The sequence below is a fragment of the Xenopus tropicalis genome, chromosome 1 (assembly GCF_000004195.4).
Source record: "Xenopus tropicalis strain Nigerian chromosome 1, UCB_Xtro_10.0, whole genome shotgun sequence".
Classification (NCBI taxonomy): Eukaryota; Metazoa; Chordata; class Amphibia; order Anura; family Pipidae; genus Xenopus; species Xenopus tropicalis.
In genome coordinates, this window is record NC_030677.2 from 71,884,568 (window position 1) to 72,028,746 (window position 144,179).

At 37.2% G+C, this 144,179-nt stretch overlaps 1 protein-coding gene across 1 annotated transcript; it reads left to right on the forward strand.

The window, feature by feature from the left end:
• Positions 1 to 27,444: 27,444 nt before the first annotated feature.
• On the forward strand, positions 27,445 to 93,576 carry dkk2 (dickkopf WNT signaling pathway inhibitor 2). Its single transcript, XM_002940290.5, has 4 exons — positions 27,445 to 28,824; positions 84,685 to 84,835; positions 89,175 to 89,321; positions 92,361 to 93,576. The coding sequence occupies exons 1-4, from the start codon at positions 28,606 to 28,608 to the stop codon at positions 92,609 to 92,611; spliced, it is 768 nt and encodes a 255-aa protein (XP_002940336.1). The 5' UTR covers positions 27,445 to 28,605; the 3' UTR covers positions 92,612 to 93,576.
• Positions 93,577 to 144,179: the final 50,603 nt, after the last annotated feature.

A 144,179-nucleotide genomic window follows, 5' to 3' on the forward strand; every position in this document is an offset into this window, starting at 1 on the left:
TGGGAGCAGAACTAGGCCCCAGTAAAGCAATTGCCCCAGAGTGTTTCCATCCACTCTGGTGAAGTCGGGGACAGGGACCCCGTGAATGAGGACCAGTAAGATAGTTACTCTTGTAAGAGCACTCTCTAAGAGAGTGAGATAGAGAGGGAAGGAAGCAAGGGCAGTTTTCCAGCCCCACCAAGGAAAGTAGCTCTGGAAGCACCCTTCCATCTGGAAATGTTGCCTCAGCGTAGCGCCATGGAGTAGACATAGGAGATAGGTTAGAATAAACCCTGATCCCTAGTCATCTGGAGGACTCTCAAGCTAGGGGTTATCAACCTGAGGACTGAGGTATCTATCCTGACTGCTTCCAAGCTGGCCAGGTGCATTTACCCTGCCCAGACTCTAAAGGAGGTGGGATAAACCGGTGTGCATCCTTCTTGCTGTCCTCAGAGTACGACTATCATTTACCATCTGTATCTGCATTGTGAGTATAACCCTGCATATCCATTTGTCTCTGACAATAGACTGCACTATTGTTCAACTGCAAGAACCTTCTGGTGTCCATCTTTACTAAATCTGCACTACACAACTACAGTGAGTTGTAGGTCCACTACACCCTTGCTCTGCATGGTATCTTCCACCTAGTGAAGGCCCATCCTGTCTAAGAGAGTCACATGTAACCCATGCTCTAACCTTAACACTAGCCTGGGTTTGTCCAAATATAGCCAAACAAGCGTTACATAAGCAATCAATTAATGCAGATATAAATGATGGTGTTAATTGATTGTTTAGACCGGTGCCAGTCAGGTTATAGTGAATGCCTATGCAGGCTGAGAAGACAGCACCAAAGAGTATCCTGTCAAGATTTTTGGACCTGGCCAATAGATATCTAGAAAATTTTCAGCCAGATATTGGACTTATGCCCATGCAAGGACACATAAGCTTCTAACGCAGTCTAAAAGTGTTTTTGGTGGGAAAATAAAGATTTAATTTGTTAGGGTTATCTTCTTGGATGAGCTTGTGTTTAAGTGAGAAGATTACAGACGCACTGTTTTGCCATCAGACGAAGATACAATATATGGTTGGGAATGGTTGGGTGTATATGTTTCCTAGTTAGATGTAGGCTGTAGGGTGGTTACTAAACTGATTCCCTGTAAAATATTACTTTAAATAGCAAGGGGAATGCTCTGTTTTAAAGGTGCATTGAGGTTCTGAATGTTTGATCCCATTATTACTAAAACCTGCTTGCCACTGGTATTTTGGTTGCATTTATGCTACATCACTAAAATAGTGATTCCTTTCTGTTCACTAAAACTTTCCTCTTTCTTGTTACAAGATAAGCTATATATATATATGTTGGAATATGACATCATTCACTTAGTCAAAGCTTTCTACCATCTAATTAAGCCTAGGAAAGTTGTTTTCGCTCTTTAAGATCCTGCACCCAAGTTGTACATTTGTGATACCTTTGCTGGAACATCATTAATAAATCAACACACGTTTCTCAAGAATGCACTCATTTATGCTTTTGTTTGTATCTTGTTTTTATGATTATATTTTCAAAATATTTTTAAGCATTTTGACATATTTATTAAGGCATTTAAGTATAAAAAAAATCAGTTGATTTCATAATAAGTTCTCACAAGGCATGTTTTTGTATTTATATGTGGTCTGCTACTTTTAATCAAACCTTTTTCTGTTGTTTAAAACATGCAGATAATTAATTTCAGTCCTTGACACTACAAAGATTACTGTTGTTAAACCAACTGTCTCTTAAATAACTTTGCTTTCCACTGGTGTTTAAATATCAAGTGACTTAATTACAACAAACACAAATCCGGAATGTAGGTTTAATCCGGTTCAGTAATAAAAAATGACAATAAACAGTGCTGCAAAGCAAACAACTCTGATTTGGATTATATCAAGCCTTTCTCAAGGAGAGGCTATACCAAAGGAAGCCACATTTTATCTATGATGAAATAATGAGTAAGGTGCTTTAGGCAATTGTGCATTGTACCGAGAGACCTTCTATTTATTTATAGTATAAAGTATTAATAAAACATGCATAAGCATGGAATCTTAACAATAAGCACATGCAGGAAATAAGTGCAAAAATATTTATTAAATAACTATATAAACTACATATGTTCCTTGCATCCTTTTTAAAGCTTAAATTATGGTATATTTTGGCACAGTAGTAAAAATACTTACTAAACATTTGTTGCTGGGCCAAGTGTCACCTTTTACAGCTTTTAACCATGAATTTCAGCTAAAATGCCTGATACCTCCATTATGTCTCCTGTCATTCAAATGTACATTTTTGAAAACTCACTTTTCACCAGTGGCAACAAGTAGCTATAATTCATACTGATGAGAAAAGGCACAGGGGTGAGGTACCAGAACTTCTAAGCCTATGTGCTTAAAGGAGAATGCAAGTCAAAATTTAAAAAGCATGCTGCCCAATAGTCCTCCTATTGTTTAGTAAAAACGCCACACTTTTGGCTCACCTAATCAAATATTTACTCAGTCACACTTACTTCACATTTTCTAGAACAGGCAGCCATCTCTAAAATGGTATTCTCCCTTCCTTTCCCTCCTTGCTTCATACTGCAAACGTGTTTCATTCCCTCCCCCCCACCCCTCTGCCAGATCCGCTTCTGATTGGCTGGTGGGCATGTGTAGCTCAGAACAGGAGACAGGATCAAGTTACACACATGCTCAGAGAACAGGAAGGCTGCCGCTGGCACCTACAGGAAGGGGAGAGAGATTTCAGTGATGTCACTGTAGTCTTCACACTGCTGTAGGCTGCCAGCACCATATCTCAGAGAAGCAAGCAGGGATCTGGGAATTTAGATATGCAGTTAGTACTTTAAAAGAATGCCTTTAGACTTACTTTTAATTTATATTAACCTTTCATTTTCCTTTAATTTGGGCCATGCAACACCAGAATTTGTTCCATAAAAATAAAATATTCCAAAATAGCTTTATTCACTTTTTTGTCTTCTTCTAAACAATGAAAAACTGTTCATCAGAGTAGTAGATACAGAAAGGGGTTGATTGATTTTTGTTATATGAACCCCCCAGCAAGTGCCATTAGGTGAGAGCAGAAGGCTCTAGTAAATAATAGAGCCTAGGAGCATATGAGTCCCTTAATTAGCAAGAAGTTCCAAATCAAGCAAATGTCACAAAAGACCAAAAAAGAAAACAGGAAATAAAAAAAAACAACAATGGAGAGGCGGATCATGGAGTATATGTTTTAATTTGAAGAAGGCAAGGTGCATTACATTTACAAATAAAGCAGTGTGCAGTACGTCACAAAATATACTTTTCGTAATAACAGAACATTTCACATTTTTGATTCCATGGTATATTTAGTAATAGCGCTACATGAACCTTATTTCAATCCAGGGCCAAAAGATGGAATCTTTGCACACTAAAGACACTCCAGAGTATTTTAAGCCTAGTAGAAATAATAAATAGAGTGTCAAGTAGACAATAACTGGATTATTAAAAAAAACTTACTGAGGATGCAGCAGAGCTGTGTTGGGGAAAAAGAGTGTTGGGATATGCCAGTTGAAATACGGCTTTCCCTGCCTAAAAAGAAGAGCACCATATAAACTTATGCTTTTTTGGCTATCAAATGGTTTCATTTCTATGACCCACACACAGACACAGATCAGATTCAGTTCTCACTGCAGGAGTCCCTTTCATTCATTAGGTTACAGACCCTGGAGAGTAGGGCCAAGTGGAGAGCATTTGAAGAAGGGGGTCACCCTGTAACATTTGCTGAGATCTCTAATGCAGATTTCAGAATGACTGCACATTGCTGAGTGGTGTGTGTGCCATTTAGAGATATTGAGCTATAGTAGCAGGAGAAAGGTTTTGTTGTTTGATGATGCTTTAAAAATACAGGACATATTTTGCTGGACTACAGTATCTTGTATTATACCGTTGATTATATGTTAGACTATGCTGGGACTTGCAGTATTTTAGTTAAGAATGGTTGAACAACAATGATAATATCCCCTTAATTTCCATGGATTTACTTTTTCTCTTTCCTCTTGAGTTCTTATATTTAATGATTTATGTTATTGACATGGAAGTCTTAACCTTTTATTATGACTGAAGTTAATCATTTGGGAAACTTTAAAATCCAACTAACCTGATTTACTATTGGCTATTTCAAGAAAAAGCAGCTCCTGGGAGCCATTCTTGTCAGACTTGTCTACAATCACCTACTTTTTATATCTATTTGTGCAGCATTTATTTTTGGTAGACGTCTCTCCCCTTATGAATTGGGTTCAGCAGTGTTAGGCATGTATACAAATAAATACTGAGAAATCCCCATCATTTCCACAGTAGACTGGCTCCATCAAATTATTTCTGGTATGCAATACATTAAATTACATGACTTGTAATACAAAAATTCAAATTAGCCCCTCTAAGAGCCAGAGGAAGCCTGTAACATATCTATACCACCTCCAGTACTGTATTAACCCTGCAACACATGGTTCCTATTTCTGGAATTAGAGAGAAGTTTAGAATATAGCAGTTCTCTATTAACAATATAGCACTCACAGTTTAATTGTGCCAATTTTCCAAAGTGTTTCCATGTACAAACATTATATACTCAACGATGGTGACTGCGTGCCGAATTCCCCTAGTTACATGATCAGAGAGAAAAGAGTTATGTGCTACTTATTACTATATTTTGAATGTTAAATATTTTCCCTTTTGATCATAAATGGGCAGATATATTTTATTACTTTCTGCTAGTTTTGCAGATGAAACCACTCAGGCCAAAAAGTGGAAAGTATGAATAAAACTTACCCTATTCTGCCGAATAACATAATGTGCAGTAATGCATTATTCAGATATGTTGTAAAATCACATTCCGAATTTACATACATTTACATAGGTCCATGAAAGGTTTTCTGAATGTTAGAGGAAATTTTAACTATGAGTTGGAGTTTTCCATGCAAAATACTTTTGTATCCAGGGCTGGATTCTATGCAGTGTATAACCTCATAGTGCAGGAAGTCAGAATTACACAACCTTACATTGGACCCATATTCTAGTTATTACATACTTCCCAATTATTCCCATTTTTTCATGAGACATTTCCCACTGGGGGGTGTAGTGTGGAGATGTAAAAGTGTTTGCTGAGTGTGGACCTGGAATGTTAGCGCAAATAAAAAAATCTGCCATTAAATAAAGCCCTCAAGCCATAACTCTGCAATACCCTTCAAATGGTGGTCCACTTACAGGTATGATCTCAGGGCCTGGCTGACTGGAGTTCAAAGGCAGCTCTGCAGCTTTTACATTCTTAATAGGTGTGTGAATCCTCCCTCAGTTTTTTGATCCAAGACCAGGCTACTCCTAAGTCCTTCCTTTCTTCATAAATGTCCTCTGGGGCTTTGGAACATCCTACCTGGATTTAACCAGGAACCCATTACTTACTATGCAGGTTTCTTACCTCGCCCCTATTTGAGCAAACTGTTGGGTTTCTGGTTTACTTCAGTAATATTCTTAGTTTTCCAGGCAGGAATGATGGCTATAGTTGGTCTAATTTTACCCACCCCTGTTCCAAAAATTCAATTATCCAGCCTATAAAATCCCTACCTTTGATTTCCTTCCATGCCTGATATATGTCTATTTAGCATAGTTCCTGGGTGCGCTTTCTGTTCTGCTCTGTCTATTTGGTTCTGACCTCTGCCTGTATTTTGACTTTGACTGAATTCTACCTGCCTGCTTGACTTCTCTTCTGCATCCTGATTTTATACCACACTGCTATTTTGGTTTTGACCTGGCCTGTCTGACACTGATTCTTGTAAGCTGCCTCAGTCCTCATGTCCTGGTTCCCTTGCTTGCTCAGAACCATTGCCCTAGTCCTCTCACTTTAAGACCTGGCAGCACTTGAGTAGTGCTAGGCTCCACCTAAAGCCAAAGGTGGCTGTTATAGGCAGAAATGTGAGCTGCGACCAGGACCTTGGCTATTGTTCTGGGTTTTGGGTTACTGATTGTGACAGGCTTCCAGTGTGTTCCAGACATTTACACATCCACCAGTGGGACTCTCCCCTCTGAACTTGACTAAGTTGGGTTATGTTACTGCAGGGTGAAGCTTTGGCACAAGAACCAGATAGCCTGGAAACACAACCAAAAGTCCAGCACTAAAAAATAACATAACTATGTTCTCTATGACTTTTGGCTAAAGATGACAATTGGGGGTTTCTTGTATAATTCATTTTTCTAATAGGAGGGAATGATGATTGGACTGCTATCTACCAGATGCCATTGGTCTGTGGTGCCCCCAAACTGCTGCTTGAGTCATACCCCCATCTACCTGTGGACTCTGTCCTTGGTAAGACAAATGAAGTACTGTAGTTCAGGCAGCAGGCAGTTATGTGTTGGAATCTACCTACAACACTATTGAGATGCTCATGTTAGTGCTACATGGAGGAGAACTTCAGCAGGTCCAAGTATTAGTGTGGTGAACTGTGAAAATGTAAAAGTCCCTCAAGTTCAACAAACACTTTGTACAAATCCTTCAATTTGGCACAAGAGACAAAACATTATCTTCAGAGATTTTTTAATTTCTATTTTTTGCAGTAAGTCATTTTCTTTTTAAGGCATTTTCTTTGTACTGCCAACACAACCTCCCTTGGCAGTGGATTTTACTGCTATCATAGAGATAAATCTTTTAGATTGCTAAAGGGTAAAATAAATGTCAAATCACAGTCAGAGGTCTTTTAGTTGCATCATTTATATGAGGGATTGCCAAATATTAGCCACCTCTGCCACCCAGTGGACTCCCAATGTTATGCTGTTGTGGGAAGACCTTTCAGTCTCAGTCAATAAAAGATTCTGATTTGATGCCCATAGAGTATTATTTCTATAAAGATTCAGAATTTTTATAGTATGATGTAATCTATTTGTAATAAAACATTAATATAATAATGGTTTTTAAATCCACAAGAAAACTCCTTTAATATCACTAAATGTTGCTCACCTGGCACATTACTGATACAACTACAAAAAAAGCATAAAACACTTAATAACTTTGTTCTCTGGTATTTGGATTCTAATATGAACAAAATGAATGGGAAATAAGCCATATAAAGTTAAATCATGAAACTGTATGAGCTGTGTGGATCAGAATAAACTACATTTTTCAAAAAAAGTGATTTATTGAAATATACTGTTCCTATTTCTCATAGAAAAACATATACATCTATTTTATGTTTAAACATATATTTTACTTATTCAAAAAACCAGGGATGGGTTTACAAATCAGAAAATGGAATTGCTTTGTGATACTTCAGGTCCCTAACATGGTTTTGGGTAAATGTGTCTTTAGCTTTGATTAACACAGGGATGTTTAATCCTGAACAGCTAGCAGTTTATCAGTATTTCATAAGAGTCCTTGCCCCATCATGTGAAACTTCTCTATCCTGCCAGCAACGTGTGGATGTAATCAAGGATTTGCTTGGAATGTATGCCTCGATATTGGGCCCCAGTCCTTAAGAAGGATATAAATGAGCTGGACAGAGTACAGAGACGTGCAACTAAACTGGTAAAAGAAATTGAGCCATTAAAATAAAAGGAAAGACTATCACAGTGACATTACATATGTATGTTCTGGTGTCCATTTGGAGGGATTGAACTTGAAGACTTAATGGCTTTTTTCCAGTTCAAATTAACTATGTAATGTAACAAATAAATAAAAAAATTAAAAAAAAAATAAAATATAAAAATTACCATCTAGAATACATAGATATATGGGTTAGGTTTACTTCATGATGGTAAGGGTTCCTTATTAAATACACAGACCTGAAAGTATCTTCATAATGTACACACACAATACCCCATTAAACAGAAAGAGCCACTGCTAGACTACTGATGGAACAAAAACTGGACTTTAATATTCTCATTGCATACAGTTAAAAAAATATTCCAAATAAATGTCTTGCATAAACCTGACTGTCCGAATAAACAGAGGAATCATGCTAGTGAACATAATTAATGATAATACAAACAACCTGATTACTAAGGAAGTTCAAGCACCATCTGGTAATGTGCTCATGTGAATGTACAAGTGGATAGAATAATCTCTGGTTGGTTATTACATCAACTTGGCACGTATGTTACCAACTTTAACACATTCTTGTCTGGCATTAATCTTAATACGTACCTTATGGCTTAATGTTCCTACTGTTACTTGTAATAGTCTCCTTTAGGGTACAAACACCTTGGTAGCATGGTGGTTCAGTGGGTGGCATTCTGCCTTGTAGGGTTGGGATCCTGATTTCAATTCTGGCTTAGGCGCTATCTGCAAGGAGTTTTTATGTTCTCCTTTTCTCTGTGTGGGTTTCCTCACATACAGGGAGGTTAACTGGCTCCTCATAAATGTGACCCTAGTGTGTCTGAAAGTGATAGGAACCTTAGATTGTAAGCTTCACTGTGGTAGGGACTGATTTGAATGATACATAACCTGTTAATGTGAATGTGAAAATGTGTTGACACTGTATAAATAACAGGAAAATATGCAGGTCACAACTCTTAATTAAAGTTGAAAGTGATGACATGCATTACAATGCAATTACCTGAAACATGTATATTCTACACCATACCTTAAATGGGTGAAATGCCTACACGTCCAAACAGTTGCCAGATGTGAACACAATTCTTAATAGCGAGCAAAACTTTTTGCATTTTTCTTGCCCAGCACCTTGCAGCTTGGTCTGCCTTGTAAAATATGTTGCGTGGGCTAGAAAAGCCAAATATTAAATTAAATGTGGTTCCTGCGGAGAACTTTTTTTTTAATGCACAGATACATATGTGAAATGGTAAGAAATCCCATACCTTCTATAACAGTTTGAGAATGAAACCTATGATAGTAGGCCCAGGGCTTCTGAACAAGGAGGAATTGAGGGAAAGTAGGATGGAAGTTTGTAGAGTACAGAGTCACACAGTTGTGGAATCACATGGTCAGGGCCAGATTACCCTCCAGGCACCCTGGGCACTTGCCTAGGGCCCACCTAGTTTTAGGGGACCAGCCCTGGGTAACAATCTGCCTGTGCCTGCTGCCCCATCCCACAAACATCCCTGGTGACGTTCCGGTTTCCCCTCCCTTACCCGCCTAATGTATGCGCCATGCACAACACAATGGCACGGCATGCATGATGCCCATGCAAATCGAGCCATTACTTGCTGAAAGAGCTTAGTGGGTGGGCAGGTGGCCAGGCCTTGTTGTCTCCTAGTGCCAGCAGATGCTGGGCTGCTATTTGCTACTTACTTGTGTGTATGTGTTTGCTTACAGTGCTACAGCTGAGCAAAAAAGGGGTCTGGGACTGTCTAACTGGGTCTGGGAGGGAGAGGGCAGGTTACAGCAACAGGACCAAGGGGCCCAGGGCAGGCTGAAACTAAGAAGCCAGAACATAAAAAACAAAAAAAAGCAAACAGAAAACATACAAACAAAAAAGAAAAAACCTTGATCAGATTTTCATCTGCCTGCAAAAAGGGTCTGGGAGTGGGACTATTTGACTGGGTTACACTAAAAAATACATTCCCATTCCCAAAGGGTTTACATCTTTTCAAAGCCCTCCTAATTTTAAGAACTGCCCTTAGATGTTAACATGCCTAGTGGCTTTCTTCTTAAAACATCAATTGCTTCTGCTACTGCCTTATATTTTGTCAGTCAAGGTAAAAACTCCAAATTTTATTGTGTTAAAATTATATGGTACATAGTCCACATGTATGTGCGTTTTAGGATCCAGAAGACACTGATGTAACCACTGCACATCCCACCTACACCTTTCATTATTATCCCTCCCAATACATTGGGGTATTATCTGTGTAATGGGGGGTGTGGTCAAAAATCACAGAGATTTGGTTTCCGGGAGGTTTAAGTCTCTGCTTTTTCTGGGTATTACCTCTACTATGTTACCACTTCTTTTTGCTTTAGTGGTGTAAATAGTGGAAAATCTGATATTATAGTTATAGACAAGGAAGAATCTCCTGGGATGCTACCATTTTCTGGCAGAAATCTACCCATGTTAGCAGAACAGGTGGATGATAATCATGTAAGTTACTACACAGGTCAGGATTGGTATTATTACCTCTGATGGAGAAAATGGACAGTATGGACTTTGCCCATATGCTACATATGCAACATTCTAGTCAGACATGTCTGCCTTGTTGTTACAAGCCTGGCCGCTCTAGCTACACTTCTGATCCAAACAACTCCTGTCTTCTTCATTGCCAGCTTCTTTGATTTAACTGATCATATCCACTATCTTCCCTAACCCTAATACATCGCTTAATACAGTGCTGTCCAACTTCTGTGGTGCCGAGGGCCGGAATTTTTCTCGCATACATGGTGGAGGGCCGATAATGGAAGCCAGTTTTGGCCACTCTCCCATTTTAAACCACATCCACTTTAAACCACACCCATTTTATCACAATGGTCGCTGCACGGATATCAACCATCATTCATATGTTAAAGAATTATATTATGTCATATTAAGACATACCCTTAAATCCATATGCCTCCTCCCCTATGGATAGCAACCCCCAGCATATAATTACACACCTTAGGGACCATTTAATGGCTATTTCCAACTGCTAACAAACTCCCAGAACAAACCCCTGCCAGGTTCACCTCCCACAGGCAGCATAGAGTAGGCAGAGTATGGCAGCACTCTGCCTACCCTATGCTACCTGTGTGTGCCATACTCTGCCTGCCCTATGCTGCCTGTGTGTGCCATACTCTGCCTGCCCTATGCTGCCTGTGTGTGCCATACTCTGCCTGCCCTATGCTGCCTGTGTGTGCCATACTCTGCCTGTCCTATGCTGCCTGTGGGTGCCATACCCTCCCTGCCCTATGCTGCCTATGTGCCATACTCTGCCTACCCTATGCTGCCTATACACAGGCAGCATAGGCCAGGCAGTACATACAATGTCTGAGGTGTGAAGAGGTGAACAATGTGGGTGATTACAGCCTGAACCTGAGGTGTGAACACTGCAGGGGGTGAACAATGCAGGGATTAAAAGGTGTGAACAGTACAGGGGATTACATTTTTAAACAATACAGAGGGATTACAGCCTGAATCTGAGGTGATAACCATGCAGGGGGCCACTTAAACTCAGTACTGATACCATTTAAAGCTAACACAAAGTTAAGGCATCAAAGCAGCCAGACAGGTGGGGGGCCACACAGAGTGGGGTTGAGGGCCGCATGCGACCCGCGGGCCGCCAGTTGGACAGCACTGGCTTAATACATTGCTTAATATACCCAGGCAGGGGCCTTTTTATGTCACCACCCAGCGAGTAACTTTAAGGGTGGTATATTAAGCAATGTATTGGGTAGGATAATAATGAAAGGTGTAGGTGGGATGTGCAGTGGTTACATCAGTGTCTTCTGGATCCTAAAACGTGCATACATGTGGACTATGTACCATATCATTTTAACACAATACACCTATAACTAATGATCCTATACATTTGTTTTTTCAGGATTGTCCAATTTTTAAAATAACACTATCTGGACACTTCACTGTCAGGATACTAAAAGATTCCAGTTTTTCCTGGATGTATCCTGGTTTTCTTTCAAGAACATCAAAAAAATCCTTAAAGAATAAGTAAACCTTGTTTTCTATCTCTAAAATGACTCTAAAGAATAACATACCTTTCTCCCTGCATTCAGTCTCATGTAAATTCTGTATCACAAGCAGCTCAGTTGCAGCTCTCTCAGCTACTTCCTAGTCTAGAGTGAAGCTCTGCAACCTTTCTTTGATGTGCTCTCCTTCTCTTTGCACAGTAGACACCTCTTGGACCTTCACTTTCAGAGAGAGAAGAAGAGCTCAGCAAAGAAAAAGGGGCAGAGCTTCACACGTATACCTCATATTTTGTTCCCTCCCCCACCTTGTTTCCCTATTTTCAAATTCTAAATTATGAATCCCTGCCAATACTTAGATGAATACAAAAATAAGATAAAATATTAATTGGAAATAACATATTATTATTATTCTTAAAATTAAAAATTCTTAAATTCTTAAAAATTAAAAAAACTAAAAATTGCCACCAACAAAACATTATTTCAAAAATATAAAAAAAACCTGTAAGCCAATATTATGTTTATTGCTATATTGTAATACAAAACCAACAATGCTACTCTCCCATCAAGGAAGCATGAATATGAGCTAACAACCCACCGCAAACAAGGAAACATTATCTGATGGAGAGTGCTTTTATGCTGCGCGCTGTATCATTCATGTTCCACTGTTGAGGTTTTGTTAAGGGGATGTGTGGATAAACAAAAGGACTGTGGGATTTCCACTACTGATTCATGCCAGTGCAATTGTTTGGGCTTGTCACATCTGTATCTGTTAGAGATTTGGTTAAGAGTTATGTATTAAATAAACTGAGGAAAAATAATCTATTTTTTGTCAAGCATCTGAAACAAATGAAAGACATCATATGTTTGGTTTGGCAAGGGAATTGCAGTTATTGAGTTTGTTTTTTTTCTTTTTTGCTGCTTTGACTTGACTGTAAGCTCTTGAGCAGATCAGCTCTGTTATAGATTGTCTTTACTGTATTATGGTCTTATTCATTCATCTCTTTTTTAATTGAAGTTAATAATGAGCAACCTTAGGGAGTTTTATTTGTGAAACCATGGAAAATATTGTAAAACTGTGAAACTTTGTAGAAATGCATTACAATCAGTGGAAAGACAAAATTATGTTGCAGTTAAGGCATTTTAGCTCTACAATAGCATATACACTGCCCTACATTGTTATAGATGCTCCTTTCCACTATGCTACAACTGTTCTTCATAGAAAAACTCATACCATCTAGGTATCCTTTCTCCCAGTTCAGGCCCAAAGTACTCATAAGTACTCATACAAATCATATTTGTTAATTATGGACTGTAGTAAAAGCTGTCTTTCCAAAGTGCTAAGAAGCAGCAGATCTTGAAAGCAAGGGGTGGATCAATGACTTCTGATGGGAGCGTTTTTTTCTGTAGCAAAACACTGCTTAAATTCTAAAATGTATTCATGAATTTCACCGTAAAACTGTACAAGGCAAAAAAGTTTGCCCAGCCCTAATTGCAGTACCTCAGAAACTGTTCGTTCTTGAATTATCTGAACATGGCTGGTCTGTTTGCCTGTGAAGGTTTGGTTTATCCAGGTCGTGATATAGAGTATATAATATTGATAAGTATAAAGTAACTGGACTTGTTAAGCAACAAGCAAAAACATTTTCACTATTTAGCTGAGTGTCTCCTTCAGGTCAAGTGAGTGGTAGGGAATCATTCTAGTACACTTGTCCATTTCTTATGTTAGCAAAAATCATTCTTTACTTTAGTCATAGGAAGGCTTTACCATTTTAATTCCCATCTTTTAAGTCTACAGTATTTTATCCAAAATAATAACGGCTAGTGCTTTGCACCGAGACACTAGTGATGGCATAACAAGATGCTAAATGATCTTTTACTTCCCCTGTTGGAGGATTTGCCAGTGCAGTTGTATCAAATCAGAATATACTCTATATTATACTGTAATTGTATTGAGTTGAGAAACAAACTATTGCATGGGCTTTTTTGATAAACTCTTTATAAAGCTCTTTTGCAAGAACCACAACAACGTTCATCTAATGATGACAAAAGAAACAAAACTCTCCTATAAGGTAGAAAGCCAGACGGCTGGATCCAATATGTGTAAAAGAAATCCTTTTTAGCAGTAATATAAAAACCTTATGTGATATGTATGGCTGTGCTTAATCATTAGCTACTTCCGTAGGGTAGAATATAAAAAACATGCTTTCTTATCACTTCTGATCTTCCAAACTATATCAAAAGTAAATACCATACTACACACCTCATGAAGTCAAAATTATTTAAGATATATTTCCAGTTGTATAGATCTCAAAGAATGTTAGAAAGTTTTAAGAATAACATGGGGAGGGGGTGTTGGAAACAGACATAAACTTTAAAAACATCATAGCCTTTTTCATTAGAGCCAGTGTTTCAGAACAATCAATATAAATTGTCAAGTAAAAGCCTCCTTACAGTACTATAAGCATATTACAGCTAGGGAATATTTGTAGATTACTAGGGCTCATTTACAAGCCCATGGGGCACAAGTGCAAGAGCAGGGACGCTAACTGCCGCCTGGGGGAAGGTTCAACCTTGTGTCATGGCAGGAGCAGCCCTGCTCTTGCATTTGTTACCTGTGGATGGCAAAAAGCTGCCTCTGGTAACTTTTTTTAAAATGGAATTTGACTCTGCTAGTGCAGAGAGCGCTTTTGCGCAGCCCGTACTGAACTCGCTCCAATGCTGAAGAGGTAAGCCCATTGCAGATGTAGAAGTGTAGAAGTATTGCTCTGGTATGGCCTGTCTTCCCTACTGGGTTAAGAACCCATAATGCATCTCTTTCCCCAGAATACCAGCACACACATGATTTCCCATTGTGAATGCAAATTAGTAATCTGACTTCCTTAAACAAAGATATTCAACTTAATTTAATTCACAAAGAAAAACAAATACCTGAGGGGTATTCAATTATTGCTGGAATAGGTTCTTTAGAAGAAAATGTATGTGAGCTCATGTACTATTTACAACTGCTGGTGAAATGGATTTTCTTGTTAGCTACTATTCTTTGCTTAAGCAGAACTAACAAAAATAGTTTTCTGCTAGCACATTTTTTCACCAGGCATGGATTCTCGGTGAAATTTTGCATTTTATTTTTACACGTAACTGCAAAAATTTGCAGTGACAAAAAATTCACCAAGAAAAAATGTCCATTGACTTCAATGTATTTGGAGTGTGACAAAAAGCTTGCGTGCGCAAAAAAATTGGCTCCCATGGACTCTAAAGCATTTTGTGAATTTTTTACCATTACGCATAATTTTTTTTTAGAAAAGTGAAACAGGACAGATTCGCTCATCACTATTTTCACACATACTTTTATTATACATAATATAGGGAACACTCCAACCTTTTTTAGTTTTCTTATATTTTTTTTAGCTTTTATTCTGTATATACTGTGTATTATTTTTTTTCCCTTAAAAAAGTGACTAAGTATAACGTTTGAATATATGTTGAAAGCTACTGGTTTGTTAAGCTAACTAGAAGTGGTGGCTATATGATACCCCCTGTTTAGTTTTTTTCATATAAATACTTTTCCTTGTTGACATTTAGCCTATGGTTAAGTACCCCTATCTGTCACAAAACACACAAATCATTTTCAATGTACTTAACTGAAATGTTGTGGTCCAGTCTTCATTGCCAACCTGCTGTTGTTTGTTGTTTCTATTCTGTGGCATAACTAAAAGTTAGTAGGCCTCACAGCAAATTCAATTTAGGGCCCCAAAACATTGGTAACGACCTATTCTATCAAGATATATTGAAATTGCTTATTAATTAGGACTTTACTTGGCCCCCTACACTCCTGGGCCCCCCTGGAAGCACAGGATCTGCTTCCTCTGTAATTTCACCCTTGTTTCTATTAAAACTACACACCTATGCTGAAGGTCTGGGGCAGGTGCACCTGATTCCAATAATTGGTGAGTGTGACAGGAGTGTGATAGGAATTTTAATTGGCCTTTAGCTGCACATGGAACAACAGGTGGCCATAGGTTTATGTGTAGCAACTAAGGGGTTAATGACGATATGTTTAAGTTGTTTTTGGTAAAAGCACAACAATTGTTTATAGAGGGATTCCACAGGTTTGTGATGATTAAACAGGAGAGTCTGATAGGCTAAAGTGAGACAGGTAGAGTCAGGTGATACCCAGCGGTGAGTATAAAAAGGTAGAAGCAACAGGGTTCTAACCATTTTCTTCAAGGAAACAGGGGGTTGTTTGCATTTAAACTAACTGTTAGTAATGAGCGAATCAGTCAAAAAATCTGTGAAACACAGCTACTGCATGACTTTTTTGGCATGCTCTACTTTTTGGATGTGTCAGTGACTTTTTCCTCACTCAGTGATTTTTTTGTGCCACTTTCGTTAAATAAATTTGCCAGTGGCAAAATGCACAACTTTGCTGCAAATCCATGCGAAAAAACTTGCTCATCACTACTTTTAGTATGATGTTCTTTTCTTTCCAGTTTGGAATTTCATCAACTATCTGGTTGCTAGGGTCTTGTTTGCTTTAGCAACCAGACAGTAGTTTGAAAGAGAGCCTGGAATATAATTAGAAGAGGGACTGAATAGAAAGATAAGTTATAAAAAGTAATGATAATAATAAAATTGTAAGTTCACAGAGCAATAGTTATTTTTGCTGCCAGGGTCAGTGACCCCCGTTTGAAAGCTGGAAAGATATAGAAGAGAAAGGCAAATAATTCAAAAACAATTAAAAAAATAAATAATGAAGACCAAATGGAAAGTTGATAGGAATAGGACATTCTGTAGCATACTAAAAGTTAACTTAAAGGTGAACCACAGCTTTAAGGCGTTTCTCCCACCCACTCACATTCTTGTTTAAAAAATAATCTTGTCGCAGCAAAGAAAAAAAAAGGTGTGTTTTGTTTTTTTATTTTAATTTTTAATATAAACAACAAGAAAGCTTAAGAGACATGAAAATGCCTGATAATGGTAGAGCATAATAGGCTGCTTGTAAAAGAAATAACAGGCTTGTTAGGTTATGGTTAATGTGAATGTAGAATTATGAGCCTCTCTGTGTGGTTTATCTTGTTTTTATGTCTTACTGGCTTAACTTTTGGCTCATTGGTTGTCTGACCATAAGCTTTCTTACCAAGAAAGTTAGTGTACTTATTATACAGTCAAATAATCATCTTACAAGAAAGCAGCAGTGGAGTCCAGACTTAACAGACTTAATACAAATGCTCATTTCATAATGAGAGGGCAGCAACTCACAGATAAGATGGGAAAATAACTTGGCGCTCCCTAATCAGCTTTCTAATCTCAGGTGGTTTTCTGAGAACACCAATTCTCCCACATTTAGGGGCTGATTTACTAAGACATGAATTCGAATACGAATTGGAAAAATTCCGATTGGAAAACGAACATTTTGCGTCTTTTTCGTATTTTTTGCGATTTTTTTTTTGGCGCCTTTACGACTTTTCGGAAATTGTCGCAACTTTTTCGTTACCAATACGATTTTCGCGGAAAAACGCGAGCTTTTCGTAGCCATTACGATTCGCTCATATCTTGTCGCGACTTTTTCGTATTGAGCGCTCGTAAGCGGCGGCCGAAACTTTCAGACTTAGCATGATTTTGGAAGCCTCCCATAGGACTCAATGGCACCCTGCAGCTCCAACCTGGCCCAAGAAAAGTCACCATACTGAAGCTTGAATGAATCCGAACGCTACGAAAAAATCGCAACATTTTGCGCAACTTTCGGAATGGCTACGAAAAAGGCGCAACTTTTCGCACAAGTTTTAACGCTACGAAAAAATCGGCAGATTTTACGCAACATTCAGATGGCAACGAAAAAGTCGCGATAATTTTCCGAAAAAATCGCCAAATACCAATCATTACGAAAAAAACGCAATCGGACGCATTTGGCCGGTTCGTGAGTAAGTAAATGGGCCCCTTAGTGGCAGATTTATCAAAATCAAGATGGCTGTATTTTAAGAAAAAATTGCAATTGTAGCACAGATTGACTTTTTGGTATCTATCAAGTTTTAGGGGCACATTTACAAAAGCACGATCGCTCGAGCGTTCATGCGAACGCTCCGAGCGTATTTTCACCGATTTTTTTTCGGGCGTCCGTACGACTTTTTTGTATGGCGCACAACTTTTTCGGACGTTTGCACGAAAAAATCGGAAAGGTTTTACCGTTTTTACAATTGTTCGGTACGAAAATTTCGTGACTTTCGGATCGCAAATACGATATTATCGTGACTAATACGATTTTTTCTGAAGCATTTTCGTGATATTTGCGATCTTCCGAAATTTTTGTTTCCAATACGATTTTTTCCCATTCGTGATTCGGATTCGTGGATTAGTAAATGTGCCCCTTAGTGTGTTATATTCATAATATTTGGGGGTTTTTGAGTATTGTTGCTTTATTTTCTAAACATAAAAAATTTGCAAGCTAATAATTGCCAAGATCCATTTAAACCAACAGGGACATCAACATGTGTTCAGTTGAACTATTCCTGCCTGTGTAGTGAAGATTAGACAGTTACTATCCTTGGGTCTCCAATTTCCTTTCTATATTACCCTCATTAAAGAGAAAGTATATCTTTAGGAATGCATAATGTTTTATTCAGATAGACTTTGATCGGCAAAGGTCCTTTATACGTTGGCACAGCATAACTGTACAATTTTCTTTGAGTTAGAGATCAGTGAAACCTATTGTGCTATAATTCCATTTGGCAATCTGATCCTCTCCTTGCACTGTATTTTAGAACAATGAGGGTGTGGCTGAAGAAAGAAACTAAACAGGGCATTTCTGCATGCTGTTCATATGAATTGCGAGCAATCATGTATAAAATCTTTCTGCTAAATTAAAGTATACACAATTACAACTTGGAAAATTTTACAGTTATTATACTAGAACATCCAAGCTAAACAATACCTTCTTTGCCAAGTTGTAACAGCACCTTATTCCTTTATGAACTGCCGATGTAACTTACTGATTACAACTGTGATTTCCCAGCCACACACAGTTTCACAGACACTGATTATTGGCACAGAGGGATGTGCATCATGAATAAAATTTAACAGATCAAAAATGTTAAATGGTTAAAAAAATTAAAAAAAAAGACTAAATGCAAATCGTCTTACAATACCACAGCCTATACCTTATTAAAAGAGAATCTTAAAATGGACTAACCATTTAAATGCAATCATTTTCTTTGTTGTTGTTAAATTGTTCCTAATTTTTGAGTCACTGGTTGTTACTCTAGAGTAAAGAAACTGGGCAGGACAGCCGCCAATATTATTGGTTTATATATCTAAAGGCACCTGTGGATGAACATAAAACACAACCTTGATGTCAATGAATCGGTTGAACATTCAGAGTAAAAGAGAAAATGAACTATAATGAACTATAACATTTGTTATAATTGTCTATAACTCATCATCCAGCAGCGCCAGCTCCCATGTTTACTAAAGTGTAAAAAAACCTATATTGTCTTGCAATAGCAGATATTTACACAAAGGTAGTATCTACTGTAAGTGTTAATTCTGTTGCACATTTGTTTGCCAATTACATAGTTAATTTGGGTTGAAAAAATACAAATGTCAATCAAGTTCAATCCCTCCAAAGATTCCTAGGGCTTACACACATACACACACACACACAAAAATGTAATATATATGCATATGTATATACACACATAATTAAACATACATACACAAAACATACTTCTTTCCCAGAAGTCAACCAAGCCAATGTTCCTTAATTAAATCAGGAACCTTCTGTGTAGTTCTGTATCAAATGCTTTTGTGAAATCTAAGTAGATCATATCCACTGCCACTGCAGTGTCTAGGTTTCTGCTCACCTCCTCATAGAAGATAAATAAGTGTGTCTTTTGGGCACTTTTCAATTTCCCTCCTTAGTTTTCAGTGCAGAAAATATATAATCTACAGATAATGAAGCACTGTCAGTAGTTGAACCCTCAGGACTGTTCTACTTACTGTAACTCTAATTTATCACAACATGTTGATTCATTTTTTCAAAATTATGTAAAATCTTTACCTTCATATCTTAAGGATACCATTGACACATTGAAGTTTGTTAACGAGGTAGTACGGGAAGATGATTTTATAATTGGTGCCTGTGATGTGACATCACTGTATTCCTATACTTGATCATTACCTGGAGAGGCTGTTAAATTATTTTTAAGCCAGGATAATTCTCTGATGCCGAGACAAAAAGAATTTATACCCGTGAGAATTGCATTTATTTACTACTATCTACAAACTAGAGAGAGCGCTATGGGTACTTGGTTTGCCTTAGTTTATGCTGATCTTTTTGTGGGTTATTGTGAACTACTTGAGATAACACCCTCTTTAAATAAAATTGAGAGCCTTGTCTACTGGAAACATAATATAGACAATTGTGTCTGTATCTGGAAGGGCCTGCAGGACAATCTCAAATTATTTCTATCGAAACTGATTGATAATAAATTTAACACTAGACTTACATATACTAAAAGTGTTCATTTCCGGGAATGATATTTCCAGTAGATGGCAAACTAGAGACCAGCCTGTACTGGAAACCAACTGACTGTAATGGATTTATTCTCAGCAGCAGCTGTCACCATCAAAGATGGTTAAATAACATTCCTTACAGTCAGTTTAGTAGAATAAAGAGGAATTGCCATAAGAGTTATTATAAAAAAGGGAATATCAGGTTCTACAGAAACAGTTTGAGGAGAAAGGCTATAATATTAAACTAATCAAAAAAGGAAAGAAAAGACTGGATACACAGGAAAGAAATAGTTGATAGGTAATAATAATAGAGAACCAAATCCTATAAACATGGAGACTATTCCTTATTTATTGCATATAATTTCTCTAAAAAAAAGTGGAAAAAATCTTGTTTACATAGAAAATAATTCACTCTATCATTTAACATTTTATTCTTGAACCAACAAATGTATATTTTTTTAGTTGTATTATTGGTGTGTAGGCAGTGCATCTTAGTTCTATCACGAGGACATTGTTTACAAATAACAGACGTGCCAATGGAGGAGAGGGGCTAGGAGTTAGCGGTGCTTAATTATTGCAGTTCTTTGTTTCTGTGTTTTGTGCTTAGAGCCACCATATGGACTGATGAGACCCTGAGTGACTATTGAGAAGGCCTGCTATCTTAAGCATTCAGTAAGTAGAACAGAGTCCTGAGGGTTTCTATTCTCCTGATGGTGCTCCACTATCTCTAGTATATATATTTCCACAGAAAACCCACATTAAAGATATTCACTATTTGCCAATCTCTCAGCACCTTGGCAGACTAAAAAATCCTGGACGAGGATTTAACGTAGTCTGGTAACCACAGAGATAAGTGGTAGGTAAATACCTTCCAGTCCTGGACCTTTGTGTACTTTCACATGTTCTAGTTATGAATACTTAATTAATTGTTTTCTCCAACCAATACCTCTTGTTTTATTGTTTTTACTATTTATATTTTAATTCAAGATAACTTCACTTTCTGCTACAAATCTTGAGGATTTGTGTTGCTGCTGCAAAAGTCAACACTAATAACTGAAATGAATTAGCAATAAATTATACAAATAATTGACAATTTATTATCACATTAATTATGCCCAATTTATTTCAGTTATAATTATTTTTATTTTATATTATTTATGAATGTACTCACTAACAATAAATGTGTATGTATCATTCTTACTCTCTTCCACTCTCTGGTGGCAATTTAAATTGGCAAGTTATATATGTTGGTGTAGACCTTGCAAAACAGATATTGGAAAAGTAAATATGTTTTAGTATACTGGCTTATTGACTCTAGGGTTCCCAATGTGGGCTGCATTAATAGGTACAACGGACTTGCACCTAAAAGGTCACACATAAACAGCATATAATTACTGAGCGTCGGAAATGACTCTGAGCGCAACTTGATCAAAATGAGAATGTGCAATTGCTCATATTTTTTTGCATCAGATGCAGGAAGGGGTGCAATCCTGGCTCTGCAAATGTTAGCCACAACTTTGCTGCCCTTTTGCTGCCATATGCACGTGCACATCAGCTGCAAATTCAGCGATAGCAAATTATGTGAAAGATCACTTTGGACACTGCAGCTGCACTTTAAATCAGTAAAACAAGCCCTCTCCCAGTACAATTAAATGAGGTCTAAACCAACAAAATACCACAATGACATGGTTACAAAAACACAGAGTATCAATATCTGTGGCAAAAAACAGTATTAATTCTTTATGAGATTTTGAAGGCACTTTTGGCACAGAGGTGTTTAAATGAATGGTATGTACCGAAATTAAATGAGTTTTCAAAGTGGGACTTCTTAGAAAAAACAAACAAAAATGTTAATAATTTGCAGAAGTCTCATCTGGCACATATTGCTTTATACTGTGGGCATATTTGCAATCATTTCCTAAGAAAAAAGGCAAGATCAGAACAAAGGTTGTACAAATTTCTGCCAGTTCTTTTATAATGCAGAGCGCCCTACTATTAGATGCATTTTTTTATAATGTTCTGTGCCATGCAATAAAGAGACACTCTCATGCTGGATAATGTAATTGAGTTACTTTCAGTTATGAATGCGTTGTAAACCAACTGATTTATAAATTCCACATTCTGCAGCTAGATGGAGCATGTAGTGAAAACTAAAAGCAGAGAAAACAAAATCCTTACAATATGGCATTACTGCAAAGGCTCCAGACACCAATGAAAGGCAGCCCTATGTGCATACTCTGCATAGAAAGTAAAATAGAGCAAATGGATTTCTGAATCTGACCTACTAATAGGCAACTACTATGCACAATTTAACCTTAAGTTTCCACACTATAGGCATGAAGACAGGTTTAACCAAATGACAAATGTTACACTAAAGGAGGATTAGTTCTGATAAGAGCATTTTAAAGTATGAGCAGATCATATATCAAACATGTTTGGAAATTATAATCCCCAAATTCCAGCGTAATTGATGTTGTATACTATGGGACAGAATTATAAAAATTAGATAAACATTCTTGTTTTTCTATATTTGTCTCTTGCATGACCAACTTCGGAAAGATTTCTCAAGTTTTCTCTGCATTTCTTCAGTCTTTGGTATTTATCTCATATTTCCTCACACTGTGTAAAGGTTCCCTAGATTTTAATAGTAAAGTAACCTAAAGAATTCACAACTTAGCAGAGTGATAGAATGATTTCTGTTCAATTACACCCTGATGTGCCCATTAGTTAGTGTAAATCTCTGCAGCTTTCAGTCAAAAATACACCGGCTAAAAACATGCGAGAAAAATCAGTAAAAATCTAGTATTACTGGAAAACTGATTTTAATCAAAGATCTTACTATATTTTGTATCTCTTCCATTGATAAATAAGACGATCATGCTGGATTGTGATATACTTGGGCTAATGCCACACGGCCGTATTCTTGGCAAGCCAAAAAACGTTTGCCGAGAATACGCCCCACAACTGTAAATTCAGCCTACCTTTGTGCCTGCACCCAAACATATGGAAATACGCTCGGGTACAGGCACATGTAGCCGATATCCGACAGAAAACGCGAGACATCATATTTTTGGCGGATATCGGCTACATGTGCCTGCAACCGAGCATATTTTAGTCATTCGGGTGCAGGCACAGGTAGGGGCATTTTTGAGCATATGGAGCGTATTCTCGGCAAGCTTTTTTAAGCTTGCTGTAAATACGCCCCATACGCTACGTGTGGCATTAGCCTTATATGGACACAAGACACAATTGCTTGCAGGTGGAAAAAAAACTGGGAAAAAAACTCGGTGGGCCCCACAGGCCCAGACCCGATCCCTGCCGGCGCTCCCCCAGCTAAACAAGTCTTGGTATCACTGTGTTTTATGTATTCTTTTCCAATCATAGCACACATTTGTTTTTAACCCTTTAATCTACATAAAATCCACTGTGCTGACATGAAAGGAGCTGCAGATTCTACTTTGAAGGTTACACAAAACTGAGAATTTGACCACAACATGAACAGGATCGGACTGGGGCAGTGGCGCACCGGGAAAAATCCTGGTTAGCCTTGGCCTCTTGGGCCCCACAACTCCCGCCAACCCTGCACCCCCCTCCAGAAAATGTGGGCACCGGCGCTCCTCCCCACCATCTTGCCCACTAGTGTGTACCCAGTGTAAGGGGGAGGGGGGTTAGCATCGGAGTAAGAACTTGTGACCGGGGTGGGAGACCCCCAGGTGATGGAATGGTGAAGGCTGTGCAATATTGTGTTGGTAGGAAAGTTGCAGCAAAACTAAGCAGAGATAAAATGCAGCATTACTGTACACAGGACAGACAACTGACACATTTCTACTTTTATTTCTTTTATTCTTCTCAGCTCTATTTCTTAGTTAGAAAGCATGCTTGTATTTTGCATTTTGCTTGCATGAGTCCTGTGGAATAGCAGAGGAGGGGCTGGCAAAATCCATCATCCTGACTGAATGTACAACAGCTTAAACATTTCTAGGAGGAATCCAGCATTGCAAGCAGAAAGAAGATAGCACAGGAAATCTTGTCAGGGGTGGCAGCCAAGAGAGTAGGTTTTGGTTGGCCTGGAGGCACACTTAGGTTAAGTGACTTAACACCTATGTTACTAGGGTAACATTAACATTTAGATGATAGTTTAGATTTAGTGATAGGCATTGTATTGTATAACAAAACAGTTTTAGATAAATCAATACTCAAATTCATTTATTCCTTTCAACCCTGGCTCCATGTCTTTTCCATCACACAGGGCCCCCAGTCCCTACTTGTGTTATCCTTATGTAAATCTGCAACTGTATAAACTTACATGAAACAACAGGACAGCTTCAACTTTGTTTTCTTCTTTTGCTTGAACTACAGTAAATCCTTCAACAAAAAAAGCCTTTGCTTTTCCTTTGTATTATTAAATCACACTTATACTGTATAACAAACAGTTCTAATGTCCATTGAATCAACAAACCTTACTTTTGTGGAGGTGGTTATTTATGCACCTAAGGAGTGGACAAACCGTGACAGAAAGTCTATGGGCAAAACAACATGTTATGTTTGGGAAAACTTTTCGAAAAAAATAACTGTGAGTGCAAGTGCTAAAGCACTATGGTAAGCAAAATTGTGCTCCTTAGCGCTGATTTAAAAAGTACTTGCAGGGAACAACTAGTAGGTAAAGGGCTCCTTTGCACCTGTCAGGGCTTGCATGTCTAAATGATAACTACATCTCCCTAAACTACAGGGCCGGAACTAGGGGTAGGCAGAAGAGGCACCTGCCTAGGGAGCAATGGTGGAGGGGCGCCAGGCAGGTACCTCTTCTTTCTCCTCCCCTTAGTTCCTGGTACTTTCCCCCATTACTGCAATCACCCCGGTGACCTGTGTGTGCGCATCGTGCTCTGGTGGGTTTACCCTTAGGTCAGGTCACTTAGGGTTAAAATTTTTCCAATGACTGCGGGTTCAGGTTGCGTGCAGGTCAGACTGGGGAAGTACACTCTTCCTCTGTTTCTGAAGTTTTCTTGCAACCTAAGGCAGGTCCTACAATGGCAGCATTTTGCAGGTTAGGGTTGGGTGTGGGTTGAGTTCTTCCTGTCCCGCACATCAATGCTGTAGGACTGTAGTACAGCACAGAAAAGGGTGTTCTCATTTTTGTCTTCTTTTTGTTTGTTTTATAGATTTCTAGCAATAGAAAGAATAGAGAGATCACCCAACAGGATGTGCAGAATTCAGATCAAGTGCATGAATGATGTGACCTGCTCCTGCAGCTGTCATCAGTCTATAAACAGAAGTTAACCACCCAGTTCAGAGAGCATGTAGTTTGAACAGTGGAAACTGAAAACTGATGCATTTTCCATCAAATGAGGCATCATTAAAATCTTGGGAGTTTGGTTTGAAGAAGAGGGTGCCTACCCCAAAGTGCTGGGATGAAAAAATGACAAAAGTATACAAACATTTGGATTCTTAGAGATGTAATTACCAAATATTGGCAGCACAATGTGATTCTTACCCTGGCAACTATCAGCAGAGCCATGACAGGGACAATGCTTCACTGGGGATCCAAAAGGAACGTATTTAAGAGGGCAGCGACTTTCAAGCAGCCACTCACAGGCAAACATGAGGAGTCCCTGCATCTATGGAACATTGATTCTTACAGACAAGGACTTTGGAAGCAGCTCACTTTCTTACTTTTATCCCCTATCTCTTTGGCAGATCTTAGACTGGGAAAAATGGAACAGCTCCTACCCTTAAAGCCAGGGCTGCCATCAGGAGGGGGGGAGAGGGGGTACTGGTGTGCCAGGCCCGGTAAATTCTGCTTGTGAAGGGGCCCCAGCCCTGTTGCAAAAGTTATGCAATGTGCTTAAATTATGCATAAAGTTATGGCAACTTATGTAACTTCCACAAAAATTTAACATAACCTGCCTAGAAACTTAAGAAACTCGCGAATCAAGTAAAATACAATGCAGAGAAACTTGAGTGGGTGGGCAGGGGGCAAACTTCACTGACCACCAATGAATTAAAAATTTATGGTAAATTCCACTGCCCCAATGAACTGACTCGCTAATCGGGTGGAACAAAGGCTTTTGATCAGGCGCCGTTGAAGTATCAGAGCAAAAGCACGTGTTTAGGGCTGAATCATCAGATAGGGGTAGAATTGCTATTATTTCTACCTCCATATCTGACGATTCAGCCCTGAACGTCAGTGGAGGGTATGAACGAACCAATGGCTGCAATTGTAACGTGTATGGCCACCTTAACCCTTAGGACTTGCATGCATGCCCATAACTTGTGCACATACAGGCACAGTACCCCTTGCATTATGGAGAAAAATAACTCCGGGGCACCTTTTTGGGAACTGCCCCTCTGTGCAGGCCCTGTAAGATGGAACATGTAGTCAGTGGCTGAGTGCTGAGGAACTTAATACTTTATGAACTGTTCCCCAGCACCCATACAGCAGGAGCAATCTAAAAGGCCTTACGTCTTATGTACAGCATTATGGGTACATTGAGGGAATTTTGTCATTCACCAGGAATCATTTATAAGGAGAGAAAGAGTGTCCACTCACAGGCTTATCCATAGCTTGCGTAGGAACTACAACATCAAAGAGGTCCTGAGGAAAAAAAGGACTAACTCCCCTTTTACTTTCTCATCCTTCCCTTATCATTATTATTTATACCATTTATATAAACTAAAGCTGATCGTGATTCTTAAGCACATTTTTTTGTCAGAATATGCAACCGGATGACCTAAAGTTAATGTTGAACTACAACTCCCAAATCACATGTCAATTAAACTGGCATGTGTTTTAAATTGGTGGGTCTTTGTGCCAAACAATTTTATGGCTGTTGCACAGAAAAGAAAAATCGAGATGTATCACATAGCTTCCACATATTTTTCCCATAAATATCCAAGAAATAAAGTTCTATTTGTTTGTTGCTTGAAAGCTGATAAACTGTGCAGGTTTAGTACAAAAAGTGTCAGTAACTGAATGTATGTGAGGCAGAACAGTGTCTTTGGTTACATTTTTGGACTTGCAAAACTTTTCCCAGATTTCTATTAGATTGGTGAGGTGGGCAGGTAGGGGAAGAACTTTAAATATCAGTAAAGAAGTGTTGGGCCATTCACACTGGCTGTTAGCAGATCCCAGCCATGATAGTTCCCCTTTAAAGGGTTTAAATCAAAGACCTGCTTTAATCTCATAAATGTAAATGCATTAATAGATATCCAGTCCAGCCCGGCTCCATTCTGTTACTTCTCCTCCACACATGGTTGCTGTTGGGGGGGGGTGTGGCCTCGTGGCATACAACAGTAAAACAACTTTCTCTCTATTCTGTCACTTACAGATTTCTCAGTCACTGAAGCAGACCAGGGAGCCAGGTATTCTGAAGGCTGGGGGTGGGGAGCCTGCTTAAAAAAAATTGGGCATAACTCTTTTTTTAGTCTTAACATTTTCAGTACTAAAGGACTGTTTTCAAAATAGTCCCCCTTTAATGTTACACAGGATGCTGCTGTAATACAGACATAGAAAGTCCTGGTCACCCTATGGGCAATTTGTAACTGAATATAAAAGCAGCCTGGAAAAAAAACCTTGTGAAAAAAAGATTGCTGTCGAGCAGCTGTGCTGAGCTGCCTGTGAGGCAGGGATGCTATATTCCTCATATTCCTGATAGTGCCCTGCCCATAAGCACATAAAACTGCAACAAGCAAGGATGGAGAAGGACTGGTAGCCCAGGCAGCTGTTGTAGCAGGCAACAGGTAACCCCAGCCCTAGTAACTGCAGCATTTTGCCTTAGGGGAATTATTCACCATGCACATTTGGCAAGGAATCCTTCACTAGTGTGTGACTGTCTGACGAGACTTTTAGGAGGGTATCTGAACCATCCCTATTGTCAGCAAGTGCTGGGGAGTTTCATGCTTTGTCACTACTGAATGTGGGCGGAGGAAATAACCGATTGTGGAAACCTATAAAAAGAAGGGAGCTGAGATCATAAAAGAGCGAAGAGAAAAGGGGGAAGCCAAGAAGAGGCAGCAGAAACACATGGAGTGTGTGAGCTCTGAGCTGCTTGGAAGGCAAAGCAGGGGCAGGCTGTGGGCATTTCCACTACCTTCTTGGGCAGCTCTCCCTTACTGAATGGAAGCACTCACCTGGCTCCCTCTGCTAAGGCACCTGGGTTCACCTTACTTATATTTACTTTTTAGGGCAGAGGGCTAACCTGACTGGACTGTGGTTATTTCACCATCTGTTTCATTGAGCAAATAGATGTATCACACAAAGTTTTATCTGCAACTTGGGATATGTTTAAACTGTACACCTTGAAGGAGCTAAGAAGATTGACTTGCTTATGGACTTCTGAACTTGCTTGTTTTATTCATCTGTTCTCCCCATGGTCCTCAAACATCATTAAAGGGAGAGAGCAATAACTTTAGCTGTGCAGTGTTTGGGCACTGGGGCATCTGTTTTGGACTTGTGAGAGCTGCCAAATAGATCTGCTCTTTGACTTTTCCTGAGTGCTGAGATGAACATGGTTTTGCTGGGGATGAATGGGGAGTGCTGTTGCCTGCTACCTTTACTGGCTGCGGTGCTGATGGTGGAAAGTTCCCAGTTAGATGTATCCAGCTCAAAGATGAATGCCATCAAGTCAGTCCTGCTGGTGCAGACTCCCACAGCAGCCACCAACAAGTCTGAAAGTATCCATCACGGAGTCTCACACAAGAAAGGGAAGAGCAATGGCCAGGTAAGGGGGGGAATTTCTAAATATAAATATGCATATTTATATAACACTACTTGAGCATGCAGCACTGTACAGTAGAGCATTACATTAAAAGAACAGATGGGGTCAATACAGTAATAAAATATAAATAAATGCAAAATACAGTTACATTCAGCATTAAGGCTAGTTGTTAAAGTGCCAAGACGAAGGTCCCTTCCCCATAGAGCTTACAATCTAAGTGGGTGGGTTACTTACAGACACACAAAAACATGAACTGTGCTCTCTCTCCTGAGCATGAATTCACAGTATTTCAGTATTATTTATGTATGCTAAGCAACTCCATATGGCCCGTTTGACTATAAGCTCACCAGCAGACCAGTTACCGTTACTTATGTGGGTATCACATTGTTTGTGATATATTGCTTTCCCTAATTACAGTATCAAGTACATTACAGGACAAGGGACTAAAATGCTGGAGTTTACGGGGGGGGGGGGGAGTTTACTCACTTGAAAGTTCTTGAAATGCTGAAGGAACTGAGGAAGTAGATGGTATCCACATACATTTACTATGCTTTATATTCACTGTTCTCTACAAGATGATGCTAGTTGCAATATGTACTTTTGCCATAATCACTGTATAGGCATAGTGGGTCTGATTTAGTGATATAGGTGCTAAATTTCACCAGTGCAGTGACCCATAGCACTATGTTTTAGTTCCTAAATTTTATCAGACAAACGCTTGCTATGTGTAACTGCACTAGTGCAATTTACCACATCTGTTAGTAAATGAGCCCCATCATGTTTAGGAAATCTATAGTGATGCCAATATTTGAAACTCTAGAGAAGAAATATCCAAAGTTTCCCCCCTCCAAATCCCCAGTTATCAGGGATTGTAAAGAATTTCAGTTCATCTGCATGGAGAGCTATATATTGCCCTCCTGGATTTTTACAGCCAAATGCTGGAGACTCAGTGGCAGATGTAAAACTTTATATATTTTGAGTTGTTGTTATAAACTGCTAATGTTCCACAAGAAAAAATGTCATAAACAGCAACAAGCGTCCCCTTTCCGCTGGATAATATTCTACAGAAGACAGCCATACTTAAGGGTAACACCAAGAACACATGTGCGGTTATTTTACCTAAGTGTGCAGTATTTTGCTATGTCTATTTGCCTACAGTAGCTCGGTTTGAAAGAAAAAAAAAAATCCCACGTGTCTAAAGTTGGGAAGCATGTTGAATTCGAGCCTTCTGTTTTAAATTGACTGTGAGAAATATTCATCAACGCCCCTGAATATTGTTAGTGTTGGCAACATTATGTTCATGCAGGTAACTTTTCTTATGATATCAGGTTTAAAGGTCATTGTTTTGGAAGCCTTTACAAAGCTGCTCTTTGTGGGGGAAGAAATATTGCACCAGCATGGAACGGAGATAATTAATAACTCCCTACATCTGTCTAAGAGAAGTTCATATATGCATATTTTTTTCCTAAATTCTTTAAGGGTCAACGTCTGTAAAGTGGTACTATGGGACAGTAATAATGATGTTACCAGTGCACTCTTTCTGTAATTTGCACCTGCAGAACAACATGGGCTGTTTCACAATTTACATTTGTGGTTTCTGAAAGATATTTGAGACACATCTGTGGTCTTTAGAACTTATTTCTTGGGTTACAACATCTACAGGTTTTTTTTTTTAGCAAACGTTGACTAGAATTCTGTACACTCCATAGAGCGTAGAATGCAATGTAAACTGACTGACTAACAAGGGATAACTAGGAAAGGTATATGTCACTGGAAAGCCCAAGACCTCTATTCCAAGCATAACATACATTACAAAAATATTCAACCTTAAATTCCAGTTTCACGTTTATTTTTAGTAATTATTTATTTTATGTTTATTTTTAGTAAAGGCAACCATTCTAAGCCAAAATGGAAACCATTAAGACAAAAAAGGATTAGACTCACTGTATTTTTTAATATTTTAAGTAAAATAAGTAAATACAAGCACAGATTATTCTGCACAGATAGCATGATTTATTCTTATATTTGTATTAATATGTTTGAAAGCTGCCATACTGATTCTTTGGACACATTACCTACAATTGCTACAATGCTCAATAGCATAGTAGAACTAAGTACCTGTTGGACATATGATTCTTACATTTGTAAAATAAAATCTTAGATCAAATCTGCTGTTTCAAAACCCATAACAGGTTGGTATATAAAGTGAAGCCATTTAGGTACAAAGTGAATTTTATATTTTTTCCATCAGTCAGATGATATTTCATATAAATTGAACAGACCATTTGTTTTTGGTGAATATTGATTAGTCCCATTGCTGCAGCATGACTTTAGTTTTGCCTTGATAACTATAGCCAACATATATATGGACACTTATAGCAATGGCATCTACCACTTGGTAAAATAAGGTTGAGAAGAAGCTTGCAATATGCCCAGAATCTTTCATGGATATGTACCTGAGCAGCAGTCATCTATGGGGAAGGCATGAACTGAGGATTTATAACATATAGGTTCCATAAATCAGCCCGAATGTAAAGAGCATGAACCAGACAGGAGAAAAAAGTACATTCTCAGGGTGAACTATAAAGTGTACTACACAACCTCTGCATTTAGCTGATTAAGTCGGTACATATTGTATTTATATACCACACATTAAAGCTGGAAACCTCTTTAAAAGGTCCCATCTGGCAAACAGGTACAGAACAGCCCAGAAGGGCAAGTAACAGATTGTTGGTTAACCCATTCAGCAAAGTAAGGCCTGAGTGTTTGCATGTTATTAAAGCTATTGAAAAGAAACAGTATTTTTTTAAGGTTTCTAATTGTGTTTGGAGAATTCAGTGATTCTTTGTTTTATATAATTTGTAAGAGCAATGCTTTCTTTAAATATGCAATGTTTTGGTATAGGCTACATGATTAGTTTTAACTTCCTTATATGTTTTCATAGACATTTATTCCAAACATTCAGAATATTGTCCATCAGCAAGACTCGCAGAGAGGGAATTTATATCATCAACTCTTCCAAATCCTAGACAGAATTTTTCCAGCACCCCATCTTATCACACTGAACATCTGGCTTCTATTAACTCGTCGAGGTAGTTTTTCAAATCTGAGCTCCTTTGCAATACTGATGGGAAGATACGTTTCTAATATAATTGGGGGGGAAAGCACCATAATTTCAGCTTAAGTTAATGATTGGCCTTAGTTACCTGATATAGTGAGGGAACAGGAACATTTGTTCTTTTCTCTAAATAAATCAACAATAATTGTATTATTGCGACCTATAAGAGAAAGGAGAGAAGACATAGATCTCTGGTTGGTGACAGTGTTAATTTGCAGAAACACATTACTTAGACATATGGATGCATACTGTATTATTTGTCCTATTCACCATTAAATGCTAATTTGTTGCTTTATTGCCCTTGCCAATAGCTTCTGATCACTAACACCTTTCTCCATGGCCAGTTATTTCTGTGCAATTATTCTGCTTCAGAATTTGGCAAGAATAACTCCTACTGACATTTAAGAATTTGTGTTTTGCTTTTGGGATTGCCTGAATGCAGGATTCAGTTTAGAATTAGGCTGACTTCCAGCAAATTAAGGTTCAGATATGCTTTGGTATTTGGCCAAATCTTTTGTGGAAGATTTGGTCAAATCCAAAAATGATCGATTCATATCTGAGCAACCTCACAATATCTAGATGTGATATAAAACTACATTGCCTTTCTTAATGGTTTACCCATTTCCTAACTCTAGGCTCATATTGATATATGCACATATAACCTTTTTAAACATTTTGCAAAATACATATTCGTAGTGCCTGCATTCATTGCCTTTTCTATACCCAAAACATAATTCAACAAAAAAAAAATTATTTTTCTTTGCTTGGACCATGAAATATTTTCCAAGGCTGCAAACATTACACAGGTAATTTGTATAATTTCACTTTAAGTAGGATTATTTGTAGAAATGGATGCATGTTTACTATTGAAATATAATCTCTCTGCTTGTTCATTGTTGCTAATGTATCTATAGCACAGTCCAAATGTCTTATTAGAAAATCTTTACAGTATTCATATAAATCCCTTTTGAAATAAAGACATATAATACTGTCAGATTCACGTGTGTGTTTAATGTTAGATGCAAAATTATTGTATAATTATATCAGTTGTGACCAAGTATAGGTTTAGAACATTTAGACTTAAAGTCTATGCCTTGAGTGTATGGGGGTTTAGAACATTTAGACTTAAAGTCTATGCCTTGATTGTATGGGCGTAGTTTACTGCCTGAAGGGCATGGTGCAGAGCATAAAATATGGGCTCAGTCTACTGTGGTGAATTGCAGAGGTCTATGTGTTGTGATCCCCCATGAATGCAGGGTTGTCTGTGGCACTGTATTCATGAGGGGTGGGCAGGGGGAGACCCGTAAGCAGACGCAGGCTGCAACAGGGTGCCTTGCACCCACCAGTACTTCGTTCAGAGTGAGAAAAGGCCTGAGATGGAAGCGCCCTTTAAATCAACACTAATGGGCATGCTTTTATACTCCTCAGTGCTCTTGCTCTTCTGTCCAGGGTGTAGGTAAATAAACCCCTCATGTCTGTTAGGCACTGCATACAGCATAGTATGGGCCCTACCCTAAGACATTGCTCAAAATTTCAACATCATGTCATTTCCATTTGATGTATTTTGGTTGGCCATCAGGTCAGAGACCTATGTGCATTTAAGAAACCCTGCTGCATCCATCAAGGTGTCTATGAAAGAATCCAGTTCCAAAGTAATTTCCTTTTATTTGGAATATAGTGATAAGAGTGGCAAAAGGGCTGCTGAAAGAGCAATTGCAGCGATGTCATTTTCAAAAGATTTTAGGGTTTTTTTCTGCATTTGGTTTTCACTGTCAGCTCCACCTTGTGGTAGAATCCAGAATGTATTGATAAATTAGCAAGTTGAGACTTTGTTTATGGGTATATTTATAAAGACATTGCAAAAAGCGGTCAGTTTCTGTTTGGTGTATGAGAAGCATCAAACTTTTCTGTCTTTATGGCACAGTAGTAGCTGTATGTAGAAAATGTGTACAAACCAGTATAGTTGGCAAAATTGCGTAACTTGCGTATCTTACACAACTTTACTAACTAAGCCAGTTTATAAGGAAATATTACACTCACAGCTTTTTGGCTCTATTGTTTTTAAGAAACTATTTATAGTCCAGGGCTATTTATAGTCCAGAGCTATTACATACAAATTACAAAAACTTTGTAAATGTAAATCTTCAATTCTTTTATGCCAAATTGTAAGTGGAAAATTAGCATAAACATAAAAGGGATATTGCCTAATGAAAGAATTCTAAGCAATGTTCCAATACATTCATTGAAATCTTTTATTGGCTTAAAAGTTTTTAATTGTAATTGCACTGAAAGTAAGATTTTTCTGTCCCTGTCTGCACAGCTGGGTCTGTTTCTTGAAACAATGTAGTAGAAATCAGCCTTGCATGCATCTTTACTGGCCTATCAGCTGGTTGCTGCTACATTGTTTTAAAAGTCAAAACCAGCAGGAGACAGAACAAAAAGGGACATACCAGTGCTGCTGTAAATAGCAGTTATATTCACAGAGCCATTGAAAATGTGTAATTATATATTGGAAAGTTGCCTACAATTAGGATTTCTTTTCATTAGGCAATGTACTTTGGGGTTTATGTGTTCCTTAAATGTTCAAGTTTATGAATATAACCCCAAATAAGCAAAAGTAAATATAAAAGCACATTATAAAGAAAAGGAATCAGATTGGGCCAAATATATTTTCTCGAGGACAAAAATACAGATCAATGTGTATCTATGGCTAAATAACGTTATCCAGCTGTATTTATCAAGTTATTTTTTTTCTTTATTTGTCCATGTAATGAATTATGGAGAAACATGAAAAGAAACACTAAACTTGTTATTGTTAGAATAGCAAAACAGTTAAATGGTAGGTAAATTACTTGAAAAGTCTGTACCCATGTATTTATTTAATTATATTTGACTTGAAGTGCAGGTAATTAAAGAATGTCTATGGCCATTAATGGATCAATGGATATAATTAGTTCTAATTTGCGAATTATAAGTGAATTAAGGTACTGTGATTTTTCCTCTGACCACACTGTCTTAATTAAAAGTAAGGTCAAATATTTTTTCACTCATCGTTATATGTTATAGAAGGATCGTTGAGTTCTAGGAAGAGGTCTGCTTTTCTTTATCCTTGGTATATTTTTTGAAGTTTACGTGACAGGATTCAAGGAGCATTTTCCTGTAAGTTTTCACATTTTCCCAGTTAGAGATTTAAAAAAAAAAGAAGAAATAAGGTTTTTTTTTGCTGCAGCTGCCGATGAAAATATTGGGAGGGGACGAAATAATATATTAATTGTTCTCCTTCTTCAAATGTCACTGCAGTTGAGGCAGAGTCCCAGGAGACGCTTGTTTCCGCCAAACATTTAGACTGTCGTTTTCCTTGATATAAATATATCAGTGAGAACCAAATAGAGAAGTGACATTTAAAACTATCAGGATCAGGTATTTTTCTTCAGGGCTAACAAGAAAAAAGGAACCTTTGGGAAAAAAGGAAATCTCAGAGGTGTTCAGGTGTAAAACATGATTTTGCCAGTGATGAAAAGGCAAAGGGATAGATTTCTCTGAGGCAGACATTATTCACACCTTGAATGCAGTCTTATCCTGGGGACTTTAGACGCTGAAGCCCATTTAGAAATGCTTCAATAGGAGACCTTGACTGGCATCCAGCAGGCAACATGAAGCACACTGACCAAGTGCAGCTCAATGGAACATAATATATCGCATAAAGAAAGGAATGCAGTACGTAAAGAGACACTTCCTCAAGTACAAAAAAAAAAAAACGACACCCAAGTGAAAAAACAAATATGTTGCTCGTTCCACATCAGGAAGCCATCTTTCCACAGCCTCAAACATAAAAACAGTCATTTGGCCTTATTTTACACCAAGGTTTGCTCTGACCTCTCAGTTCCCTAGTGGGACTGCATCACTGATCATCATGAGAGGCAAAGCAATAAAATACTGTACGTTGGAGCATTGCAGAATTTTTTTAATATGGATTTTTGCTTCTCTTTAAAGGCAGATAAGCCATTTTCAGCAAATGTTTCAAGCCAAGGAGAAGACAATGTCCTCACCAGTAGCTTTCATTCTTATACAGCTCTATTATCTGTATGTAGCATTGATTATTCAATAAACATTGAGTTTATTACTTACTTTGGGTCTTAAATTGCACTGTAGGGGCAATGGCCCATGGGGAGATTAGTAGCCGAGATTAACCACAGCCAACTAATCTCCCCAAAATGACTTTCCACCAGCAATAAAGTAAATCTTAAAGTCATGTGAAGTTTCCTGCAGTTACTGACAGCTACTGATCTGGGATTTTATTTTCTAACTTGTAATAGACCAGTTAAGACTAATTGCTGATTTGTAACTAGATTAGTAAAAATAAGCTTGACCAAGGAAGAGCAGAGGCTGGTGTCTTAACAAGGAATCACCCTGTGCCATACCTGCTTCCATATCCATGGGCCAACACGTACAATATTGAATCATTGCTAGGGGCATTCTCCCTGCCATGCTCAGATGATAAGTGAATAGTCTTGCACAGCAGAGATAACTGCCTTTGAACACAGATCTGACCTCATTAGATGTGGATGTAAATGCTCTGCACTGCTGTTTATAGTATTTTCCTAATACAGATAATGCAGGCCATTATTAAGATGTGGTTTTTACAACTGTGTGAGCCTGCTGTTGTTGACACACAGATTTTAGGGGAAACCGTGAACACCTGTTTGACGTGTGCAGCTGAACTTATCTAAGATTTATTATCCCCTCAATTGCTCGTAAGATCATAAAAACAAAATTGTGTAACAATCACACATCTGTTAGGAAGCAAAAGGAGGGGACATAGCAAGAGGGATTTTAGGCATACACCATTGTCTGAATTGATTCATTGCTGGAAAGAGTGGCTCAGGGAAGTATTTAAGGGATGTAGATAAAGGCAGTTGGTAATTCCCATTGTGTGTGAGATTAAGTTAGAGACTCCATTGTAAATCAAATGTTACTTTTGCCAGTAGATTCAGCTTCACTAAATATAGAAATTCTGATGCAGTCCACTTTACTGGGCCATATTGTAGGTATTTTAATATCCATGACCCTGTTTTCATTTGATTTTAGTCTGTCCTGCTAATCATATCTGATGCATTTGAAAGAGCTGCAAACATGTCTAGCCAACAGCCATGTTAGCGTGTGTAGATTTATATGACGATTGGGTTAGCTATAATTTTTAATTTTATTTCAGGAAAATCGATTTACTTATATTTTATCCTTCACCAACAGGGTTAAGTATTACCAAATAAGGCTATGTTTTTTGTAACATATTTATTGAAATGTTATCCAGTCATAAGTTCATTTTTATCTATATTTACAATGCAGTGTTAAATATCTGAAGCCTATGTATACACAAAATAAATCAACTCAGTGCTCAAATAGAAAGAAAAATGTAAGAAATATGTTTATTCCATGAAGAAAATCTCAACTGCAAAACAACAAGCTTCTGTGAGAGTATTAGTTATTATTATATCTGGAATCACAGATAAGAAAATATGGCTTTCAGATGACTCTTAGGGGGTCTCAGCAAGTGTCTCCCTAAGGCTTGTACATGTACTAGCACAACTGATATAGCCCCAAACTATACAACAAGTTGTTGAGCACACAGACAGTTCTATATGCTCAAACATTATTTATTGGGAGTAAAAGGGGCGCCTGCTGTTTATTGACTGACTAATATTTCCAGTACTGGGATAACTTTAGGGCATAAGCCTAGGATTTTTATTTTGCACTTTTTGTATATGTAAACTATTTTTTGAACAGTGCTATTTCAATTTTTGTTTGTATTTCTAATTATTATTGTTTTGATACCAATCACAGTTATTTAGAGTCTTGTATTCTCCCTATTGCATCTCCTTGTCTAAAAGTCACTGAACTATTATCCATAGAATCAGGTCAGTCTGTGTAATAACTTTTATGTCAACTCAGGAATAATAGGGTTAACTGTTTTCTTCACCTGCGGGCAAGCAAGCTACCCTTTCATGTTTCTCCTCCAGCCTTACTAAAGCCCATAATCTGTCTTACAAACATTTTCATTTCCTTCCTTCTTTTCATTTATTCAACATTTATGAGAGCTAATACTGGTAAGGGGGACCTTAGGGTTAGTAAGTTGCAAAAGGCATGTGAAAGGCATGCTTGTGTGCTACGATGGCAGCAAGTTATTTATTCCTGTCGCTGCTGGATGGACAAATATAAGAATAGCTGCCCGGCAGACTTTGGAGAAGGAAAAGTATACATTGTGTTGATTTTTGGGTTTCTAAAAACAACTTATTATAACAATAACACCTTATTATAGCACCTAAGTAAAGCTAGAAGTGGAACATGAGGGTAATTTTGTAAAGATACATTAGAAAAATGCTTAAAATAGTATTATGGAACAAATGCAAACCACATTCCTTGACATGATATGCTATTTTAAATAAACTGTTTGACTCGGCTATCATACCAAAAACAGAGTCCCAATCTGTAAGCCTCATTCCATACTTTTTCAAAATATATTTGTAGCAAATTGATGAAATGACTTTGGCCTGTTGTCACACAGGTATTTATAATCAAGCCTGTCACAACAATGGTGGGCAGTGACCTGTGGTAGCATTGGCTACAAAGATATATCTTGTAAAACAGAAGTACTAATATTACTTTACTACTACCAGTCATGCCAAACTGACTTCAGTTCTACCGTATCTATTTATGTACTTTATGCATTTTTTCACATTTTCTTTTGTATTCCATCATATGAAGACACTAACTCATTACATTTTCAGAAGATAAACTTCTTAGCTCTCTAATTTGCTTAGAATCTACAAAGCTGACTCTAAAGGACCATGATGTCCTACAGCTCTATGATCCATACCAGGTAACAGGTGCATGGGTTAAAACATGATGTGGGCAATTTACTTTTTCAGATGTGTGTTTTATGAAGAATTAAACTGTTGTTCAGTACTGATTTGAAGTCATCTACATAAAACAGTGTGATACCATCAGGGACAGTATCTTGTATCAGTATCAATGGGAATAAAATTGTTATTGAGATAACTATAACTTAAATGCCCATTGTCCCCTGTCAGGCCAGGGGTTTAGGTTCACTAGGGCTACAGTGAAAGTGTTTTCAAAGTAGATCAGAAAAATACAATTACTGAAGTATTTCTGCAATATTCGTACAGGTATGGGATCCCTTATCTGGAAACCCGTTATCCAGAAAGCTCAGAATAACGGAAAGCCCGTCTCCCATAGACTCCATTTAAATCAAATAATTCAGAATTTTAAAACTGATTTCCTTTTTCTCTGTAGTAATAAAACAGTACCTTGTAACTGATCCCAACTAGGATATAATTAATCCTTATTGGATGCAAAACAATCCTATTTGGTTTAATTAATGTTTTATTGCTTTTTTAGTATACTTAAGGTATTGAGATCCAAATTACAGAAAGACCCCTTATCCAGAATACTCTTGGTCCTGAGCATTCTGGATAATGGGTCCTATACCTGTATTATGATTTATTGGTCTACTCTACAAGAACCTAGTCAGAAGGTGTGATTAATGTCCATCAGTAGCGTCTGCTACTCTCTGTAGTTACATTACTGATGTCCATCCTGATGGTTCTTGCTTTTTATGATTCTAAAGAAAATTAGAAAATCTTATGAATCTTAATAAAATACATTCTGTTGATAAATATGCATCAGCAGAAATAATTTACTGGTTATCTGTTTAAAATCATAAAAGCAAACACTTATTTGTTCTGGGGGGTAAGCAATGGAGATTCAAGCCCTCAAAAGCATTTGCCTAAGATGGCTAGTCTTTAGATTAGCTGGGAGGCATAATTACTTACAATGGAATATACAGGTATATATATATGTGTGTATATATATATATATATATATATATATATATATATATATATATATTATTCATGGTTGCATGGTTGTTACACATTGGAATGCTATCACATTTCTGTAATGTTGCAGTGTGGGAGGAAGGTGTAACCTCTCAAAAAATGTATGTGGTGTCACCATGGGAATCCAAAAACAAACAACTCAAAGTACAAATATACACACTCTGATCAACATAATTAAGCATCCATAACATTCTTTTTGCAGTTACACATATTGTTTATTCTAGACATTCAAAATAATTTCTTGCATTTTTTTCTAATTGTAGGTGATGGCTCAAGTTGCCCTGTATTAGGTGTAGCTAAATTATTTCAATTTACCTTAATGTAAAAGCTGTGCAACCTGTCTATATATAGGGACATTCTGTTCCCTAGTATGTTAAGTAAATTTGTGTGGAATATTTAAGCTATAGAATTACTGGAGGGTTGTTTTAAGTAAATCTCTCTTTCACTCTCTTGATGTTACATAGTTAAGTTGGGTTAAAAAAAGATCAAAGTCCATCAAGTTCAACCTGTCCAAGCAAAACGCCAGCGCACCCACATAGACACATGCCAACTTACCTATACACTCACATACATAAACCATATATACCAACATCAATACTAATTTTAGATTTCAGTATAACAATAGCCTTGGATACTATGCTTGTTCAAGAAATTATCCAAGCCCATCTTAAAGGAAAACTATACCCCCAAACAATATAGGTCTCTATAAAAATATATTGCACAAATACATTTATATGTAAAATTCTGCTTCATCTAAATAAACCATTTTCATTAAAATGCACTTTTAGTAGTATGTGCCACTGGGTAATTCTAAATAGAAAACTGGCATTTTAAGAATTAAGGGCCGCCTCCTGCGATCATAGGATGCAAACAAGTGCACACAAACAAGCCAAGGCACACATACATGCTAGGCCCTATCAGCCAATTAATAGACTGAATTCTGTCTTTTGCTTCCACACTACTTCCTGTTACAGTTAGAGCTGCATTATTTCTGGCCATGTGATCTCTGAGGGAGCACACAGCCCATCACTTAATGGTGGATCAAGGCAAAGGATGTAAAAGGGCAATATTTATTGATATATTCCAGTTTGTGGAGATTCTGTAATAGGTCACTTAACATGATATAACAACAATCTGTTGCTTAAGTATTCATTCTGGGGGTATAGCTTTTCTTTAAAGGCATTAACAGAATCTGCCATCACATCTCTAGGAAGGGCATTCCCCAACCTCACTGCCCTCACTGTACAAACCACCTACGCTGCTTCAAATGAAAGCTCTCTTCCTCTGATCTAAAGGGGTGGCCTCTGGTGCCCTGGTCCTTTATATGGAAAAAAGAACACCCCCAATCTGTTTATAATCACCTCTACTTGTATAGAGTAATCATGTTGCCTTTTTCCAGAGAAAACAACCCCAACCTTGACTACCTCTTACATGCTAGCTAAACTGCCTCACATGCTGGAAAATTCTGCAGAAATAGAACTGAATAAAATCCTTCCCATCCTTTATTTCTATTCAGTTTTCTACTTTAGCTTCTAATATGAAACTGTAAATAGAGCGCTTAAAATAGATGAAAGGTTTTTTTATAGTGATACTGACACATAGGAGATAGTTATAGAAATGAGCTCCTGCCTCCTTGCAGCCCCCATATTTGCTACCTTTGGCACACCCCACAGTGCTTTCCCTATCTGTCTTAGGGTGGTATGGGAACTTTCCTTCCGGTTAGAGGTTATGTCCTTAAAATGTACAGAATGTTCCTAAAATACTGTGAAGAAACACTGCACTCTGGCACTCAACACAGATCATGTTGAACTTTATTCTCATTCCACAAATCTAGTTTTAGCATGTTACCCCCTGCAAACTCTACCAGAATGAACTCTCAAGTAAAATAGAAGATATTTCCATGAAATGAATATAAATCTGTTTTTTTTGGATTTGTTATCTGTTGACATTCATGCAGTCACCCTCAGATCCACTCATTTAATTGGAGTTATACAAACTTAATATTCAGGACATTGTTCAATGAGTTAAACAAAATGGAGGTAAAGGCATGTCTAAAAATAACGGCATTTAGAAAGAATGCAAACGTGTTAATGCATACATGTTTACATATAATGGTATTACTTGCCCTTTTACTGACACATCTTTTCTAATGCCAGACTAATAGCTATAGACTTGAATGCCCATTATTCTGTAGGACTTATATGGACAAGATTTCATCTACTTGCAAAGCCTTTATGAAAGCTGCAAACCAGGTTGCTGAATTGCTTTTTATTATTTTACTCTTCCTGGACTTGTCATCTGCTTTTGATATCTCTGACCATTTTATTATTGCTCAAATTTTCCACTCTGCTGGCATCTGTAATCAAGCAGCTTCCTGGCTTTCCTTCTACCTCTCTAATCAGCTGTGAAATGTCTCTTCTTCATCAGTTACTCATAGTGTTTGGTGCTTCAAGGCTCTTCCTAGGTGTCTCTCTGTTGTTCTGCAATTTGTTCTTTGTGTGACTTTAAGAACTATCTGTACTGTACATGTGTATGTTACACAAAGGTTTCGCTGTACTTCTTTGATAACAATGTGTTCTTATACCCTCTGCAAAGTGTTCCCCGTTTTAAAATAAATCAAAATGAAGCTAATCACATTCAGATGAAAACTTGTTTTCAGTCTGCTTCTCATGTGTTATGGTATCTTGAGGCAATAATTTCAAATCTGTCACTTCTTTCTCCATGTATCACCCAAATACATCCTTTTATCTGTTGGGCAATTAATACAACACATATGCAGACCGTTGTTTTAATCTGCCAGAAGTACAGGACTCATCTATTAACTGTACTTTATAATTTTACCACTCCAAGATTTCATCCTAAACCACCATCCCCCCACATGTCAGACATCTGCATCATTCCAGATTTACCCCCAGCCTGATATCTCCCAGATTTAACCTGCCTCTCACTTTCTCATGCTTCTACATTCCATTATAGCTCACCCCATTCAAGAACTGCCATGCTGTATCTTTCAAATCAGATTCAGTCTTACATCTTGAATGGTTGGACTGCCTGTGAGCCTAAATTAGATCTTGTGAATGTTGCACTGTGAGGTATAAGGGCTGATTCACTGAAATATGTGCAAGCCATTGCAAGCCATATTCACCAGTGCTTTTGCCATTGTCAACCAATCTGAAATTTATTTTAATCAGTCAACTACAATTTAGAAATTTAAAGTAAAGATATTATTGATGATGGCAATGGGTAACTGCACTAGTTCAGTTTAGTATTAATGTTAAATCAGCCCCATGATGGATAGTTTGGCAAAAAGTGAAATTCTGCTGACTACAAGTCAACATTTAAGACAAGGGTGCTTTCTCAGCTCTGCTGCCTATCAAGGAAATCACATGTTTTGTGCTTAATGGAACAGCAATATTCCCCTCCTAGAGTGTGTTCCTGTTAGTCCTTGTTTGGCCTACATATTGCACATGTGTTATTAACTGAATAGAAAGGAATGTCTGTTTGGCAAATACACAATTAGACCGGTAGGTAGGTAGATAGATTGATAGATGATTCATAGAATAAGATTAGCATAGCAGTGCTACAATTAGATGAATTACTTTCGGAATCCACTAGAGGGTGCACCCTAATTGACAATACTGTATTTAGCATGTGATGTGTGCTAAAACCAGCTGTTCTGATCTTCTTCCCATTACATCTTTTTGCTAGCCAAGCATGGAAAAGACCTTTAATTACAAGTGCCTTGATTTTGGTACAGCATGTTTTTTTATAATGAATCTGTGTACGGGATTATATTATCCCACAATTAAAATGATACAATACTTAATAGCCTAATGTTTTCTCTGACAAACTAAAATATGCCAAATGAGAAATCCCTATTTTGTGTGTTTTATGCAATAATACCTAAAATTAGTAGTTTATCTTGAGCAAATTGCTAGCTTGCACTAACTGTTTTCAATCAAAGATAAATTGCAATTTTGATGTCAATTCGGGAAGACTTGGGGGGGAAGAAGCTGTAAAAAAGTAAAACCTTAATTACTTGCCTTTTGCTTAGAAGTAAAAACATTTTAAAAGATAATAGTTATGGGAGAGAAATTCTGAACAAAGCACCAAGTACTTACCCCATTAAAACTGGTTCCATTTCATTGCATATTATGCTGGTGCCAGCGTGCATTCACATGCACAAGTGTAGAATGATTTGCTGTTTATGGTTTGCTGGAGGTGTTCCCTGTGTGCTTTGGGACATAATGCATGTCTGAATTTTGCTTCATTTTAAAGGGGTTGTTCACCTTTAAATTAACTTTTAGTATGATGTAGAGAGTGCTATTCTAAGACAATTTGTGATTGGTCTTGATTATTTATTATTTGTGCTCCAGTTTGGGGTTTTTGCAGCTATATGGTTGCTAGGGTCCAATTTAACCTAGCAACCAGGCAGTGGTTTGAAAGAGAGACTGAATCATAAACAGAGGAGGGCCTTAAAAGGAAGATAGGTAACAAAAAGTAACAATAACAATAAAATTGTAGCCTCACCGAGCAATAGTTTTTTGGCTACTGGGAAGCTGGAAAGAGTCAGAAGAAAAAGGCAAATAACTAAAAACCTATGAAAAATAAACAGGCCATTCTGTAACATACTAAAAGTTAACCTGAAGGTGAACCACCCCTTTAAAGAGTTGTACTGATGCTGTGTCCCCACTCAGCCAGTAGAATATTCTTCAAATAATACTTGCCAAATCCAGGCCATTTCATGCAGGTACAAATTATGGTGGTGAGTGCATACTGCCTTAATGGATAGAGATAGATGCCTATGGTGAACTCATATTAAGAAACTATTTCTCATTGAGCAAATGAGGCACAGGAATGTGGCAGTTCTTGCAGTGTCTCTGCTCTAATAGATAGAGGTTTATTACACAAATGTGTCTTTACAATCCAGCTTGTCTGTAACTACACACATATCTTTATATCTAGAGCCTCTAGAATACGGCCATCTAGAGATATTTTTAACATTTCAAATAGTGATGAGCGAATCTGTTCCATTTCACTTCGCTGAAAAATTTGCAAATCTTTCAAAAGATCAGCAAAACGGCGAAAATATTGTGCGGCTATTATTTTGTCGCACGTCTATTGTTTTGTCGCCCGCGGCTATTATTTCGTCACGCGGCTATTCTTTTGACGCCCGCGACTATTCTTTTTTAACGCCGGCGACAATTTTTCCGCGGCGAATTTTTTCATCCGTTTTACAAAACAATACGCCAATGGCGAAACGCGGAAATTCGCCGTGAATCCATGCCTGATGAAACATTTCCCCCATCACTAATTTCAAATATTATACTGATTTCCACACAATTAATCAGCATGTCTATTGAGTTCTGTGGGATTTCATTTCAAAATTTACTTTGGTTTTTAAAAATGGTTTTTGGTATTGCTTTTTCCTGTTCTAGAGCCAGTGATCTCAAACAGGTCTTATTACTAGGCACAGCCTTTCACCAGTTATGTTTTGCAGCGTTTCTTTTCTGAGGTTACTAATATTCATTTTTAGCACCATTTGTCACTTGCAGAAAGCACAAGGGTTTACAATTTCTTTCCAAGACTTCATTTGATTTTATTTCATGCCAAAATTCTGTCAGCTAGTTATTTGCATCCTAGATTTTGGTGCTGGTGTACTGGTGGTGATTGGGGAATAGGTGTTGGGGGCTACAATGGGGAGGGAATTAACCAATTATTGTGCAAAGCTTACAGTAGGGATGGACCAAATCAAAATCTGCACTATTAGCAATAGATTACAGGTGATGCATTTTGTAATTTGGATGCTGCTCAGATTTTGATATGGAAAGTAGGTTTTTTGAATGAGTACATTTTTTACCTAAATCTTGTTTGAAGAATTCATATTTGTCCAAATCCAAAAGTTCTGGATTTGGTTCATTCCTAGTTTACTTTTTACATCATTCTAACTAACTACCGTATATACTCGAGTATAAGCCGATCCGAATATAAGCCGAGGTACCTAATTTTACCTAAGAAAACTGGAAAAACTTATTGACTCGAGTATAAGCCTAGGGTGGGAAATGCAGCAGCTACTAATAAGTTTCAATAATCAAATAAATACCAATAAAATTAGGGGCATCAGTGGGGTATATGTTTTTACATATTTATTTCAAAGAAAAACAGTAAACTAGCTCTGTAAGCGGAGAAGTGGGTCAACAAAAACAATAGGCACTGGAGGGTCTGGTTACGGGCGGCCTAATTTGCACACAAAGGACAGAGGGTGCTAGTCTGGAGGGACCCATGGCACCCAACTCGAGTATAAGCCGAGGGTGACTTTTTCAGCGCATTTTGGGTGCTGAAAAACTAGGCTTATACTCGAGTATATACAGTAGTTATATTGCCAAGGTTTAAAAAGTAAAACAGAAAAGTGCAAGAAAAATGAATACCAGTATGTGAGAAAATGTTGTTTATGTAGCAAAGCATTTCTTTTTGCCATCTAGTATATCAGCTTTGTGTTTAAAATATTGATTAATGTCTATACAGCATTCCTAATTGACTCAATCAATGCCTTATTTTGGTTTCTCTTCATAAATAAATGCTATGAATTCCGCACCTGCCCATTTACAGATTCCACCCCAATAGAATATTTTTCTCCATCACTGGAATCTATCCAAAAGCAGCTGAAGTGTTTGTTTTTAGGATACCTTCTTTTCCTACACACCCTTCTGGCTACAAGCTGTGACAATATGCACAGCGAGATTGTGGTTAAAAATAAGGGGTTTGTTATGAAAGAAAAAGTGCAGTTACATCAATAATGTTGGTAAAACAGCGTGAGATGGAACGTTCTACATTGTATACAGCCCTTTAACAATCTTCTGTAAGCTAGATATACACTAGCTGTAGTTTATGTAAGGGATATACAGCCCAATTACAAATATTTACAACTTACAATATACCTATTTTAGCTGTACTGACGGGAGGGGGATAGGCTAAGAGTTAGCATGTGTTAAAGTTAAAAGTTAAACTTTCTTACCCCTGCTGTAGATACTGACATCTCCTACTGTGCATCTGTTATCATAACAATATTTAAAATCACCAAGTATGTTGTTGTTGCATTATAAAGATATAGATAAGTATGTACACATACAAAAAGTAAACCATATGTAGGATTTTCAGTATGTTTATAGAATACCAGTAGAGTACTCAATTTAGAATTGAGATACCATGCCCTGGACACCATACCTGCTCAGCAAGGTAAAGATCAGGATTTAAGGTTACAAATATGACTCTACTGTGTATGTCCGCTACTGGGACAGCTCATAGAATCTCTAGGGCATCAAGAAACATAGCTGCACTGAAGGAACAGTGCCCAGGGACAGTGGACATTTCCGTGAACAGGTTGCTAGCCTTGAAACGAAGGTTAGCAAGGCCACAATGCAGGAAAACCATTGCATTTATTATGGGAAATTACATCGATTATTAGCCTTAATATGATACAGGAGACATTAAGGGGGTATTTATTAAGTGCAAAAACAAAACCTTCAATGTAAAAATTCTCCATTTAAAAGCTTGCAATTGGTGTCAATTGGAGTTGTCCTAGGCAAAGCCAAGTTTATGAGTTGTATTTGTACTTGTATTCAAGTTTCAAACTTAAAAATTTGAGGTTTTTTTTCATTGCACGAGTTTAGCGTTAGGGAACATTCAATTTGGAAATTTAATTGATTCAGAAAAACAAAATCAAATTCACAAATTCAGATATTGATAAATAAGCCCCTAATAGTGCAATATATAGAGTTATTGTTCAGAGATGGGAAACTTGTTTTATTTGATTGGAAAGGTTTTGTATATGAAATTAAATAGGAAAGAATGTTTTATAATGGCAAGTTTGCTCTGATTTCATTGATGTGGTGGTATAGGAAGTAAATATCATTGGGGAATAAATAATATTGTTCTAAATATGAGTAAAGCGAACATCTCCTCAATACGCTGTTATTGTTATATGTTTGTGTCTGAGCAGTTTCTATCTGCAAAATAATTTAAGAAAAGTGCAACTTTAATAGGCCTGTTGGGAGCAGTTTGGTTGTCTTTAGTTGTTGTTTTATGGGTCTCATCATATGTCTTTCTGCAGAGAGGTATGTTTATTGTACAATATTACTGCAAGTTGTCAGTTTTATTTAAAGTAATTTGTTTGTTTTCTTTAATGTTAGTTTTATAGCATTTCAAAGCTTGTTTCTGTTTATCATGTCTACTATGTGACAAGAAGAAGCAAGAAAACATGCATGAGAACTAAAGCTCTAGTATAAATGCATGCCAATTTCTCAATCTGCAGATTATAAAACTACCATTTAGTAAGGAAATATTACTTGTGTTGAATAAATGTGCATCCTCAAATTATGGACAGCAGTCTATATTCCACTATTCTTATAATAAAATGACTTTATTCACACAATTGGCACAGACCAGTATATAAATTTAAATTGATCTACATATGTGCCATTGATAATTCCACTATAGACCGCACCTTGATATGTAAAGCCAGTGTCGGACTGTGTTGCCAGGTTCCCACCAGAAAATCATAGACCAAGGGTAGAATATTTTTCCCATTACTACTATCTCCTTGCTTAACTTCTATATGTTTCTAGTATCTTTTCTTTTCATTTTATAATATTTTATTCCATCCATTTAGCCTTTTTGTTCCCATAAAAATATTAAAAAAAAACATGAAAGCAGGAGGGCCCACTGACACCTGGCCACACCAGGAGTTTTTCTGGTATACCAAAAGTCCAGTCCTACATTGAGTAAAGCTAACTGTGTAAATTAGAGAGAGAAAATATTGTAATATTTCTTTAGCTTTAGAAGAAAAAAGTGAAAAGCATACTTCTGATGCAACATGCTTAATACAAACAGACAAAGGCATGCCATATTAAGTAAAAAAGATCACTATTGCTTACTATGAATGACATGGAAAGGAATCACATTTGTTTGGAAGGATTCACCATTGTACAGAGGGAACTGAAATCAGCTTCATATCCATTGTAACATTTCACAGCACATATCAGATATCAGTCTGCAGGAAATACCATGTCGAAACATATATATCTGTGTAAGTGAACAAAGCATTCCATTTCTTAGCATAGGTTGCAGGAATATATGAAAGTGAGTTGAATAGCAGCCTCTCAGAGCATCAACTTGTTTTTATTGGTGTTTGCATCCTAACATTAAAAGCAACCCTTCTTTTCATAGACATTACAGAGCATCTGGGGAATGGGAGGAAACTATTGCTTCCTTAGTTTCTCAGATTTGTCAGTGCAGGGCGTCTCCACAGGAATATCAGTAAAGGTGGCAGCTGCTCTTTCCAAAACGCATTTGGATGGGAACATTTTCAAAGCCAGATGTCAAAAAAAAAATAATAGAAAAATGAAAATATTCGTGGGAAATGGCTCTGTAGCAGTCACCACAATATTACTCCACAAAGAGTTTCCAAAGAGCTATCCTTGTCTTGTTTAGTTATAGCTGCTTCCATATGTTCTCAAGGGTTTGGCTACTAAACCAAATTATGAGCTACAGCATTTGAACTATTTCATTGTTGTCAACTATGCCTAGTCTTATTCTTGTACAACCTAGAATTTAAATATTTTCATGTTTTTGAGGTATGCATACTACTGCCACTAGGAGATGTTAATGGACCACATTTCATAAAGAGGTCAATTAATATACTTTCTCTAATTAGATCACTTAAAAAATTACTTTGCTTGTGTGTCCATTTTGTGTCCCATTTCTGGATTGAAAATGTATACTTAACGTACTGACCAATAGAGATTTGTATGTAATCCCAATAGACATTGCCATTATCAAACACGGGCACACAACCGAAATGAGAATGGTGGTAGAGAGGTACTTATATGAAAAAGAGGATTAAGTAATTAGTCATTATAAATAAAATCAGTTATTAAGTATTCTTTTTTTGCTGTGAACACTCTCCATCACTCTCAATTTGGCATTACATGCATGTCAGGAAATACATCTATGCAGGAAGGATACTGTGCACCACTTGTTCACAAACGAATCCTCTGGGCTTTTCAGCCAGGTGAGAATTTAACAATGTTGCCTGTTTGAAGACAGGTGAGCTAAGCAAAATAACTGGTCCTGGGACTCTTCTAAAACATTCATTTGTGCGTTGAAGGAAGATGCCTAATCCCGTCTGTTAGAGGTTCCCTGCAGGCTATTTTCAGAACTGCTGCACTAAGCTGTGAACAAACACCTGTGGTATTCCATGGGGCCATATATATATTAAAAGTGAGAAGGCTGTTAAAACATCTTCACTGCAAAGGATAGCAAGCCAGTGAATCTTCTGCTGTAGTGGAACTATGAACCAGGCCTTATGTTTCATAACAGCTGGAGATGCAATGGTTTGCTGAATGTCATCAGGAGAACATTGCTGTATAGTCTCAGCATCCAGAGGTTTTTCTTTTCCATTTCCACTTAGTGCTTTTGTGGTTCATCTGGCCGGCCTCACGAACATGTTTTTGAGTGTAAAAGGTTGAACATTATAGGTGATGATTTCACTAAGGAAAAGGGATCTTTGGCTATAATTAAAAATTTAATTAAAAAAATTTATATTTTCCATTATTAGTTAGTCTTGGCTGTAGAGGTACCATTGTCCTCACATAGTTCCTTACACGTATGAAAATATTGCTTATGGATCTTTGGACCCTGGATCATTTTAAAATAAACAAATAAAAAGCACTTTAAATTCAGATGTTTGTAACCATGAGTTGGTTGTAAAATATTAAAACGTCTAATGGAAAATACCATGTGTAATTTTGTTTTACACACTCCCTTGTTTGTAGGGTTTCAAGGGCAATTAAATATACTGTATATTTAAAATATTGAGATAAGAGAACATATAAAAGATATTACTGTTTATCATTAAACATTTTTTTCTACCTAATTTTCTGATAGTATTTATGCTACTGTATACCTTAACTAAAATATCATCATCCTTCCTACTATTTTACAAGCTTCCATATATATATAAGCTGCCTCACTTTAGGCAGGACCCCCAGATAGACAAGGCATACCTCAATGTAGATGGAATCTCAGGGTCATGTCCTAAGTCAGCGTGGACAGTGTGGAATATGGGTATGGACTAAAATGTTCTGTTTTTAAAAAAAAAAAAACTATTACAAGTATCTGCTTTGGTGGGTAGACGATTGTAAGCTCTTTTGGGCAGGGCCCTCTTCACCTCTTGTATCGGTTACTGATTGCTTTATATGTTACTCTGTATGTCCAATGTATGTAACCCACTTATTGTACAGCGCTGCGGAATATGTTGGCGCTTTATAAATAAATGTAATGTAGACACTATTATCAGCCTCCTGGGGCCTGTGCTTAAAAGGCCAGTCTCTCATCATGGCTCCACCTAGTCTTGGTGGTAGTAATTTATGTAATAAAGCTGTACCACACTCCATACCTTTCCTAAGTGACCTATATTGTAAAATTGGTACTTCTCTTGACTGTTAGAAGTGAATATATTACTTACTCAGTAAGCTTTACTTAAACCCCCACCCCCACCCCCAGTACAAGGTCAGCATATGTTCTATATTGCACCAATCATAAATCAGTCCATGGCCTCCCTTTTCTCTATATTTAATTTCCGATAAGGAAAGCCATTTCTCTTAACTTTGAAATAATCAATCTGTATATCTGTGTATCAGCCAGTTTAGCCATTTATTTGGAAGAACTGACAAGCTGGGATAAGATGACACTACAGTATTTTGAATATTAGAAAGTGTCACAGAATTCATTTGCCAAGATATTCACCTAATCTTTCAGCAGCATTTGCATCCAGAACAAACTGAGAATACATAACTCACTTTGGTGTTAATAATTTTATTACATTTTCATCACTGAAACTAAGCCGCAGAAGACAGAATTCTGAATGCATAAACATGTGTATTGCAGGTGCTCCAACAAACATAACTGCACAAGGCAGCAGTCCAGTCTAGTGAAATAAAAAGGGCTAAAAATATTTTGATATCCTAAATTTGTTCTCTTCTTTCAACATTTGTTTCTACTAATTTATGTGATTTCCATACAGAGTCCACAACCATTATTTCATTCTAGTCTGTTATGTAAAAGAATCCTGCGCAAAACATGGAATGTTAGGACAAAATAAAAGACATTTAAATTGAAACATCTGTTTTCAGTATCTTGTTTCTGTTTGTAGATTATTCTAATTGCAGCTGACAAAAATTGAACATAATTCATAATTTAGATCATAAAAGGAAAGTTTATTGGCGTTGCTACCAATGGTTTATGAAAAGGCACGATCCTAAGGAATGTTTCTCTTTGATAAATGCTGTGTAGTGCTGTCTTCTGTTGTTTTCTTAGCGCAGGACTTGTGTGTAGTGTCAGTATACACACAGCATCAGTTTTTCATAACAGGGTAGGTAGACAGAGGTGAGATAATGGAACTATAGGGTAATCCCTACGTTTCTTATATTTTTGTTCTTTTTTAACTTTATACCAATCGATAAGCCTTAGTTCATTTATATTTCCATGATGCATAAATGCAAAAGCAGATATTAAATTAAGAAAAATGATTAACCAAAAATCTTTAAAGGAAAGGTTGACTAGTAGGTTAAGTGACATAACTATAACATGGCCAAAGATGGCTGATTTGGTTTTAACTCCATAACCAAGCCAAGGCCACGTGAATAGTCGTTTAGGACAGGTGCATATCATATACTGTGATTAAAGACAAATTCCCTTTTTTCCCAAATTAAAAATATTATTTCTGGCATGTTTTATGGCATTTTTTATCTATTCTGAGAAAGGAAAGGAAAAAAAAAGATTTTGTCTTTTTTTCAAAGATAATTTTAATGGAGGAGGAAAGAGTAATTTCCTCCAATTCACATACTAACCTTTGAGTATGGTTTGGAAAAAAGAATTAAGTGGCATTGAAACAATTTGTATTCACTTTATTCAGGAATGAACCTCATGGAGCAGCTAGGAAGTTATAATTCATAATTTGGAAAAATATAACAGAAACAAACCAGGAGACAGCTGCAACTAATTTTACTGGATTTGTAGCAATTCTTGATGGCATGTTCTCTTAATGAGAACACCTCACAATGACTAAACTATAAGGAATCAGAGATATTCTTTGTAAATGGACAGGGTAGACTTTGTTGATGGCCCTGGCATATAGATATTTAAGGCAAGTAACAAAGTGAAAAAGTATTGTATGGATATTTGTTTACGTCATGACGTCATGTCGCTTTTGCTGCAAGAGAGTCAACCCATTATGGATGCGCTACTCATCTAACAAGAAACTGCGGGAAACATAGGAAAATTATCAAATAATTATATTCTCTGTGTTGGTTCTAAGGGCTAATCCACCACAAAACCATAACTTATAGAAAGAGAAAGAGATCCCCAAGAGCAACAGAAATATAAAAGTTATTTTACTGTTTGTTCAATCAGTCTGCTCAAATAGCAACTTAATACACAGACATGACAAGGGGACTCCTCAATTGCCCTTCGCCTTCAGCCATTCCTCTGAACCCCATTGTTACATACATTAATAAAACACCAGGAGCCGGAAATGGGTTAAAAAGAGGCCACAGCATTTATTCACATTTTATCAAATAAATAGGACCTTGCCAGCCTCACCCCAAGGCAATATTCAAAGCCAGAATTCCATAAGAGATCGCTACTATGATCTGCTGTTCCTTACTGAAGACTTGAGATCAGCACTATGTCATTATATCCACCACTGAGTATTAGGCTGCCTCTACCTACAGAGAGGATGGCCCCAAACTCTGCTACCAGCAGGAGCTGCATCTCCCACCATGAGAGAAGTTCAGCAGCCCTGCTGCCGGTCCTGAATCTGCAGTGCCTCGATGATAGGAAATCCAAGCAAGCTGTCACCTAGCACAAGCAGTAGTAGCGTCTGTATAATCAACCCACCGTGCAGTCAAAGGAGAGAAGCTCCTTTCTCCCTCTTCTAAAATTTCCTGTGCAGTACTCTGGCAAGGTCCTACCGCTGCTGTGACAGATACAACTTAAAATACATTAACATATATCAACTGTTTTGATCCAGAGGAAGGCAAAAAACCCCAGCCTGAAGCCTGTGCCAATTATGCCTCAAGAGGGAAAAAATTCCTTCCTGACCCCACCTGGCGATCGGAAAATTCCCTGGATCAAGGATTTGACTTTCATTTAACATAAATAATACCATGCAGACTCTCACATTCATACTGTATAGTGTTACCGAAACCACAATATAACAGTGCATATAGGAAAACTTTCACATTCTGTTATTAACAGATAATATGAGAGCATAAAGAAGGAAATATCCTGGCATTTTACAAAATATGCAAAAATAAGGGGAGGGTGGGTGGGATGTTTCTACCTGTTCAGAAGATAGGAAGTAAACTCCTTCTCTTGTGACATCACATCCCTATCCTGCTCCACCCCCAGCCCAGCTTTACCCCCTCCTTAACTTATTGCTTCTCGCCCAATCACAGCTGCATCTGATTTTTCCAATCTTTAAACATAAACCAGTGTAATCTGGCTGCTGGTCATTCGGATCCCTTGTCATGCAGCCCCTGCGTTTATAGCTTCAGGGCTTCCTTTATACACAACCATCCAGCATTAAATATTTGTCATCGAGATCAATACCCAAATTTACTAAATGCCCAGGGAATTTGTGTTTGCCCATGAGTTTCTTGACTACTACAGTACGCAGAAGGAAAGGAGAGTAAGAAGTGTTCTTTTTCTCTTTCACTATTATTTCACAAAACAAATAAAGAAAAAATATGATTCACATCATTTCAGGCAGATTTTATATTCCAAAACATGTCTTTGAAGCCAAAAAGTATCTTTTCTTTGAAGGGAAATGGAAACGTAATTGGACATTAAGGGAAAACTACATCTATAAGCCAACGACTTCCAAAATACATAAAGCTTGTTTTAGCGTTTCAGACTCTGCATGGGTGAGCATGACCGTGTATAAATAGTCCTCTATTTTAGTCAGTGTTTCCACAATGAATTGTTCTCTAAAAATAAATGTAGTAATCCCCTACTTTTAGCTGTTATTCTAATAAATTGCTTCCTTTCTCACACAAATGTTTCCCATGGAAATAAACTTTACTTTGCACTCACCAAAATAACTTGTTGTGATATTCGGAGACAGTGCTCATTTATAAATCACAGCACTGCTGAAAAGATGCTGGGGTAAACAATATTGTATTTAAAACACAGTCAGACTAAGGTGGCTATGACAAGTGTATTGTAACACATAAAAACTACCAGTTAGCTTTGACTGATTATGAAAGCAAACATCTACTTTGTTTCTGGCCCTAGGCATGCATGATTCTGGACACTATAGACCACCAGGAATATTATCAAAAATATTCATGCTTGGGCTAAGTACAGTGTATTAAAGGAACAGTAACATCAAAAAATTAAAGTGTTTTAATGTAATTAAAATATAATGTACAGTTGCCCTGTGCTGGTAAAACTGGTAAGTTTGCAACAGAAACGCTACTATAGTTTATATAAATGAGCTGCTATGTCAACACGGGGGCAGCCATTGAAGTTGGGAAAAAGGAGAAAAGGCACAGGCACATAGCAGATAACAGATAAAACCCCATTATATTCTACAGAGCTTATCTGTTATCTGCTAAGTAACCTGTGCCTTTTCTCCTGTAAATGGCTGCCCCCGTGACTACACAGAAGCTTTATTTATATAAACTATAGTAGTCTTTCTAAGGAAAACACACCAGTTGTACCAGTACAGAGCAGCATTACATTATATAGTAATTACCTTTATACACTTTAATTTTTTGGTGTTACTGTCCCTTTAATAGGCCAATGGTTAACAAACAAGAAGTAGCCATTCAAAATCCAGGTTTTAGAATCTATGATTTCCACCAAAACATTGAAAACTTAAAGGAACAATAACACAAAAAAATGAAAGAGCTTTAAAGTAATAAAAATATAATGCACTGTTGCCCTGCACTGGTAAAATTGGTGTGTTTGCTACAGTAACACTACTATAATTTATATAATAAGCTGCTGTGTAGCCACGGGGGCAGCCATTCAAGCTGGAAAAAAGGAGAAAAAGCACAGGTTACATAGCAGATAACAGATAAGCTCTGTGGAATACAATAGTGTTTTATCTGTTATCTGCTATGTGCCTGTGCCTTTTCTCCTTTGAATGGCTGCCTCCATGGCTACATAGCAGCTTATTTATATAAATGATAGTAGACTTTCGGAAATAAACACACAATTTTTACCAGTGCAGGTCAGCAGCACATTATATTTTAGTTACTTTTATACACTTTCATTTTTTGGTGTTACTGTTCTTTTAAACTAGATTATACGCATTTAAACAATCTACAAGAAAATTATCTGTCACTTGTGGATCACAATGACCTAATCTGTCTTGCAGATCTAGGATTGCTTGTGGTCCACAATGATCTAATATGTCCTCCACATCTAGGATCACTTGTAGTCCACAGTAATCTAATATGTCCTCCAAATCCAGGATAGCTAGTGGTTCACAATGATTTAATCTGTCCTTCAGATATAGAATCACTTGTGGTCTGCAATGTGCTCCACACTTATGATCACTTTTGGTCCAAAATTATAAATTGATTTCATATCTAAAAACACTTTTGCATCATTCTGCACTGCAAAATTCATCTGTAGTAGGATGACACTTTTACATTAAATAACTCATTTTTTTTTTGTTGCTTCATTATATAACTTTTCTCAGAAATACTGAACTGTGCCATAGCAAATCATTCATGAGTGGTTCCCCAATCTGACAGATCTACTCCTCTGTATAGTATATCTTGTCTGTTTCAGATCCTCTCAGGCTCTTGTCATCTTACAGACTAGACTGGTTGCCATCAACTCTTGGAATTAAGATGAACTTTTTGAGCATCAAAGGTGGCTCCTTCTCAGACAGCCTTCATGGGTTATTGTCATCCTACTGTCTCTGACAGTTTGATTCTATTTTATGCAATGGTTAAGGTATTTGTGTATTACTTGTACTGACCCACTGCAGTACAGATGATGTTTTTTTTCAAATTAGAGATCCATGTGTAATAAAGGAACAAACTCAATGTGATTTTGAACCTAATATGCCTATGTATCAATGTAAAAAGTAATACTAGTTTATTCTGGAAACTGGACCTCATCACCAAACTGAGTAATTTACTGCATGCTTGTACCACCAGTGGTAACTGCACATTATGCAAAAATCATGTACTCTGAACTGAAAATTTATAAAACAATGTGCAGGCAGCAATGTAGCATTGCTGGTGGTGGCAGCTAGCAGATGTTCTGCTAGCAGATGATGCATGCAAATAAACATATACTAAGGGGCTGATTTACTAAGACACGAATTCCGACCGAATTGGAAAAATTCCGATTGGAAAACGAACATTTTGCGACTTTTTCGTTTTTTTTGCGATTTTTTTCGGCGCCTTTACGACTTTTCGGAAATTATCGCGACTTTTTTCGTTACCAATACGATTTGCGCGAAAAAACGCGAGTTTTTCGTAGGCATTCCGAAAGTTGCGATTTTTTCGTAGCGTTAAAACTTGCGCGAAAAGTTGCGCTTTTTTCGTAGCATTAAAACTTAAAAGGCGCGACGTTTTGCGCAAGTTTTAACACTACGAAAAAATCGCAACTTTTTGCGCAAGTTTTAACGCTACGAAAAAATCGCAACTTTCGGAATGGCTACGAAAAACTCGTGTTTTTCCGCAAAAATCGTATTGGTAACGAAAAAGTAGCGATAATTTTCCGAAAAAATCGCAAAATTCCGATCATTACGAAAAAAACGCAATCGGACGCATTCGGCCCGTTCGTGAGTAAGTAAATGGGCCCCTAAGAATTTATAGTATACTTAGGGGTATATTAATTAACATTGGAGACAAACATTACCGGTGATGTTGCCCATAGCTTACTTGTAAGTGACCATTCAAAGCTAATTGCTTATTGTTTGCTATGGGCAATGTGATGTTTGTCTCCAATGTTAAATATACCCCTCCTTATGAAGGAACATTGCAAGCTTGTCCTCTGCTACTATTAAAGTTGTATGCCATTGAAGATTTGTCTGAATGTTTTTCCTATTTATCTCTAATAATCTTGCTAGTCAAGCTACTGAGCATTCAATTTACATGAAACTGAAGTGCAAGCAATTTGGCTGCATGTGTATTCTGAAACTGCACTGGTATGATTGGCTGTAGGCTTGAAGACCAGACCACACCAGAAGTACAAAGTGGCCCATTTCACAATATCAGTTACTTCATTGAGTTATCAAAAGATTACACAAAACTAGTCACCTCATTAGGCCTAAAGTGCCTGAATTGACTGAAAGCCTTTTAGCAGCCAAAAAGACTTTACACATAAGGAACATTATCAATCATTCCTATGCCTACCCCACCACAGTGTACAGTTTCAGTAGTGAGAAAAACTCAAGGTAAGAATGCACCGGTTTAGGCGCTATGTAGCAACCTGTAAATATGAACGGTGTACATTATAGGCCATATTCCTAAAATATAGTGTACCCAGCACTCATCCTTAAAAGCAACTTTCTTGTTCTTTGTGTTCATTGTATTTCTTTCTTGTATATTTGTTGCCTAGAATCTTATTCATTTCTAACACTAATCTCATGCATCAAATACTAACTATGATAACTTGGTATTTTTTTGATGCTGTATATTTTATCCATGTGTGCTGTCTTTGTCCTTTATATACCTCTGTGTTCTGTTCCTTGGTCTTTTTCTTGTACAAAACATTATTTCTAGCACTCTTCTACCTTGTGGTCTTAGGTTCTATTCCATAAATTACCACTAAATAAACAAGATAATGTGAGTTTTTTAAGGTAATTATACCATTCTAATATGATTTTATAAGGCTGGCTAGGAATGTGGCAATGTACCTTATGTTGACTTAAGGTACCCATACACGAGGCGATTTCACTCGTTGTGCGACGAATTATTATACTGAGAAACGATCGTATGGCGATCGGGTTTCCATACAATATGCCATCCACGGGCAACGATAATTTGCAAAAGATTTCATTGTATCATTATCGTAAAATACCTACGATCGTACATCTACGTACGATCCAATGTCGTGGTGGAAGCGGTATTTATTTATTTATGTTTGTTGACTTCCGCTGCTGGCAATCATGACATACGCAGAGAACAATCGTTCGAAGACAAATGTCTGACACTCACGCCAACTGGCAGATTTTATCGTTAAACGACTAAAATTTTTAAACCTGGCCGATCGATTTTGGGGACGATAATGTCGGGTCGATTAGTGGGCCGACGATCGTTCGCACACCATCAACTATACGATAACTTAACGATAGTATCGGATAGTTCGGGAATCAGTCGTTTGACAGTAAAAAATCGGCCCGTGTATGGGGGCCTTTAGGGTAAGTATATAGGCAATAACAATACCACATGCCCCATATTGCCTGAAACATTCCATAAAACTGCAAGTGCCATAGAACAGAGAAGTAACCAGGTGTGAAAAGAAAAACAAGATACTGATTATGTATTCTGTTATTTTGATTTTTAACTCTAAGGACCAAAGCCTTTAAACGGAAGCTTGCAGTTCCAGTGATAAGGACCAGTAATTTAACAGAGGCACGTTGTTTGCGTTGGAAGAACAAGAGAGTATTAGCTTTCTGAGCTAGATCCAAGAATAGTTCTTTGAAGTGGTTTGATAGCTGCAGTCTTTTGTGCTGGTGGGTTAAAGTGCATGCAGATCTGAAGTAGAAGACCATTTCCTGTCTGAGCACATTACAGCTTAAGGTCTGCTTCAGCAGAAAAGCATTGCTTTGAAATTACTTTTATTGGGAAATATCGTCCCCATTTGGTCGCAGCCAATTATTCTCACCTTCTCCTCTGCTAAAAAAATATTTTATGAGATTCTGCTTTGAATAATTTTGAATGTTATGAATCACACGTACTCTTTCACACTTTAGGCTTTCTCATAAAAGCCTTAGCACTTATCATGTGTTTATAGCAACAAAGGATTTAAGCCTTGCTGAGCCTGGTCTCCGTTATTTCAAGTAATCAATGGCAGAGGTAAACCCAGAATAAACCACTTTCAATGCTAAAAATGTAAGCCTTTAATTACACGGCAGCTATTTAAGTGTTTTCATGTGTTTCTCTAAAATTTTGAATGTTCCTATTATTCATAGTCAAAGAGGTAATGGATTTTGTGGGTGACATATTTAATGTTGCATAATACATACACACACACACATACACACATATATATATGTATAACAGATTTGTATTGCTTAAATATACATCATTTAAAGATATTATTAAAACGTCCAGAATGAGCAGTACAGTAGGCCACTGAAAGTACATCCACCAATCGAAAAGAAGCCAAAATTTTTTTTGGAGTAGGAGGAGGTTATAAACCTCAAACAAACACAACATTAGCTTGGTAGCATATATTATTGAATCTATTATTATTATTAATATTATAATTATTGCATTTGTCGTTCCAGTTTGGTTGTATTACAAATCACTATTGGCTTGTATTTATCTATTATTTCCCCTTAGAGCAATAGTAGGTGGCTTATACAGTCTTTCACTGAAAGTAACTCTTGAAATCCGGTTATAATTTATTTTTTCATCAATAGTGGTTTTATTCCCATTGTCTTTTAAAGGAGATCAAAAGATTAATTATAGAGTAGGATTACAAATATGGTAGAAATGCTGGTTGAAAAAATACAATATAGGATATAAATGTCACAGTACAAGGCTAATTAATGATAATCAGATTATCATTACATGGTAGCCCAGAAACCAGTGCAATTTGCATCAGAATATATAAGCCCTATAGCAGGGATCCCCAACCTTTTTTACTCGTGAGCAACATTCAAATGTAAAAAGAGTTGGGGAGCAACACAAGCATAAAAAAGGTACCTGGAGCTGCCAAATAATGGCTATGATTGGCTATTTGGAAGCCCCTGTGTGGAATGGCAGCCTAAAGAAGGCTCTGTTTGTCTTTACACTTGGTTTTATGCCACCAAAACTTGCCTCCAAGCCAAGTTATCAAAAAATGAACACCTCCTTTGAGGCCACTGGGAGCAACAGCCAAGGGGTTGGGGAGCAACATGTTGCTCACGAGCTACTGGTTGGGGATCACTGCCCTATAGAATCAGCTTATATGTTCTGCTTGACAATTTGCAAGGACCCCTAAGCTTAGCTTTCCATCAGCTGACCAGAACACACTGAGAATGTGCAGTGCCATTGACACCACAAAATCCATTACTGTTATCATTACTGTTATAAAGATGCTGAACCTTTAGGTTGGTGCAGAAATTTCAGTATATAAAATATGGAATTTCTAGCCGTTTGTTTTTTAGGATTTCATTCTCCTTTAATCTTTTTCTTTGTAGTCCATATAAAGTCTTCTTCCTATTCTTTCAAGCTCTTGCAGTCTGGACTGCATACTGCACTTAAGAACATACTGCACAAATGGACTGCATACTGCACTTCACATTACTTTGGCTCGATCTGAATATATATTCAATTTAAAACAACAATCTGCTATCCATGATTTTGGATAGTTTTTCCACCCAGATGGGAGGGTGCAATACAGCTAAGTGACAAAAACACAGCAGAACTTAGATAGTAACGGGTATTAATGTTTTATATACCTAAATAGTCATTTTACTGTTAACTGTTTTTACCACTGGCAAGTCAAAAAAAGGCCAGCTTCCAATCATAAATAATTGTATGCAGGGAAAGAGTATTCTGTATACTGTACATACTGTATATATATATATGTATATATAATGTGAAAGCTGCACGCCCTAAAGCTGGGTGCTCAGAACCAGAAGAGTGTAATACATACAATGAAGGTGGTCCACATGCCAAATATCCATGTTTCTCAAGGTGCTTTATTCCTGCTTTAGGCCTTTTTCAAGGTTAAATAATACAAAGTGAAACATACAGTATTATTTATACCATCTGACAATTGTTAACAACCATTCTCCAGACATGACTATTAACTGTACATGTGCCAACTATGTATACATAGGAGCACATTCATTAAAGCACGAATTTCGGATTGTTAAAAGCACGATTGGAAAAATTTCGTAGTAACCATGATAATTTATGAAGTCGTAAATTGGGTGAAAATTTGTGTCATGGTTGTACGCAAATATCGTGGTTGCGATCCGAAATTTACAAATTTTTCATATCCTAATGATCATACCCTTTCTGACTTTGAAACTTTAATGCATGATTTTGGAAGCCTTTCATAGGACTCAATGGCACTCTGCAGCTCCAACCGCAAAGTTGCGCACGAAAGTACGAAAAGTATGACTTTTCCGTGGAAAAACGAACGTATCACGAAAAAGTCGTACTTTTTTAACGATAATATCGTTAACAGTACAAAAAGTTCTAAACTTTAGAAAACAATACTATTTTTTTCTAATCGTGCTTTAATGAATGGGCCCTGGTGTATTTCTAGTGAACATGTAGTTATATCAAACAATGCATTTAACAAACCAATGCAGTGCATACTGTATCCAAAGCTTCTTTTAAAGCATACATGTGCCAGCTATTTTTACACCAAAATCACCTTTAACTACCCTATGTTTTTTTTAAAAAAATGTATGGAATAAACATGGAAATTTGGTGGACCACCTTCATTGTATATATATAATATATCTATATATGACAATCACAGACACCTCATTCCTAATGGATTTTCCAGCAAAAGAAAATGCATACGATTGTTTGCTGAAGCTAGTTACATGTACAGTATTGTACTTAGTACTTTTTAACTAGACTTTAATCTGCAGTTACTGTAGCTAGGGTCATTTGGGATCCAAGTAAAGAAAATAAATTTTCCTTTTGGGAATCTCACATCTTTTACTTTACTTCACAATGAACATTTTTCTGTTTAGTCTGTCCTTAAAATGATTCCATTGAAACTGCTGAGCATGTAAGTAGACTCTTGATTACAGCTGTTTTATGGTCAGAAATATTGCCTGTTATTTTGGTGCTATCAGCATGAACATGTGATGTTATTCCACATGAAAGAGACATATACTGTTCTGTAAGACAGAAGAGTAATGGTGGACAGAAGCTTAAAACAGCAGTTCAAGCAAACGATGATCACATTTTCCACTGTAAAACTGCGTGCGTGTTTTGATTATTCTGCAAATATCTTGTAAACTATATATCTGAATAAAGATCTTCTACATTCACTACTGTTGTGTTATTGCTAAAACAAAGCTATGGAGCATTCCCTTGTACAAAAGCTGGAGGAATGAATTAGAATACACAGACCACTGTTTAGTAGGACTACAGTTCCAGTACAGATGTACCCCTGAGTTTTAACCCTTTTTTTAAATATTGACATGCATGGGATGTTCCTACTAAACATTCAGCTTAAGCACAATGTGCAAGTTTCCATTTTTCCTACTTTTTAAAAAATGTACCAGTCCGTGAATTGTCATGTTTTTACTTACTAAAACAAGCACTATCACATTCAGCTTTTCTTTTTGCAGTTTTTGCTTTTGGAGCTTTTCGAGTAATAGGCTTGCAGTTTCCTAGCTCAGACCAGTGTTTTTGCAGACACCTGCTCACATGGGTTGCTCTAGAAAATCATTTTCATGTGACTGCTCTACAATTTAACTCCATCAATAATCAGCAAAAGTCTTATCCACTATAGGTTAAATCCCTTACTGTAATGCAAGATTGATTCTGTACACTTAGCAGCCTATATTATGTTATTAGGTTGAATAATGTATTGCCTACCTGTTAGAGCATATGGGCTAAAAAATGTTGAATTTTCTACCTGACATGTCAGTTCTATTGGTCTGCTAAGCCACATTGTTTGCCTTAATCTAATCCTGGGCCATTGTGCCTATTTTGATACTGTATGTTGGCTCTGTCTATAACAGTGATCCCCAACCAGTGGCTCGCGAGCAACATATTGCTCATCAACACCTTGGATGTTGCTTCCAGTGGCCTCAAAGCAGGGGCCAATTTTTAAATTCTTGGCTTGGAGGCAAAAAGACCACGTGAACTGCCAAACAGAGATTCCTGGGCACCCCTAGTAACTTTTTCATGCTTGTGTAAGACCTTCCAGACCTGCTTTTTTGATTCAACAGGTTTCATGATGACCATAGCATGTTTTGTTTTCTAGTGAACTCCTGGGGTTTATTAAATGTTGAAGTTTTTTTTTTTTAGCGGTATGGTGATCCAAATTACAGAGAGTTCCCTTATCCAGAAAATCCCAGGTCCCACACATTCAACATAATAGATCCCTTATTTATATACCAATAAATAAATACAACTCTAAACACTACACAGAAAAATAATCTTTGAGAATCTTTGCCCTTGGCACCAGTCACTGCTTGAAACAGCCATTCAGAAAATGCCAGCTGGGCCACCCACTTATAGCTTGTGGTGACCATTATAAAGGAAGTGAATCTTTCATGTGTAAAATATTTACTCCAATGGCTAAAGGAAAGTGTACCCAGACTGATGTTATGCCAAGCATGCAGGATTAAGCTTTCAGAGGAGGTTGCTAAACATATCAAGAATATTGCTTTCAGCTGAGGGGGATAGAGAACTTGATCAAAAGAATGCTTAATAAGTGGGGGAACAGTGGTTTATAGGATACATGACTGAGGAATAAAGTATATTTAGCCATTAGGAAGATATTTTATTTACATCATTTCTGGAATATCAAAGGCTTGGCAAAGACCAATGAAGTGGTGTAACCTGTCTCATCCAAGGACAAGGTAGAGTGCACGAAAGCAGTTAAAATTTCAGACAGGGAAAAACTAATTATCTGTTCACAAAATTAAATATAATTAACCACTGAAATGTTTAAGTAACCAAGAACTAATCATAGATATTTCCTGTACTATGTTTTTCCTATTAGTGCTTGCATAATTCATTCTAAGGTTTGCATGAGAAAAATATTGGTTGTTTTTATACTTTGTAGAATATAGCCAGACATTATTTCTCTTGGCAAAATGTTGTCATGGAATAGGATACACGTGATATGTTCCAAGTTAAGAATAGCTATTAAAAAACATGTTACAAAGCAGGCATACAGTATTTCTTAAGGGATCCATTTTAGAATTTGTTGGCCATTGGAAAAGTGTGGGCAAAGTACCTATCTAAACATTGTTTTGAAGGTGCGCCACCTTAAAAACAGTATTTTAAGAACTAAGCAGTTTACTGAAACAGCTGCAATTTTCCACTGGCCATTTCTCATGTGCCTGTGAACAGATGCTAACACTCTCATAGGAGGAGCACATCTTTGTCTTTTGTACGTCTTCCTGTTGAAGCTGAGGTCCTGCTTGGCATCTTACAGTGGATTTTTAAGGTCAAATTGTGTTCAACTTCTCATGTATGTTCATGTAATATTTGGCTAGATTAAAACCCACTCAGCATAAGACTAAGCAGAGATTATAGGTTTTTTGGTTCATGCATCCCTTTGAGGTTCATCATCCTGCCAGGGCACTCCGCTTGCCCTAAGTTTATGTACCATGCTGAATGTGTAGGGTCCATATTTGTCTTAAAGGACATGTAGACCCCCACACACACAAAATGTAATCAGTGAACAGCCTCTTTGAAATCTTTCAATGCCTACCACACTGGTTGTCTGTAGTTACATAGTTACATAGGGTTAAAAAAAGACCAGTGTCCATCAAGTTCAACCCATCACACCTAACCCACAACCCAGCACACCTAACCCACACCTACCAATCTATACACTCACATACATAAACTATAAATACAACCACTAGTACTAACTGTAGATATTAGTATCACAATAGCCTTGGATATTCTGATTGTTCAAGAACTCATCCAGGCCCCTCTTAAAGGCATTAACAGAATCTGCCATTACCACATCACTAGGAAGGGCATTCCACAGCCTCACTGCCCTCACCGTGAAAAACCACCTACGCTGCTTCAAATGGAAGCTCCGTTCCTCTAATCTAAAGGGGTGACCTCTGGTGCATTGATTGTTTTTATGGGAAAAAAGAACATCCCCCATCTGCCTATAATCCCCTCTAATGTACTTGTACAGAGTAATTATGTCCCCTCGCAAGCGCCTCTTTTCCAGAGAAAACAACCTTAACCTCGACAGTCTCACCTCATAGTTTAAATCTTCCATCCCCTTTACCAGTTTAGTTGCAGTCTCTGCACTCTCTCCAGCTCATTAATATCCTTCTTAAGGACTGGAGCCCAAAACTGCACCGCATACTCAAGGTGAGGCCTTACCAGGGACCTATAAAGGGGCAAAATTATGTTCTCATCCCTTGAGTCAATGCCCTTTTTTATACAAGGCAGCACTTTATTTGCTTTAGTAGCCACAGAATGACACTGCCTGGAATTAGACAACTTGTTATCAACAAAAACCCCTAGATCCTTCTCCATTAAGGATACCCCCAACACTCTACCATTCAGTAGATATTTCGTGTTTATATTATTCCTACCAAAATGCATAACTTTGCACTTACCAACATTGAACCTCATTTTCCAGTTTGCTGCCCAGTTTTCTAATTTTGTCAAATCGCTCTGCAAAGCGGCAGCATCCTGCATGGAACTCATAGTTTTGCACAATTTTGTGTCATCAGCAAAAATAGAAACAGTACTCTCTATGCCCTCCTCCAGGTCATTAATAAACAAGTTAAAAAGCAAAGGACCAAGGACTGACCCTTCGGTACTCCATTAACCAAACTGGTCCAATTAGAAAATGTTCCATTTACCACCACTCTTTGTAATCTATCCTTCAGCCAGTTCTCTATCCAATTACAAATATTATGTTCTAGGCCAATATTCCTTAATTTGATCATTAACCTTCTGTGAGGTACTGTATCAAACGCTTTAGCAAATTCCAAGTAGATGACATCAACTGCCATTCCAGCATCGAGGTTCCTGCTCACCTCCTCATAAAAGGCGACTAAATTAGTCTGGCAAGATCTGTTACGCATAAAACCATGCTGGCACAAACTAATAGTATTGTGAACTGCAATGTATTCAAGTACCCTATCCCTTATTACCCCTTCCAAAATTTTTCCTACTACTGATGTCAGACTAACAGGCCTATAGTTTTCAGGCTGAGAACGGGATCCCTTTTTAAATAACGGCACCACATTAGCAATCCGCCAGTCTCTCGGCACCATGCCAGACCTCAATGAATCCTGAAAAATTAAGTGAAGAGGTTTGGCAATCACAGCGCTAAGCTCATTTAATACCCTGGGATGAATCCCATCCGGCCCTGGACCTTTGTTTACCTTTAAATGTTCAAGTCTCTTTTGAATTTCCTCCCGAGTGACCCACGCGTCAGTAGCTAAATTACTAGAACTGGGCATATTAAAAGGGAAGCCTTCATTATCTGGCTCCTCAGATGTATAGACAGATGTAGATGTAGGTTAATAGTAAGGCTGCAACATATCCTTAATCACTCAGATTTAATTCTCCTCCTGTAATCCACTCGGCCCCCTCCCTCAGGAATTTGCTTTGATTTCTGGCTTGCCAGACATACTCAGTTGTTCTAAACTCAGATTACTAAACACGCCCTCCAGTCTAGCAGCCAGTAAAGAGATGGCATTGCTGGTTCCCATAGAAACTCAGCTCTTAGTTGTCTGCTTCAATTTTTTTCTCCTAACCTCCTCTCCTGAGCTCAGCTTAACCATTACAGTGTTGAAACAAAGCAGAACTTTAATCAGTGACAGTTCTGCCTGTGTGAGCCTGTATTCTTGATGAAATGTATGCTGAATAAGGGTCTGTGTGTGTATGCTGTTTGCAGATTTAAATGTATCTGATTATGTATCAGAGGAAAAATGACCACCGGGTGAAAGCTGCTATTTGCTTTAGGAAAATGTGAAGGTGCTGGCAAACGGAGGGGATATATGCAGTACAAATAATGCCATTTGGGTGGGGGAGACGTGCCCTCCTGATATACATTGTAGGCAAATGTAGGCTTTACATGTCCTTTAAGTGAATGAATGTATTTGTTAATTTAAGGTTACTATTTGAAATAAATTAAATTAATTAAAAGGCCCCTATTGTTACAATATCATGTTATTATTTAGTAACCAGATGGTTTACAGCTGCATTTGTATTATCTGATGTCACCAGCAGTGTGCTCTTGCACCTTTGGACCTGCTATTCTACCATTGACTCAGAGAGGATTATTGTGACAGATTGCAGTCATTATTGCTTATCCAATGCCCTCTATAAAAAAATGAGTTGCAGACTGTTTTAACCCCATAGTTTCATTGTCTTTTTTATTTTATTTCACTCAGCTATGCATTTTATTACACACATTGGGGCAGATTTACTAAAAACAGTTTTATGTAATGACTGATGGATAATGGCTTTGATTTTGATAGTATCTAGTGATCAATGTAATCTATTTAAATCAATGCTCTTTTATATTTATTGGGGACCAGGTTAGGTAGAACACAACTAACACAATGTTTGCTTTAGCCCTGTTTCCCAAAGAACTGAATCAGATCATTGTGCAGACCAGCAAGAACCACTTACATATCTGTTGCTATAGGCCTCATGACAAGGGCAAACTGCATAGGCTTGGTTAAAACTACATATTGATACTGTAATAAATATGTTCACAGAAACTATGGGAAAATAAAGTCATTGGGAAATAACTGTGTATCCAGCTTCATAATTTCTCTAAGGCAGGCCTGTATGAAAATTAAAAAAAAATAAGGTATGAGATTAAATGCTTACTGTACTGTAATTTTCCTTTTTATAATCCTATTTTTTAGACAAAACCCATAAGAGGAAAACAACTTAAAAAACCACAAGTGTGGTCATGGTTTTTCTTGTAGGTTGGTATTGTGGTATACAGTGTCAGGGAAACTCACCACACAAACCAACCAACCAATAGAGAAAATGCTAATATCAGTTTTTGACTAAGGATTGCTTTAAAATTGATGTCTTTGGAAATCTTTCAACTTCCATGGTATTTTCATGCTTTGTACTATAAATTTGACTCTAACTGCAGAAAGTCAGTGCATATTGAGTTAGACATTTGCAATTCCTAACTGCATAAAACAGTTATGACAACCTTGTCTATGTGCTGTAAATATTTTCTACTTTGAGGTTCACTGTATGGCCATATTTTCCTAAGTATGTATGTTGACTTTCTGGTGTGTTGGGTTCTTAAGAGTTGGTTCTGTGTCAGGGAACATACAAGTAGGATCTTTTTTGTCATTCAATAAATAGGAATAAATAGGAATTATGGAACTTTTGTTATGTACGACTTACACAAAGGGGATTTTTCTATCTGATCCTCTCTCCAAAAACCAAGGTAGTGGAGAGTCCCACAACAAGGAAAAAGAGATGTACTTGGATCCTCTCAGTGCTCACAATTAGTGATTCTGTCTATGAACAGTGAAAAATGTAGAAAATGTATTGAAGTCAATAGGCGACAAATAATGAATTGCATTGGTCCCCCTTGTATTTGTGTTTTACATATTAGCAGATATTGCTAATAATACACTTGAAAAGTGTATTAAAAAAGCTGAAAATATGGGAAAGATACAGCCCACATTACTGGATGATGATAGTGACAACCACAAAGCAAACCTAGAAACAGATAATAATAAGGTATTAAAAAGTATGACAGACATAGTAATAACAGAACGAGACAAAGTAATACAGTATATAAGAGACATTAATATGAGAGAGGCAATTGCAGTAATGCACCCAGAAAACTTATAACATGATTGAGGAGGTAAGTAATCTACAAAACTGGAACATATTTTATGGTTATCATAACATTGAATAACTGCAGCTATTAACCTAGGAACTGAAATTAACCTAACAGCTGAAGTCTACTGATTCCACCTCTTGGTAAAATAACCTGAAAATTTTCCAGTACACTGGAACTAATATCAAGTACATCCCATATACAACACAAAAGTTGTACTCTGGTAATAAGAAGTTCTATATATGTCCCCTGTAGAATCTAGTAATTGTTTCAACATGGTAGCCATGATAACTGCACAGCACCAGATAATTATACACTAATACAACCTGGTTCTTTACTCACCCACTTCTCCTTGCAGTACTCACTACCTGGGGAGACAAATCAAGTAAAAGCACACTTGGAAATCAAAATATTGCTCATAGGCAACAGATAGCTTGTAGTTTGTAGATTACATGTTCTGAATTCCTCAACTTAATGCGCATATGCTCAAAAAAGCTTTGCGACTTTCCACAATCTGTGGCAAAGAATGGCCAGACCCTCACAAAACTCACATAGCTAAAAATACCCTGGAGCTTCTGCAGGCCAGAGATCTCTTACTGCTTTTCTAACTGAGGCACTCTCCTTCTTTGTCTCTGGGACCTTTCCAGTCCATGTGTAATCTATTAAATTACACTTCTATTACATTCTTTTGCTGACACATAATTTACAGTTATATTTGCTTCTGACATCTTTTTTTTCTAGTTTCACAGTTCTCATAATTTAACATTGTGTGTTATTGACTGGTTACCATAGGGACTATTGTTTGGCACAATTTTTCACGTATATGGGGGAGGGGTAGTGACTCACTGTTATTTTTTCCTTGAGAAAGGTCACAGTCAGTGGCCTAAACATCAGGTTTGTAAACTAAAAAAAATCCTAATTCCTTTTTTTCCTTTTTTTCTGTTTAAATAAGACCTATTGAGTGCTGCATTCACAGGACTACTACTGTGTTACTAGCACCCAGGCAGATGACATTCTTTGCAGGAATGCAACTCTATTGGGTATATATATATATAAATATAAAGAAAGGATACTGCACACACAGGGACTTAATGCAAAGCAAAAGGTGTTTATTGAAAAAAATCCAATGTTTTGAGCATGGTCTGTGCTCTTCCTCAGGTTTTTCAATGAACACCTCCTTTCTTTTTTTTTCTCAGCCAAATTCTTATTCTGTCTTATCTTATTTATCTTGTGTAACTTGTGTATTATAAAAAAAAAATATTGTACCCCTGCTGTATCATATGAGGCCTCTTGGAGTTTAATGACCTTTAAAGGCTGTCAGCAGGTCACAATATATATATATACACACACAAACATACACACACACTATGATGTTACATATCATATATACACCCACTATAAATTTGCTGCTTAGTGATGTAATCTGTGTCACATGCCTTACTAAAACATGTATTATACATGTGTTGTAAAATATGCGGATATTATAAGTCACTTCAGAGTTCTATGACCTACAATATATAGTAATATGGTCATAGAACTCCTTGGATCTATTCTACAATAGGGGATGAATTATTCCACATAAATATATTCCACACACATAAGATTCTTAAATGCCACCAGGGGTAAAAATCTAAACAAAAAAGTGAGTTGAGTGTATAAATAAATCAGGATTTTTATTGAAGATGTAGAATTCTCTTGCTTAAAGTCTCCTTCTGGCTCTGTAGAAGTAGGGAAAGGTATTACTGTAAAGAGTTGCTTTAAGAATCTATTCTTGATGTTGCTGGATTACAGCTCCCAGAATTCTACCACTGGTATGGTAGCCATATATTCCTTGCCTACTATAAACTTATCTTATGTTGTGCAAACATGCTGGCAAATGTTAATCAGTATTTATAGTTATAACTAAAATTAGATCTAGAATCACCTTATGTGCATGAGTGTCTCCTATACAATTCATAACATTAATAAATAATACAATGAATTCCTATTTTATAACATGTATTTCATCCCCTTGATGAGTTACCATGGGGCTTCAAGAGAGTTTGATGAAATAAATGCAGTTTGATATACAAACCTATTTTAGTTCCATATTTAATAATTAAATATGTATAGAGAAAAATAACATGGTGAGGATAAAACTACGAGTGGATATAAATGTAGGCAGTTTATTGTGTTGTCTGTGCTTTAGTGTATCTCTGTATACCAGGAACAATTAAGTGAGCCTCAGATATTAAGTGAGCCTCCATATGGCAATGCCATACATCATTCCTTTATAAAATGCTACAAGGAGGGTATTATTTTCCTACCAATTTACTATAAAAGCCATCAGTTACACTATCTATCTAACTATTTACAAATCGGTTTCAGGCTTTCTTACCTTTTAACAATAGTACAACGCCAAACAAAATGGGGATGTATGCCTGCTGAATGTTTTATTCAAATTCTTACTAAAAACTACCTCAGATTTAGATTTAGAATCTCAATTAACCTTTTATGGAAAATGCGGAGAAACACATCAGCAGAGCAATGCATCCCCTCTCATGTATCTCATTGTAACGGAAATTTAAATCTAATACATGTCTCCTTTTCTTCATTTCCTATTCCTTTGAATTTCACAGCGTGTGAAATATTGGTTGGGTTTTTCTAATTTCCTTTGAGGTTAAAACCTGTGACTTTGCTCCACTTTGAAGATTGCCCTCTACCAATGCCTTTTCCTTGTTGTCATGTGCATTTTTGGTTGGTCTTGGACTGCCATAAATAATTTTCCTATAGGACAGCAGAAGAGAGTGCGATTTTTTTTCTTAAAAAATGTAGAATGTGTAAAGTGTTGCATATATAGCTTTTTGGAAATTACTCTCTCCACTTGCACATTCTATAAAAAATTAGACAATTCAGGAAATGGTATTTCCTAATGCTATATTTCTTACTGTATGTGATTCTTCATTAGTATCCTTAGATGTATAGCAATTTTTAAAGAATATTACAATTAATGTAGGTTGTCATATGAGCTTTATATTTATCTTACTGTGGTCAACTAGATTTAATACATACATTCTTATGCTTTTTATATATTGTTCAAATCTATAAATTCTGCCATTATAAACAAGGCAACTGGAGCTAATACAGCCGGTCACTCTAACCACGTTTGAACACTGCTATGCCCCACTAAACAACCTCTCAATTTAGTTGACATGTGTAAAAGTTCCAGTATTACAGTGGAATGTATTACAGTGGAACGTATGATCCAGACATATTTCCATTATATAGACACTGTGATGTGTTTTGAATTTACCTCTCTATGGAAATTATGCATTAGGTCAAAAAAAAGTCCTGTACACTAGCATCCAGCCGCTGCAGCCATAGGTAAAAAAAAAAGACATTTTTTAGTGCAATTTTATAAATTCAGCATAATCTTTGTAAATGTGAACCATGATTACATTATGAAACCTTTCTCAATCTACAGCTTTTGTATATCATTGATTAAAGGAAAATTCTCTTCTATTCCCCAACCCCAAAAATATGCAACCAGCATAAGGTGAATTATTTAACATTGCAGTAATCAGAAGTAATATTTTATATTTATATACCTGTAATTCTACACAGACTCCAGCAATCTGCTACCTATATTCAAAGAAATTCTTTTAGTCTTTTATCCTACCAAGCCAGAGAGAAATTTAGTAACAAGAAAACAAAAAAAGGGTGAAAAAGGACTAAGCCTGTTGGCACAGGCTCACATACAAAAATACACCAAAAAAGTCCTGCACTCCCAACGTTTATTGTTAAAAACACATAGAAAAATGTTTCAGATTTTCATACTCCTTTCTCAAGCCATATGTAATACAATGTATAGTCACACTTTTTAAAGGTCTTGCTCCACCCCCCTTCCACCCCTTAGATGGATACCCAATATTAACACTTTACATATGAGATTTTTACAAAACACATAATCCCCAATTTATTTTGTATATACTGTATACATTCCTGAATTCCCATCCACAATACCAGAATCTCTTTATATGAATTTAGTCAGGTCTTATTCACAATTCTTACCCCTAGGCTCAAGCGTTTGTAAAGTATGTATTCAGAATTTTTCCCGTTTTTGTAAATACAGAAGCCTGTTGCCCCCTCTTCTCAGAGGCGGCACAGCTTCTATCACTAAAAATCAGAGAGGTGCACTTGAATGTTCGTGATTATAAAATGGTGGTTTTGTGTTGACTAATCCTGTCCTTACGACTCTGTGTGGTCTCTCACAAAGTGCCCACAAGGGCACTTTATGAGGTAAACTGCATATTCAGTGAGACATGTATAATAACTGTTGATATCATATCTTTTCCCAAATAAGGGTGTGTAAAATATGATGTTCTAATTGCATGGAAACACTGCTTGCATTGTAAACATGGAAGCATTCCATTACGTACAGGGCTAATGTTTGCTGTAAGGAGATCAAATTAGTCCCAAGATCTGCCGTTACAAGATGGTCCCGTAGATTTCGGGATTGTCTGTAGGACAGAAGTGGGGGACTCCTGAATTTCCTATTTCTGGATATGCCTTAGTTAAAACACCCCATTGCTTATTAATAATATGATGTACCTTCCGCATAGCGGGATGGAACGTGTGTACAAAAGGAATGTGTTTTGTTCCTGAATCTCTCCTTACAGAATGCTTTAATGACAAAGTTCGATCTGTCTGTCTTTATGTAGTTCCTTCTGGAGTAATCAGACAGGTACCCTCTCTGTATAAATGTCTGCGTCATCTCATTAAGTCTCTGTTCCAATACTTCACTATCCGCTTAACTCGGAGTAGCTGTGACCTGTATATGTGTGTATATGTGTATATATATATATATATATATTTACTGTATATATATATGTTTTGCACATTTTTCAGTAAAACGGGACAGATTCACTCATCAGTAGGGGTCATTTATAATCCCCAGAGGAGTGAAAAAGCATGCCTTTTAGTGCTCATTTGCTAAGCACTTTAAATTTTTTTTTTTTTTGTGGGGGGGGGGGTTGTGCAATTTTTGTGCCATTTTCCAGGGTGTTTAGCCTCTGTTGCCTACTATAATATTTATCTATGCTACTAATAGATGACCTATTAAGGTTCCACACAGGAAGGTGTGTGATTTAGTACATGATATTCTGAGATAATTTTCCATCAGACTTCATTTTTTTTTATTTTGCCTGGCTTTTCATTTGCATTTCAATTTTTCCTTTCTCTGTCCAGTATTCCTTTGAGATTATTTAAGATATATGATGTTTTTGTACATAACCAAAATAAAGTAGTGTTTCTCAATGCTTTTCACAGCACCACAGAGAGCAAAAAGGCATTATCTTTAGATGTACAGTTAATGGTGTGCGAGTTTATCAATATCTCACCTCCCAAGAAATAAATCATTCAAGGAATAGCAAAGCCACCTTATGCACCTGCAAAAACAGCAAGAGCTGGCACTTCTTTCAGAAGCTTTGTATTAATGTAACAAATCCAGACCTCACACACAGAGCAAGTCTAGGGCATACAGAATGCTTTGTCTAATATTCTCCCTCTCCCAAGTTGAATAATTACTAGCAGACTTGTTGTGAGAATATACTAGTAGATGCCAAAATAAAGGAAACACATAAAATAGGGGTGAAGAGTATTTTTACCAAATGTTCTTCAACCCAGTGTACTTCAAGTACACACAACACACCATCAATTAAAAAAGTCATAATAAATTACTTGTCTAGCTACCCAGTATTTTGGATTTCTTAATTAGATGAAAATATATAAGCGACAAAGAACAACGGCTATAGTCATGTAAGCATTCAAGTTTCAGGAGAAGACATCAACTAAGGTCAGCTGTAGATAAAGGCTCATAGTTCTGTGGACTGATACCTGCATTATTTCTAAAGACAATGGTATGAGCATTAATTTTCATTTAAGGGGACCTGTCACCGTAAGAAATTCAAAATCCTTTTCTATCAAGTCAGTTGAGCAATCAGTGACATCCAGGAACTACTGAATGGAAAGTGAAAGTAATTGACTGCCCCACTTCTATGCCTCTTATGTGGGGCAGGTAGTGATGAGTGAATCTGTTGAAAAATTCACAAAATGGCAAAAAATTTGTGAAATTAGTCTACACTCACATCTTTTTTGACACGACCCACAACCTTTTTTTTTTTTATGTGACTTTTTTGATGCAACTGCAACTTATTTGATCACGATTTTCCTCACTTTTTCCTCACTCAGCAAATTTTTTCACCCCAAATTTTTGATCCAGTTTTGCGAAAAAATGTTGCCAATGGCGAAATGTAGAATTCTACCAAGCCTAGGGGCAGGCAATGTATGAGAGCTCAAGTATTTAAAGACATTTATAACTGGTAGGGTTGCCAGTTCACTCCTTAAATACGGACCACATATTAAATCCATTTCCTACATGGCTAGTAAGCAATTAATGTACTGTAGATGCATGCTGCATAGCTGCACATAAATGAGTTCAGTCTGCAGCATACACCTAAATTAATTGCTTATTAACCATGCATAATGTGGATGTAATATATGGCTAGTATTAATTCTTCTTTAATTTTCCATGGACAGCTTTTTATGTGTGGATGACAGTCTGCTCTCCATAATTGCCTGAAATCACACATTTGTTGCAAAATCATAGACAGAGGTCTAGTGGGAAATATTCATTTACACATAGGGTTATCTGTAAAATTGTTGTAAATGTAAACAGAAAATTTTTGGTTAGTGAATGGGCATGATAAGCATGAAAATAATGAAAACCATACATCATGGACATCCAGGTAGATTCTAAAGCAGCAGCATGAATGGTTTTTTCAAGCACAATTAACAAGACATTAAAAACCTGAACATTTTATGGAAGGAGTATGGTGCATCCATTCCATAAAATTCCACACCCTTGGGGAATCTGTGTGTCATGGTTACCAAGTAATAAACTTGCTCCCAAAAAAAACTGAAATGTATTAACTGAAGGGTTCAGTAACAGCTGACTTGCATGTTATATCATTCAATAAAGCCAAAAGACTTCCTCTGTAAATGACAAATTCCAAATTATGGTCCAAAAGGAAAATGGAGTTCACAAAACACACACATACATTTTCTATGTGCCCCATCGGTTTTCCAATACCGATGGGTATTGGTATACACTCTTGGTATACAATAAAGTTTGCAGCTTGATTTATTGCTGTATCTAGTGCATTTGAGAAGACTATAAAGGCAAATAAGCATTAACTAGTAATAAGAGTACACACTCGCTTAAATCATCTCAGACATCTAAAACAAATTGTTGACATAAAAGTTGCAGTTCTCACTACTACTGTAGATCATGTGTGCTTTATTTGGGTTTTACTCCACTCTCCCAGTAGCAGGGAATATTCCTACCTGGCATTCTTGCCAGAAAAGTTGGCAACCATACAGTCCATGAGCTGTAGTTGGCTTATTAATAGATAAGATAATGCTAAAAATGATGTATTTGTATTTCCCTGCATATTCATACAACTAAATAAATTTGTTATCAAATTTGCATTGTAAAGTATATCAACCAGTATGCTTAACAATCCTGCAAACTCAGATAACAAAAAAACCTGTCATACTTGAACTGGCAAAGCTTATCATTATTAGTGGGAATCTCATAAAACCTTCATAATATATAGTAAAGGGATATTCGCATTGACAAGTTATGTCAAATGTTTATTATTTAGATTACAGTTGAAAAAATATATGGTGAAAACTGTTCATTTATATATATCTGCATATAAATCCTATTTATAATAATCATAATACCTTTCAAGTACAAATGCAATGTTATTATCCATAGATATTATAATAGGTACCTTATTAATCCCGTTTGGGATTTGCTTGCTTCTCAATGATTGTTGTAATTGTCTAATCTAATAAATAAAATTAAAATAAATAAATAAAAAAAGATATTATAATAGATGCAGATGGGACCAGCAGGGAAAATCTTCCTTTATTTTCCAATGTTTGACAAAACAGAAATTGACATAGAGTTCAGAAGAGGTTTTGGTAGGGTAAGATGCTTTTGTTAGAAAGAACTGTTTTTAATTTGAAATCATTTCTCATTATTATGGTAAAAAGCATGAGATTTACAAAGCATTCTAGTAAGTGGTACATTTGATATGCTGCTCTTTATAGTCTTATTCTTTACAGGGATGAATCATGCCAAAAATCTGTTTGTGATGTTTAAAACATAATTGTTGGTTTGTAAAATCTCATTTTCACTTATTTATGTACTGCAGTGTTTTGAAATGAAAGCTAATAATGTATCTCCTTTTGTAAGGTTCCCAGAGAGTATTTTAGTTCACTGCTTCCAATTTCTAAGACCTACACATGGCGGATTCTCAGTCTGAGCAAAAGCAATTATCTAATTTATAACTGCAATTAGCATTATACTTTATTAACCTTTAGATATAAGTGCACATTTCTAAATACCAGATACATGAAACCATCTCTCTCTGAATCATCGGTACCATCCATAGATGCTACAGTTAACTTGATCAGTGACTAAACTGTTGTGAAAAATTAATTTCAAACAAATGTTATTTAATATCCAAATAACATCCAGTACAGTATAGTAATCTTTTTATAATAGTGACAGATCCTCCTCAACTGATCTTTTATGACCAAGCCAGAGCTGGTAAAAGTACTATAAATCTTTTCCAAGCTAAACTGTAGAAATAATATAACAAACTACAGAGAGCCAGATCTGTGCACTTGCATGAACTAATTATTTCTCTGTTAATACGACACTTTATTGTAAACGAGTAAGTGCAGGTTTATATCCGCAACAATTCATATTTATGTGCTGATGTGATGACATTACCATAAAAATTCAAACAATCAAAACAAATTCATACAATCTCTGCAGAACTGTGATCTTACCACTTCTGAACATTGTGAGTAGCCTGCATTGTGCAGGATTCATATTTTAATAAATGGTATTACACTATCTATCACTACCTCTCTTTTTTCTGTTTAACTTATTGAGGATCTGGCATTCACTCCAATTAATATTTGACTCTGGTCTCATTTGGCATAATTCCATTTAAATCTGGTGAGCATTTACATTTGGCAGGTTGAGTGGGTGTGGACACACTGAATTAATTTTGTCTTTTTGGTTTGCTCACTTTGCACTTTTGGTGCTTTGCTTAGTGCATTTGTAGGTTTGCACTATATTTTGTTTTTTTATTATTCATGCACTTCCACTGTCACATTTGCGTACCTTACTAATAAGCTACTAACTTGTTCAAGGTAGACATCTTGGAGACTTCTATTGATATTGCCCTAGCAATAAATTAAGGATTGTGAAGTGATGTTTATAGTGCAAAACTAATCAATCTCATATCTGGTTTAAAATTTAGGTACACTGCAGTTATTTCATCTGGCTTCCACTTGTCACGCACATACATTCCATACTTGTCTGATATATATATATCTACTAACATAATTAATCTGTGAGCATTTGACAGTTTTACTTCAGACACACTAAATATAGAATAGACTATAATATGAAAGGGATGCCCAGAACATGTCAAACTTCTCTAGATAATTCTTGGTAAGCAGCTTATTGAAGAAGTAAAATCTTTAACAATATACAAATTGTAGTATAAAATGAATTTTGATAAATCTTCTCCTTATTTTGCCCTGTGTGGGTGATCACATCACAAAAAAGCATAATGGTTATATAGTTCTCCAAGGGAGTTCAGTTTGGGTTGAGGAAATGCTTCCTCTGGTTGTCTGAACTTTTATTAAGACATGGAATATGGCTTGGGTGGATTTCATGCTCCCAGTCACTTCCAATTGTCTCCAAACTTTAGGAATGTTTCCTCAGGGAGTCTGGTGCTTCTTTGTTAACAAGGGTTATGCTGGAAACTCTATACACGTAGAACAGATTGAAAGCAGTACGAAAGATACTATTATACAACCGCATGTGCAGCAGTGGGACCACCATCTTCCCCGCAGTGAGTTGTGCAAAAAATCCTATTCATTAAAAGGCACCAAAATATACTCCTTGCACTTCAGAATAGTTGTGCAAGGCATGTATTGGTCCTTCCTGCCTTTTGTGGGTCATTTGTGGGCATAAATGACTTCTAAAGCCTTTTTAAGGAAATACAGTTCTTTGCTAATAATGGATGTTCTGCAAAGGGAAATCCTGCTGGGAGAACTGGGTACAGAATAGTTTCTTGGGATGTATTAGTTACCAGTTGGTTATTTTATTGCAAAGGACCACATGCATTTTCCATTTATCCATGAGCTATGTAAAATGGCAGAAGTTTGTTCCATCACATTTACACGTGTGAAATCCAGTTAGTAACAGGAAAGACTGAACAGAAAAGAAATACTGTACATCCAGCAACAAAACAGGTAGACTCCTTTAATGATAACAAAAAACTCGATTTTTAGTTTTAATTGCAATGACTTGTTCAGCTGTGTTAGTCCAGCTGCTATATTACAAGAGATGAGTTTTTATATCCCCTGTGAAATCCTTTTTATTTATACTAACAAATCATATATTAGGATACAGGTGCACAGCTATGGTCCAGCAGGAATGTTAACAGACCAGGTGCATTTCCCTCTGTAACTACACAACTATAATTTCTGTTCTCTGGCTCTCACAGGGCAACACTAGAACTGTTTTCCTACTTGCTCTTTCAAGGAAAACTTTTTTTTGTGATCTCCTAAACATTATACAATAGATTGCAGATTAATAACACTATTTAAGATTATAACAAAAGCAATCCCAATACTTAAGTATCCATATCAATTTTGCCCCTCAATCAGTTCATTTGAGGTGTGCAGTATGTATTTTTAAACCCCTGGAAGACACATTCTAAAATAAACACAGGAAACCCATGTTTCATTCTGTCCTCTGCCATATACATATTATTCCTCCACGCCATAAGCCAAAAGACACTCATTTGGCAACAGTAGTTAGCTTTACATTAATGTTCTTTATTGCCAGTTTAAATGATTTGACTGCCAAACTGGCTTTCAGATTTGGAGCGAGATGTTTGATTCAGTTATTAATGTGGCTTTACAACATTTACAAGCCAATAAAAGCTCAGAGAAATAAACTTAAATGTATTAAAACACACAAAATGGATATAAATCATTACTTTTTATCACAAAGCTTGCTTGCTGCTTACTGGAAGTTAATGTAATGTAATGTGTACTTTTTTCCCGAGTTCCATGCTTATAAACATTTCCTCATGTTAATTAATAGAAGGTATATGCTACTTTTTTAGCAGGCACTGTTATATCAAGGACTGAGACCATGTTCACATGCTAACTTCATGAAACAAAATAAAAGTCAGATATATATGTATATTTATATGTGTATGTAGGGACCCATAGGGTTAAATGGCCCCTACAGCTTTAAATCCCTACTGGTTTAGTTCCCTTAGTTTCTGGGCGGAAGGGAATGTATCTAAGTAAGTTCATTAACATATGTGTGCTATTGGTTAGAAGGTATGGTGACCACTTCCTGCCTCACTTTGGTATAGTGCTGGGAAAGGAGTGGCACCTTCCTGTTTGCTTCCACCTGAGGAACAGGGAGAATGTGTGCTGTCAGCCCAGGGCATGGGCCTAGTTAAGCTCGGGGAACAGGGCCCCGTGAATGAGGCATTAGATAGTGGCAGGTGTAGCTCACTTTATAGTATACTCTAGGGTATAGTTATCATGATGTGTAAAAAATGGAGAGAAGCATTACCGGTGATGTTGCCCAGGGCAACGAATCAGCAGTTAGATTTCTGATTGGCTGCTATGAACATCATCACCAGTGATGTTTTACTCCACTTTTTAAGCAGCATGATAAATATATCCCTAGGAGTGGAAGGCAGTTAGGGTTGAGCTAAAAAGAGCAGTTCTGAGCTTACATAGGACTTGCAGTTTTGGAGGTATCTCTTCCAGACCATATTGCCTGTAGTGTAGGGATCCAAGTAAATAGGGAATCAGGATAGAGAATTCTCTGGGGTGATCCACTACGGGGTGTGGCAGAGGTGAAGCGAGATTCCTGCCAAGTCTGCCCGCAGGGGAGTAACAGTCTGTATTACACTCTGTATGTAGTGTTGCCTGTACCACTGGCCTCTGAGAAGCTGTATTGTAAGTAACCCTGTGGATGTTAAATAAACACTTATTATTTTGTTGTTTGCAAGAACCTCTGGCGCCCTTTGGTTGTATTTTTCTGCATAGCAGCAAGAGAGGTGTAGTTTTACAACACCCTCACCTTCCTCTTCCACTTAGCGAAGGCCCATTCTGAGTTAAAGAGTACAATGTAACCCATGTTCTACTGGTTCTAGTCCGCACCGGCAGCTATTGAGCTGAAATAGAGGTTACATGTATAACATGTAACAATACATCCAGAGTAGCTAGGAAACCTGGCAATGACAAAGCTAAATACAATATTTAATGCTTTACCCATAAGCTAGCAAACACACGTATTCCGCCTGAAATTATCATCACCAGCCATATTAATAGCAATACAGGAAAAATAAAGATTTCTGAGAATCCAAGAAGTTATAATTTACAGACCTATGGTGAAAATAATGTGACAAAGATTTTCCATCTGGGATTTGCGAGTAAATGCATTCAAGGGAATGGTCCTGAATGGCCTATAATTATCTGCATCCATATAATGCAAACACCTGTTGGACTTGCATTGCTTGCTGTTACTCTAAACGCACTCACTGAAATGTGATCATGTTTTATGAGGTTTCCTATACAGTATATTATATATATATTATCGTTTTAATTTTTGCTGTTTGCTATGCATGTTAAGGGACCCAGATGCAGACTCCCTAGCCATCTACTTCAACTTGTGGAATAGTCACAGATGTAGCACTGAAACTAGAGCAAAAGCTAATATTAACTTCTATGTGTGGAAATTGAAGTGTTATAAAGCAGTGATAAAGGTACATTACATACAGTGAAGATATGGCTAAAAGGAAAGCAATTAAAAAGGATTTTTATCTGAAGAAGGACACTTTCAATTAAATTTGAGTACTCCTTGTGGGAGCAGCTGTGACAGATACCAAACTTTCAAAATTAAATGCAGATTAGGTGGTTTAACTTCCACTGACCTTTTGTGTTTTGGTGTATACTGTACATGGCATTTCTGACTCTTGCATCTTCTCAGCCAATGTCAAATGACTTACCAAAGTTTAGGCCTTCTAGTGCAAAGAGTTTCAGATGGCACAGTTAGGAATTTAACTACAGGAAAACCCAGTTGTTTTTTAACTCAACCTACCCTAGCTTTTAGTATAATCCAGGCAAGGGTAGATCCCTGGAAAAACCCACTAGTACCCAAGTACCCAACTGAAACAAAGGCTTTTGCTGTTAAACATTTAGTAGGGATATTATTACAACTTGTTCTCAACCATATCCATAGAGTATATTTTCAAAATACCCTCAATAGAACACAAGCTGATTGTAACGTGCATTAAAGTATATATAGGGAATGGTCTGAAAAGTTCCACTCCAGTTAATTTGAGTTTATTGGAGTCTATTGTAGTACAGAGAAATACAATGGCAGTTTATTAAGAGGGTGAGCCTTGTTTATATTAAAGTGTTAAGAGTCAAACCTTTTATGTTTTTACATTTTTTTTTTTTTTTAAATCTGTATCCTGACCAGATTACCCTTTAATTAGGCCACATAAAAAACACATTGTGCAGGGGAGTTCTTATTACACTGAGACACACTTTTATAAACATTTCCAGTTAAGCAGATAATTGTTTAGATATCTGATACAGAATTAAATGGCCATAAATTGTTACTCCCCTCCCCAGTAATGAAGCAGTTAAACATGGTACAATTCTGAACAAATTGTTAGGATAAGTACAATTTAATGATGATCACTAATGTTCTTAAGCTAGGGGTGGCTTTCAAAGACACAAAACAAAAATACAAGACAGACTTTGCTAGAAAAATAAGAAAATTGGCAATATCACTGCTTATAGAAAGTGTATTTAATGTTTAGGGTCTTAGTCAGTGACTTAACTATATAACTATGTCTCACTGCCAATTCAATTTAGGGCTCAAAAATAATGGTAAGTTGATCTATTCTAAAAAGATATGGGGCCTTACTGGCCCCCTACATTCCTGGTCCCCTCTGCCAGCGTCGGACTGGGCCGCCGGGGTACCAGGAAAAATCCCGGTGGGCCCTGGCAGCCCAGATCCAATCCCCCCCAGGACGCTCCTGCGATCCGCCGTCTCCCTCCCCGGACACGCCGCAAGTAAATTTATTTTATGAGAGCTCGAGGGAAGGGGGCGGAGGGTGTTGGGGGCCTCTGTGGGGGGGGTGATGGCGGTGGTCCGGTGGGCCCTGCACCCCCCAGTCCGACCCTGCCCCTTCAGGGTCTGCTTCCTTTATAGTTATGCCCCTGGTCTTAGTACAAAGAACACAATTTTCCCACAGTGAAGCATTGTCACTCACATTTTCATTATTGCAGATGTAAAGAACAGGATTCCCTTACATAAGGGGCATATTTACTGTATGTGTATATTTAATTGTATCACAAAATGTGTAAACTATGGCATAGAGTTAAATATCTGTTTAAACTAAGGGCTTTTTGTTGTTCTGGTGTTATTAAAAAAAAGTGCAAACCCCAGGGTTATGCCACAATTTACATCATAAGTAATAAAATTAATTGGCATTGACCCATTGAAGTGAATGGAAAGAAAGTAACACAAGTCTAGTAAACTTGCATACCAGCTTGGTAAAATTGGATAAGGATATAGGTATCATATACAATTTTTCTGGTTAGGCATGTTTCTTAACAGATTTACTATATTGTGCTGCTTTACTATACAAATGTAGGTGCTTCAAAGCATATTGAATACGCTGCATTGGCTATGTAAAAAGCAGCACTAACTTTAACACAACATCATAGAAATTCGCTGTGCCAAACAGGCATTATAGATATCTATAATGCCTTTAAATATATACTATATATATATATAGTAAATAATGTAATATTACAATGGGTGCATTATTTGTCAATTCAAGACCATATGCTTATGGGTTTATTTTTAATTCTACTTTCCTCTAGGCATACCCTTGCATAAGTGATAAGGAGTGTGAAGTTGGAAGGTACTGTTACAGTCCTCACCAGGCACCATCTTCCTGTATGCTATGCAGACGAAAGAAGAAACGATGCCACAGAGATGGCATGTGCTGTCCTGGCAATCGCTGCAACAATGGTAGGAAATATACATTGTTATTCTGTATTTTTTTTTATAAGACTTATAGTTCCATTTAATAAAATGGTAAGTTATAGGAAAATACAGGTATGCAATCTCTTATAGACTGAATTTTGCTCAAATAATTTTTTATATCTTTTATATCTTTTTCTCTGTAATATTAAAACAGATGTACATGATCCTACGTAAGTTGTATAAACACAGATTGGTTGCAAATCAATATTATTTGACTTATTTAATTTTCAAATATTTTTAGCAGATTTAAGTGCTGGAGATACTAATTTTGGACTGAACCCTTTTCCAGAAACTTCCAGTTCCCAAGCGTTCTGGATGATAGATCGCATACTTGTATTAGGTTAATGGTAATACAAAGGGTTACAATTTTATACAGAACAAGTATGGGATCTATTATCCAGAATGCTTGGGACCTGAGGTATTCCACATACTGGATATTTCTGTATTTTGGATCTCCATACTTTGTCTGCTAAAAAAATCATTTAAACGGTAATTAAACCTAATATGATATGTTTTGTCCCAAATAAGGATTCATTATATATATATTTATATATAGTGTACAATGTACTATTTCATTACTACAGAGAAAAAGGAAATTATTTTTAAAATTTTGATTTTATATTATTTGTATAATGGAGTCTAAGGGACATAGTCTTCCCGTAATTTAGAGCTTTCTGGATAACTGATTTCTGGATAATGGATCCAATCCTTGTATTAATATTGGATTTTTGGATCTTTCTGGAAACCAAATATCCACACACTCTCATATTGCTTGACCAAACAAGTCTTCATTTTTGACTGATGCCCTTTCTTTAATATCAAATAGTAAGATAATGCATTGTAATACATTTTAAGAACCCCCAGAACAAATACATTTTTAATGGCAAAGCCATTTTAATATGTATTTTAGTGTTGCCTTGTTTGTAACTTCATCAACCACTCCCTGATGTTATTACACTCCCTTATATTACTGACAATTTTCATTGTGCTTTGTTGTCGGTTAGCAACATTTAAGCTATTGGCACAAAGATCCACTGGACAGCTGCATTACACACATTAGATTCCTTCTATAGCGTCAATGCATTTTATGCAGAGATTTAAAGAGATTGTTTAATAGTCACATCTGTCCCAGTGGAGCCTACAATCTAAGGTCCCTATCACACACTGTAGTCAGTTTCATTAATGGCATATTGCCTGCCTGAAACTTTTCATAATGTAGTAGGAAATCTTTGCAGATAGAGAATAAATATTTGAAATGCTTGCAGATGCTGTGGTCAAGGTTGAATTCAGGACCTTAGGTTGTAAGTGCTATAGTCTAAATCACCCTGCCACCTGATAAAACATTTTTACAAATAACATGCATGAAATCTGCATAGTATCTTTGGGTTTTAAAAAAGGTTTACAATAATATCATTATTTTACAAAACTGGGCATGTTTTCTTTAGCTGCATGCTCCCTGCAAAGTGCATGGTTGGCTTATTTAATGTGCTGGGCAAACAACTTTTTTATTACATTCCTGTATTTTGATTTTCATCAGTTTTAATTTTGTAAAATTTTTTCTAGTTCCTTTTTGGGGGGATGGAGCAAAAGAATAATCAAGCCATCAGCTAACTACACAACAGGGACCTTAAGTAAAATGTTTCCAACTAGACTTGGGGTGGGTGTAGAAAAAAGTAAACACGTTTTCTCACCCCACCATTGAGCAAATGGATAGTATTTAGTAGTGTGGGAAGCATGTGTATATACTGTATGTACCAAATTCCCTAAAATAGTTTTACATCTACTTTTGCAGTGGTGAGAAAATGTGCATGTAAGGGGACTGGCATATCTCTTTCGAATCTAGTAAGAGGGCAGTGTACTTATTTCCCTTGTGTCTCCTAGGCATCCATATGATCCCTGCATCTGCAAGTAGGGAACATGCGTGAGGCCTCAGTTAATGCAGTAGTAGTAATTCTGTTTCAATAATACTGCACATATGGGACCTGTTGTCTAATATGCTCAGGACTTTGGGTTTTCCAGATAAGGAGTCTTTCTGTAATTTAACTCTCCATACCTTAAGTCTACGAAAAGAGAGAAAACAAAATTATTTTAAAAAATGTGATTTTTTTTTTTTTAATAAACTAAGTCTATGAATGATGGCCTTCTCGTAATGTGGAGCTTTTTAGATAACAGATTTCATACCTGTACTTATAGTAAGTCTAAAAAATGCTTATTCCCCTCCATACAAGTTAGCCTTCTAGTAAGAAGTGTATCAAGCCACAAGGTTGCAGGTTCTGTTAGTTTATATAATTACTCTTATTTAATCATTAATGTAAATACCCTGCTGCCTTAATTACCTGAAATTCTGGACTGGTTCTTTAACAATTAAGTATTGTTAAGCATTTATAAACTTTAAATTAATCTCCATTAAGCAGAATTGTCTTTTTTTTACACTGAAAACAACTGATGGCTTATTGCCTCTATATGTTTCCTAAAAATGCCTCATTCTGAAATTCACATGGATTATTTTTGAATACAGGCCAAATAGTTTATGAAACTAGATGCTCCGTGTGCATTGCTTGGAGTTTATTGTCAGGTTTTGTGCTTTGGGGCACTTTATGACAGATATGCACCTGTACAGCAGCATGTAGCATAGTGCACAGGCCAAGAATGGAAAACAAACAGAAACAGTTCATTTCACTAGAATGGTTAAGTCACAGCAGGATGAACGTTAAGCAGGGAAAGTAGTTGTTTGAGGCTTGTGGCAACTGGCAAGAAGTGATGTGTTTCAAACTTTCTTTTACATTGCAAATGTACTGTAACTATGTCAGCAAGAGACCTTTTTCTGAAGCACATACATTCTCAGTCTCATTAACTTTTGGCTAAACAATTAATGCAACTTCCAGTGAAGGGTGATATCACATTTGGAGATTTATCCTTGTGTTTTCCACAGAAGATGCAAAATGCCTGCCAATTTTAACAAACTATATACAAACGACTGCTTTTCATAATTACACATCAATATATAATATTATATTGGCGTGATTGGTATATTGGTATTATTTTACCCATAACTTTTTGATATTTTGCAGTAATAAAATAATTTTAAGGCAGAATATACTGTGTTTCACCTGCATAATTCATTTCACTTTGCAGGAAAACTGTACAACAGCTTTATCCTTCTATTTTTTAAATTATTTTACAGACTATGATGCATACACAGTTTATTTCTCGTATGCAAATAATTAATTTTCCTTAATTGTTCCACCAATTGGCAGCAGTCAAAATACACATATTTAAAATTGTTGACTATGTTTGCCAGTTTTAACCACATCAATAGTAAGTTCTCAGTTAGGTATTGTGTGTATTTATTTTATGCGTGTGTATTACGTATGTGCATCCTTGGCAGGTGTTTTACAATATGGGTGTGGATCATATATAGGGAGTCACATTATTATGTAAGTTCCTGGATGCACCTGAATAGTTCCAAAGCCAAGCAATCTGTATGAGTCAGTTCTGAATCACTACTGTTACTCTACAGCAAAACAATTGACTTAACTCTGTGAGCACCAGAAAACATGGGGCTAACAAACAACTTTTATCTGTAAACTCCAAAAACACTGGGATGGCTCCCCAACACTTTTTTAATTTGAATGTGGCTCCTGTGTTGCAAAGTTTGGGGGTCCTCAGTTTTAGACCATAATCAAACAATTTCCACAAGATGTGCCAGACAATGGTCACCCTTCCATTGTCTGGAGGGGTGGCATTTGAGCTTCATATAAGATTTTTTCTTTGTGTTGTGTACTATTCTGCAAATGCAGAATGACTCTAGTAGTATATTAATATTTAGTTAAAGTATTATAATCTCAGTAGGGTCCATCTGGGCATCAATATAGAATTGGCATCATGATGCAAGAAATAAAAATCAGTTTTAACCATTTGAAAAGCCTAAAATAGTTCTGTATAAATGTCTCATGCCTCATGAGAACCTACTAAGTTGAGAGGGAAATTAGGTTCTCTTCAACTCGGTGTGAGAAGTAGGTGTCCTTATATATTACTCACACACCGCTTCCAACTGCCTTTTCCTCTTAAATAAGCTAGTTTGCATGGTTTCATAAGGAGTTGCAGGCTAAAATAGCACAACACCATAACCTGTGTTTTTGCTCTAGAGACTAATTAACTGGAAGAAAACTAGAACATTTTTTAATAATAGATAATAATCTACCCCTTTCTTAAATCAGACCCGCTAATGTATTTTTAATGTTTCACAATAAATTACATTTTACATGTATAGTTACTTTTCAAATATATAATAAAAAAGGTTAATACTTTCAATATTTTGTAGGCATTTGCATTCCTGTTGCAGAAACCATCATGAGTCCTCATATACCAGCACTTGAGACCCGTCCCAAAAAAAATGGCCACATCTCTAACAAGGATCTAGGATGGCAAAATCTTGGGAAACATCACTCAAAGATTCCCCTTATAAAAGGTAATTTTTATTTTTTTCTTTGACTGAAAGACATTATGAATTACATATGGGTCATAGGTGGGTTAATAAGTTCAGGGTTCCCTTGCATGTCAGAGTGCTGCTCATTGTACCTTGCACCTAAGCCACTACAGAATTATTGATGGTAGGCCTAGACATTTTAATGTTTGCAAAAATTATTGTTTTTAGTATTGTACACACAAGTAGTTAATAAATCCCATTATATGCCTGGTACAGTAGGCACAGGTAGGTGTCTTTAAGTGCAATATAGATTGTGTATTTAATGTATTCTCTCACTATCTTTTTTGCATTCAAATTAGCATCTTCATTAGCTTTGTATCATAAATTGGCCAGTCCTATTGACCCTTCCGATTTAAGTAAGGCAGGGTATCATATTAGGGACACATATTTATCTGAATTAGTAAGATTTCAATTATTAAGGTAATACAGTACATCTCAGAAAAAGAACAAGCATTGCATTTATTTTTAAAACAATGTTCTTTTATGTTGAGCCAAAATAAATTGATACAAATAATTTTCCATGTTTTCCATTTATCAAGAATCAACAGTGGATTGTAAATCTATAGGACTTATGTATGTCTACAAGTGCAGTTGTGGTCCCCACAATTTTCCCTGCAGTTTGTTGGGTGTAACACCACTTTTATTAAAGCTTCTTGCATCAAAATGTTCTCCTTGCACTTCCGTATAGTTGAACTGTGCTAAATCCTTCCTGCCTTTGAATCAGCTACTGTGCCTATTGATTCTGAGGAACCCCACAGTTACCACCACTGCCGGACAAGAAATTAGCTCCAGGGTTGCCTTAGTGACCTGCATTACCCTAGTTCAATTGCACAGAAAGAATAGACGCACATGTAACTCGCAGGCCAAAAACCAGAAATGACGCCAGGCAGACTTAGAAAATATTTGCCGCACTTTGCTTTGCTATACACTGCTACTAATTTTAGTGAATCAGACACCATTGGGCCAGATACAATTGCATCAATCACATTGCTCTCTTACAAACACAATAATGCTGGTATTTTGGGAAAAGCACTACATTGTAGAAAAAAACATGGTGATTGTACTCAAAAATCGCACTTTGCTCACTGCACTTGCGGACATACATGTGTCCTTATGTATTTTTATAGATTTTTTAAAACAGACATTAAAGCTGTCACTTTGTCTAAATAGTATGAATAGCTAACTCAGCAGTTTCACTATCCAACACTATCAAGCAAGGGTGTTCTTAACAGTTCCACATTAACAGTCAGTTTGAATTAAATCATAACAGTTCAGTATTCAATCCCACAGCTGTTAACTTCAGTGATTTTATCCACTTGTAAAACACATTTCCATAGGAAACCTACTTCCCCATAGCAAAGCCCACCAGGAGTTCAAAGCCCATTGTCTGCAGACAGTGATCAGGGAGCCAAAGTGCCCTTGAATGCTGCATGGACCACATAATCACTACCTTATCCTAGTCCAATTCTAGCTCCTTCCTTTTTGAAAATGAGTTAAAAGCTCTAATTTAGCCCCCTATTTTGGCTTATGTGAACTCAAAGATGTTGTAAGGGCTCCTGGGACAAGAGTGTGGTGAGAAGGAGAGGATACTTAATAGGCAAAGAGATGATGATGTAATTTACTGCATGTACCCCCTCCCACTCCCTATCAGTCATTTAGGTGTGCAAGTTAGGGCCCCTGTACTGAAACAACGGTATGGACAGGGCCATCTTGGAGGTGCTGCAAGGTGCAGATTGCAACCTGACGTCATTACTCTTTGAATGAGCACTAATGGGCATTTTAATGCATTTCCCTCCAGGCTTAGGCACATGACTCTTGATGTCACTCGCTCACACTTTCATATCATCATTAGCAATGATACTTGTATACACTATTAGAACTTTCCTAGAGATTACCTACCTCACTTTCTCTGGCATACCGGAAAAGGTTAATAAAGGATGCCCTTCTTGTTAACAAAAAAAAGAGGTTGCCCGGACAAATTCATAGTCTCTTTTTCTCTTCTGTTTACTCCTGCCATTTCTTCTGTTTAAAGGACAATTGCCTATTGACATTTAAGGTGTGAAACTTCCTTTACTTTGTTATGTAAATTCAATAAATAAAACACTATTAAAAATACTCCAGTTTGGAAGTCTCTGGAAAACCCTTTCCTCTTATCCACCTGTGGGATATTAAAAGAAAAATGCATTTTAATTTATTTAGTTAGTTGAGTGTGATTTTATGCAGTTTCCCTTGTGACTTTTAAGGGGTGAAAGTAGCTCACCTACAACAATAAATGGTAGCAGCTCCCAAAGCATCCCAAAGATAAAAATAATGAGGTGCACAAGTAATGCTGAATAGTTTGTCTTATATTTTTAATCAGTAGTACAACACCAGCTGAATTACACCGTCCATGAAATTAAATATAGGGTACATTAAGCAGCATTTAAATTTGAACTTGGGGGGGGATTAAATACACATATGCAAACATAACCTGGCCATAATGTTGCTCAATATTCTATAGAAAGTACCAGATTGTTGTAGAGTATTTGTGTGCAATAAGTAAAGACTTCTGTACAGCACCCTGGACAGCAGTTTTTCAACGATAGCTCTGTAAAATTATTCTGAATAAGCTGTGGCTTGCAAATTAACTTCTCTACTGTAAACAATGCACTGGCCACATGGCTTGGTGTGTGTAAATATATGGGTGCATGTGTGAAGTTAAGAAAAGGAGAAGGATAGAAAGAGTATTTGTTTCCTTACACCATATTGGCAATTATTTTGACTGTTATATGTGCTATTGCCTACAGCATATCTATGGAACGCACCTTGCTGTACTTTGTGTTAATAATGAAGTAATACCATGAAGAATATGTATAACTTTCACATAAAGTTGCGCCCCTTCATCAGTAATGTGTGTTGTATAAAATAACATTTGTAAACAAGTAAATTAGCCAGCAACCAATCATAACTATAGTTTAACAACCATTTTTTGGAAACTTGTGGTCTCATATTGTTGACCAGACTTTTCTATACATCTTCTAGGACATGAAGGAGACCCTTGTCTTCGATCAACTGACTGCATTGAGGGTCACTGCTGTGCTCGACACTTCTGGACAAAAATTTGTAAACCAGTTTTGCACCAAGGAGAAGTATGCACCAAACTGCGAAAGAAAGGATCTCATGGCCTGGAGATTTTTCAAAGATGTGACTGTGCAAAAGGGTTATCTTGCAAAGTATGGAAAGATGCCACCTACTCTTCAAAGTCAAGACTTCACATTTGCCAGAAAATATGACAGCTTACTCAGAAACTGTTGCTATGACAAGACTAGAAGGTTGCAGAATTGGTACATATAAGGGTGGCCCAAAAGGACATTGGTACTGAAGATAAACACTGAACTGAAAAGTCAATATGTTTGAACTGGAGCATTTAGGGCTTGTATGTGTAAATAAAACATTCATGAGACAGACTATTCTTTAAAAAAAAATGACATTTAATATTTTAACAGTGCATGCCCACTGATTTTGCAAAAATGTATGAGCTTAAATAATGTAGGAATAATCATGAACATTTTTCTAAATGCTTGAAAAGCACACACACATGTCATACCTATTCTAATACTACCAACACAGGTACACTATTCATGGTTGTGGGGGATGAAGTGTACAGTATGCCTCAAATTAGAGCTTGCTTTTTCTTAAAAGCTCTGATGCATGTGAATGTGTGAAACAATAATATCTTGTAAATGGGTGGAGCATATTGAGCAAGGTACAACCAATTGCCAGATGAGACGAGTGACTGGAAAAGCACACCGTAAACAAACCTTAGAAATAGAACACAATGTACCTTGATTTTACATTCCTGGATTTAAAGTTTTCCTGCACTATACACTTTATTTATAGGCTAAAGTAACATAAAACCCATTTAATTTTTCTTTAATTTTGTTTTTCCCCTTAATTTACTATGTATTTCCCTTTGTCCCCTTAGAAATGTAAAATCAAGGCTCTAATGTGCAGAATATTATACCATAGTTACAACATAATAATATATCAGTCAGAATCAATAAAATCATGTAATACAGATTTATGGAGAGGAGAAGGACTCTGTATCTATCCCCGCTTTCCCTATACAGTATACAATACTTCATACCATTAAACAGAAAAAAAAACAAAGCTACCACGCTTAACATTTCATGTTTGTTATATGTTTTTGTCCTAGTTTTACAATAAATCTAATTCATATTTGTAATAAATAATAAAATGCCTTTTCACTCTGCACTGAAATGCCTTTGATGAGCAGTGACAGACATGAGAGCTGTACATGTTATATTAAAGAACTATATCGTCCCAAGACAATATGGGATCTAATTACTAAAGGTTGAAATAACCTATCGGTAAGTGCATCTCTCGTTCTATCAACAAACATATTACATTCCTGAGGTATTGTCATACAGCTTGTGAGACATGAGCACTAAAAATTAAATACCCTAATCTGATTCATCAAGCTAGAACCAGCAAAACAAAACAAATAATTTAACATGTTAATCCTTTGTTACACATAAATAGTAAAAAAATAAGCTATTGGGTATGAAAATATATTAATACACATTTTAGTAGGAAACCAACAATTTGACATAGCTAGGGAATGAGCCAGTGTGTTAACAAATTGATTAAGGTGTGCTACACAATGGACAAACCGGCTAGTTGTAGCCCCAGGTGCAAGCTGAACCCTCAGCCAGGGTAAAACAATATCCAAGATAAAATGAAAAAACAGCAGCACTCCGGAAATGTTGTAGAAAAAAGTGACTTTACTCAAGTGCACATAGCTATGTGCACTTGAGTAAAGTCACTTTTTTCTACAACATTTCCAGAGTGCTGCTGTTTTTTCATTTTATCCTGAGCCAGTGTGTTAATTTATCTTATGTTTCAAAGGATTACTAAAACCCAGAAATGCATTTTTCTTGTCAAATAGATGTGGTGCAGTACAAAGAAAGCTTTGTAATAAGTGTCATTTAAGTATTTGAATTATAAACTGGTTACCTGGTTACACGTATGTATGGGACATATTATTCAGAATGCTCGGGACCAGGGGTTTCTCAGATAAGGGATCTTTTCGTAATTTGGATATCCATTTCTACTAAAAAATTGAATTATTATTAAATTGTATAAAATATTATTTAAACATTAAATAAAGCCAATAGGATTGTTTTGCCACCAATATGGATTCATGGAACTTAGTTTGGATTAGGTACAAATAGTGTTTTATTAATTCAAATGGTGTCTATTGGAGATGGCTTCTTGTAATTTAGAGCTTTCTCGATAATGGGTTTCTGGATAATGGATCCCAAACCTGTATAGTCAGCTGACCGCAGGGTAAGCATAGTTACTCCTCCTTTTATTAAAAATCAGGCATGGGCAGGGCCGCAGCTGCCATGAGGTGAGTTGAGAAACCCTGAAGTTACCGGGGGCAGCAATAATCTGCTCCTGGTAACTTTAATAGCAGAAATTTTGACTTTTAAATCGGAATTTCAGCTTTTCTAGTGCAGAGTGCACCAGCCTCCGTCCATGCAAAAAACTCCACCACGCAGAGGGTCTAGAGGGAGGCAGCATCCCGTGCCCCCGGGCATGGGTAACTAAGATAATAAACCTGACCAAATCTCAATGAGAAAAATGAACACAACAGAACCAGCAGTTTTATATAAAGGTGAGATGGCCTGGCCCATATTGTTCTCTTCCACAGCATATTATACATAAAAGGAATTTGTGCAGAACTATTATTATTCCTGTGAACTGATGATTATACAGATCCAATTTGACAGGGAAAGAGAAAAAATTGACAAAACATATAGGCAAAATGTGATATATACAGGAAAATCTTTGCTATTAGATGTAAAAATTTCTGCTCTTAATCTATCTTAACATGGCATTCCTATCTCTGGAACTGTGTGTTCTTCAAAGGTTCTTAAAGGTGGAGAAGACACACCGTGTGCTTGTGCATTCACACAAAAACATTACAGAATTGAGTTAAGAGTAAGGAACTCAAATTCAATAGCAGAGCTAGATTCTCAAAGGAAGAATTATGATTGGTCAGCATGTATGAATGTCCAGTAGTGGATTGGCAGTGCCTAGAACAAAAAGAAAGTTTGAACCCTTACAGCTAAAAAACAAAAAAGATGTAGCATTAGAATAATGTTCCATTTTGCCAAAAAAAATTAAATAAGGTAAAACAAATTGGCCTTTAGTGCCCCTTCAACATTGGCTTAAGACAATGAAGCTCATTTTAAGTATATTTATCACTGTAAAGCATGGATTCTTAGCCTATGGATCCAAATATAGTAGTTCACCAATATAAGAGTAGTCTATAGGATTTGTGTTATGCAGTCAAATTATTTCCTCTAGTATGCAATAATTATTAATATGCATAATGAAAGGGCAGGGAAAGTGAGATGTTCAGGAAGAACAATATTAAAGGGGTAGTCCACCTCTAAGTTAACTTTTAATATGTTATATAATGGACATCTAAGCAACTTTTCAATTGGTCTTCATTTTTTATCTTCTATAATTTTTAAAATGATTTGCCTTCTCCTTCTGCCTCTTTCCAGCTTTTAAATGGGTCATTGATACCAGCAGCCAAAAAGACTATTGCTCTGTGAGGCTACAATTTTATTGTTATTGTTACTTTGTATTACTTATCTTTCTATTCAGCCCCTATACTATTCATATATCAGTCACTCTCTCAAACCAGTCCCTGGTTACTAAGGTAAAGTGGACCCTAGCAACCAGATACTGCTAAAATTCCAAACTGGGGAGTTGCAGAACAAAAAGTAAAATAATTAAAAATGAATAATAAAAAAATGAAGACCAATTGCAAATTGTCTCAGAATAGCACTTTCTACATCATACTAAAAGTTAACTCAAAGGTAGCTCTCCTCCCCAGGTGTGAACCATACACCAAGATGGCTGCCACAAGCACTCAATTAACAAACAACAGCTCACTGCTAATCCCTAAAAAAAAGTCTTGGGCAGGTAAAATTCTTAGACAAAATCTGGGCCCCTTGGAAAACCTGACATAAAATTATTTGTTTTGAAGAATGAGTTCCTGTCTTATAAAGCTTCCAATCTACATTTTCACCCCCATGCAGAAAAAAAGAATTTCAGTAAAATTACTGAAATTCCCTTGAACACAAAGAGACAACCCAAGAATTATCAGCAGCAATCAAACCTGCAAATAACCATGCCACCAAATTCATACATTGCTTATAAATGTAAATTATTTACCTATTACATTACAGTGAAAGGCAGCAGAAAGTGTCTCTAAATACTTGTCATTCATAATTTATTATTTGTAGTAATTCACCGACCATGTAGCCCACACTTTCTCAAAAAAGTTGCACAAAGAAACTCAATCTACAACAAACTGAAGGAATCTTTAATTCTTTGTATTTCTTCGAATAAAGATAGTCATTCAGTTAGACAACAAGCTGGGAACTTTTCATTTCCATGCAATGCAGAAAGACTAAAACACTGATTGATCCACTTCAGTTGGAGAGACTACCACCTACTGGGTGGACATCATTTTAATGGCCCTATGTTTTTTTTCTTTATTTAAGGCCATTTGACAACATACAGACTGCCAGTTGGACCCAAGATGAGGGAGTGCTGTGCTTTAAACTTTATGGCTCTGGGAATCTTTCCAAGACCACCAGATTCCCTTTGCTACAAACTTTTTTTTTACATCACCTCATCAGAATGATTTCCAGTCCCACAGTTATGACTGGCTTTGAACCAGTGTTTTACAGGTCAACGTTTATGGTAGTTATAACAGATCTGACATCACTGCATGTTTTTCCAGTTTCTAATGATAACTTATTTTATAACGGATTTACCAAAATACAATTTTAGTCAGGGGCAGGTTAACATTAGGGAAGATGGAGCTACAGCTCTAGGTTATTAGTAAAATAATCCCATCATTTAGCACTATAAGTCAAAAGGCATTAAGTAGGGTTGTCCTCTGCCACTTCTTCCATATGTGCCATTCTGGGGCAGGCCCAAGTCCAACTCACTTTCTTCATACATATATACAGTATGCAGCATCAGCAGGTGCTACATACAGTACTAAATTTTGCACCTCTCCACTTCATTTTGTGAAGGATTATTACAGGGTTAAAGAGCAAACTGCAAATAATGGGTATGTGTTTTATCTGTCTTGCTATAATTCCAGACTTTGAAAAATTGCAGCCAAACTAAAGAGCACAGAGCAGCACTTGGGGCATATGTTAATCATTATTTTATAGCTTACATATATAAATAATGTCTTTCATTGACTTTCCTCCTTGAATTTAAAATTAATATAAATACATACAGAACAAGTAGGGATACCTGCCTGAAAACTCATCCAGAAAGCTTAGACTTATGGGAAGTCCAGCTCTCCATTTTAAGCAACTAATGACTCCGTAATAATAAAACAGTACCTTATCCTTCATGGTAACTAAGCTGCATAAATCTATATCAGTGTAAAAACAATCCTATTGGGTTTATTTAATGTTTAAAATAATTTTTAATGTATGGTGGTCCAAATTATGGAAAGATCACTTATCCGGAAAACTCCCCCAGGTTCCCAACATTCATACCTTTATTTTGAATATCCAGTATGCAGCAACTTCACATTTGACAATTTTTTTGTGTACCAAGGAAATCCAATTCTGCCTGCAATGTGGAAACACAGTTACTCATTTTATCAGTGACTGCAACTGCCACTGCAGTCAGCTGAGGAACCAATCTGGCTTACAGGCAATACTTTATCAAGTAGGGAAAGGTATGAGATTCGTTATTTGGAAAACCATTTATCCAGAAAGCTTCATCTCCCATAGACTCCATTTTAATCAAATAATTCAGATTTTTAAATATGATTCCCTTTTTCTCTGTAATAATAAAACAGTTCCTTGTACTTGATCCCAACTAAGATATAAATAATCCTTATTGGGGGCAGAACAGTCCTATTGGGTTTGATTAATGTTAAAATGATCTTTCAGTAGATTTAAGTTATGGAGATCCATATAACAGAAAGACGCCTTATCTGGAAACCCATGGTCCCACACATTCTGGATAACAGGTCCCATACTTGTATCACAATATGTCAATTTTTTATAAAAATACATGCATGCATATTATACAAAACATAGCAAAATTGTATTGGGAAAAAATGGAAAATATTGGGAACATAAAAAGTATAAACTGTAAAATGTAATGTAAAATCAAGATTTGCCTGTATACATCTGCAGGTATTTACTCTTGTCTATAAAGAACCAGACATATTTTAATGGGCAAGGGATATCAGTAAATGCTCAGCAGTGCATACTGTTTTTCATATTGACAGCAATATTAATTTAAGCTACGGCAGGCACTTTCAGGGATTTTACCCTTTCTACTTTGCATAAAATTTTATAACTTAACTAAATGTCTCTGCCAAGAATGCACTCAGATGGGATGAAAACACCAAGGATCCAGCAGACAGTTTTATTCCAAATCATTATTACTATACTTTCAAGAGCTATTTTTATGTATAAAATGGTCTGGATTAATATATATATATGTATATATAAGCATGTGCTTATTATATTTTCCAGTAACTCCCATGAATGAAAACAAAGTAAAGAAACAAATTGTACAGGTAAAATATAGATATAAAAATATAAAGCAAAGCCTAACCTACAACATTTGTCATTCTGCTGGTTTTATGGATTTGATCTTAAGCCAGCATTTGCTAAATTACAGCTCATTAACAGCTTGGATTGGTTGCAGAAAAGAATAATGGATTTTAAAGAAGTATTAACACACACAGACATGAAAATGATTTCAATCTGAATTGGTATACCATTTATTTATTTCCTGTGCATACACCATGGTGTTTAGTTTTTTCTTTTTTAAACAGGGTCTTTTTTGTGTCTTCTGTATAACAAGTTGTTTCTAATTGCAAAGGCTTCACCTATAGGGGAGGTAGGGGTTTGATTATTCAGAACTCATTATGTTCTTTAGAACATTTTCATTTATATTAAGAAGAAAATATACAAATATATTGTATTATGAAGTAAAGGTATGGGATCCGTTATCTGGAAACCTGATATCCAGAAAGCTCCGAATTACGGAAAGCCTGTCTCCCATAGACTCCATTTTAATCAAATAATTCAATTTTTTTAAATTGATTATAGTTTTGCACAATTTTGTGTCATCAGCAAAAATAGAAACAGTACACTCTATGCCCACCTCCAGGTCATTAATAAACAAGTTAAAAAGCAAAGGACCAAGGACTGACCCCTGCGGTACTCCACTAACCACACTGGTCCAATTAGAAAATGTTCCATTTACCACCACTCTTTGTACTCTATCCTTCAGCCAGTTCTCTATCCAATTACAAATATTATGTTCTAGCCCAATATTCCTCAATTTGATCATTAACCTTCTGTGAGGTACTGTATCAAACGCTTTAGAAAAGTCCAAGTAGATGACATCAACTGCCATTGCAGCATCAAGGTTCCTGCTCACCTCCTCATAAAAGGCGACTAAATTAGTCTGGCAAGATCTGTTACGCATAAAACCATGCTGGCACAAACTAATAGTATTGTGAACTGCAATGTATTCAACTATCCTATCCCTTATTACCCCTTCCAAAAGTTTTCCTACTACTGATGTCAGACTAACAGGCCTATAGTTTTCAGGCTGAGAACGGGATCCCTTTTTAAATAACGGCACCACATTAGCAATCCGCCAGTCTCTCGGCACCATGCCAGACCTCAATGAATCCTGAAAAATTAAGTGAAGAGGTTTGGCAATCACAGCGCTCAGCTCATTTAATACCCTGGGATGAATCCCATCCGGCCCTGGACCTTTGTTTACCTTTACATGTTCAAGTCTCTTTTGAATTTCCTCCCGAGTGACCCATGCGTCAGTAGCTAAATTACTAGAACTGGGCATATTACAAGGGAAGCCTTCATTATCTGGCTCCTCAGATGTATAGACAGATGAAAAATAAGAGTTCAAAATTTCAGCTTTTTCCCCGTTCTCATCAACCAACTTACCCCCCCGTGATAATAAAGTTCCCACCCCTTCTTGCTTCATTTTTTTACTATTCACATAATTAAAAAATAATTTAGGATTCTTTTTACTCCTAGCAGCAATATCCCTTTCCATTTCTATTTTAGCTTGCTTGATAGCTTTTTTGCATGCTTTATTTGCTTCCTTGTACCTGATGAAAATTTCTGCTGTCCCAGCTAACTTGAATGCCCTAAAAGCATGTTTTTTCTTACCAACCTCGACAATAACACTTTTATTCAGCCACAAAGGTTTTGCTTTGCGATGCCTCTCCTTGCTTACAAGGGGGATATACTGTTGTGTATACCTGCAAAGCAATGTTTTAAAGATGTTCCATTTTCCTTCTGTGTCTAACCCCATGAAAAGCCTTTCCCAGTTGACACATTGCAGAGATGCCCTTATACTGGCAAAGTCTGCACGTCTAAAATTGAGCGTTTTAGTTACTCCCTTATAGAGCTGTCTCTGCAGCATTATCTCAAAGGAGACCATGTTATGATCACTGTTCCCCAAATGCTCACCCACACAAATGTTAGAGATGAGTTCATTATTATTATTAAGTCCCCCATAATAACAACTTGACCCAGTTTTGAAGCCTCCTCCATTTGCAACAATAGCTGGGCCTCATCCCCCTCATCTATACCGGGGGGTTTATAGCATACACCAATGATCATTTTCTTTGTGACCTTCAGCCCTACTGAAATTTCTACCCAAAGAGATTCGACGCTTTCATTGGTAATGTCTTTATTACATGGCTTTAAATCTGACTTTACATAAAGACAAACCCCTCCACCCTTTTTAATCACTCTGTCCCTCCTAAAAAGTGTATAACCATTTAAATTCGCAGCCCAGTCGCATTTATCATCCCACCAGGTCTCAGTGATACCTATTAAATCATAATTTTCAATATATGCAATAGCTTGCAGCTCCCCTAATTTACCCGACAAGCTACGCGCATTAGCCAGCATGCAGCGGAGATTATTACTTCTCCCTCTGATGTTTACATTAGCTAAAGGAGAATTAGAGCTAAGGCAATTATGAGACTGCTTTCCTTGTAACGGAAGCTCCTTATCTGATAAACTATATGCCCCCCTCACTCCTCCCCCACAACCCTTTGCTAGTCCCCCTACCCCGTCTACACTAATTTTCCCATAGAATTCTAGCTCACCCACCCCCCCCCTTGTCTAGTTTAAACACTCCTCCAACCTCTTAACCATTCTTTCCCCTAGCACAGCAGACCCCCTTCCATTGAGGTGCAATCCGTCACGACTGTATAGATTGTACCCCAAGGAAAAGTCAGCCCAGTGCTCTAGGAACCCAAACCCTTCCTTCCTACACCAAGACTTTAGCCACTCATTTAGCTCCCTAAGCTCCCGCTGTCTCCCTAAACTTGCATGTGGCACCGGCAAAATTTCCGAAAAAATGACATTGGAGGACCTTTGCCTAATCTTAGAGCCTAGATCCCTGAACTCACTCTTTAAAGTCGCCCACCTACCGTTCATTTTGTCGTTAGTACTGATATGTACCAAGACAGCCGGGTCATGCCCAGCCCCTCCCAATAATGTGTCAACCCGATCAACCACATGCTGAACCCTGGCACCAGGAAGACAGCAAACTGTCCGGTTGAAGCGATCCACTTGACAGATTACCCTGTCCACTGCTCTCCTCCCCACCACTACTAGAGAAACTGGTCTCCCGGCTGTTAGAGAGATCAGCCTCACCTAGAACCGCCAATCCAGAGTTCACACTCCCATCTTCTTCACACAATCTGGCAAATCTGTTGGGATGCGCAAACCCTGGAGCAGCCTCCCTTTTCCTTTTCCCCACACTAGATTTTCTAACTGTCACCCAGCTTACTGCCCTATCATCCTTTTGCTGCTCCCCTCCCCCCCTACTATCTGACCCCACTAGTTCTTGTTCAGTTAGCAAGAGACCCCTCTCAAGATTGTTGATTGAACGCAGTGTTGCAACGTGTTCCTCTAGTGCTCTAACGCGAGCCTCTAAAGTGGCAATTCGCTCACATCCACAAGAGAGGTATGCACTTTGGAACTGTTGTTCCACAACTGCATACATGTGGCAGGCTGTGCACTGTGTCAGACCTTCAATGTTGCTACCACTCATACTCCCAGTTACAAGAACAGTTAAACAAAAATAGGTGTAAGGACTTGTAGTAAATACCTTGTTTTACCTTGTTTTTAACTCCCTTAGTGTTTAACTCCCTGAGTTTATAACTCCAATTAACTTTATACAGTTGATATAAAATATTTTACTACAGTATTTGGTTCAGAATCTTTTTTTTCTAGATTTTTCTCCTTTAAAATTGGGTGCGTCTTATATTCCGGAGCGTCTTATAGGGCGAAAAATACGGTAATTAATCCCTACTGGATGAAAAATAATCCTATTGAGTTTAATTAATGTTTTATTAATTTTTTTAGTAGACTTAAGGTATGAAGATCCAAATTATGGAAAGAACCCTTATCCAGAATACCCTTAGTCCCGAGCATTCTGGATAATGGGTCCTATACCTGTACTATATGAAGCAGTTTAAAACAGTACATTTTAAAGCTTTTTTTGCTTATGTAGATTACTCTTCAGAATATTCTGTTAGTAGTTTCCTGCAGGATTAAAATACATTTGAGAAGGTGGTGCACATCTTCTTATTCCATAATAAGGTAGATATCACACCAAATTTTAATTTAGCAGACTGTGGTTTTAAACTGTTCCTCAAATTCAGTACAGTTGGTATAACTAGGGGGTTAACTAAGGGAGGACGTGTAGAATCTACATTTGGTCTGCCTTATTTCTTACTTTAGAGAAGTAAAAAAATGACCTGTGACCTGTTTTAACTTCAAAGATAATCATCTCAGCCAAAGATATTCCATGTAAAAAGTTTTGTGAATGGGCTGATCCTCAGAACAGATTTATGACCTGCAATTGCAGTTGTGGTCATGCAAAAAAACCACAGAAGTGTCTCAAAAAATGTGTCTAAAGCCTCACCTTGCATATCACACTGAGTGTCCAGCTGTTCTGATGCCGTTCCCAGTTGCCTGCATCAATAGCCACACCAAATGTGCAACTAAAGAATTAAGTACAGATGTCATTTTGATGCCAGAAGTGACGCCAATCAGAATTAGAATACTCTCCGCACAACTGCTGAGCACAATCAAATGCATCAATACCTTAAGGCCACAAGGATACTGGAATTATGGGGAAACCAATGCATTGTGGGTAAAAAAAAAACACAGACATTGCGTCTGAACTTGCAACTTGCACACTTCGGATCTGTAAGCAAATGACCCCTTTTGACTTTTACAAGTGTGAAGCCTCTAATCTCAGTGATTGCCATTTGACCTGTGTAACCTGAGACACCTAGTTAATGGCAACGGATGATACGTAACAATTGGTAAGATGTGTTTTAACAGTTTATTTATACTGTATGGCCATAGAGTTCATGTTAGTTATCTTTATTAAAGGAGAAGGAAAGGTAAAAACTAAGTAAGCTTTATCTGAAAGGTCTATGTAAATACAGCTATAAGCGAAAGAGACAGGATTTCTTGTCTCTTTGTTTTCCTGTGCCAGAGACACGCAGCTCTCTCCTCTCTCCCCTCTCCTGTCCCCCCCCCCTTAAGAATGTGGATCTGAGCCAATCAGCAGGAAACTTCCTCCTAGTTTTACAAACTGCGCATGTGCACCGGTCTTGCTCTTGGTGCAAGAGTGAAGCATTATGGGAACTTTCTTTACAGAGCTCAGCGTTTTTTTCTCCTACGAGGCTTCTGATCATCTGAACGGGAGAAATATGGGGAGACTTAAGGGCACTGTTGAGAGAACTGAAGGTATTCCTGCAGCTTGAGATTAACTCTTTATTAGCCTTTCCTTCTCCTTTAAGGAACAACTCTTTGGTAAGTCCTAACCACTTAATTCATGCATCGTTATTTATTATGCATTGTTATTTCATATTATCTTATAGGTAGCCTAAATTCTGTGGTCACTAAACAACATAAAAGAGCGACCAGCATTGCAAACTAACAAAATATGCCAGTAAGTGACCTGCACACCAAAGCAAAGCAACCACACAAATCTGACTTTGGTACAGTTGTCTTTGTAGCCCTGTGTAAACAAAAATTGGTATTATAACAGATTATCTTCAAAAGCTCTCTTTCAGTTATATCTACACGGTACACCTCCAAAAAATGACAATATTCTTATTTTTGACAAGAGGTTCCATATGTTTATTTCAATCTAGAGCAAAAGACACAGAAGGAAAAAGGACAAATTGGTATCAGATGCAGCTACTTCTCTGCGCACATTGCACTCACTGAAACAATGCAAGCCAGTCATCCTATTTTGACACTTATCTGTAACCAATTTTCTTTTACATTTGAGTCTACAATATGAAGGAAAAAAAATGTAGTGTAAATCCTATAGATTTTTAAGAATCATAAATCAAAAATGTCTATACAATCTAGTACACTGACAAAATAAATACATAGACACGTAGTCACATTAGAATGAATAGTAACAAGTAGAACCTGCATGATTTTCACATTCAAAACAGGTGAAAGTGTGACATTCAGTTCAGCCAACAGACTATTTGCAAAATATATTCGTACTTTGAAATTTCCAATGCAAATTACAGTGGTGACACTGCTATATACCGAGGGAATGCAAGAGATTTACCAGATTACATTACCTTCTGCTATGAGTTATTGAATTCATTGGAAATAACCTTACAACTAAAACACTTGGGTGTCTCAGTCAGAAACACCTGGGTGATTTGGAAACTATTGTATAAATCACACGTTTCAAAATAAAGAGTAGTTTGGTTATAACGTACACATTTTGTCATTTATTATAAAGCATTTAAGGATTTTGTAAACCCTGGTATGTTTGCTTTCACATAAGTTTTGTATGGCAGTAAACTTAATATAAGCTTGTGAATGTGGGGATTAACTTTTAAAGTGCAGGCATCCATCGCGGGTTTGGCTCTGAAAATCCTACAGGACAAGGTTGAATAGAGCTGGATTCTTGAGACTTGAAGTCTTGAGACTTGAAGTCACGTGTTTGCAAACCCAGGCATGTTTTTGATTTATAGAAGCAACAATACATTTTTTCTGAGTCTGATTACAGTGAATTTGATGCTATAGCAGATTTTTTTTTTTTACCCTTCCATCAAGGATTCAATAGCTAGTTATATTCCTCAAAGAGACCCCTACCCAAAGATTGCTGGGGTTCCAGGGTTTGAAGGTCCCTGGGGGAAAAGAATGCTTCACAAACAGGCACATGTAGCAGATCCACCACAGATCCAGGCACAGGTAGGAGTGTATGGCGTATACTATCGGCAATCGTTGTGCGGGCAAAAAAATTGTTGCTGTGACTATTATTTTTTGACGCTTGTATCAATTTTTGTATGTGCGGTGAATTTTTGAGTGGCGAATTTTTTCATGCGTTTTGCCATTGGCGGATTGTTTTGCGAAACGCATGAAAAAATCCGCCGTGAAAAAATTCAACGAACGTCCAAAAATTTGCTGCGAATCCATGCCTGGCGAAGCATTTCATCACTTGTAGCCAAATAGAAATAGTCGCGCAAATGAACGCACGCCATGTTAGCCATACACGCCAATACTTGCAGAAAATTACTGTATTAAAAATGAACATTCCGCTGCAAACTGGCAGCTGCGTCACTCTAGGGGAAACACATACTTGAATAAATAACACTGTAAGTCCATATTTTATTGCAAAAAATCATTTACTGTACTTTTGTATAATTTTTCGCCTGTCTGTAGTAGGTGTTCATTTTCGCATAGCCGAATGCGATATTTAGCTCGCAAAAGTTATAGTGAATCATGCGATCGTATTCTTTTCAGCGCAGAAATTAACGCATGCGGTAAAACTAGTGCGATAAATAACCCATGCGAAAATGTCGATTTTTCGCACGCGCGCAAATTATTTTGCGTTTTTTAACGCAAAAAAGCGTGCGATAATTTTTAGCGCCCTTTAGTGAATCAGGCCCTCTGTCCTTTGTGTGCAAATTAGGCCTCCTGCAACCAGACCATCCAGTGCCCTAGGCCACTCCCAAAGTCATCTTCATCATTGCACTTTATATTTTATATAAACCATATTTTTGAAGAATTTTAACTCTTAGGGGCACATTTACTTACCCACGAACGGGCCAAATGCGTCCAATTGCGTTTTTTTCGTAATGATCGGTATTTGCCGATTTTTCAGAAAATTGTTGCGACTTTTTCGTTGCCATTCCGAATGTTGCGCAAAATTTGGCGATTTTTTCATAGCGTTACTACTTGCGCAAAAAGTCGCTACTTTTTCGTAGCCTTCGCGCCGAGTACGAAAGATTCGGATTCATTCAAGCTTCAGTATGGTGACTTTTCTTGGGCCAGGTTGAAGCTGCAGGGTGCCATTGAGTCCTATGGGAGGCTTACAAAATCATGCTAAGTCTGAAAGTTTCGCCCGCCGCTTACGAGCGCTTAATACGAAAAAGTTGCGACAAGATACAAGCGCATCGTAATGGCTACGAAGAACTCGCGTTTTTTCGCGCAAATCGTATTGGTAACGAAAAAGTCGCGACAATTTCCGAAAAGTCGTAAAGGCGCCGAAAAAATCGCAAAAAGTACGAAAAAGTCGCAAAATGTTTGTTTTCCAATCGGAATTTTTCCAATTTGGATTCGGATTCGTGGGTTAGTAAATGTGCCCCTTAGTGTTGCTTGGTTGCTGATTGAGCTAAGGGGTAGTACTCTTAAGGTATCATTGTTGCTACCATATTGTTTTTGTTGACCCTCTTCTCCACTTACAGAGCTAGTTTACTGTTTTTCTTTGAAATAAATATTTAAAACTTATACCCCACTGATGCCTCATTTAATGTAATTTCATTGGTATTTATTTTGATTATTGAAACTTAGCAGTAGCTGCTGCATTTCCCACCCTAGGCTTATACTCGAGTCAATACATTTTTCCAGGTTTCTTAGTTAAAATTAGGTATCTCGGCTTATATTTGGATCTGCTTAAATTGCAGAGAAAGCAATTAACGAAAACACGTTTCATTACAACACTGCTTTTGTATATACAGAATTAATCAGGTACTAAGGTTTGACACGCTACACGAATAGCACTAAACAAAACTTTATGTGAACCATATAAATTATTAAAATTTTGCTACCCTTCACTCATTTTAAATGCACAGGCAGTAGGGTTGACCTGACTCTGCCTACTGAACCCGCCTACTGAATACAAGATAATGTGAAACCGAAAATTAAGGGCGCATAAAGTCTGTTGATAAAGGGTAACATACCATGTAAAGGTGGTGATCCAGGTGCACCAGCTCCAGACCCTTAGCATAGGGTGCTTAAAGGAATGACAACATCTACATGGGCATGCAGGCACTCAAGGATCTCCATAGGGAAAAAAAAGACTTTATTCAAAGCTTCATTAAAGTATAAGACATTTCCATAAACCCTACACGTTTCATGCCCTAGGGGCACTTAATCATGGGCTAAATGTGAGCCTCTGTGGCTCATATAAACTAGCATGGTGGTATAACAGGGAGCATAATATAATGGCTTTTGGGCATTTAAAGAAGTGGAGCACAGAGCATTTTCCTTTTAGCTGTATGTATAACTTTAAAAGCTCAGAGGTGTCAGTGGAATGCTTGGAAACAATAGAAAACTGCCATTATACATTTACCATGCTAAATGCAGTAACACTACCACTAATGGTAATGACTTCATTGCCTGCTATTTCCCTTCTCCCCAAAGCACCTGCAAATTTGTATGTATTTGCTGCAATTAGATCATGCGTCAGTGCAGGTGTCAGAACTGAGAGCAGGCAACAATTCTAAGGCTCAGTGCCTTATAGTTTGTCTCCAATAGGCTACTGTCCCACTTCATTTCTTAATGTCCTTTAACAGTTACATCAGCATAATGTTTAATATCATAGTAACCCAAACTTGATGGAGTATGATGCAAGGAACATGACAACATATAACAACAAGCATATAACAAGAATAAACGCAATGTTTAAGTCATTTCTTGTGTTGCTGTTTGGCAAAAATGATTGTTAATAAATTATTAGAAACTGTAATTGTGGAACAGTTGATCTAGAATATCTTTTTAAATAAACATTCTAGACAATTAAGTGACAAGTGTCACTGTTTAGTTTTTACAGCTGTGCAATCCTATTTCCCAGAATACAGAGGGATTAAGCAATGAAGCATTTTCAGCGTATTCCATCTTTTGAATTTCAGCGTAAAACTGTATATATCCTTACATTTTCCAACTGAATCATGCTTAAAGGAGAACTAAACCCTAAAATGAATATGGCTATAAATGCTATATCTTCTATTTCTAAAACATACTGAACTAATGGCTAATGGTTCAGCACCCCTATAGCAGTAATGATCCAGTTCTTTAAAGTTGTCCCAGGAGCTCCCTATCTTAGATTTTGTTAGAAGTGTCAGTGACATGCACATGCTCAGTGTGCTCTGGGCAGCTGTTAAAAAGCTCAGTCTGTGGCTTCCAGCCAACCAGATTATTCTTCTGCCTGTAAATGGGCAGAATGATGTCACAGGCAGGACAGAGGGAAGGTTCTTTGATCCCCTACACGGATGAGAATATTAAGCTCAGTAAGGACCACAACTCACATTTCAAACTTGATGGAGTATGATGCATGGCCATGGGCATGAGGGGAAATGGCAGATAATGCCAAGATTCAAATACAGCGGGAATTCACAGAAGTGAAGTTAGACCAAGAGGCATTAAAGAGGAGAAAAATATTTGTTTACACCAGAAAATTCTCTAATAAATCGATTCACAATGCAGATGGCCAAAGATGGATGGTGAAAAAGGTGATTTATTCAACCTGAAGTGGTTGTTTACCTTTGAATTAACTTTTAAAATGATGTAGACATTGATATTCTGAGGAAATTTTATTACTATAAGACAAGTAATAAAAGTTACAACATTAATACATTTCTAAGCGCAGAGAGCAATAGTGTTTTGCTGTGACCCCATTTGAAAGATGGAAAAAAATGTAGAATGGGAAAGCAAATAGGTTGAAAACTATAAAAAAAATACATAATGAAGACCAATTGAAACGTTGTTAGGAATATGACATTCTATAACTTACTAAAAGTTAATGTAAAGGTGAACCACACCTTTTAGCTACAATATGAAAACACCGTCCAACCTTTATATTTAAAGTGTAACTAAAGAAGTAGGCTAGAAATGTTGCACATTATGTTTTTGGCTTCTGAACCCACCCCAGCCCTTTAGCAGTGAAGATCTGTGCCCCTGAAGATGCCCCAGTAGCCCCCCATCTTATTTTTTCTGATTCACTGCACATGCTCTGTTCTGTATGTACAGAAATGCTGCACTGAGTTCTCTTTCAAAAGATACAGGATTTCTTGTCTGTTTGTTGTCCTGTGCCAAAGACATGCAGTTCTCTCCTCTCCTGCAGGAGCGAGGCATTATGGGAATTTTCTTTAGAGAGCTCAGCATTTTTTTCCTATGAGGCTTCTGATCATCTAAACGGGAGAAATATAGGGAGACTTTATTTATTAGCCTTTCCTTCTCCTTTAAGGCATAAAGCTTTGACTGACTGCCATAGAGCTGTTGTACATGTAGGCTGGTACAGTCTGGTATATGAATAAATTATTTTCAGCTAAGGTTACAAGATTATATAAAAATTCCACCATATATCTAGAAAAAACATCTTATAGGGCTACATTAATAACATAATTGCTAACCTTATTTTAAGCCCAAGGCTTTATTCTCACAATAGCCTCTCTAAACTCTTCTTTGCGAAAACAATTAATTCTAGAATTGGACGCAATGAAGACATGCTGGATCTCACTCTGCCTTTGTGAAATGAGAAATCAACAGCACGGCTGTAAATTTCTGCATCAGTTCAAAAGTGAAAATGAATAGATGCATAGATCCTTTCTGAGCTCTGTTGTTCTCCTCAGAGTGATGACATATTTTTAACTTTCTTTCCAATTTGACAGAACTATCAGCATTTTGGTTATAAATGGGATATTTACAGATGAAATATCTTGCAGTACAATGAATGTCACCGTATCCAGTTTCACTGGAACAGAATCTTGTCACATCAAATATGATTTGTGCACGCGGTTTCAGAAATGTTTTCAAGTAACTATTTGGCACATATTTTGGAGGTGTAGGCAGGGCCAATCCTACATGAGGTAAGGTGAGCAGTGAGTGGCCAGTTACCAGAGGCAGCAAAAAGATGCCTTTTTAACTTTAAAGAGATACTGACACATCTCTTTTACATCTATTATAACATTGTCTTTGTATAAGCTTTGTAATTTTGTAATTTAAGTATTTGCCAGATGTTTTCACATTACCTATCTGATCCCCCATGTTCCTCTATGAGGGGGCTTCCATATTGTGCAGCAGAAGTCCATTAGCATTAGAATCTATAACTGACAGGCTGAGAAGGGACTGTCAGGCTGCAGGTTTAGGAACTTCAAGTAACAATTACTTACAAAAGTAGCACTATCAGTGAAAAATGATCATCGTGACCTATAGGGAGGTTGCTGTACCCCAGAGTTGATCCTATAGGATTTGTGACACCATAGAGCTCATTTACAAAAACAGTGCAAAGTGCAAACAATCAGAGCAAATTTCTGTATTTTATTTACCCTTAATTGACAGTTGTTTTCCAGAAGTCCAGTGTCATTTTTGTCTTCCACAAGTAATAAAAAGAGTAAGGGCTCTGGTACACGGGGAGATTAGTCGCCCGCGGCAAAACTCCCTGCTCGCGGGCGACTAATCTCCCCGAGTTGCCTTCCCCCTGCCATCCCACCGGCGAACATGTAAGTCGCCGGCGGGATGGCAGACGCGGCGGGGCGATTTCGGGAAATCGCCGAAAAAGCCTCGCGAGTCTTTTTCGGCGATTTGCGCGAAATCGCGCCGCCGCGTCTGCCATCCCGCCGGCGACTTACATGTTCGCCGGTGGGATGTGTACCAGAGCCCTAAACAGACTTAACAGCACCTCAAACGACCTTTATTCTGTAGGGACAATAGTGAGCACCTATAGGTGCAACTCATAGTAGCAAAACTATATTTAACCTGTGCTGTGCTAGGCATGTGTTACATACAGGGCTCCTTTGAGCCCAAGCACTCTGCCCCTTGCTGCTATTGTTTGAAGGGTGAAATTTCAAACATTATTCATTATTGCATATAGCATTATAACTTCAATTGATAAAGTAGCCCTAATATATAAACTGTGTGCAATATTTATCTCTTGCTAAATTTCAGTCTTCAGTTGCATTGGAAGTGTCTAAATTCATTAACAACTGCAGTAAACGGAGCTGAATGGATGTTTCCAGTTTCTATAAAAACAAATTTTAAAACTTTTCTGAGCTGAAAATAATACAGGTATGGGACCTATAATGCAAAATCCGTGGGACCTGGGGCTTTCCAGATAATGGATCTCTCCGTTATTTGGATCTCCATACCTTATGTCTACTAAAAAATAATTTAAACATTAAATAAACCCAGTAGAATTGTTTTGCTTTTAATAAGGATTCATTAAATTTTAGTTGGGATCAAGTACACGCTACTTTTTTATTATTTGGCACAAGAGAATCATTTTTAAAATTTACAATTATTTGGTTAAAATGCAGTCTATGGGAGATGACCTTCCTGTAATTTGGAGCTTTCTGGATAATGGGTTCCCGGATAACAGATCCCATACCTGTAAATGAATCTAAATCAGGAATTACCACATATACATGTGGTCTGTCCAAGGATCTGAACAGTGGGCACTGCTGAACTACATCATGATTATACTCTTCTCTACCCCAAATAAAACCATTCAACTTCCACCCCAGTTTATAGTAGAAAAAATGAACATACTTTCCAAGTGTTAGGCAGACATGTTCTAGACAAGCTTTATTTAGCAGAAGACAAAGAAGAAACAAAATTCCACTATGTAATCAGTTCTAGAATCTGTGTGGAACTCTCACCTGGGCTAGAAGTGCATCATGTTACCTATTTCACCTATTGGTGCTTGATAGAGTGCACAGATAATGAGACTATCTTGTCCCATCTAGTGCATAGTTTGTTCTCACATGACCTCCATGTTATGATCCAGCTTTCTTCTTGATTTGACCTTAATTGCTTGTCTAGTGACTGACCCCCCCCCCCCCCCCCCCCGTTTGAGACTACTTTGCACCTTCATGAGCATTTGTTGCTTCACTTAGTTCAGTTACGCTCTGTTTAGCCTAAATATTGGGGTTTTCAATCAGATCAGATGAACTGGGAAGTTGCTCCTTTAACCTAGTTCTGCAGAATCTCAGTGTCCTGCCTGCTATTTCTCCTAGTTTATTTGTAGTCCTAGTACTGCATACCTGCTGTGTAAAAATGTTTTTGACATTTTCCTGAAATTATCAGTTGCCTCTAACACTTACCTCTGGTTACTGTTTCTCTACCTTTTGTCCCTTCGATTGTTGGCTTCCTGTGCTACAAGCCTGCAACAAGATAAAATAAACTTTTAAAAAAATGACCTGAAAGACATAGTGCTTGGGTCAGATGCTGCTTATGTAGGATGTAGGAAATAATTTGCCCAGTATGTCCCATACATCTGGAACAGTGACCTCAGAAAATAATAGCATGTAAGGACCAATAACCAGCAGTATATAATAGCAAATTAAGAGATTTCTATAATAGTATTGTAGTGGCAGTATATAATACTTGCTAACTCCATCATATATAGATTCCAGCTTGAAATATTTCTAGTAGCATTTCTTTGATATAGAAATGCACAAAACAAATAGATAACATAATGTTGGAAATGCAACCAGAGAGCAACTGTGTATTCTGACAGTAGCATACAGAGAGGCTGCTAGGAGCACAAACTCTTTGCCAAACACAAAAGAAAATGCAACCTAGCTGCACAGATTACAGCAGTTAGAGTGACCCTTAAAGAAGCAACATAAAGTAAGAATGAGTGAGAACTGCATTATTTGCAAGATTCAGGATCATGTATCTGATGCAGGAGGCAGTGTATCAACTAATTTGATTTAAATTGAGTTGAGTTGAGTATAATTGCTATGTGCTTTTAATTTACCGGGTTTTGCCTTTCAGCCCCTACAATTTCCAAACTGGCCAGCTGTTCCAAAACATTGGTGTCTGCTCTGACTCCATTTTGTATAATTATTGAATTTTATGTGATAATTGGGAAAATTAAGCATGCCTGGTAGTTTTAAATTAGCTAGGTGTTAAAAAAGTTCTATGAGCAGTTAAAAAGTGAAATTAAACAAAATGTAGGTTTCTTAATTTTGTAGTATATATTTTTTAGTTCCAACTTTTAGAAAACTGGTTTATACATTTTTGTAGCATATTTTTCTGCATTGAGTATATAAATCTACAGTATGTATGAGGACTTTGTTTTTTGTTATGGAAAATGTGTGCATTGTTCAGTAAACAGTCTATCTGTATGTGATTTAATCAGTGCCTTACCTCAGGTAGCAGTCTCTCATCAGATTCACCAAGAGAGAATCAGTCTGGGGCAATGCCAAGGGTATGAAAATCATTTTCCCAGGAATTGTTTTACAAACTCTTAACATAAATATCTAGCAGCAGTCACTTATGCTAATCCATACTTCAGCAGCTTCTCTCCAGGCAGATACTCCCACTTTCTCTCTCAATAATATGCTTCCTGGCCATGGGAACTCTCAGCATCTTTCAGAAGTATCAGGAAACTCAGAGACACTCAGGTCTGTGAAACCAAACTGGGTGAACTTTTAGTTACTGAAGGAACACAATTGCAGTAACGCTAAGGGGAAAAAGAGTGTGCCCCTTGGTACTCACTTAACACTTTCATCCCCAGAGTGCAGGTCCCCAATGCAGGCTGAACCCACTGACTCTCTTGCCCCTGTAAATGACTTGCAAGTTAGGAGTAGGTATAGGGACATCTATGTGCCTCTCTAGGATGGAGCCTAGAGGACTGCAGCAGACTACACAATGCAGCATGCAGCCTGCAAAAAACAAAAAAAATACTGATTGTAGCATTTTTGTGCCTTGCATGCTGCTTCCTTTATTATTAATGCCACAGGCATCTGTGCTTTTTTTTACTGTTAGACAGTTCTCACTAGGTAAGGGATCTTTCCGTAATTAGGATCTCTGTTTACTATAAATATTTAAATATTGAATAAATAGGCTTGTTTTGCCTCCAATAAGGATTAATTATTTCTTAGCTGGAATTTAGTACAATGTACTGTTTTATTATTAGAGAGAAAAAGGAAATCATTCAAAAATTGATGACGTCGGGGTCGGCCATTGATGTGTGGGGGTGGACAAATGACAATTGTGGGTGGGGCTACAACACCACTTTTGATTGGCCAAATTGTATGTCATTCGGCCTTTTGAAAAACAGGCAGGTAGTTTTTGAAATGGACAACTGGTGTAGAAAGTTAGCATCCCTAGGGCAGCCATAGCTTTCTGTGCTCTAAAAAGGCTATACGCGACCCTTTATCTGACCATTTATCAGTCCATTTATCAGTCCATGAAGCTGAACCAAATGAGTATAATTAAAATGTGCGATTAAAAAAATAAGTATTTCTTATAGTGAGCATGTACCATGTAATGACTTTTTAGAACATTCCAGCTTTACAGTATATTAATTTGAGTGTGTTTGTATATACTGTACAGAATTTGTTCAGTTTATGTGTACACAATGAATCACTGAGTGAAAAATGATAAACCATGATTTATGCATATATTTGTTTCATTCAATCATATTTGTACCATATGTTAAGCGAATATGAAGGAATATTTATGCATCTTCTATATAAACCAGTTTACAGGCTCTGTTCAAAATGTGCACTTACATAGAATGGCACGGGAAAAGTCCTGGACATGGCCTAATATTTGTGAGGAGTATGGCCTTCGTGCCATCATAAATGCTGTCACTGCTTATGATAGATTGGTACTCGCACAACCGTAAGCTACATCAATACTTTTCCGAGAATGAGACTTTTTCTCACAAGCATGAGCCCCTTGCATATGCTGGAAGCCAGGCTGTTGTTTGACTGTAACTCTCAGATGAGACAATGTGAGACCGCCAGTGGTTCTTTTGGCTGTACAGGTATGGGATCCCTAATCCGGAAACCCATTCCAAATTATGGAAAGGCCATCTCCCATAGACTTCGTTATAAGCAAATAATTCTAATTTTTAAAAATGATTTCCCTTTTCTCTGTAATAATAAAACAGTACTTTGTACTTGATCCCAACTAAGATATAATTAATCCTTATTGGAGGCAAAACAAGCCTATTAGGTTTATTCAATATTTAAATTATTTTTAGCAGACTTAAGTTATAGAGGTCCAAACTACAGAAAGATCCCTTTTCTGGAAAACCCCAGGTCCCGAGCATTCTGGATAACAGGTCCCATACCTGTACTGCACATAAAAAAGAAAAAGATGGAAATAGAAGTCTTTGTTCAGGGACTGGTGTGAGTGTTTCCTACTTTTGTTTCACGTGTAGACTTTTTGTTTGTTGTTTTTCCGCTGTGTGGTCTCGTTCAGATAGTTTAGGAAGATTTGGTTAGAAGGTGGGTATTTGCTAAAACTGCACATTATATATCAAATATTTACTGAACACGGAATCTGATTATTCAGTCTTATACAGTGTTTATGACTTGCTGTATCACTCAGACATCCTGTTTAAATGAAGCATTTAGTAGAACACCTTGTATAAGGAAAACATGTCACATTTCAGTGATGCAATACATTTGCAATTTATTTTAATTGAATTCTCAGCTGCTATTAAGAGATGCTTAATTTCTACAGATTCCATTCCTTTTGCATATCAGTGGTTTTGTGATCATCTGTTTATAATGCTAAATCATGTACTGTATATACTCGAGTATAAGCCTAGTTTCAGTATGAGCTGAAAAAGTCACCCTCGGCTTATACTCGAGTCGGGTGCCATGTGTCCCTCCAGACTAGCACCCTCTGTCCTTTGTGGGCAAATTAGCCACCCGCAACCAGACCCTCCAGTGCCCTGGCTCGTTCTCAAATTCATCTACCATCCTCACCTGTCCCATTCTGCACTAGACATTGAACTTTATATTCTATATAAACTATATATAGTTTTGAAGGATTTTAACTCTTTGTGCTTTAGCTTGGTTGCTGATTGAGCTAAGGGGGTAGTACTCTTAAGGTATCATTGTTGATACCATATTGTTTTTGTTGACCCTCTTCTCCACATACAGAGCTAGTTTACTGTTTTTCTTTGCATTAAATATTTAAAAACATATACCCCTCTGATGCCTCATTTAGTGTCATTTTATTGGTACAGGTATAGGACCCATTATCCAGAATGCTTGGGACCAAGGGTATTCTGGATAAGAGGTCTTTCCATAATTTGGATCTCCATACCTTAAGTCTACTAAAAAATCAATAAACCATTATTTAAATCCAATATGATTGTTTTGCACCCAATAAGGATTACTTATATCTTAGTTGGGATCAATTACAAGTTACTGTTTTGTTACTACAGAGAAAAAGGAAATCAGTTTTAAAATTCTGAATTATTTGATTAAAATGGAGTCAATGGGAGACGGGCTTTCCGTAATTTGGAGCTTTCTGGATAACGGGTTTCCGGATAAGGGATCCCATACCTGTATTTATTTTGATTATTGAAACTTAGCAGTAGCTGCTGCATTTCCCACCCTAGGCTTATACTCGAGTCAATACGTTTTTCCAGTTTTCTTAGGTAAAATTAGGTACCTCGGCTTATATTCGGATCGGCTTATACTCGAGTATATACGGTAATTATTTTGTATTTTCAATATTATGATCTGAGCAACAAATAATTGATTGGATCATATTATTCTAATCATTTTCAATCTTTATTTGTGATGAAAACTGCAAATTAAAACCTTGTGTAGGGACCCATAGGGTTAATACGTCCCTATGGCTTTAAACCAGGGGCGGGCAAACTACGGCCCGCGGGCCACATCCGGCCCCTTGGCCTTTTTAATCCGGCCCGCCGACGACGCCAAGTCTCATCACGCGAGACTTGGTGTCATTGGCGTGCCGGAATTAAAGAGACGAAGGGGGCGTACCGCTGGCCTGGCCCTGCCCGCCCTGGCCCGGTCTGGCCCGGGGGTGAGTAAATGTGGCCCGTGAGCCAAAAAGTTTGCCCACCCCTGCTTTAAACCCTACTAGTTCCTATATCTTTCTGTTGCTGGGCAGAGGCCCATGTATCCTTATTGGTTTATAGGTAGACCACTCCCTTGGCACTCGAATACAGTGCTTAGCAAAGGGGTGGGTCTTCCTCTTTGGCTGCATCTGGTGACTCAATACTGAACCTGGGATCAACAGGGCCCCAGTAAAGTGAGTACCGTAGAGGCTACATTTAGCTCTAGTGAAGTCACGGAACAGAGACCCCGTGAATGAGGAGTAGTAAGTATCAGGATAATTTATAAGAGCACTTTCTAGGAAACTGAGACAGTGAGATTAGTAAGAAAGAGCAGTTTCTGCTCCAACCATGAGAGATTAGCTAGAAATAATCTTCCTTACAGGCATTGTTGCCTTAGAGCAGGGCACGCTTAAGACGCAGGTATCAGGTCAGTTTCTATCCCTGATCGATAGTTGGCTGTAAGGGATCCTTGGCTGCTAAGGGACACCCTGAGGATACAGATACTTGGCCAGGCTACTCTCCACAGGGAAGGCGTGCTGTTTGGTGGTCCTTACCTTCCCCACCCTCTGCTGAGGTGGGCTAAACCAATGGACACCATATTTTTCTACCTTCTGTGCAATTACCTGATATCTCCTCTGTGTGAGTATTGCTATCACCCTGTGAATCATTGCCTTGGACAATAAACAAGTTATGTTCTGGTTTACCACAAAGAACCTTCTGGCGCCCATTCTTTCATTTGCTTGTACACAGCCTTGAGTGAGTTTTGGTTGCACTACACCCCAAGGATATTTCCACATAGCGAAAGCCCATGTGGTGTGTAGAGTCCTATGCACCCCATGCTCTAAAGCCGATCTAGCCGGTATTGCCTGTTGTTACAGTCAAATAGGGGTTACACTTGTTTTAAAATACTCTAAATTACTCCACATACAGAAAGAAATTAAAGGCGTACTACAGCTTTTTTACTGTAAGTGCTGTACCCTTTATATATTATTTTTGTTATATATCCTGAATTTAGCTTAACAGTACATTTAATAAGCCATCTTAGACCAGTTAATACTCCTACTTAATAAACCGAATAGTAATTTTCAGGATGTAAAATATTAAAAATGCAAAGGCAGAAAGATGTTTACAAGGCTGACCAGTTGTCAGATATTATTTAGGAAAAAAGTAATGTATAATCGTATTAAACTTATCCATATTCATTTATTTTTTACATCAAACATGCTACAGATTTTTCTACATCTGCTGTCCCTTTATTTTGCATATTTTCCCACATGTCCGCCCTGTGTATAAAAAAGGCAGCAACAGAAGAAAACAAATTGATAAAGTCTGAGATTTGGGTCTCCTTAGCCCCTGCAGCATGTACAACAGATGTGAGGAATTCCAGGGGGATTCTCTGGGGATCACCACACATTCAGTTAATGGTAGAAAGAGTATATCCCTTATACCAATGGTTTAACAAAGGGGATTTCGAGTAGTTCTTACTCCCCCATGTGCTTTGGGTTTTGAGAAAATGTATTTAAGTTTGCACAGGGATTCCACCAAGTGTTAGCCTTGTATTGAAAGGTGAACTGTTTCATGGGTGAACAAAACAACAAGAAACATAAAAGTGACACATTTATCATAATAAGGGTGAGGTCAGAGATGTGCACTTAATAATGCAAATGTAAAATATTCTGATTTTCCTCTTGAATTAGAATGAACCCCACTTGGCGCAGAGAGCACGCATGCTTGGATCTGCATGCATCTGGACACACACACCTTGCCTGCCTTCTTCTCCCAGACCCAGCAAAAATAAAAATAAATATCCAGAAAGAGAAAATAGAAATAGTAATTGAAAAAAGGCTAGCTAGGCCCCTGATCAGACTTGACCACTAGGCACGCGTGTGACACATGCCTTCCCTGTTAACTGTGCTGTGTGTCTCCAGGTGGGAGTAGCCTAGAAGGGTGGACTGTGGAAAGTGTATCCAGGGGCCTCTTATTAATCTGCCACTAACTTGATTTATGTATTATTATTTGCAATATCATTATCCCAAAATCCCAGGTTTAGAAATGGATGATAGAGGTATGGGATCCCTTATCCGGAAACCCCTTATCCAGAAAGTTCTGAATTACAGAAAGGCCATCTCCCATAGACTCCATTATTATCAAATAATTCTAATTTTTTAAAATGATTTCCTTTTTCTCTGTAATAATAAAACAGTACCTTGTACTTGATTCCAACTAAGATATACTTAATCCTTATTGGAGGCAAAACAAGCCCATTAGGTTTATTTAATATTTAAATGATTTTTAGCAGACTTAAGTTATGGAGATCCAAATTACAATAAGATCCCTTATCTGGAAAACCCCAGGTCCCGAGCATTCTGGATAAGAGGTCCCATATCTGTTTAACAAACTCAAATCTATCAGTTTCTTCATTTACAGAGATAGCACTTTTTTGAGATGTCAGCTGCCTTTAAAATTGCTGGATTCTACTTGGAATGCTGGGGTGCAAAAAACAATCACGTTTTCAGAATAAGTTTGGCACAGTAGAGATTATTTTTTAAACAGGACCATATGATTTTTGGTAACTGTGCCCCTTTGGTTGTGTCAAGGAGTAGTGGCATCCAAGGCAAAACTAGTTGCCTGCTTTGCATCACCATTGCTCAGTCAGCATGACCCCCCACCTGTGGCGCTCCATTCCTTCCAGTGATGAGTGCTCCCTCTCTTTTACAACCCCCCCAACTGCACCAAAAGCTTTTTGCCTACACTTTGTTTCCTACCTTGGCATTAGAACTTTAAGTGCTAGTACATACATAAACAAGTGCTAGACATACATACATAAACAATGAGCAAATTTGCACATGGCAGTAACCAATAGCAACAAGCCGCAGATTAGCAATGAAAGTAACAATATTTGATTGGTTGCCTTTGGTTACTATGTATATTTTTTAATCAAGTCTCTATAGCAAGTGTCTTAAATTGTCATTTCACATGGGGGAGTGTTCATAAAAGGTGAACATCCCTTTAAATTGTATTTTATTAGATTTGGGTTTTAGCTAAACTTGAGTTTTAGTTACAAGATAAAATATTTTGCTGTAGTAAATCCCCCCAAATTTTCAGGTTCCATGCCCACAGTTCACATGTAAAATGATAGGCAGAACATAAATGTATAATCCTAGATAAAGGATTGTAATGCTGAATGATTTCTGTTGTAATTATTGGTGGGATAACTGTAAAACATTCAGGATCAGCACCTTCCCTGTTCCAAGACAATCATACACTTCAAGATGTTCAGATTTATGAACTGATGCATCAGACTTGTTCAGATATAGCACAAAATATTACTCTTTCCATAGCATTTAATAACCGTACATAAAATTATTAGCATCTTGGACAACAATCTAAAATGCTAAATTGAAAACAAAGCTTCTACAATACATATTTATTGCATAGATTTGAGAAAGGCATTTTATCATTTTCACATGTTTATTGAAATAATATATTCTTCATGAGAAATTACATTTTGGGATATTATCAGTGTAGGTTAAATGAAGTTTAAAAAATATATGGTCTTGAACTTAATCTCAGTCCAGCGCATATGTTTCTCTGTTTGAGCTTGTCTAAAATCATATGGTCTTTGGCTTACACCATATTATTAAAACCCAGGCGTATTAAAGCCTGATTAAATGACACATGAAGAATATGATACCAAATGGTGTATCCGGATAATGGTGTGGTAAAAACATTGCCTCTTATGATTACACTCTAATCTTTAGCAAAATCTAGAAACACTTTCTGGATCATTTCCTAATAAATAGCTGCAATATTTGTATTATCATGAGACCAATACCCCAGCATCTGTGATTCTCCCAATGGCTTTCGTTTTTTTTCTGTTTTTTTTTTTTTTTAAATCTGTCTATTGAGCAACATGAGGAAGTATACATTTCAACTTAACAAGTCTGAAACCATTTAATGAACAACATCACATAATAACAAAAATAACAGGTTCTAAATTGGGGGAGGGTATCAGCTCGTTCAGTCATTTTTCAGCATAGCTGTTGCTCATTTACGATAAACTGCCAATCAGGTGTAGAACATAATAAGCAGTTTAGTGCCTATTGGGGGAATGTAATATAATTCTATACCAGAAAAATAGGTGCAATGTAAAAAATATTCTTTTGTGTGAGCAAATTTAACATATCTTTTGTGCACCCAAGAAAAACATGAATTTATCCTATACAGGTATGGGACCTGTTATCCAGAATGCTCGAGACCTGGGGTTTTCCTGATAATGGATCTTTCTGTAATTTAGATCTCTATAACTTAAGTCTGCTAAAAATCATTTAAATATTAAATAAACACAATAGGATTGTTCTGCCTCCAGTAAGGATTAATTATATCTTTTAACCCTTTAAGTGCCAGCCGAATTCGTCATTTCGGTTCCCCCCAGTGCCAGACGTTTTTTAAGCATTTTGTACTCATTCACTTTAACAATGTTTTTTGGTAGAAAAACCTCCATGAAACTAGGGAAATTATATATCGTTTTTTTCGTCACTAATTATTATTATTATGTATATTTTGAGTTTTTTTTCCATAGAAAAGTTAATTTTACACACTTTTTTTTGTTGTTTGTAAAAGCCCTGATACTCCCAAGTCCAACGATACCAAATATGTGGTGGTACCCCACAGTTCCTGTCCAGAAGTAACCCCCAAACTAAAGCAATACTTTGTACAATATCACACCAGAACAAAGCAGAAAAGCGCTTGTAACAGTTAATGCAGCATAACTTATATGTAAATCTAAAATATCCCCTCATGTTTGGTATCTTTAGAAACTACAGACCTTCAGGTTTCTAGGTGCAATGTAGTTTTCACTCAAAAGCCAAATACCTTTTGTCAGTGCATTGTGAAATTTGGAACTTTTTATGACATTTTTTTTTTTTTCTAAAACGTAAACTTGGACGCATGATCAAATGTGGATTTGACAAAAAAAAATCTCATAAAAATTTTCTAACAAAGGCATATTTGAAAGACAAACTTCTCCTGAATAAAATGATGCCCCATATGTATGGGTGCACATAAAGACATGGGCACCAAACACTCCAAAGCAGGGGCAATGCACAAGGGCAATTACAGCTAAAAATGTGGGGGCTGCGCTCTATGTGCACTTCCTGCAGTTTTTCAGTGTTAACCCCCCCTACCTGTGAAATAACCCCCACAAACTATATATTTCTGAAAAGTGCACACCTTCAGCTATTCAGAGACGCCACTCTCCTCTTTCTACATGGAAAATTGTGGCCGTAGTTCCTTGCAGAAGTCAGCGCTTTGGTCAGAAATCAAGGAAAAAACAGATACAAACCTAGATTTCTCCCCAAAATCTCTATGGCAACTACCAAAAACTTACTAAACATCAATCTGCAAGTTCCCCTGAATAAAACGATACCCCATATGTATGGGTGCACATAAAGACGTGGCCACCAAATGCCCCAAAACAGAGGCAATGCAAAAGGGCAATTTCAGTTGAAATTTTGGGGGCTGCGCTCTATGTGCACTACCTGCAGTTTTTCAGTGTTAACCCCCCCTAATTGTGAAATAACCCTCACAAACTATATATTTCTGAAAAGTGCACACCTTCAGCTATTCAGAGACACCACTCTTCTCTTTCTACATGGAAAATTGTGGCCGCAGTCCCTTGCAGAAGTCAGCGCTTTGGTCAGAAATCAAGGAAAAACCAGATAAAAAACCTAGATTTCTCCCCAAAATCTCCATGGCAACTACCAAAAACTTACTAAACATCAATCTGCAAGTTCCCTTGAATAAAACGATACCCCATATGTATGGGTGCACATAAAGACGTGGCCACCAAATGCCCCAAAACAGGGGCAATGCATAAGGGCAATTTCAGTTGAAATTTTGGGGGCTGCGCTCTATGTGCACTACCTGCAGTTTTTCAGTGTTAATCCCCCCTAATTGTGAAATAACCCTCACAAACTATATATTTCTGAAAAGTGCACACCTTCAGCTATTCAGAGACACCACTCTCCTCTTTCTACATGGAAAATTGTGGCCGTAGTTCCTTGCAGAAGTCAGCGCTTTGGTCAGAAATCAAGGAAAAAACAGATACAAACCTAGATTTCTCCCCAAAATCTCTATGGCAACTACCAAAAACTTACTAAACATCAATCTGCAAGTTCCCCTGAATAAAACGATACCCCATATGTATGGGTGCACATAAAGACGTGGCCACCAAATGCCCCAAAACAGGGGCAATGCAAAAGGGCAATTTCAGTTGAAATTTTGGGGGCTGCGCTCTATGTGCACTTCCTGCAGTTTTTCAGTGTTAACCCCCCATACCTGTAAAAAAAACCCCCACAAACTATATATTTCTGAAAAGTGCACACCATTAGCTATTCAGAGACGCCACTCTCCTCTTTCTACATGGAAAATTGCGGCCGCAGTCCCTTGCAGAAGTCAGCGCTTTGGTCAGAAATCAAGGAAAAAACAGATACAAACCTAGATTTCTCCCCAAAATCTCCATGGCAACTACCAAAAACTTACTAAACATCAATCTGCAAGTTCCCCTGAATAAAACGATACCCCCTATGTATGGGTGCACATAAAGACGTGGCCACCAAATGCCCCAAAACAGGGGCAATGCAAAAGGGCAATTTCAGTTGAAATTTTGGGGGCTGCGCTCTATGTGCACTTCCTGCAGTTTTTCAGTGTTAACCCCCCATACCTGTAAAAAAAACCCCCACAAACTATATATTTCTGAAAAGTGCACACCATTAGCTATTCAGAGACACCACTCTCCTCTTTCTACATGGAAAATTGCGGCCGCAGTCCCTTGCAGAAGTCAGCGCTTTGGTCAGAAATCAAGGAAAAAACAGATACAAACCTAGATTTCTCCCCAAAATCTCTATGGCAACTACCAAAAACTTACTAAACATCAATCTGCAAGTTCCCCTGAATAAAACGATACCCCCTATGTATGGGTGCACATAAAGACGTGGCCACCAAATGCCCCAAAACAGGGGCAATGCAAAAGGGCAATTTCAGTTGAAATTTTGGGGGCTGCGCTCTATGTGCACTTCCTGCAGTTTTTCAGTGTTAACCCCCCATACCTGTAAAAAAACCCCCACAAACTATATATTTCTGAAAAGTGCACACCATTAGCTATTCAGAGACGCCACTCTCCTCTTTCTACATGGAAAATTGCGGCCGCAGTACCTTGCAGAAGTCAGCGCTTTGGTCAGAAATCAAGGAAAAAACAGATACAAACCTAGATTTCTCCCCAAAATCTCTATGGCAACTACCAAAAACTTACTAAACATCAATTTGCAAGTTCCCCTGAATAAAACGATACCCCATATGTATGGGTGCACATAAAGACGTGGCCACCAAATGCCCCAAAACAGGGGCAATGCAAAAGGGCAATTTCACTGAGCTCTATGTGCACTTCCTGCAGTTTTTCAGTGTTAACCCCCCATACCTGTAAAATAACCCCCACAAACTATATATTTCTGAAAAGTGCACACCATCAGCTATTCAGAAACGCCACTCTCCTCTTTCTACATGGAAAATTGCGGCCGCAGTCCCTTGCAGAAGTCGGTGCTTTGGTCAGAAATCAAGGAAAAAACAGATACAAACCTAGATTTCTCCCAAAAATCTCTATAGCAACTACCAAAAACTTACTAAACATCAATCTGCAAGTTCCCCTGAATAAAACGATACCCCATATGTATGGGTGCACATAAAGACGTGGCCACCAAATGCCCCAAAACAGGGGCAATGCATAATAATGGGGCTGCAATTTATGTGCACATCTCAAAGTTTTTCAGACAAAATTGCCCCTTAACTGTAAAAAAACCCATATAAACTATACATTGATTAAAAATAGACAACTTCAGCTATTTAGAGACACCATTCTTGGTCTGAAAAAAAATATAAAGTTAGATTTCTCCCCAAAATCTCAACGGCAACTATCAAAAAACTTGCTCAGTATCAATTAGCAAGTTACCCTGAATAAAATTACACCCCATATGTCTGGTTGCACATAAGTACATGGCCGCCAAACCTGAAAATGCACTCTATGCACCCCTTGCAGTTTTTTACTTTACCCCCCCCCCCCAAATAAACCCCTAAATTGTACTTTACTCACCTATTTCTGTTTTGTGGAGCATCTTTGATTTGAGTTCCATCTTTCCTGTGGTGTTATGATACCAGTTTTTTGCTTCTTCCTACACTACTTTAGAAATGACAAAATCTGCACCACATTTAGAAGGATATTTGCCAAAAAATCCATAGTAATTTGGCCCATAAATGATGCAAATGTCCTTAGAAGTTGCACTAAAGGTTAGGAATTTAGGTGCCAACAATAAAGCTTGGGGCATTAGCATCAGAGATAAAATTATGTGCACCATTACGTGCCGTGCAGCAGTCACCAGTGGAACACCAGTATTACGCAAAGTTTTTATATTTAGAGAGCCACTGCAACTTGTGTAACCTAACCAGAACATACAGTAGATATTCAATTTGTACTACAAGCACAAAAAACCATAATGTATCTGTCATCCTGTGCTCAAGAACCTTTGCAAAAAACTCAAGACCTACACTTACAGTAGTTAAATGCTGCCCAGAAATACAAAGTAATATACAAAACTATGCACACATAACTGCGCTGACAGGCAAGCTTTTGAGGTGCCAGTAAAAGGACTTGTGGCATCAGCTTTAGAGATAAAAACATCTCATTGATTCATCACACACCACAAGTTTTATCATGTGCCCGGTCAGTCACCCAGCACCTCAGTTCGCTATACCAACAGCACAATATAAGTCCTACCCCATAACCAAAGAAACACTGCAACTAGCCTGAATAACCATAGCTCAAACACAAAAATCTGAATGCCCAAGAACAAGTCTAAACAACCACAAGCTACAAGCACACTTTGTTTTTCTGACAACCTGTGCAAAAAACAAAATCACACACCATAAATCCCTACTTTACTAAAAAAAAAACAACACTTTTGCCAATATGACACACCTTACCAAACTTTTCATCACATATATCTATAACCTAGTTATAAGTAAAGTACGGACCTGCCAGAATAGATAAACTCAATAAATAAAAAACAGCGTCACTTTGCCAGCACAGCTAAGTTTGGAGTCCTGAAACCTTGTGCATAAAAACCTAGAACATGCCAAGTTCACTATTCTGATATGCTAAATCCTTATTCCACCAACAAACCCAGAGAACCATAACCTACCTATAAAAACACAAAATTCAAGTCCTCTCATAGTGTACCACAGTATGGTACACTTCAAAACATGGGTGGAAACACAAAGCAGGCTTGCTAGGACACTTGGGACAATAATACCGGACATCTCGCCTAACACCCTTGGAACGGCAAACCTTACATTTTCTCTGGGCATATGTTTTTTTAGGTGTTGGTGGAATTTGTGCTATAAAATGCTTACCCACCATTCGGGCAACATTGTCGTTACCTGGCATGTCAGGAACCTCCTCTACATCACCAAACAACAAGGAAGGGAGCAACTGCAGCAAATAATTGTAATAAGACAATCTGGGGCCTGGTACTGCCGCCTTGTAAACGACATAAGAATTATAAAGGGCCATTTGGATCATATAAATTGCTGCTTTTTTGTACCAGGCCCTGGTTTTTCGGGTGGCATTATAATAATGTTGTATTTGGTCGGATTTATCAACACCACCCATATGCTTACTATATTCTTTACTACACAGTGGCTTTGTTTTTGAGGGCCTACCGCCACTTCTGTGTTGGACAATCATGGTCTCATCGTGGATAGTAGTAAGCATAAAAACAACTTTGGTGTCTGAATATTTTATGGCCAAGAGCTCATTGCTTCTTAGAGCATGTACTTCTCCACGCTTCAGTTTCTTATCCAGCAATTCCCTGGGCAGTCCTTTGCGGTTACGGTTGACTGTGCCGCAGGCTGGGGTGTCCAAAGAATTTAGGGCTCTAAATAAAGGGATGCTTGTGTAAAAGTTATCCACGTATAAGTGGTAACCTCGGCCCAGCAGTGGAGTTATGAGCTCCCAAACAATTTTACCACTGGTAGTCAAGTCAGTGGGACAACCGGGGGGGTCCAAATTAGTGTCCTTTCCCTCATACAGCATGAAATAACTAGTGTAGCCCGTGCTGCTTTCACAGAGTTTGTAAAATTAAAATAAAATCACCATAAAATCAGTAAATTCAAATAAAACCACCCAAACCTACAAAAGAACAATAATTGCAATGAAATCGGTGGTCAGAGCCCTGGATCCACCAATGTCACTACAAAAGCAACCTTTTAGGGGCACTAAATACACAATAAAGAACAATGCAAAGATAAAACACCATAAAATCAGTAAATTCAAATAAAACCACCCAAACCTACAAAAGAACAATAATTGCAATGAAATCGGTGGTCAGAGCCCTGGATCCACCAATGTCACTGCAAAAGCAACCTTTTAGGGGCACTAAATACACAATAAAGAACAATGCAAAGATAAAACACCATAAAATCAGTAAATTCAAATAAAACCACTCAAACCAACAGAAGAACAATTATTGCAATGAAATCAGTGGCCAGAGCCCTGGATCCACCAACGTCACTGCAAATTCAGCACCCAATAGCAATAAAAAAGTTACAGTGCAATAGAATAATTCAAAAACAGAAATCAATTATGAAAATGCAAAAAAAAACACTAAAATGCAACCAAATAAATCAGATAATTATAGAGCAAGATCAGAAATAAAGTTTTAGTAAAAAAAAAGACTGCCAAAGAAAGCAAAGAAAGAAAGAAAAGAAAAGAAAGAAAGATTTTTTTTTTTTTTTTTTTTTTTTCTAAGTGTAAGTGTGTGTGTAAGTGTCTGTGTGTGCTTGGGAAAGTTGTAAATAAGTGTGTATGTGTGTAAAAGTGTAATAATGACAAAGATAGAAGAAGAAATGGAAAAAAAAAAATAAAAAAATTTTTTAGACAGTTGAGATAGAAATAAGCAAAATAAACAGTGGTTAGAGAGTTGTAGTTCAGCTCACACAATGCAGGCAGGCAATCAGGGCGACCAATCCAGCAGGAAGGCAGCAGGAAGGCAGCAGGGGGGCTCCAGCAGTCACATGTGCGCAGCAGGAGTGAAGAGGCGACGCGGGGGCGGCGATATTTAAAGGGACAGCAGTGGACACGTCATCAATGAGTGTCCACTGCTGTCATTGGCTGAGGGACCGGATCGGTGCGGCTGGGCGACCGGATCGGTGAGTATGTCCTTATTCGCTCGTTGCCTAGGGGGTTGTGAAGGCTTTACAAGCGCTGCGCTGCTTTAAAAGCGAGCGCAGCGCTTGTAAACCCGACAGTGCCATTGGACGTAGATTCTACGTCCCATGGCACTTTGGTCCCTTGGTACCTGGGACGTAGAATCTACGTCCCTTGGCACTTAAAGGGTTAAAATGTTTTTATTTTCCTTTTTTCCAAACAAATAAAACCAATATAAGAGAGGGGGAGAGAAAAGGGAGAAAAGGAGAGGGGAAGAAGGGTTGGTAGGGAGTTTGCACATTTGCTCGCATAGGATTAATTATATCTTAGTTGGGATCAAGTACAAGGTACTGTTTTATTATAACAGAAAAAAGAAATTGTTTTTAAAAATTAGAATTATTTGCTTAGAATAGTCTATGGGAGATGGCCTTTACGTAATTTGCAACTTTCTGGATAATAGGTTTCTGGATAAGGGATCCCATACCTGTACACCTATCATACTGAACTGAAAATATACAAACCCTTTAAGCAGGTCTTACCAGGTCTTACAAAAATGCACTATGTGTAATTAAAATAAATCAGCCCTAGTTCATTATAGTTTCATTGTAGAAATAAATTAGCAGGAAGCCTTATAAATGCACATATATAAATATGTACACTAATTTGGTCATAATATTTATGTTAATATGATCTTGAAATCTACCGTTTGGTTCAATTCAGAAGATCATTTCTGTTATATACATGAATATTTAATAAAAGTGTAGTATAGTTATAGGACCCATTATCCAGAATGCTTGGGACCAAGGGTATTCCGGATAAGGGGTCTTTCCGTAATTTAGGTCTCCATACCTTAGGCTAATGTCAGACCAGGCATATATTTTCGGCAAGCTGAAAAATAAATAGTAATAAAACAGTACCTTGTAATTGATCCCAACTAAGATATAATTATTCCTTATTGGACGCAAAACAATCATATTGGGTTTAATTAATGGTTTATTGATTTTTGTAGTTGACTTAAGGCTAATGTCAGACCAGGCGTATGGTGTATATATTGCCAAAAATACTGCAAGTGTTTTTCAGCTTGCCGAAAATATACGCCATACGCCTGGTCTGACATTAGCCTTAAAAAATCAATAAACCATTAATTAAAGCCAATAGGATTGTTTTGCATACAATAAGGAATAATTATATCTTAGTTGTTATCAATTACAAGGTACTGTTTTATTACTACAGAGAAAAAGGAAATCAGTTTTAAAATTCTGAATTATTTGATTAAAAAAGAGTCTATGGGCGATAGGCTTTCCGCAATTCGGAGCTTTCTGGATAATGGGATTTCCGGATAGCATTCAGAATAGTAAGTAAACAGTATGCATACTTACAATTTGGTGGTGTTACTGCCAATGTGCTGGAATGTATAAGGTGAATAATTTATACAGAAACTGCACACTCTTGTGCCATCAAGTAGTTACATGAATGAAGTTTGCACTGGTTCAGTTATCAAAATATGTATTTTTTGCTTTTTTCGAGACAAGGATAATGTTTGTCATTAATACTATATCTATATGTTGGAACTGTATAAATAAAGAATAGTAATAAAACATTCTCATTTAATTATTGGTCGACATGGAAGGCCCAGATAAAAGTTTAAAATAACTTTTCTTTCCTGTAGATTACTCATTGAACTTAAGAGTGTTGTCTGTGTGTCTTTTAATCACATGGTCAGCACCGATCATTTTTGCTTTGTTGAGTTTTATGGCCTAAATAATTCAGTTATCTCTATATAACTATTGACTTGCATTCATCTAATGAACTCCAGACAGAGACAGACATAAAGACCTTGAATTTATTGATTATTTATATGTTCCCATTTGATTTAGTGCAAAGTCTGCTCCTGTAGCTTCAAATTGTTTGTTTGTGTTATTTTGATGTGTTCATCACACTTATGATGTAAATGATGTTTCATATGTAAGTTTAAACAAAAGGAGCATCCAAATTATTGTGACCATTTACTGGTCACCTGTTTGAAAACAAACATCTTATTTGTTTCTATAGGTTAGTGCTCCTGGGCAAACTTAGTGCATTTTATTACATATGTGCAAACATAGTATGCCATATATAATAGCAAATCTGTACCGGCCACATTTCTGCTTATTTGTGACTGGTCAGGAAGCCCAAAAAAAAGTTTAAAGAAACTAGGAACACATGCTGCTTTCTTTCATACTTTGCTCAATGAGAGTAACAGAACAGAAAATCATTCCACCAGAAAATAGAGTAGAAACTAAATATGTAAAGAAGCCATAGAGTAAAGTAAGTTAAGTTTGTCAAAGGGGATTTATGGTTAAAAAGGCAATCTTTACAAAACAAAAGCAAGGACCTGTGTTTTCCCTATGATACAAAGATGTTTTTATAAGGGGCAGATAGGAGGCGGCACATATGCATCTCCTCTCCCTACGTGTACGTCAGGGTGCACCAATGGGTGCAAGCTGCAAAGGATCCCTGTACCCTGCTGAATGGCAGATGGTAAGGACAGGTCAGCCTTGTATCTGATGGCACAGCACTGTACACCTCTGCAGAACACAGATATGGGTGCAATAGCTTCTCGAATATGTGCTATGGGGTGAGATTTTGCATTTGAATGCTGGGCATCAATAAATTGCCTAATAAAATAGAACACAAACAATGCAAAAAAAACACAAAATTGTTAAGTGCTGTAGATCATAGAATTTGTGGCACTGGCACAATAGTACCAGCATGCCAGTGTCATAGATTCTATAATTTCAGGTTATTCAGTGCTGGACTGCAAGTTATCTGGAACCTAAAGAGTTAAGCTTTAGTGCTTTAAGCTGCTAGTTTTTCTGTTTTGTTTTTACTGGAGTGGTCTAAACAGTGCAAAAAGACAGTATGCCTAACAAATCCATAACAACGTTATACCTATGTATTGGCCTTTTGTTCTAGAAACAGTTATGATCACTAAACAACAGTTTTTTAAATTTGATTTGCAGTGATTATTGGTCAAGTCCCCACACTTAACTTTAGTTTATAGAAAGGCATATTAAACTCGCTGAAATACCCGCAGTACATTGCTTATTTCACTCTTGGGCCAAATAAACATTTACACTTTGTGAATAATTTTGGACAGTAGAATATGCCAGAACCTCTTTAGGCTACAAAAAGATCTGAAATCCTTATTTCGACAGCATGCAGATTTCTAAACATGATACATCAAAGGAAAAAATAGAGTTTGCCAGTTAGGTCTAAATATGATGGTTGAATGCATGATCGATGCACTGCTTCATTTCAGTATATATACAATGTATAGTTCCCCCTTTCAGTATTTGTTTTCTGTATAGAATTGTATGCATGTTATACTGTAAAGGGAATACATTTCTTAAAATTGTATGTTGTTGCATAGTTGTTTATAGATATGCAAGAGTATGAAGAAACTGATTTGCTGGAATCTGGAATACATTTATCATACACTTTTTACATGATATGTGTGTTTGGGTCTCACATGCACTCCTTAACCTGGACATAACCAATGACCTATCATTAATATAATAATATGACTTTTTAAATCAGCTGGATGACAATCCCATGACTACAAGGATCTGTAGATATTTCTTGCTGTGATAACTAGCAGGAATGGATTGTTTCTGAATGTATTTTAATGAAAATCATTCTTCTTATCTTATTTCTCTCTTGGGCCTTATAAAGCCCACATCTTAAGGATCACCATTAGAGCCATTATCATAAATCTGCTCAACCCATATGTGCATGCTGCCTATCTCTCGTCATCCCTCATCCATTTCCTGTGTCTATTGTGCTTGCAATATATATATTTTCTTGCAACACCAAAGAAAGATAAAAGAGATTGGGGTTTGTTAATTTGGTGTTTCTGAGAAGAAGATTAAGTCTGTCTATTATTATCCACCGAGGGTCCATGTAGAAACAAGATAAAGAATATTAAATGGAGATGCAGATGGCTCCATGTTTACTTTACCTTCTTAACAAGTTCTGGAGGGCATTCTTTGTAACTGTATAGTGCACGTCACCAGAATGTCTGATCTTATTTGCTGAAAGTAAATCCATATACATTTTTTCCTAAAACTGCAATAAAAACATTTTCTGATGTTATTTTGAATTATAAATACAAACTGGGCATAAATATGGAAGCAAGGTTATATATGAACATCCTATTAAAACCTTTAAGTTATATGCTTGCAGGACAACACATTTTATTTCATTATGTATTAGCTTGTAGGGACCTGTTTTCAAAAGTACTAATGACTTGTTCCAGCTTACTAAACTGCCATTACTTGTCATTGAGGATTTTTCAGTGCACATAAATATATTATCATATCCACACAGCTGTTTAACAAGGTTTAGTAAAGACCAGCACTAGAATTATTGCCAGATAATGCCAGAATCATTGACAATCTCAATCAACATCCAAAGTGGGAATGTTACAATAGGAGAGATGTGACAGCAATGTTTTTTTCCACAAGCAGCGAATAAGTGCAAAGACACATGGGGTGACTTTTAGTTGCCGCAACTTTTTTTTTAAAAAAAAGCGTAGGTAACTGTATGTCACTGCAACTAATCATGCATGGTTTTGCTGTGCGGAATAGTCTTCATGACTTTTTAAAAAATTGCACCTACTAATCCCTGTGTGTGTCTTCGCCCCTTACTTATTCCCATAGAAAACTATTGATAAAAATGAATATAATGTAAAAATATTTGATTACTGGTATTAATTTATTGCCCATGTTTATGCTTTCTATCTTAAGCAATAACATGAGTTTTAGGTTCCCACTCTATGCAAAATTGTTTTCAAAACTACTTTGCTCACCGTGGCACAAGTTGGAATTTTAATGGAAAAAAGGTGTGTGTATCATTGGGTATCATGTTGGGGTATCGTAAGTGTTGGGATCCAAATGTCTAGATTACATTTGCTGTTTCTGTACCACTGTACGGTATTAGCTCAGGGATAGGTAGCCTTCTGTAAGTTGTCAATGTGCGTGCATAAAGCTCCCAGGAAATCCAGTCAGTTTACATGCGTTGGGTTTTAAGTTAGAATTTCTGAGTAATAGGTTCAAATTCTGAAGTGTTAATTGCACTTGAACTGCAGAATTAGAATTAAATCTGCATGCTTCCCTTGCAAAATGTTAATGCCTACTAATTAGATCCAGTTAATTGTTGCCAGATGCCATTAGATCCTGTATTGTAATAAGATGACCCTTTATTTAAATACAAATGCTAAAGTTTTGGTGGAAATGCATTATAAGGGTCCATTTAATATATATACTTGGAGTTAAATTAATTGCCTCATTATTCCAGGTCCACATCTACAGGATCAACAGAATAGTTTAATTAGCTCTTTCTAGCTCTAATGGCTCACTCATTAATGGCTCACTCAATCATTGCTCACCATTACTTCTTGGTTTGTCCCATCTAATTTGATACATATTCAATCTTTATTGCCTAGGGTGTTTGCTTGAATGGTTTTTGATAGGAGCTTTTTTCCAAACATTTCCCAGCCCATTATTATAATGCTGTAATATATTATAAGAATGGAGTTTCCTCTATCCATTAGTGTTACAGACTAATGAAGATGCATGTTAAAGCACAATCAAGCTATTTTAATGCTGGAACCATTAAGATACTTTGGGGCACCATTTACTCCTTTGGCATACCCAACTTTTCTCTTTTACCAAGCAAGTGAAGTGCAACAACCACACTCATGCACAAATATTGCAAAATGTTCAGCCAAAGCAAAATGCTGCAAGTTTACTCATCGCTAGTGCTGATGTTCTTTAGCCCTAAAGGTTATGCTGATATACAAGCAATGCATGTCAGGGTCACTGTGAATAAGCCCCAATATGTATCTTGGCAATTCTCTTTGTATAAGGCTGCATTTGCTCCTTTATATCTCATGTACAGTATCAGGTCATATTAGCTAGTTCTTGTTTTCATTAAGGCCCCTTTTACTATAGCTTTCATTTGCCAATCCAATAATCCAAATGCATTCACTTAAAAAGCTCAACATCTGCAAAGCAAAACTGCTTTTAAAATTAGTAAATGGTACAAATATATACTATAACATAAAGAATATTGGAATGGAAGTCACAACCCTGCTGTTTTCTAACGTGAAATGGAATCAATGACTGAACACAGCATAAAGGACACTGTAGCAACCATGCAGTTTGACCTTTTATAGTGATTTCTGAAATTGCAATTCCATTGCTTTATTATGTGTTTGTGATCTGCAGAAGATTAAAGGATTGGCAAATTTGTGCATTGCAAAGCCCTTCATTTGTTAACGTAAAGCCCTGGTAGGTTTGCCAAAGATTCCACCTTTGGTTTAAGCTCTTCATCCAAGGTCGGTCAGTCTTTGCCTTTGTAAAGTCCAGTACAGTGACTCAAATTGAAAAGTAAGAAAATAAGCCTGATCTTACTTTTGTCCCAAAAGCCATCTAAAGTGCATTTCCATCCTTGAACCCAGGGGGTGAAATGCAGCTGCAGAGACCATTTTAAAGACTGATTTAGATTTCATTTAGCTATATTAAATTCAGATATATCCATTTTATAAAAGCAAGCCAAATATGGTTGACTTGCTCTAAAAAGAAACTTAATATACAAATGCCATTTTTTTCATTATTAATGGTTTCATTGGACTTTTTTTTACATCTTAAAGGGGACCTGTCACCCTAAGAAATAATTCCAAATCCTTTTCTATCATGTTAGTTGAGCAAAATAAACTTTACTTACACTATATAAATGATTTACAGTCACAGCCAGCAGGCCGGTGCCATTTTGTGGACATTTTGTGTTATTAAGGCAACCTTTGTATCACCCCAAAATCTTATGCGTTTGTCATGTAGGTGATATCTAGGGAGTGCTGAATGGAAAGTTAAAGTAGTTGTGAATAAAAATTTGAGCTGCCAATCATTTATATTGAATATGCCATGTTGGCTGATGGTGCAAACCAAAATACTTGTTGCGACACAGACTTAATGTTGTTAAAATGCAAAATGAATACTTATTTAAGATAAATCCTTGCCATAGAAATTAATGATAATCATTAGGAGTCACTTTTTTAAATATCATTGTAGATTCAATGGTGCTGTCAAAGGATTTTTAAGCATTGGAATACATCGACTGTAGATGCATGACCAAAATACACCATTTGAATTTATTTGATCTGATATACTTTACAGCAGCCGAGATCAGATTTTGTCATACACAATAACTTGTGCTGTTGCATGACAAGATTTTGTGGGTCAGATAAAGCCCTACAGGCAAAGCCAAGTGTAGAATAAAGTAAGTTGCAATGGGCTTATATTTGGATGTTGTTACCCTAACCATCCTAACAGCCCAAAGCTGTGTATTGCTTCCATTGCATCTATATTTATGTGTCTTAGTGGTGCACTTCCCCTTCACTTGCTCCTAGTGGTTTAATGCAAATCCATGTATTTATAATGGAACACAGCACATGTGCTATGCTCAGCAAGAGGAGAGGTAAGGCTCTGGTTAAAGGAGAATGCAAGTCAAAATTTAAAAAGCATACTGCCCAATAGTCCTCCTATTGTTTAGTAAAAACGCCACACTTTTGGCTCACCTAATCAAATATTTACTCAGTCACACTTACTTCACATTTTCTAGAACAGGCAGCCATCTCTAAAATGGTATTCTCCCTTCCTTTCCCTCCTTGCTTCATACTGCACATGTGTTTCATTCCCTCCCCCCCTCCCCTCTGCCAGATCCACTTCTGATTGGCTGGTGGGCATGTGTAGCTCAGAACAGCAGGATCAAGTTACACACATGCTCAGAGAATAGGAAGGCTGCCGCTGGCACCTACAGGAAGGGAAGAGAGATTTCAGTGATGTCACTGTAGTCTTCACACTGCTGTAGGCTGCCAGCACCATATCTCAGAGAAGCAAGCAGGGATCTGGGAATTTAGGATTTAGATATGCAGTAAGTACTTAAAAAGAATGCCTTTAGGCTTACTTTTAATTTATATTAACCTTTCATTGTCCTTTAATGGTGGAAAAATAGGCCAATTTCATTCCATTTCCTTTCACTTTACTCTTGGTTTTAGTTGTCTTGTAAGAATAGCTCAAATATTTTTCACTTATATTATTTAATGCCCCAAAACCCTGAAAGAATCTGCTTCTAAAACATAAGGTTTTACTAAATATTCTGTATTTTTGTATCATTAAAGGATTATTACAGGCAATATCCAAATGGAAACTACTTCTTGTGTTATGATAACATAAAACAGATACAAATCAAGAATAATTTTTCTTTGGAGGACAGAATATTAAGCAATAAAAGAGACACTTTCCTGATGAGTGGCAAAGAAGCATGTATGTTTCTCTACATGCACAAGCGCTTATAGCCACATTGGTAAAGACTAGAGTTTAGGCTTAAAATATACTCCGAACTATGCATCTATTAGCTGTTTGATAGTTTTAAGTCAAGTTTTTAAGGATGTCAGGTTCACATTAAGAAAAAGGAGATCCTGCAAACAACAGGAAGAAAACTCAGTCATCAAGGAAATAAAAAAAAGAGCCCATATAAGAAATAAGAAACATTTTATTAAGAGCACTCAGCATGTATAATAAAAATGTCCTTGCTTATGGGGAAAACAGTTGGCACAGTAGTACTGGAAAAATAAGACAGGCACATCGATTTCCTAAACCACAAGTGTTTAAACCACAAAATGTCTCATCTCAGCGTTCATGCCCAAATGCAGGATGCACAGGATTCTGCTTCATCTCTTTGGGTGGTAAACTTATTTGTCAATTAAAGACATAAAAAAGTCACAAGGGCTATTTATAGTTTATAACACAAGTATATGTGTTATTTAAAGGGGAACTATCAATACTATATTCTAATAACAAAATTGTTATAGGTCTTATAGTATCTGAGATTTAAATGGTGTATGGGGGTTTCAGTAGATGTGATATACTCAGTTCCTAGTCACGTGAAGGTATGCTGTAGCTCTAAACTGCAGTGTATCCAATATAATCTTCTGTAGATATGAAAAGAATGAAAGTTAAGATATAACAGATCTGTAATGCAGAAACTATTATTAAGTAAAGGTATGGGATCCATTATCCAGAATGCTTGGGACCTGGGGGTTTTCCGGATAAGGGGTCTTTCCGTTATTCGTATCTCCTACCTTAAGTCTATAAAAAAATCATTTAAACATTAAATAAAACCAGTAGGATTGTTTTGGCTCCAATAAGGATTAATTATATCTTAGTTGGGATCAAGTACAAGGTACTGTTTTATTATTACAGAGAAAAAGGAAATCCTTTTCAAAAATGTGAATTCTTTGATTAAAATGGAGTCTATGGGAGATGGCCTTTCCGTAATTCGGAACGTTCGATACCTGTACTGGTTATTAAAATAAAACATAGACCATAGCAAGGTTCCACTGACATTTGTTACTGGTTAAAATAAAAGGTTTAGCTGAGACATTGCTGCATACACTATTAAAGAAAACAAAACTGTTGTTTACCAAGGAATTAGTGTGACTGTTGCACTCTTGAAAGTGCCCTATTTCTCTTACACTTGAAAGACAAATTCAAACTCTCTGTCTTCTGCTGAAAAAGTCACACGTCCCATTTTCTTTGCTGGCGAGAAAAAGCCAAGCCACTCCAGTCCACTCCCTGTTTAGAAAAAGCAAAAGTGTGCATTTTAGAGATGAACTCTACCCCATCTATTGCAGGGACATGGAAACTGCAAAAGTAACAGTTTCCGAAAAATACTTTTCCAGTTATTGTAAAGGGGTCTTATAGTTTGCCTTCAAGCCTTTGACAGTAACAATAAATTGACTTTTTAAAAAAAAAAAACAACCTTGTTTTAGAAAACATTTTCCCCAGCTCTTCATGGTCACTAGTCCACTTGAGACAAGGAACTCCCACACTGAGAATTCTTCTAGTGTACACCTATCTTTTAGTGTATGTAATTATAACTGTCATTCAATTTGTTCTACCAACACTAAAACAGCGTTCAGACTACTAGCCTGCAGTTTACAGTATAGGTATAGGACCTTATCCAGACTGCTCAGCACCTGGGGTACAAGGGGTCTTTCTGTAATTTTAATCTCCTAATAAAAATGAATTTAATTTTAAATTCATTAATTCCAATAGATGTGATGTCACTTTGGTTTTGCAGGTCCCAAGGTCAGAAGGTGAGTTAACTCATTGCGGCTAGGGTTGGGTATTGTGTCTGGGTAGGGGGCATAATAGGGTGGTGGCTGCAGGTCAGCGGGTCTGGGCAGGTCATGGGTCTGCCCTGCTAGACCTGTGCAGGTCTCTAGAACGAGGTAGTGTTTTATTTTATTAAGATACTATACCTGTATAACATTGGAAGATTAAAATTACCAGTTTATCTCGCTTTGTAAATCTGATGGTAGACGGGTTTTTACTGAAACATCCTTTTGTATCTCGCTTAAGTTTAGGCTGACTATTTTGAGATGGGCATGCCGCCCTCTAATATTTTGGACCCTCTGATATTTAGAATGCTTGGGACTCTGGGTTTTTTAGATGAGGGTTCTTTCCATACTTTGATTCACCCTACCTAAGTCAACTGAATTTAAACATTAAATAAACCTAGTAGAATTTTTTTGCCTCCAATATGAATATATATTGGTAAGGTTCAAGTATATCATCAAATGTAAAATGTGTTGTAATCTATTGGTAAGATAATAGCAAAAATACAAACAGTGCTTGTCCTGATAATTCTCAGCATAGAAAGCTTTTGCGCCTGAAATAAAGTTCAGGGTGGTTGCTTTGAGGTGTTACAGCTATTTCACACAAAAACACGCTTGCTGAGAATCAGCCTCTCCGCTCTAAAGATATTAAGTTGCGTCTGCACCAGAAAACATTGAATCCTTCTGGGTGTAGGCACACACTGTGTATTTCTGCCAAGAACTGCATACTCAAGCAGTTTAAGGCACAATTTAAAGATTTTTAGAGTGGAGCATCTGATTCTCAGCAAGCATTTTTCCACTCTCTGAGTATCATCCCTGTGTGGCATAGGCCTAAGGGAAAGGCTTAAGTTACCCTTAATAGTTTGCAGTTCAGATAACACTGATAACACTGGTGCACCTGTTTATGGTAATAAAGTAATTAACGCATTTTAAAACCCTGAGATATTACAGAAATCTGTCAGGATGAAAATATTGTAATTGTTGGCAAAGTTCTAGCAGTATAATCATTTGACAGAGCCTCACCCATCACTAAAAGAATTTCCATCTGCTATGGAAGAGTGTTTTTAGAGAAACAGAAGGAATTTTAATCTACATTTATGAAAATAAAGATGAATGAGCCTAAGATACAGAAACTGACAATTTGCTGCTGTTATCATAATACTGTATGGCAATGTATGAGAAGAGATGTCATACACTAGTGTGTAATATATTCCAAAATATGAAATTATTTTCCAAAAATGTAAATTGGTTAAAAACGAAATGTCAGTGTTACTAATGATGGAAGCTTGCTGTGGATTGAGTCTATTATAATTTCCTAGTTGTGCCGGCAATTACAATGTGCTCTCAGAAAATCTACTGCGGTCTGTTTGTCTTGTGAAATGTTTATGGGCCAAGGATTTCCAACAGTCCTTCCGTAGCAGCAGTGAATGTACCAACATAGTATACTATTAACAATGATGGTTCATAAAGGCTAATAAAAGATACATTCTGATATTAAAATGGATGTATTAAGAAGCATCCTCAGTTCTCTCCTTATTCTTCACTTCTTTGCTTATGGTTTGCAATATTGTCCTTGCAGAATCATTAAAATCACGTTTCTTAGTTCCATATCAGGCAGATCGCCTGATTATATAAGGAGACATGGTTTTAACTCCACTTTATTTGCCAATTACACAACATTTTTCTTAATAATAATAATTAAATCTATTTTAGGTGGCAGGTATGTGTTGCTGTTTTTTTTGTTTTTTTTTGAGACAGATGGACCACAAGATTCATAGGGTTACCAGCAGTGAAACCTCCTCAGGGATTCAAAGGTTGAAGGAAAAATTCTTAACTAGTTAACCACGATCAAAAGAGTTGGTTGGGAGGAACAAAGCCTTTTAAAATTAGGACCCTCCCCCTTGGAGTAGTGTTATGGGTGTACAGCACAGCAAGGGTTAAACTGCAGATTTGTGCACCCCTTCACTGATCAGCATTCCTGAGTACATCTCTAAAGCCAGCGACAACCTCAGAAGCCCCCTGACTCAGATGGATTCTGTTTACAAGCTAGCCTTAGTTGTCTCTACCATGGCCTTGAAGACAGCACCACCAGTTTGGCAAAGAGCAGCTCCTCCTCGTTTTCTGTTTTGTGAACAGATATCTGTATGCGCGTACACTGGTAAACTAGCAATGCCTATGCTCTATGACGTATGCTACTACTGTATGTCACAAAGTCTATAAGTCAATGTTCTCTAGTTCTGTCTCTTGGCTTTGTTCAGAAACCACGTACGAAATTTCCACAACAGTATAAATGAATGACTCTCAAGTTAAGGAGTAGGGGTCAGTATTTTCCCTCCTACCATTGGTAATATATTCCCAAGCCACCCCAGGCAGCGAATATGGGCAATTAAGGCTGCAAGATGTCTCTCTAACCCCTTAAACCAATGCACATCAAATAAAAGAATTAAGGGTTAAAGGCGTAAGATGGTTATGAAGAGGTCCAGACTTGTTAAAGTGACAAAAAGAACTTGTGATATACCAGGAATCCAAACAGTTTGCAGGCATATGTTACTTATTTGCTCAAATGCTGTTGAATGTCAGCTAAACTAAATATTACAGGTAAACTTTTTAAATGCATAGAAATGGTCTTTGAACTTTCAAAATTGTTTTTAAGCTCTAACAGAATGCTCCCCTCTATGTAGCCTTTTCCTGTGCTGCTCTCACACAGGATGGTTGTGGAAAAAGCTGCCATTTCATCCATAACGAGTAGTGCTGAAGCATTAAAAAGAGCCTTTTTCCGACGTTACTTCCCATTTAAGTCAAATTGACCCTATGTCTTCTGGACACTGAAAAAGTTAAAAGAAGACATTAAGAATGATTACTATAAATATCCTTTACTTGTTCTTGCCCATAAATTCACCCTACACTTACGACCAATGTTCAGTTTTGATTTGCATAGGAAAAAGCTAACATAATCTTCCAAATAAATGTTTGGCTCATATTTTGGACTAAGGTCTCTACATGAATAATACCAGATGCTGTTGGATTCTTCCAAACTCATGGGTATTTCTATCTTTCAACAACCTCCAATTCTTTACTATCCCAGATAGAATGAATTGGAACAATGTCAGAACACTTTGCTCTAAACACCATACCCAGATTGACAGTGACAGATTACCGTGCATTTATTTAGTCTTTAATTAAAGGCTAACATTTGGGATGGTTTAGGGAGAAAATATAATGCTTATAGAATGTAATGACCTACAAGAAAATCCTTAGGACCCCAATATAAATATTTTCTAGATTTGATACAATAGAACAGGGTAAAGTCCTATATGCTATGCTAATGTCTATATACTGTACCTGTAACATGCTCATTTTAGATAGAGAGCCTCTGTTTCTGTAAAGGACTTGTGACTAAAACAGCTACTGCAAATGCACCTATATCAGATGAACCTTGCTAAATAAAGAAGGAAGGGACATGGTGTTGTTCAACTGGTCCTACCTTCTGGATCCAATACCGAATGAGGCACCTCTGCTGAGAAGGGAGAATACCAGCGACTTCCCACTCCAGCACACATTTCCCCCAACAGGCACTCTGCTGTGACAGACCAAACCATCCTGATACAAACTCCCCATTGCATAACCACAGGGAAGAAGCAAAGACTGTAGTGGATAGCCAACCTGTTGCAAAAATATTTCTTTACTGTACACCACCAGCTGAAAATATTCTAAAACAAATGAATTAAAACAATTTATTCTGCTCATCATGCATGCCACGGGGTGAATTCTTTAGTAAGGGCAGAACTGTCCAACAGGTGAAATATTGTCCTCCGGGGAATTATTTGGTCTTAAATCTGCTTAAATACTGCTTAAATGCTCTACACAAGCAGACTATGGGGCTGATTTACTTACCCACGAACGGGTCGAATGGAGTCCGATTGCGTTTTTTTCGTAATGATCGGTACTTTGCGATTTTTTCGTATTTTTTCGGATTCTTTACGAATTTTTCGGATCCAATACGATTTTTGCGTAAAAACGCGAGTTTTCCTATCCATAAGAAAGTTGCGTAAAAAGTTGCGCATTTTGCGTAGCGTTAAAACTTACGCGAAAAATGCGCAACTTTTCGCGTAAGTTTTAACGCTACGCAAAATGCGCAACTTTTTACGCAACTTTCGTAATGGATACGAAAAACTCGCGTTTTTACGCAAAAATCGTATTGGTAACGAAAAATTCGTACAGAATCCGAAAAAATCGCAAAACATACGAAAAAGTCGCAAAATGTTCGTTTTCAAGTCGGAATTTTTCCAATTCGGGTCGGATTCGTGGGTTAGTAAATCAGCCCCTTTGTGTCACAGTCAAGTATTTTTTAAGGACATCTAGCTACATTTGTCTGGGTTCCCTTTGCCTAGATGGTGAATAAGGGATGAAAATTGTTAAACAAAAAAAGACCAGTTGGTAACAAAGAATAGATTATAACTGTTTATTATAGAAATTAACCTTATTAACGTAATAGATCGAAACATAAGAACTGTAACTGAAGTTTGCTGTCTAGAAAATAACTATTTCTAATTGCCTTTCTTTTGATGCCAGTGGTGGCAAAATGGCAGTCCCACTAATATATCCATACTTTGCATTTCACAATGTAATCTTTTTTCATTATACAGTTATTACATTGCAAATTGTAATAGCACATAGACTTGCTTAAAGGTAGTATATTTTCTGGTTCAAAAAGTTTTTTTTACGTACACTGGAAACTGATGCAAACTATAATATTTGCAATCTTTTCTTTACTGGAGGATGGGTCCCTAAGTACTTCATGGTTTCTCAAAGCCTATACTTGCGCAAAGGAAAACTTCTCTTTTTATATGCACAATTTTGCATTATACAGTTGAATCCTTAATTTACATTTGTCAAGGGACACATTAAATTGGCATAAATTCCGGGAAAGCGTAAATTCCGCAGTCATAAAATCAGGGTTCTACTGTTTTCGGTTGCAATGGTTCATTTGCTGTGGTGTCTGTATTTGACTATTGCAATACCATTATCAACATTTCTCTGTGTGCGCTTTGTGTACAATAATACTTGCTTATAGTATGTATAAAAACCATAAAAAGAGGTTTCAACTGTTCATGTGTAG

Coding starts and splice junctions, on each gene's coding strand:
- dkk2 (XM_002940290.5), top strand. CDS start 28,606: ATGAACATGGTTTTGCTGGGGATGAATGGGGAGTGCTGTTGCCTGCTA. Junction 28,825..84,684: donor AAGGGAAGAGCAATGGCCAG/GTAAGGGGGGGA, acceptor ACTTTCCTCTAG/GCATACCCTTGCATAAGTGA. Junction 84,836..89,174: donor TGGCAATCGCTGCAACAATG/GTAGGAAATATA, acceptor AATATTTTGTAG/GCATTTGCATTCCTGTTGCA.